Source organism: Idiotropiscis lumnitzeri, chromosome 12 (assembly GCF_059441095.1).
Source record: "Idiotropiscis lumnitzeri isolate Australia: NSW breed Sydney's pygmy pipehorse chromosome 12, RoL_Ilum_1.0, whole genome shotgun sequence".
NCBI classification, from domain to species: domain Eukaryota; kingdom Metazoa; phylum Chordata; class Actinopteri; order Syngnathiformes; family Syngnathidae; genus Idiotropiscis; species Idiotropiscis lumnitzeri.
In genome coordinates, this window is record NC_142402.1 from 5917983 (window position 1) to 6062161 (window position 144179).

Below are 144179 nucleotides of genomic sequence, written 5' to 3' on the forward strand. Positions count from 1 at the left end.
TCAAGATAGTTCAGGTCACTTGTTCTTGAGCAAGTGGTCATGATCACTGCCCCAACTGGGTTAAATGCAAAGGTCACGTCACGTTTGAGTGTTTACAGGGTTTCATTCATAATGCTCAAAATGCTTTTCCAAGGAAACCTAAACGTTGGCTATCACTGACCCAATGTAATGCAGGTGCAGGTTTTGCATAAAAAAACGTCCCATTGGTTGAAAAGAATCGTATACATACAAATATAAAATAAAGTTAAAAAAAACAATATTGTATTCATGGAACTCAATTCAATACATATAAACTTGGCAATGGTTAATCAATAATCATAATGAAATTTGATCTGTCAGATTAAGACTTGTCAAAGACGTTTTGAGTCTCTTAATTTTTTTCATGGGATATACAACAAAATGACTTTGTCGTTAGAGTAACTTGTTTTGTATCGGACAGCTCCCCTTTGTTAGATTCGAGAATTATTTTGCACTTTGATGCTCATATTGTACACACAGCTGTCAAATAGCTTGTTTTCCAAAACGAGTAGTAAACAGGACAGTCAACCCAGGGAAGAGTGGTGCAAAGAGAAAGAAGAAAGAGCAGATAGAATTTTATTGACAGCCAAGACAGGGAGGATAGTGATCCTGGTCGGAAAACACATACGACAATCCAACTCCAATTGTTGTTTTTGGGGAAAAAAAGTTTAATTTGTGCTAATCTGAGCTCTTTTCACAAATTCTGCTTATATATAAAATGGTACAATTCCCCTAAAATGAAACCAGTATCCACAAATCAGAATTAGATGAGCGACAATAAAACTAACAAAGGAGACGACCTCAACTGAAGCAATACAAATATTTGATTAAAAAAAAAAAGGGGGAAAAAACGTGTAAAAACTAAGTAATGAATTTCATAAACACAGAATAATCTGTTAGCATGGTCCAGAATCAAGTGTAATATCTAAACAGACTAAAGGCACATGTACTTGGATCGAAGCAGTCTCCTCTAAAACCAGAGACCAAGACCAGCAACACATGTTGGAACCTTGCCCAGAACAGTTTTACAGTTGACTAAGTTCATTTCATAGAATACCTTCAACTCTCGTATACTGTATTCCCATTGAAGTCATCGCATTTGACAGACCGTGGTTGTTTACGAGTTTAACAGAAAGCGCAGCCTGCTTTAGACTTCCAGTAAAAAAAAAAAAAAAAAAAAAGATTCATTCATATTCATTTGCAATGCCGACCTGTCTAAATGTTGAGCACTATCTTTGTCTAAAGAAATAGTCGGCGGTGAGGAGGTTGTTCAAGTTGCATCATGATCAACGTGATCATAATCACGCAGTTACAGATGAGATTCAAAGCCTAGAAAGAGAAAGACAGTCTGCAGGTCTGGCTCAAACTGTTGTAACGTGATGCTGGATCACACCTTAGGAAGGAGCAGGGCACCAGCAAGGTAAGCACCACATCACTAGCATCGACTTTTAATCATATTACACTTCTGGTCTTGTACTGCACAAGAAAATGAAGAAACTTTGAATTTGATGCTCCGGGTGTGGTCTGGACAATAATGTACAATGACAGCGACCTTCTTGTTCAGTACAGCACTTTGAAGTCGCCTGTCAGTTTTAGATGGTGGATTTCGAGAAGGAAACTTTGAGATGGCTATTCCCGCCCATGTCATAATTATGAAAATCCATCAGCGTCTGGATGGCCTCTTCTACTGACGACATCTGGATCAAAGCCATTTTACGGTCCCTGGAGGAGAAGGGCAAAAATGCAGATGTAAACTGTAGTTTTAAGTTGTAGTATCACCAATCAGCACTAGAAAGCAGCCTGCTCCACACCACACTGAAATGGCCTCGCTAGGCCCCAGATGTTCGCAACGAGGTGGTTCTAATGCAATATCGTAAGGAACGCCGACGCACACGCCCATTTCGTGGTTTTAGATGACCTGCTTGACAGCTGGTCATCACCAAAGTCATAAAAATGGAATGTATGTACTGTATACAGTGCAGCATATAATAAATAAAATACATTTGACAACGCTGAACCATGTTCACAATTTCATATGTACAAATGGCAGCATTTTTGCTGATTAATAAAAAGAAAATGCGTGTGCAGGGCGCACGCGCTGCTTGCCTGCCGTGTCTCATTCACTTGAATGATTGGTGTCCAGCAGCAGAGTAGAGGCTCGCCACTCCCCTGGCCCAACCGATCCTAATCCCACTGTGTGTTGTTGTCTAAATATATTAAGATTGTGTATTTCTGCATATTTTACCCATATTTAAAATGCAATCTTTTGTCACACATCTTGTTAGAAACTGCCGGCCCTTTAACACTGATGAAAAATGATGGCCCTCTCCAGCATTTAAGTTACCGAACCTTGCGCTAACAATGAATGGTAGAAACGGGAAGGAAATTTGAGTGATTGGAAATTCAGCTGCTTCTTACTGGAAGAACTTGAAGGCCTTGACCGCCCCCCCGCTATTGGAGAACAAGAGACGCAGGTCGTCCTCGCCGATGCCTTCCCTAGACAAAGAAAGTGTTTTAGACAAGACAACGCTGTCGCACACAAACAGCAACTCAAACAACCCACCACATGCCACAACATTAGGTACACCTGCACTCTATAATGACATTCTTTCCAAAATCTATGAATACATGTTCCTGAATGACCTTAGTGTAGCCCACGGCCTCCTTTAATTGTTAAGAAAAGTTTTTCCCAACTATTAGATGGTGGACAACAATAAAGGTAAGGTGCAGCACAATGCAGGTAACATGGCAAGGGGTAAATATAATCCGAGGTATTTGAAACAAAACATTTCATACATTGAGGATGAAAAGAGAATAAGGTGAGATGCCTTTTTTTTCCCGTTTCACAGCGCTACTAACAAACCTTTAAACTCAACTGCAGCCTTATTTATTCTCTGCAAATTCTGATCCAAGTAGTCCTCAATTGATGAACAATCGCAAAAATGAAAAAAAGAGGGGGGGGCGCCGGTGATAGTCACGGAGGAGAGGGGCGCCTATCAGTGAAGTGATTAGATCAAACCATACCTGTGAACAAACCGCCGTTAAATACATAAAATGGCCACTCAAAAATGATTCTGCGGCCATCGCTTTGGTGTCCCCGCTAGCGTGGCACCCTTATGCGCCGCATACATACTATTTGCACCGATGCATTACGGTACCGTAGTTCCCTTTTCTGCCACAACTGTCACAGATGACCTGGATTACCACCACGACGCATGTGCGTTGCAGACTGGCATAGTGCCAGCAGGAGAAGCGGAAGATGTGATGTTTCCAAGAAAAAAACACTGTGCCAAACAGTTAAATACTGTATATAAATAAACGACGCGTCAACTATTAAAATTAATTGTCGACAATCATCGATGTTGTCATGATTAGTCCATTAATCTTTGCAACCCTAAACTGGGAACTCACATGTCACCATCAACATGAACTATCAATTGTGTGAATATTTTGTACTGCTCTTGTATTGGGTCTCATTCAGTTGTGCAGGTGAACCAAATGTAGGTAAATACAGAAAGAACGCTGGATTTTATGAGCTCTACCGGATGTTGGAGAGATGAAGGGTTGCAGAGGGAGGAAAAATGTTCTGAAAGTTTTTGGATCCTGGTTTCTTGAAGCGATGTAGTGGAGAGGCAGAAAAATCTGTGACAAAAAAGTTTATTTCAATCTATCATCTCAGGTTCTGGGATTAGTGAACATTGTTTGAATTACATTGTCACCCTGTGTGGTCCACAACACTGTGCTCTCACCTTTTGTGAGGAGCTGGTCATCCAACCCTTCCCTGGGCAGAGCCACCGTTTGATGTTTGGACAGTGTCACTCTCATCACTTTACCAAACACCTTCTGACCATTCAGGTGGCTCATGGCTACAAATAAAGCGAGACCAACAAAGACATGTGAGTGAGTGAATATATATATATATATATATATATATATATATATATATATATATATATAGTGAGGCGTATGTGATTACTTCATTTATAAACAAATGGGTGCTGTAAAACCATCTTAAGTTGCAGCTTGAACTTTTGTGGAATTTACGCATTCATGTGTTAGTTGTTTTCTTTTTCATCCCATCACAAAAAGGCAAACGTTACAAACTGTAACGCAAACTAAGCTATTGCTGTTACATTTGGCAATATCCTTGTACCTGAAATGAAACCATTGCTTAAGTTGTGGACTTTGAAAATAAAGAACTACGTTTATTGTTTACCAACTCAAAACAGAGCCCAGGTTTCTTAATATGTCTGAAATGCTTATGTCCAAATATTCCAAGGATAAATAATTGCAGCATACTTTAACCATTTTTTTCCTCTCACTGAAATGAGTTTGGCAGTCATGTCTCATGCAAATGACCCCTGTCCACGCCACTCGTTTATGACGAGCATGGATTTCAATGCTGTGAATAGCTTCCAAATTCCACGTCAAATGGTGCAGCGTTGAACAATCGAGTATGAGCTGGTTAATAGAAGCTAACACTGATAATGCCGTTGCCTGTGCTATACATACACTGCAGCTTTGAATTACCGGTATGGATTGGCTTGGACAAGATAGTGCTTCCGTAAAAGGCGGGTCTTTGTAGGCAAACTAATAACTTGAATTATGGAAATGAATTATTGAACTCTTGGCTGTATGTCAGCCCGGTATAGTATAGTATAGATATAGTATAAAATATTTACAATATCAGTAATAAGATCTGTTGGTTTTCACAATAGACTATTGATTTTGACCTTTGAGGTTTGCACAAATAATGTATTTTTTAATCAATTTAGCTTTGCTTGTAGGCAAGAAAATGTAGTTTACTGCGATAAGGCGGTTTAAATTAAAGGAATAAAAACTGTTGATTATATCAAAACAATTGTTCATTTGTTATGTTTTCACATTTTCATTGTTTAATAAAACCCCTGCTCCAGGTCTCTGGGATTAACCTGCTAAATAATAATAATTCGCAAAACTAGAAAGTGGTTCCTCAAATAAAGTCGTCGTTTGGCAAAAGGGCTTTCCAAAAGAATAGGAAAAAAAAATGGCGCCTTGCCATTTGTTAGTCTTTAAAAAGGCTGACTGAATGGTCACAAGTTTGAAAACACGTGTGATGAAAATCGGACCTGTCGAAGCATTTGCAAAGGAAGGCTCCCATTGTTGTTTTGAACATGGTACCCTATTTGTGGCCACTGATGACCAGGACACCGAGGTTGAGTTTCAATCTTTTCTACGAGTACCATCATTTTTGTCGAGGCCTGTTTCACGAGTTTGCTTTTAAAATGAATTGTATTGAACCATAATTCCAAAGCAATTTCTGATTTCCATTGCATAAATACTCTAACATTTTATTTGTACTTTTTTTTAAGATTTAAGTTTTTTCAGGGAACACTGTGTTTTTCTTTCATTAACAGCTAATGCCTGGAACACAAAAACTCACCCAGCTGAGCCTGGTTTCCATCTGATAACTGGATCAGAGCACTGTCCTTTTTATTGTAGAGTATCTTCACTCGCTGCACGTCGCCATACACGCCTAAACATATGGAGACACAAAGAGAGAGAGAGAGAGAGGTGGACCAAGACAGGGAGAGAGAGATAGTGACAGATAGAGAGAGCACAAGGTGTAGGAGAGCATGAGGACAGAAAAGACAGAGCAGGAGAGAAGGAGCCGACGTAGATAAAAAAAAGAAGTGTGAAGGATGGAAGGAATTCAGTTAGTGCTAGAGAGACAAAGGATCGGAAAGGGCAGACTCTTCCCATTTGACTGCCACTTGAATACAACACTTGTGACAATAGTTTTGGATTAGGACTGTCAACTGTGACTTATTTAGCACATGTGTGTAAAATAACAGAGGCACTTTGAAAATATAATATGATGAATGCTGAAAAAGGAAAATGCCCTTTTAAAAGCACATATGCGCACTGACATAAAGCAGAAAAAGCTGCATCGGAACTTTGCAGGGTGAATGCAGGATGCGCTTGGTTGACAGTCATCAAGATTGTAAGAACATTCAGTTTGGAACAAGATCCAACTGCACACTGTTTGAATGGAGATAGGAAATTGAAAATTGTGAAAGCATTTCTTTCATACAATCAGTTCAAAAGATTTAACAATAAAAGTCTAACTGAACGTTGTGGCCTACGTGATCAATTATTATTTTCTTGTGATGAGAACAAAGACAAAATTCTGATGTGTCAATTCGGCAGAAGAATTTAAGACTGAAGCAACAAGCTTGCTTGCCAAAATGTGAGAAGTATAATATAATATAAATGTTTTCATAATGCCTTTATTAGTCCCACAATGGGGAAATTCGAGATTCGAACCCAGGCCTCCTGGGGAGACTGGGTCCGGAACGCGGCGCCTTAGACCACTCGGCCACCCTGGCAGCCAGTTTTGTAGCTAGGTGCGGAAATAATTTGTACAGTGGACACCTAGATACTCAGGTTTGGCACATGCAGATTCACCAAATAACAGACTTTTGTTTTCAAATATTGTAAAATATCTTTTAAAATTTTGGGGGGGAAGCAGCCAACCCCACTTTTTATTGGAGGTTCATACGAATTTTTTAAAGATTTTTTTCTACAATACATTTTAGTGGGTCGTCAATTATATGCAGGTTTTCACTATTTGCTGGTAGTCCTGGTTCCGATCACTGAGATCACTCTAATTCAGTGTATGTATAATATAGTATTAGTAATTTATTGGACGTAGCACCCGCCACCAACACAAGGGTAGATTTAATTTACTTTCTTCATTTTTCAAGACTATTTTGAGAGTGTTTTAATATAATTTTATTAACCCCCCCTCATTTTATCCTCTCTATTTCTTTCCAAGCAAACAGCAGCACCCGTCATGCTTCCCTTCAGGGATTTCTTAATGTTAAAAAAAAAAAAAATGGAGTTTTTCAAAGTGCCTGCTGATGTGAGGGCTCAGTTGGTTTTCTTGCCTTTGATCGCCTCAGTGTGTCAAGTGGCTTGAAACTGATGGTGTTGTAAATTGCGACTACATTAACAAGATGGATTTGAAATGTAATATTTGGTTGTGTTTGCTTAATAGAACATCTCCACTCTAATCCTCAGCATACAGCAGCACTGTCTCTCGAAATTACACACAATACTTCACTTCTATTCCATCGCTACTGACAGTCAGAGGCTGTTCTGGAAAAAAATGAATGTTGCCTCAAGCATCCGCAGGTCAAGTATGCATACCAAAAAAGTCACCTTGTGACCCCTGGATGACACTGGACAGGTAAGGTTCCGGTGGTACCAGAGGTTTGTTTCCTCTTTTCTTTTTTAGCGCTGCTTCTGTTGGTTAATCGGGATTAACTGAAACAGTTACAGTTCACACTTTTCGTTTTACAGGTAGCTTGTCTATTGGCGCTGTATTTATTTGTTGGAATTAAAATCATAGCGGCGGTGAAGGCTGGATTTGCACTGCAAGTGTAAGTGCCCCAAACCAATTAACGCCAATACGGCTGTTTTTACATTCACAGAACGCATGGAAGAAAAACCTGCATGAGTACAAGCCTGAATTGCGCATAATTAATTTCAGAAACATCAACACCTGACATTGATAGCACAGAATTAGTACATAATGTTACAACAAATGTTATGCATTATCTATGGATTAGTTGGCCCATGTTTATCAAATCCCTCTCATTGATTTAAATGAGTTAAATCTCTACCTTGCTCCACTGACTTCTTTCAGCAATAAGTTAGCTTATTTATTGATCGAGACACCTCTAGAGTAGGCAATATTTAATTTTAGGGGCAGAGATGGAAAAGATGCAGGAAATCAGGTCTCGAAAATCAGAGTTTGGACAAACCATACCAGTAGAGCCACAGCATTATTTTTATCCCCAGGGGATAAAGAGTAAATCAGCTTGTGATTGAAATGCAAAAAAATAATACTTCAGAAAACACTGGCAAATCACTAATATGCGTTTTGCATTAAAAAAAAACTAAAATTAAAATTAAAAAAAAAACTGTGGTTGGCTTGCAAAAAAGAAAAATGCAATTGCATGAATCCGCAGATGCTAAACCGCTGTATGGGTCCACTGTGTAAACACTCTCCTGAGTAGTTATTTGACACCAGGATCTGTGTGCAAAACTGCTCCAGAATAGTTGCTCAACACATTTGTGATTCAGATGTCTTTGTTCTCATTTAGGTTATAGAAAAGGTCAGCAGACCAACTTTAGATTGGCTCTTAATCTTCTAAAGTCAAGTGCGCAGTGAATATTAGGAAAAAAAGGTGTAACACTATTGAAAGATTACGAGAATCACTGAAGAAAAAGTAGAGCAAACTGGATAAACAGAGAGAGATAAACAGACTGAAAAGTAGAGATTTGAACATACCGAAGAGGATAAAGAGACTTTGAGGCGTGACCATCTTTACAGAGAGAGACCGCAGAGTAGAGGACAGGAAGAGGAGGAGCAGAGGAGGAAGAAGAGGAGAGACGAAGGTAGAGATCAGACCACCCGGCATTGGACGAGGGGGGAGATGATGGTTTCCATGATGATGACGGTTGAAGCAAAGATTGTTTGGGGAGAGGTCAACAATGGCACAAGTTGGGTGAGACCAGATAACAAAAAGAAGGGAATAATCAATGAAAAATAAAAATGGGGTTAACATCCAATATTAAAGAAAGCAGGAGGGACAAATAAACATAAAATGTGGTTGAAGGGGAGGAGCAGAGGAAAGAAAGGAGGCAGGGAAAGGAGAAAGGAGAGGAGGACAAAAACCAAAGCAGAGGTCAGTAAACAGCATCAGTGGAACATCAACGGAGTGAATGAGTGCTGGCTTGATTGGCAACAGACACACACAAGCACACAAACAAAATCGCCAGGCACAGCACACATACATACTGTTGAATGAATTACTCAGCGTAGGAAAAGAACATGGAAATGAACAAGAGGAAAAAAATACTGTTCATGAATGAGAGATGGTTGGAATGAAATCAAACCAAAAGGGGGCAGTAATACACAAGTAGAAGTCAGTATGGGGATATTGACTGGCAGGTGACAATCATGACAGGTAAAGATATAATAACACAATTTAGAAAGGACAAGATAGGTACTTTCTGGATTCAAATATAAACGTAAACAAAAAAATAACCGGTAAATACCGAATACTTGCCAAGAAGTTCTTATATTTTTATCAAAACAAGGCTCTGGCTTCCACCTCAGATCTATCTGTGAATGACAGCCTCACTCACAGTCAAATTTTCAACCATCCATGGTCATGGTGTTGGGTTCGGATTTTCCAGTACTACCAATTACAAAGCTATGAACGACTAACACTGTAATTTACAATAAAAGGGAATACATGAGGGAGGCAAATTGTAGAAAAGAAATCAAAAATTCATTATTGGTGACAGACAACAATTAAATGTCTTTTGTGGGACGAGACCGTGAAGAACACCAGTTTGGAATTTCCCCGTCATGTCACTCTCAAGAAGCCGACAACAGAGCTTGATGACAAATAACAATATAGCATATAGCATGTCGGCGCTATCATTTTGCAAAAAAGATTAAAGGGAATGAATAAGATTTGTCATTTAAGGTCGCTATTGCGTTATGAAAGACAAAGTCAACCCCAAAAAATGACTTCCAATAATATGTTCTCAGTGCCTTTCACTAATCGAAACATGGCATTCTGATATTGCGTTTGTGGAATATGAATTAAGCAGTAATATCCAACCATTATAGCCATCTCAGGGGTCAGCCATTTGGGCACTTCTGTCATCTCAAAATGACATCCCTGTTCCGAAGGGCTCAGGAAATGACCAATCACGGCTCCCCTGTTTTTTCATAATCTAAGCCACGATAGTCTTATCTGAGCTCTGAGCAACTGTGATGTCATTTTCAGTCGACAGAAAGTGGCAAAATGGCTGACAACTAAAATATATATATATATAAAAAAAAACAAAAAAACAGGCGGATTTTACTGCTTAACTCATATTCCACAAACACAATATAAATCAGAATGCAGTGTTTGGCTGCATTGAACATATTCTTAAGAATTCTTTGGGGTAGACTTCCCCTTTACTTGTTAATGAAGTTAAATTAACCCATGATCATAGATGCTTATGGGGGTATTCGATAGCAGGAACATAATCCAACTGAAACCGAAATGCAAAAGCATCATATAAACTCAACACTTACAGGTGTTTCAAGGATAGTAAATCCTCTAAAATCAAAGGCCCATGGTTGTATCATTGGTAATTCAAAGTTACACCAGCCACAAATAGGTGTGGAGAAGGAAGTGAAAATAAATAGTACATTCCTATACTGGTTGGCACTCACAAGAGTTTAGAGGTTGACCATATAACTTATTTACCGTTTGTTAAACGGTTCGATCCATTACGTGTGACCGCAATGTGATTCACCTCCCTATTATTGCTTTGGTATTAAACTTTTACATTTTACTGTTAACAGTGGTTATAAATACTTGTTCACTTTTATGACTGCTGTTCACGTTAAATTGTAACAACAATTTTACGATAAGGACCATTGGACTCTGGAGCACATTGCGTTCCACCTTAGAGGTTCCGCTATTCAAGAAACCCGTGCTTCCGTGTGCCAATTTGTCACTTGGCGGCGATGAACACCGCAGTAGCATGAAGACATTGACAAATGGGGAAAGAAATGTGAAATCCACCACTCCACTATTAAAGTGTTGTTGATAAGGAAATGCACAAAGATGGATTGAAATAGTAGAAAGAAATAGACTCGGACAGAAAGAGATCTTTGTAACTGAAATAATGTAAAAAATTTTTAGGGCTCATAGAAAATTGACAGTTAACAGAAAACTAGCCATGCTTGTGTTCAGAAATAGTATGATATTTATGTCTTGTATCTAATGTTAATTTGTGTTAGATTTATATTAAGTTTGAGAAGGCACATTGAAGACATACTTAACCTTGTGCCATACTCACACTAACAAAGATCCAGTCAGTCGTATTAACACGCCAAATGTACCTCTTCATTCAGGTTAGATGCCAACAGAACTCCAGAAACGCCGGACCTTGACAGAGCAACACGTCCTGCAGCAGCTGCCGCAGCTGCAGCAGCACTCAGGGGGCTAATGGCTCCTGTTAGCAAACAGAGAATATAAAGGTCTTCGTGAGCATATCATAAAACACCATGTCACATGCTCAAATAACACTTATTTTAAAGCAAACATTCACCAACAACAATATTACTACTGGACATCTTTTGCATCAGTAAGGAAATAAATAGTGTACAGTTTTACAGGCTCTGATCGAAGAAACATCATAATCATTAAGTATACTTGCAACAAAATTGACAATGGACCTACCTGCACCCTGCGAGAGGGAGAGAGAGGATGAGTAACCTGCCCCACTTGAGTATGTTGCTAGCGCTCCAGATGGGGTACCTCCAAGAAAGCACAGATTGAGAATTGTAACAAAAAGAGTGGTACACTGAGCAATCCCCATTACAGCTTTGTCAAGCAGTATAGTGTAATGCCAAAAAAACACATCAAGGGCCGATGTTCTGCTTAAAAAAATACTCAGTTTTTTTCCGGAGAGAATGTGAATTCCAAAGTGCAGTAGAACTAAGGCTGAACTATTTGGGAAATCAAATTGTATTATACAGGCCAGGGTGTCCGTAAAGTCTGGGTAAATGGTTAAAGAACAACAACAACAACAAAAACAATTACATTATCAATTCTATTGATAAATAATATTTCAACATGAGTTCCATCATCATTCAATCATTCCGATTACACTTTTGAAATTGCATTCTATTACAATGCAATTCAATTTTATTCTAATTTGATTCATTGTTGAGGACTAAAAACAAAAATGTCAAAATCTGCACATTAGGAAATAACAACACAACTCATCTGGGACGCCCCAGCAAGATTTTGGTTGTGATGTCTTACCTAAAATGCAGTGTTGATGCACATGGTGTACGGAGATTTACCTTGCATGTAAATGTAAATGGTGGTGGGGTAAAGCAGATACACAAATGTAATTGTTGCAATTACCCAATAAAGAATGATCCTTGTTTGAATCTCCATCTCCAGTAGGTAGATCTGGTCGAGTGTAATCTCGACTTTTATCGTTGTTGTATTTGACATTCAGATTGACCAGTTTACTGAAATCAATTCTCAAAGTACAGCATGAATTATAGATGTTCTGTCCATCAAGAGACTGTGGAAGGAGGAGAAAAAGAGAGCACATTGTTAATCTTCGCAGACAACCATTATAAACGGATGAAACATATTTGGACTGCCCATTGTGAATGAAGAAATAAAGGACTGAACCCCATTTTCTTTCTATTTTGCTGAAAAGCATTGTGGCATATTTTGCTGTATAATAGACACTTGGTTCACAAACACCCCTGCTCATGAGCTAATTGGTGTATGAACAACATTTTCAGAAAAATACTGCTTTATTTCTTTATGAATACGTCTTTATTTTATTTATTTTTAGGTTCAGTTTCTCAACAGTCACAGTTAACACGCAGAATATTGCTTTCTCTAAAAAAGGTTCTTCTACTGTGCTTAATAGTCGAATGAACTCCATCTTGATAAATCACGTGATGAAAAATGACTGCTGTGATTAATGTTGTGGCGCGGAAGATTGTAATAGAGCACGTCACATGTAAACAGTTGACCAGAGATCTTCAGTTGGAACAACCCAGCTAGTTGTTTCACTTGTATTTACGTATTGTGAAACTTTGTTGTGACAACTTAATTTTGGTTCGTTAGAATTAGGGCCGAATGATTTATCGTATTTCGACTGAAATCGTGACTCCAGACAACGGGATCACGTGATCGGCATAGCTTTGGTTTTCTGCAGCGTTCCTGACTTACCAGGACTTTGTTGTATTGGCCGTCTCACACAACACAGGCTTTATAAAACGCCTTTTTAAACATTAAGTGCTTAGTAGGGTTGGGCAGAAAATTGTTTCCAATATAAGTATTTCATATCAGTCATGTTTGGTAATTTACCTTGTTTGACTTTTTTTAAATAAAAAACTATTATTTTTGTGTACATTGCAATGTCGTGCAATGTGCAAAGTTACTCCTCCAGCAGTGCACGATAAATGCTTATTCACTAACGACACTACCCTAAAGCAGTATCGTTGATAATTACACGAACCATCATTCAATGATCATTCAACATAAGTATAGCCACCAGAAACAACTTTGTGTAGTCTCCATAATGTGGTTGACATTTGAAACTTGTATAACAATGAGAAGAGACAGTGCATCGGGATGTGTATTTTAGGTACAACAATTAATCACTCTACATTCAGAAGCTATGCCCTGTTTTGGCCAAAGGCCAAAGGATTCAAATTTCCATAAAGCAATGCGTGAATGACGGGCAAACTAGATAAATACACACAATTTGCCAATCTGCTGTGCAACTGGTTACAAGTTATATCATATAAAAGACCCACCAGTTTAGCCTGCTGGGCGTTGACAGGATCACTGAACTGCAGAAGTGCTTGAAATTGGTTGTTCCTGGTGAAGGTTATAATCTTCATAACAGTCCCAAATTTACTGAATATCTGAAAAATATTGTTAAAACAACATAAGCAATTTAGTATTTTTTAACAGTGTAGTTAAAATCTACAAACATCAATCAATCAACAAATTGTCACCAAAAGAACAACAATAGAAAGTCTATGGATGAATTGAGATAATAGAACCAAAAGTATCAGGAAAAAGTTTCCATATTTTACCATGAGCAACTTGGGTGGAATTTACATTTTTTTAAAAGAAAAAAAGACACATACAGTGTGTAATATAACTATTACTTCATATGTGTGTGGATAACAATATTGTACAGCAGACTCCTCAAAAACACCCCCCGTCGCATCCTCATAGTTCGCCACCTTCGGATTTGCCTAATCGCTGTTTTTTTTTTTCCCCGCGAAAATTTTGCCACAACATTTGGGAACATTTTTCGGGGAGAAAATGCACACTGAATATTTAGCTGATTTTTTTAAGATTAATTTTGAGTCACATTGTTCCTCCTGCCAAAAAGTAATACCTGTTGCAGAACATCAAGAGTCACGGGATAAAACATGTTGTCTATTATAATACGCAGGACAGGACTGGGAGGTGGAGCAAGGTCCAGAACACCGTGGCCAGATGATGGAGAACTCCCATCTTGAACTGCTGAGACCGCCTGCAGAACTGCTTGAGCTCTCTGGGAGAACATAAGAACCCAACATCAGATTAAGATTGGTTATTTTGAGATGAGGGTTTTTTGTCAGCAATGTGGATACCTGGTTTAGCGCAGAGTCTGTTTTCAGTTCCTTATGATTAGAGTACTGGATAAAGACAGGACTATTTCGGACCTAAAGAAAAGAATGCACAGATTATAAAATGCATTGAGTATTCCTGAAGTAACTGTAAAACATTACATTTAATGCATTTCAGACCTGTGGTGTAACAGCTGAGTAGTAGTTCACCATAGTAATGGCAGCTTCTGTTGTACTGAGCTCCAGAAATGCCTTGGAGGAACAATGTTGTTACAGAATCAGTGAATCACAAATCAATTCATTTCACTTGACAATAACAGTATGAAACCATGTTACAATATATACCTGATTTTTCCCCTTCAGCATCAATATATTGGTCACTTTTCCAAAGGGAAGTCCCAGTGCAATGACTTCTGTCTCTGAGACTTCATTGGGAAGTTTTCTAATGTGAAGAACTCTGGATGGAGGTGACTCATCCAGACGCTGTTTTTTAGTGTCACTGCCGTTTGCTGAACACACAGATAATTATGCAAGCAATTTAACAAAAAGCAGTAAATAAACTTAATTTCAGTTTCAACAAGCCTGCTACAAATTCCAATCAGGACAGCAACAGCAACAGCTCTGATTAAAGTACTAAATGATATAACTGACGCAGGGAGGATGTCAGAGCTAGTCTTATTGTTTCGCAGCGTATTTGATACAATATATCATAACATATTGTTAAACAGGTTGGAAACGGTTGGGATTAAATAGAACAGACCTAACATGGTTCAGTTCCTACTTAGAGGAAATTAGTTACTTTGGAACCATTGGAAGTTTTGACTTATATCAGTCACAACCGTCAGTCCTTAGACCATTTCTGTTGAGCCTGCCTACATATGTATTTGAGTCAAATGCTTCAGAATGTCAATGATGGGTATCAGAGTCATGCAGATGATGCACAGCTATGTCTATCATTGTCCCAAATTGACTGCAGTTTGATCAATGTATTGCGCCACTGTATAGAGCACATTAACAATTGGATGAAGCAAAATTTGACAACAGAGAGGGGTAATGTGTTCTGCAATGAAGAGGATCACTGTTACAAAATACCTGGAGTCGTATATCATTGATTACGGTCCTCTCAATAGTTTAAAATCTTGTTTTCCTGTTTTAGATGTTAAAGAAAAACTTTTATTAATTAAAAATGCTTTTATTCTTTTTTTGTAAATATGTTTAAAAGTTGTCAAAGTACATACTAGTATTTTTTCTAACCTACTTTTATTTGCTCTGCTTTGCAAATGAATGTCAAGTGTTGTGTATGTAAATGCTTGTCAGTGTTGTGTCTGCTTGTGTGAAGCACATACGTTTCGTTTCACACACGTTGATGTACGAAACGTGCTATATAAATAAAACTGCCAGCAGAGTAATACGCCAAATTGTTGAATTTTATTTAAAAACAATCCTGAATAGTTTACTAAACAATATGCTAGCTTTAAATTGAAGAAGAAAATAAAAAGGTTTTCTTACCCGTCATTGCGTTAGGCCTGCTACCGTACATATTGAGCTCATCTGAGCCTCTCTGGTACAGAAAACAACAGAAAATCAAATTAAGCTACCTGCCAGGCTTTCATCAACATAACTGGTGATCAATTTGTATCTGTATAGCAGTAACCAAATCGCTCAGGCACATCATTATTGCTCAGTAGAATTTGTAACAATCAAAAGACTCAGACAGTAAATAAGGATGCTTGCCTTCACACCAACCGCAACATCACTGCAAAAGAAAAGAATGCATTCATAAGGAAAAGACAGGAGACAAATAAATGACTCACAACACATATATGAACATTAAACAACATAATAAATACATATATCTATATAAGTGCATGCGTGTATGGGAATTACAAATCATGTGGACCTGAACGCACTTCGGTTTCTTGACTTCACCTGTCATGTATCACGTTTGATTTTATACGAGTTCATTTATTAATTTCAGGCTAGCGACATGGTTCCATTGGCCATTAATAACAGTGTTGATAGATTGGAAAGATCCGATATCAACTGAGTAAAGCTATTCCATAAAGTTACGCCCTATGTGACACCTAAGTGTGAGCCTGTGACTAACGTGACTACAGGTGAAATGATTTGCGACCTTCTAATAAAACGCAACAAAAGTATTACAGCACTAGAGTTTGGTAAATTATACTTCCCTGTAATATCGCTCTGGAAATCGAAATACAAATACAAGCAATACCTCACGAAACTAGCTCAGTTAATCGTTGGACCTTAGGTTTAGCTAAGTGTCACCAGGTCTAACAGTACAACATCAAGGTTTCCAGCTCAGCTAACAGGAAGCAAATTGTAAATCAAGAAGGTAATACAGCTTCACTTCAGATGTGTCTCATGCATTACTGAAACGCGAGCGTTCCGAGGTATGCGTGTACAATTGAGGACATTTTACCCGTCCATTGCAGCTCTTTGTCTCTTCTGCGTAAACGTACGTCAACGCCCGAACAAGTGGAAGCAAAATGGGCGTCTTCTAATCAACAAGACAGAGAGCTCAGTACCGCCACCTTCTGCTTTGGAGGATGGGACCCATATTTATCATCGGCACGACGCTTCACAAATTTCTATATTTTATTAATTGATCTAAGTTTATGCGTATGAAACCAAACTCGATTGTTTTTTTTATTTGTATGTATAAATCAATATTTGCGCTGTATATCTAACTGTAAGTACCACAAAACTGTAAAAACACAATTATTTCCAACTCTAGGTTTACATATGAAGCTGCGTACAAAGCTGTGATTTGCAACATTTCAACTTTTTAAAAAAATATTTCTTCAATGTAATTTGATACTCTTTATATGGACTACCCTTTGCTGGGACAAAACAGTTAAGATTAAGTTTTTACTGACATTTTGCTCTTTGTGTCTACCGAGGGTGCGTGTGTGCAACTCTGAGACATAAGACACAGGAAGGACATTTGTGGGCATTGCTCAGTCCAACACTGCCAGCAAAACACAAATAGGCTGAATACATTGCCGACTCGGCATCCACTGCAGCCTGATCATCCTGATCATCATCCCCCTCTCACTTCTCAAGATTTCTCATTTTCCCCCAAATAGGCCGGGTGTTTTGAGTTTTTCCTTGTTCTTAGCGGGTTAGCGGTTAAGATCAGGGAATGGCTTTAATATTTGTCAACTGTGGTCATGTGAAGCCCTTTGAGACTTTCTTGTGATTAAGGGCTATAGAAAAAAAAAGACTTTTCACTTGACGTGTTCTTTCGCTCACATGACGTAAGTAAAGTAAAGTGATCTGAGGCAGTGTATCATTAAATTGGCAATGAGATCAGAACATTTACTTCTGTGGGGCTGATTGCATGTTGTTTTTCTCATTAGTTTCGCTGTAGATATTATAGCCTCTCTGTATTCCCTATCGGTTTCAAGAGATTGACAAAATGAATGTCAGTGTGATTAAATGCTTTCAAGAAATTAGCAATTTTAGTCCATCTTTTTCATTTGTTATTGTAGTGTATTTTTATATCCACTATTATGAACATTTTAGTTATTCTCTTTAAATAACTATGAGGGAATTGGAGACAAAAGAAGTGACCAGCTTTTGTATTGAAATTCCAATGTAAACGAGATACTGCCCAGGAGGACAAAAGGCTTGACCAGTATTTAGGTGTGGAGCAATCGAGCAATCAACAAACAAGATGGCGGCGCGCATAGACGCAGCGGCTAACAGCTCTCCCTCCCAGTGCTCCTTATTACTTTTTATTAGTGTTTGCTTGCTCTTATTGGCACCAACTGAGCCACAACATCGATATACCCGCCAGGACATCGTGTTTTACATCTTTTTCTGAGTACAATGACAATAAAAGGGATTTCTAATTAAAAAAAAAAAAAAAAAAAAATTGTAGAAGTCAGGATGGCACCAGAAGGCCACTTCAAAGAGCAACTACGTCTGCTCTCACCGTAGGGCGCTTTGGGGGCAAAATCGAAGACTAGTACAATGAGAATGCATATGCAACAAGGTAAAATTAGATATTCATGTCCTGTGTGGCCATTCCCTATAAGAAGGAAAGGCCGGATAGAGGGGACACCTTTTCCTTTTTCATTTTGGGGAGACTTCTTTGGGCATCAACATGTGACGAGAATAAAATCTCTTTCCAACCAAAATGGCTGTGTCAGAGAAGTTTTTTCCATCACCAATTCTGCCATGCTGGGCGACCTGTCCGGAGGGAAGCTGAGCCAGACCCACGCTTCAACAACAAAATATACTGTTGGAGTTGGGTCACCGTGGAAATGAGAAGTAGTTCGTAAATCAACCTTTAAAAGCCAAACTTACTCCAATGCGTGTTAGTTTTTTTGTGCTCAAGAAGAAAAGGGTCAAATAAAGACTCAACAACTGATTAGAGTTCCGATATTTAGTTTCTTCAATTTCTGGAGTTCAGGAAATAGTACAAAGACAGCTATCTGGACGGCTTTTTCTTAATCTCACGAGAAACTGCACTCGGGCGAGCACAGACGAAAAATGTGCGCCATCTTTCAGCCCAGCTTCAGTTTTTATAGGAGTTTTTTTTATGTCAAGGGTAAAGTAGGTTGAATCGGTCGTCCTCGCTCCCTCCCACGGCACGGGTCCTCGTCCAAGGGAAGGTCTTCCCCGGGTTAGTCATCGTCTGGATAGTTGATGATGGTCGATTCCCGTCTGGTCCCGTAGACTGGCACGCCAAGGCTGGCCTTCTCTGGCGGGCCGTCCCTCCGTCTCTCTCTCCGCTGGCATTCTTCTGTAATCTTGTCGGTGTGCATGTGTGCGTGTGTATGTGCATGTGTAGGTGCAAGTGTATGTATATGTCTGTGTGTGTGTATGCGTATGTGCATGTGCTCCGATCTCCAATTGTTATGTCTTTCGGAATGTGTTTTTCTTTTGATAGCGTCTGTGTGAGTCCTCCAGTGCCCAATTTGGTATTTGCATCTCTACAGCCGATGTGGAGAATGTGCTTCGTCGTATTTGTCCATGAAGTGCTGTGAATGTGAGGGCAGCTCATGGAAATGCTATGTGCACAAATCTATTCTCACTTCTGAGAATTTCAATAAAGTTCACACATTTAAACTAAGTATTATAAATGTAGTATATGAGAATAATATAATAAATCAGTAAACATCAGGCCTACAATCCCAGTCATTCTTGTGACCAGTGCTTCTAGTTTCATTTGATAAATGCTTCTTGTTTCATCAATGTTTAAAATATTCAGTAAATATGAACCTGCTAACTTTAATAATCGACATTCTGTCCCGTATGTGTTTAAAATAATGCCAGTAATCGTAATAGAATCCTTCAATACCACAGTTATTAATGGTTGTGTGGTGGTTCGGGTTTGGGGGGCCTGGCGAGTTATGTGTTTCAGGACTCCGGCGGTTTCCATCAGCCATCCAGGCACGCCTCCGGCTTTCGTAAGCGTCGGCTCCTGCGCACCTGCAGCCCATCAGCGGCAATCACCGCCATCTTAAAACCCAGCGTCGCCAGGAGCCAGACGCCGGATTATCCCGTGACCAACCGTGGTATTTGGCTCACGTCGTCGCTCTCCTCGCTCACGCTCGATTGCTCTGACGCTCGATTGCTCTGACGCTCGATTGCTCTGACGCTCGATTGCTCTGACGCTCGATTGCTCTGACGCTCGATTGCTCTGACGCTCGATTGCTCTGACGCTCGATCGCGCTTAACCCCTGTGTTTCCGTGTTCTCCCTCCAGCCGCCCAGCTCCCGTCCGAGTCCGTGCCTTCGCTCCCCACCGTTGAGCTTCTGATCGCCGCATGCATCCTTGCCGCTCCGATCCTGCCTGCCTGCCGCTTCCCGCTCCCGCCACCACGCCTACGTCTCCCCCGCGACGCCGATCACCTCGCCTGCGCTCCTTCCGCTACAGCGCCGGCTTGCCTCCCGCTCGCCGCTCCCGCTGCTTCGCCGCCTGCCTGCCTTCCGCACCCCGCCCCCGCTGCCTTGCCACCCGCCCGCCGATCCTCGCTCCAGCAGCCGCATCTGACCAACCGCGCCGCTCTCCTTCCAGCTCCCCTTCCCCGGTTCCAGACTTCGCTGCTCCCCCTCTAACCTTACCAATAAAACCTCTTAACCTCTCCCTGGTTGCTCTTGGGTCCTCTATTCCCTCCACACGGTCCTCCGGACCGTCACAGGTTGGCTATCAAAAACCTTGTGTGGCAGCAGAGGTCCATTGATTTGTATTGCGAGCAGTTATCCACTTAACAAATCTTAGAGCGGACTGTGCCGTTTCGCTCCCTGCTTTAAAAATAAAATATCCGCAAAAGAAACAAGACTTTTAATAAATGTACCTCTAATCTGATTTTTTTTTTTTGTGTGACTGCAACATAATAAAGTTAAATTTTTTTTATGTCTATCGGGCGAAATTAAAAAGTAAACTGAAAAAAAAGATACTTGCTAAATAAATATATATATATATATATATATATATATGTGTAAATTAAATAAAAAAAATAAGTACCCTAATCTATTACTATTTGTATTTTGTTCATTCCCACCATTGCATTTGTGCCATGATTTTTGCAATTGCAAATTCTAATTTTGAAACTTGAAACATTGCCCTTTCAATCATAAACCTTAAATTGTCATCAATTCAAGGTTTATCTAATTACTTGGTCACCTACTACTAAATCTCGTGTTGTCCTTGGGTCTCTAATTTAAAGGCGAAACCCCCCCCCAAAAAAATGTATGATCTTGTAATACAATTTATTTAACTGCTGAAAGTGTTTAGTGGAATAACACAGCCAACCATGAGAAATAGATATTTTATTGACCCTGAAGGAAATCCTGCCACCTGCATATTGTGTTTCAAAGAATATAATTATACATTCTCTTTTCCAAATAAAATACCTCAATTTTCTTCCACAGCTTTCCCAGACAGATTGTTAATTTTGAAACTACACTCACTACAAATTGTGCTAATTATACAATCGCTAACTAGGCCCACAATGTACTGATCACAATAGTTAATGCATGCACAATTTTCAAAATATATGTATGATTGTGTTCTTTTAGGTGATATACTTTAATGGGGTGTCTCAAACTATAGGTTAAAAAATCTAAGCTACATTACAGTATGAATATGTAACAATCACATGAGCCCCATAGCAAACAGTTTTAGTTTACAGAGATAGGACAATAAAAGTATATTTCAGGTTGCTACTTGGAATAAAACAAAACCAAGAAAACATCTTAAGAACATGCAACCTGCAAATGACTTGTATAATGTTCATGTCTGATGATCAAAAGGTAACAAAATTGGTTTCATGTTAATCAAATATAAGCATATATTGGTGTCTGACAGATTTCAACCATTTGATCAGGGGCAAACAAAGTAGGTAAAGTTTTGTCTGACTTTTGCTTCAGCAGACGGGACTAATTGGCACACCCCTCTTGGGTTGATACGGTGTTGTCCTGTTAACCATCTTGATGCAGTCTATGATTGGACAGACACTCAAGCATAGAGTGCATCCAGTACAGCTGTCAGTTACAAATGGAAGATGGGTCTCTGGGTCGAACGTTATAGCCTGTAGAGGCAAAAGGCAAAATGTCATTGAGGTACACGCAGCATCTTAAATGAAATTTGTGAAAATACGCATGGTAAAGGGATATTTCTACAGTCTGAATGTAAGCATCAGGAAGCACGAAAAATAAGTTGTTTCTTCAAAATCGGCCAAGCCAACATTGGTGACATCAATCCATTTTCTACTGCCTACTCTGTTGAGGCTCAAAGATGAGCTGGAACCTGTCTTATCTGACAGCCGGGTTACGTCCTGGACTGGTCACCAGTCAATCGCACTTGCGTCCATCCCAGTGGCTGTGAGCAAGTTACCAAACATGGCTTTGACATTTGGGAGGAAGAAAAAAAATCCACATTAACTATGGGGAGAACATACATTGCGCACTGAAGTGTGTGGGCTGAGGTTGAAACCCAAACCCCACTGCGCTGCCCACTTCAGCCACAGGTTCAAGGCACACAGCTACGGTGAGAGTCAGGGGAAAGTAGAAGAATAATCTCAAAATATAAATGTATGTACACCTATGAACAATTATCTTAACCAAAGAGGCATCTTTTGGATCGTGAAAGGACGCAGAAGTAGCTGAAAACAAAAACAAAAAAAAACCCATACAATTTAACTGACTGCTTTCATTGTCTTTGTTGTTAAATTATTTTACTCTTTTTAAAGCGCTTTGTTACAGATGCAACTGTCATGAAATGCGCCATACAAATAGAGTTGCATTGTATTGTACTCAGAGCTGTTTGTAAGAGTTCCTAACCACTCTCCTACTATGGTGCCAATTAAAAAACAGGATCCAGATAAACCAGTATGGCAACGAGGGCTGATATACACCTGACTTTGAATGACACAGCAAGCATCATAGCACAGAACTACCTGATAGCCAGAGTCGTTGCAGGTCATGTAACATTTCCCACAGTTGATACACATCTCCTCATCTATCAGAGCCTGAACCTGATAAGTAGAACAAATGAAATATTATAATTAGACCAACAATTTAAGAGAATAGTTTCATTTTTCCCTAAATGCAGTACCATTACATGTAGCACTCCTGCTTTAGTGAGCGATACATTAATTATTACCTGTTCCATGTTGTTAAGCTCTTGATAGGCTCCGATGTGGCGCAACGCTCTTGCTATCACATCCTGCAAATAAGAGCCAGAAAATAAACATACACACAAACAAAACCTTCCATTGAAGGGGAACGTTCATGAAGCTGTGTATTGCTTCTACCAGAGATGGGCATTCCGTCCCAGAGACGAAACAGTCTGTCTGTTCGCCACTCCAGGACGGATGCCCATTTTATGGACGGAGGCCGAAGGATGAGATTTTTTTATTTTTATTTTAAAGGACGGACCAAGCAAGGGCGAAAGTTTAGTCCGTCCCTTTAATCGTTCCTAACCGGGTTATGTACCCACTGACGCCCATCTCACTGACAGAAACACAACCAGCCTGTCTTGCGTATGTAATCCGCCAACGCGCTGGTCTATTGGAGGGAGAGCCCAGCCCCCAAGATGCTTGAGGCATTTCTATAAATAAACTATTTATCACTGAGGCGCTCATGAGGGCGATTATTTTTCTGAATAACGACAAAAATGTAATGACGGAAGGGTGCCTAGGTCACAGACAAAGGACAGACCAGAAAAATAGGGTAAAGTTCCCATCTCTGGGTTTTACATTTTAATGGAATAAACAAGACCGTATACTGTAAGTATGAGTCCGTGCACTGCACCTTGACAGCTGGAACATCTTTTTTAGGTGCGTTCATGTTGGCGACAGTGGCTTCCATCACATCTGCACCACCAGCTTCCCTGAGCTGTTTCTTATACTGTGCAATGACTTCAGTCCTCTTCTGAAGGTATGGTCCAAAACTCGGGAGACTCTACTCACACACACACACGCGCACACGCACACGTACACGCACACGCACACACGCATTCAAAGCAATGAAAGACCAAATACAACACGACCATTTTTTCATTTCATTCTCTCAGTATCAACATTTTAAGATTTTGAACAGGAATGAGAACTGAATTCACCTTTTTTACATCCAAAGTTTAGGTTCATTGGACAAACGCAGTAATTGATCAAATACTTGTACATTAAACAACTAAACATCCTAATAAACAGCTAATAATGCTCTAATATAATATATTGTTCCTTGGCAGTAACAGTAAATTCGTATTTAGATAAGAATAAATCAGGCACTTCTGCAGTTGTTGGGAAATGCGCTATAAAAATAAAGTTGTATTGTATTTCATATTGTATAAATAGTAGTGTATTAACCATTATGTGTGTACATTTATTTGCACTTGTGGCACACCTTTAATACCATGCATATATGTATTTTGTTTATGTTGTTTATGTTGTTCATATTGCATCAAGTATTATTGTTGTATTGCACTGGAGAGGGGAGCCCTCTAATCTCGTTGCACACTTGAGTACAATGACAATAAAGGGATTTCTATTCTATTCTATTCTATTCTACATAATTTATTTTGGATGCTGTAAAAAAATTACATAGAGCTAAAAAGACTATTTAAAGAGGTTTGTGTGTTTTTTTTTTAGCCAGTTAACACCCATGCTTGGCACTGTACAGTGTTGCATCTTATGCAGTGTTGCATGAGCAGAGGGGTCAAATTGAGAAATTGTCTATGGATCACTATTTAAGTACCATTGCCAGTACCAGATTTATTATATAGTACCTGTCCGACCAAGTCTTCCAATCTCGGAATGGGCTTTCCCTTCTGGTGTCTCTCTGTTGGAGGAGACTGCCCATCCCAGTCCTTCATGTCAAGGCTCTTCAAATAGAGCAAGGTCTTTAAACCTATGCATACACAAAACACTCACGATGAAGGATTCCCAAATCAGTCAATTTATTGACGCAGTACGAATACAGATATATAGCTACATACCCACACAGTAGTCCTCAATCAAAGTGAAGTCTTGGTTCTGAACAGCACTGCACACCTGTGTATAAACTTATTTTGGTCAAACAAACCATATAATTTGGATACTTAATGAATTGAAATGAATATCATGTGCCTAACTGTAAGGTACGGTCGTAAAATGTGACTTATTGTACCCAAATAGGAAATAAAGGCGTAACAATATTGGAATGGTTCTATCCAACCATCCATTATTGGAGCCACTTCTCCTCAAGGGGTCATGGACATGCTGGAGCCTATCCCAGTTGTCTTTGGCCAGAAGGTGGTGTACACCCTGAAGTGGTTGTCAGCCAATCGCAGGGTACACAAAGACGAACAACCACCGCCGATCACAAGCACACAGAGGGACAATTTAGAGTGTTCAATTAACCTACCAAGCATGTTTTAGGAATTTGGTAGGAAACCGGGATACCCGGGGGAAACCCAACTCCAAACTCCATACAGGAAGGACAGAGCCCAGAATCGAACCTTGGAGCTCTGCTCTATGAGGCCAATATGCTAACCAGTCGGCCACTGTGCTGCCCAGAATGGTTATAAGTAATTAAAATTTATGAAAAATTAAACAAATTGGCACAAACATTTTCCCAATGGTATTGTCACCTGTAACACTGAGGCACCAGCATGAAGAAACTGCAAACCGGTTTCCGCTGAGTCAATTCCCCCAGTGGCCAAAACTGGAAAACCAGGAAGTGCCCCGGTGATGGCTGATACAGCTCTGAGAGTAATTGGTCTGATGGCATTACCTGCACAAATGATAATACGAACACACGTGCCAATAATTCAATCATTTCTATATATAGTTATTAAAAAAAAAGGTTTCGCTTTATTATGGCCCAATGATGAATGACATTTTAATTATATAGATCTTGGAAATTTGAGGCTGATCCAGTAAAGAAACTGACTGAATTTGAATTCTAAATTTATTCCTGCTATTCTAACTTTGGCTTGGCTCATGAATTCAACATGGGTTTTTGAAATTGCATTGTTAAAAATATGTCAGGTGCCTTTAAGTGCAAACTAAAACATGTGACACGTTTGTTGGTACGTATACTATTTTGGGTCTTTACCTGACACCCCTCCATATGTGGTGCGTTTTCCAGCTCCAACACCTGGCCAGGGTGAGCCATCTGCCTTCAGGCCCATCATACCTGAAACTGTGTTTGTGGCTGTAACTCCATCAGCTCCACCTGAATCATACATTTGTTGTATATTAGCATTTGATATTGATAGTATTTGAGTTATGGAGCCTAAAATGATGCAGCCATATACAGAACTCAACACAGTCATACAACAAGGATTGGAATTGGAATATGAAAATATTTGTATACCTTCTTGGGCAGCCTTGGCAATATCGACAATGTTGGTGACATTTGGAGTCAATTTGGCAAAGAATGGGATTGAAGAAGCAGCTCGCACCCAGCGACAAATGTTACGCACCAGCACAGGGTCCTAAAATGTAATATACACTGTAAATGAACAACCTTTCCCAAAAAGGACACTTTCCTTACGGTATGTGTGTGTATGTGCATGTGTGTAAGAGATGAGAGAGAGCTAGCAAGTGTACCTGGCCACAGGCCAGCCCCATGCCTCTCTCACCCATCCCATGAGGACAGGACAGGTTTAACTCCAAAGCATCAGCACCTGATTTCTGAGGAGATATAGCCTACATGTCAGTTTTATCATCAAAACAACACATGCGGAACATGTGTATAACACCTGAGTCAGCTTACCACAGCCATCTGAGTGAGTTCTGTCCAGTCTTCCTGGTTGTAACCACACATGATACTGGAGATCACAACCTGATTGACAGACAAACAAAGGATGTTTTCCCTTAATCTATTGCAATAGGAGAGTACAAAGCTCGAAACTGAAATGCAATAAGCAGTATTCAAAACTTGCATTTTTCGGAAAGTCTTTCTTAAGTTCAGCCACTGACTGACACCAGTAGGCTGCTGTCTTTTCACTGATCAGCTCAATGTTGAGGAATGATCCCTGACCTGGTCCAAAGACATGACCAGAGGTCGTACCACGTACAATACGAGGAGAAACATTTGTAACCAGGTCCTGCAGAGACAGAGGAACATAATCATCAACTTACTGCAACAGCTCTCCGCATAATACATTGCACAATTCAGCATTGTGAAGCAAATACGCATTTACCTTATCTAATCCAAATGTCTTGGTCAACGCAAAACCCCATCCTTGTTCGAAAGCTCTTCGGATCATGGCTGCGCTGGTGGTGGGAGGGGCAGAGGCCAAGCCGAATGGGTTTGGAAACTTGATTCCACAAACGTTGACACTGATGTCCACCTGATCAATAGCGCTGTAGAACAGTGGCATCTTTGGAACTGTTTCCACTGTCTGGCCAAAAAGGGACTGTAGAATTAAAACAGATGGGCGCTTAAAAAAGAAAAATAACATTAAAACAAATCTAAAGACAATTATCATGTTAGATCAGCCCATAGCTTTAGACTTTTCCAAAGTAATTCATATGGCACGTAACAGTTTAAATGGCCACAAGTGCAATTCCTGTGAGTTACTGATTATTCAGTGAAAATCTGTTAGGTGATGTATAAATGTAAAAATGTATAAACCTGTATGTATCTATGAACATGCCATGAGGCCTGTTTGCCATCATTCACTGATTCCACTGTGGTGTTTGCCACTCCAGCAATGTCTCCTCCGGCAAACACCCAAGGCTCACTGGTTTGCATGGTTTCTGGGTTAACCTCAGGAGTACCCCAACGGCTCATCTTGACTGGAGACATAGCCTCACTCACTGCACGCAGAATAAAAATGCAACAAATACATAAAGGTCCAATTAAAAAAAAGAATAAAATCTGAATCATGTAGGAACAGTTTAGGGGAGAGGTCCTCAATCCTGTTCCTCGAGAGCCGGTGTCCTGCCTATTTTCCATCTCTCCATGCTGCAACACACCTGATTTGGCACTCAAGGAATGAAGACCCCTGGCTTAGGGGATCATATTGTGAAGGCATTACAGCAAGGATTGGCAAGTGGCCAGTGCATCACACTCAGAGTGGCCCTTGATTAATTTTTGAAGATGAAAATGTTTACAGTAGAGCAGCAGTTTTGAATGGTAATAACAGTGTTCACCACAAGACATGACTTAAGAATGCTTAAGGTGTTTTCGAAGGATTTTAGTACAGATGTCATTTGTACATGCAACTTATTACATAAGTGCCAATGTTGATGTCAATATGTCCTTTTAAGACAGTCTTCTGTATATTGTTTCCTTATACAACAGACATGCACACATTTTGTCCTTATTTCAAATGGCATTCATGCCATACATCTGCTTCGGAAGTGCGTGGGCCTATGTGACCACCCTGTAGCGCTGACAAAAAAAAAATATGGCCCCCTCCATCGTTAAAGTTGCCCATCCCTGCATTAGAGACTGATTACCTGCTGGCTCACTGAGCATGGAACCAAAAGCACTAATGATGTAATCTGCCTTCAATCGCACAAGTTGGTCTTCATCTTCCAACCAATTTCCATCCTCGGCCTGCTCAGTACGACAAAACTGTAATCCAGCGATGCGCCCATTCTTCATGATGACCTCTCGGGGAGAGAGGAATGGGAGGAACTCACACTGCTCTTCCTTAGCCAACTCCATCTGATCAAAAACAGCCATTAATTAATAAATGAATAATTCTCTCTCTCTCACACTCTCTCTCTCTCTGTGCATCCACATCCAATCCCCCATGAACATCCATACCTCCTCAGGGACAGCCCTAATGTTGGTGAATCCCTTCCTGAAGCAGACAAACACTTTTCTGGCTCCACAGCGGAGGGCAGAGGTTGCACAGTCAAAGGCAGTGTCCCCGGCACCCAGGACAATCACCACTCCTCGTAACTCTGGGAGGGAGGAGCGACACTGGCACATCCCTGGAGGGAGAAAGACAGTGTGATGGGATACTAGCGGGCGTAGTGAGTGGGTCGACGTGTGCATACTGCAAAACCTTTCTTGCTTGCTGTGGCCACCATGGGGAGAAAATCTTTGGATGTGAAGAAGCCTTGATCCATGGATAAACCCTGGAAAATTTTTGCTCTGTTGGCCTGAGGGAGACCTAAAATTACACATAAACCCATAAGTATATTTGTTTACTTTACTGGTGATCCAGAGAGCATTAAAAAGTTCCATTGTGTTTCTAAGCCATCTCTCATATTTACTATCTGAAACAATGCATAAGTCAACCGCAAAAAAATCTCTTGACAATATTATTTCACGATGGCCTCACAGTGCAGAGGTCGTGGGATCGATTCTGACTGAGGTTCGATTCGGTTTGTTTCAAGTCAAAGGTCTTGAATATTCCTTGCCTTAAAAAGCCTGACTTAAAGCAACACACCAATTCCACCCTTTGAAAAATACATTAATGTTCAATAGCCTGAAGATCTGGATTTTTTTTTTCCTGGCTTGTTTAAATTGAAAAGGACTCACCAATTCCAATGAAGATTGCCTTGAATCCGTCTTCTTTTAGAGAAGTCAGAGTCATTCCGTTCATACCAAGACCCTTCTCACACACTACCTGGTATGGATGATACAGAAACACCTCTTAGGAAGCAACGTGTAGGAAAGGACTTAGGTTAGTATATAAATGATAATATATATTTTAAAAACCTATTACTTACTGTTTTTCTATTTTGTGTGTTTCTATACAAGAATGATACAAGTCATTAAAAACGACCACAACATCGGGAAGTAACATTGTGTTAAGTGACTTTTTAAAGGGGAAGTCAAGTCCAAAATGTTCTTTGCGCCCACACTAGTCTGAACACCACGTTCAAATTAGCATTGCATTTGTGGGATATGAATTTTGCAGCACAATCCACCTGTTTTTATCCAGGTTGGTGGTCATTTTGCCACTTGCTCTCGACTGAAAATGACATCACAATTCCTAATGCTCGGTTCACACCAAGTCCGTTGTGAGTGTTTCTAGCGGCGCCATTCAATTAACGTCAATGTAGTTTGAATGGGCGGTTGCGTCTGCAGCGGTGCGTCTAATGCGTGTCGAGCGGTGGACCGCTGAGCGAAGCACAAAAAATCTGCCCATTCACCAAGCAGTAAAAAATTGAACTTTTTTCCCACTTTGTCTCGCAGCAGCCAATCAGCTTCGGGACGTACTACCACATAGCGTCCTGTACACTAGACGGGTTTTGTGTAGAAATTTGAGAACTATGAAGGGGAAATAAACGCCGTCTGTGGTCACCTGGAGTGCTACAACACGGAAGTCGGCATTCAGCACCTAGTAAGTGTAATTACTAATTGGATTTACAGCTGTTGAACTGTACCAAGGTAGCAACGGTGTTTTAGTATTAATCAAAGTATTTAGCATATCGCCCGGCCACTTGATTGCCGTGTTCCGCAAAAAGTGAAAGTGCTTGTGCCTGTTCGCTGAGTTTGGTCATGTGACATTCACGAGCTGAGCTTTGAATGACTGTTGTGTCATTTTCAGTTGACAGCAAGTGACAAAATGGCTCCCCCCTGTCTCAGATGGATCGAAACAGGTGGTTTGGGATGCCTAATTTGTTTTCCACCAACGCAATATTTAAATTGTAGACATCTGGGGCTACATAGAACAGGTAGTAAAAAATTGTTTTGACTGGACTTCCCCTTCAATATTCCAGATTAATTTTAAGAAGTCCTGAGTAAGCTGTTTTTGTTGTCTTTTTTTTTTTCTTTTTTCGTATCAGTCAAAAATGTTCACATAACTTTGACTTTAACTTTTACTCATGTTTAAGCCTGGTGGAGGTCTGCACTCTCCAAATAATCTTTACTTGCTATGCTCATGAACACCATAAAGTAAGTTAGCGGAGCTCATACCTTGACTCCCAGGTCCTTCATCAAGTCTATCTCAAACTGGACAACCTCATAAGGAAGACGGAACTGGGGAATTTCTGCTGTGCTGCATGAAAGCACAAAGGTAATGCTTTTCCGTTAGGTTGTTGATAAATTTTCTGTAATCTGATTGAGCGAATACAAAGATAAGGATGTTTTGTTTTTTTTCAAAATGTGTGCTTTGTTTTGGCAAACATGCTTCATTCACACATGTGAAATGATAAAAGCTAGCTTGTAGCTATGAGTATCATATTATGCACGCTGTTTCAACAAATACTCAGAGAGCAAGACATATGACAAACTGTGTTGTTCAATAGCAGTACTATGCAACTTTATACAAGAGATAATAAATATTTGATGAATGATGATACCTTAGCCCTCCGGTGTATTTCTGTTTCTCAAATATGGTAATGTTGTCATATCCGAGGCGGCCAAGAAAAGAGGCACAGCTAATAGAAGCCGGGCCACACCCAATTAGAGCAATGGGCACATGGTAAGACTGCGGCATCTCATCAGGTGGTGGTAGCTCAGGATTTCGGATCTGAGGGATGCCCATCTTGCTAAACACCTGTGGAGATACACATACATCGCATTTCAAGTTTTCTCACTAGGTTGGTGGATTGCCTCAAAAACACCATTGAAATTCTCAATGCACAATGGCAAACAAAGAACAATTGTGGTTGATATTTTGAGTCACGGGAGTTTAGTTTAAACAAATTAGTGAAGACTAAACTACCACACTAAGGGAGTCTGAGGCTTTAAAAAGACAACTTTGTGTGTAAAATGTGGATATCTCTATGGGCATTTAAGGCTGTTTTTAAGACTCCTCTTGGCCACTTTGAGTACTGGTACCTGGTTTTGCCTTTTGGGCTCACAAATGTACAAGCTGTTTTTCAGGCTCTCATAAATGATGTCGTACAGGATATGTGCAACCAGTTTGTTTGTTTATCTTGATATCATCCTCTTTATCTAGCTACCTGTCATCAAGTTACCGCCCACAAACCAACGGCCAGACGGAGCGGGATAATCAAGACCCAGAGGCCGTTCTTCATTGAGTCCTCTCGAAACACAGTTTTTCTTGTCCACACACCTTCCCTGGATCAAATATGCCCAAAAACTTCCCGGTTTGCTCAGCCACTGGTATGTCTCCATTCATGGTGTCAATACATTTCCCAGCTCAGAAGATGGACATTGCAGTATCTTCTATGTAGAGCAGGTGTGGGCAAACTGCGGCCCGGGGGCCACATGCGGCCCGTGAAACGTTTGAATCCGGCCTGCCGAATTTGAAAAAAAATTAAATGAATAAACCTTGTTAATGTTTTATTTTCTAAATATTGTGTATAAAAGACATCTATCTTGTTCTAATGCTTTTGTGCACTTTCAATTCAAATTAAATGTATTTTTTTTCTCCATCCACTCCATCCATCTGCTCCTGGTCCGGCCCCTCTATCAAATTTTAGAACCCATTGTGGCCCACCAATCAAAAAGTTTGCCCACCCCTGGTGTAGAGGCATCCCCGTCAAGCCGCAGAGTCTGGTGTGAAACCTGCGCAGTGGCTCAGTATTGAAGGTTGGTAGACCGTCACCGCACACCAGCCCCGGACTACCAGCCTGGCCAGGTGGTTTGGTTTCCCCTGTGACCTCCCTCTCCAGGTGTAATCCATAAAACTTCCACCAGGATACATTGGCCTTTATGTCATTTAACGCATCATTAACCCCAGTGTGGTTAAACTCAAGCTTCCTCTCTCCATAACTTTCCATTCGGCTTTCTATGTGTCACTTCTCAAGACAGTTTCCTGCCTTTTGGTTTTCTGGTATTTATTTATTATTATTACTGCCTGCCTTTTGGGGTCCACACTTAACAAATATTGCAATATTCAATACCCATATAGAGCAGCCCTTACAGTATGTATATGGCCCTCAGTGTTGATCATGCAATGGTAAAATCCAGTGTCACAGAGCAATTGAATTATACTTTTAATATTGTTGCAAAGACATGAAACTGCATTGCTCACTTGTGTTGCTAAATCAGGCAGCAAAATATTTGTGTCAAATGTTATGGCCTTCCATTGCAGCGTGTATGTGTGTATTTTTCATTTCTTTCTTTCTTTTCTTTTTTTTTTTTTGTTTATTGTACCTCGGTAGCAAACTGCTGCAACCCTCCGATGTTAATTGGACCTTCCTCTGAGGCATACAGGTTGCAGCCCCCAACACACAGCTCTGATGTGGGACAGACCATGCCACAGGTCAGACCAAGAGGGTTGTCAGACAGGATGGCCCGCGCTGCTCCATAGTAGTTCTGACAAGTAGGAAGACATACAGTAAATACGCACATTAAAAAACTTCACAATTATCTGACTCTTGTGTACAGTGGTGGGGACTTTTTAAGTTTGTCCACTGACAATAACACATAAAGGTTCTAAGTTCACTTGTGTTGGATCAAAGAAAGTATAGTATTTGGTCCCAAACAAAGCCATTGGCCCTGATCTGTCCTGAGACAAAGCAAATAGTCCTCATTTCAGCTGGTTATGTACAGAAATATGACATAAAAAAATGTTTTGAACGTAGAATTTTCTACAAAATCCGCAGGAGATCAAATAATTATTACCCCCAATGTATTTCAGTTGGCATTAACGGTGTGAGTGGATTCTGACTGAACTCTAGTCATCCCCAGCGTCAGTCTAACACAAGGTGCAATCTAAATTTGCGCAGATTGAAGCCAGACCAGGTTTTGGTAGGTTGACAGATGCACATAGCTTGTACAATTAAAAACAGATGAGTTGCGCCATTGTGGGAATGAACGCAGCCCATTTGATTCACCACAAATCAAAGTGGCTCCTCTCATTCCCTTTAAAATTGTTGCGTGAGCGGTGCACAGTCTTTGACATGGCAGAAGGAGAAACTTATGAGACCAAGTGTGTCTAAGGTACGGCAAGCAGACCTCTAGGGACAGTAAAGTTGGCCATGGAGATCACACACCTGTGAAGAGTGCAATCGGAGACCGCATTCCAACTCTATCATTCATGTTGTTGTGTCATCCCCACAGCTGTTTCACTGACCAGGTGTGTGATTTTTATAAATATAACAAAGATAAACAATATCTAAAAATATAAAAAATAATGTGTTCAATAAATAGAGTTGTACAGAGATTTCTATAGGGTTTGATCCCCACTGTTGCATTTCGGAATGAAATTTGATGACATCCACCAGACGTGTGTGCCTGCGCCCCACTCAAATTCACCAAAATGATGTAAGACAATATGTGGCAATAATTAGACTCAGAATGCAGCAGGTGTAAATTTTGGACTACTTTCAGCAAACAAAGGATGTCAAATTACCCAAAGAGGCAAAACGAGACTTGCAATGGTACAAAAATCAAGAGACTGCAGAGTGTTTGCAGTACCTTATTAGAGATGCTTGTAATAAATGACTTGATGTCCAAGTTAGTGGGACAACTCTTCTGACAGGGAGCATCCGCACATTTGAGACACCTAAATCACACAATTGACACAGTTCATCTGGCCTATTGAAGTGCTGAGTTAGTCAAAGCTTTTTGGAGATCACATGGAGGGAAACATATCCTGTACTGTTACAAGTCACATTCATTATTGTCATTTATAACACATGGTCGATGACAGGACTCATTTTATTCTCACCTAAGAGCTTCTCGAAGAGCTCCACGCTCACTCAGGGTTGTGTGTTTTATATCATCAAAGTTGTTCTCTAACTTCACGCAGGACTGGGGGAAAAAGATCAAATTACTCAAGAGAAATTAAAGTCACCACATAAAAGCCATTTTGAGTGGTGATGTATCAGATTAATTGGTGAAACGACATTACATAAAGTCAAGCAGAGAAAGACATACATCACACCCTCTGTCAGGATTACGCTTCCAGTGTTTCTTTTCTTTCTTCTTGTTTGCCGTGGACATGATCTGAGCGTGAGTCTTGACCCTTGGATTCAGAGCCAAGATGCTCTAAAAAGCACATGTCAGTCAGTCAAAAGGAAACAATCATTCACCTCAGCTCATAGAGAAAGTCTGTTAATCAGACATGTTTATTTTGCTGGTCACCGACATTTACACTCAGATACTACAACATCTCCCACAGCATCTACAAAGTATCTGGTGTCGTTCAAAATGTAACATTTTAGTTCTGCATTGTATATTTTTACCAATGTACCTGTTATCTCTATTTATGGCAAAACACTGACATTATGGAACATTCTGAGAAGTTTGTTTGTTTGACTAGTTGGGGTCAAGTAGATAAGATATTGAAGAGCTCTCAGGTCATTGTACTGAGGTTTTGTGCCCGGGTGAGGGTATAGGGTGGAAAAAAGTCAGGAATTCTATACCGCAATAACATCTGCTAGGAAAACTAACTTTCTTACATGGTAAAAAAAGGTGTATAGAGTAGAAGAAAAAAATAATTTACAATCACATTAGCTCAATCATTCAATTTTAAATTGTTTATACTATGTATTTGAAAAAATGGTGAGTCAAGGCTTTCTGTACAAGGTCATAAGACAAATAGCTAAGGATTTTATTTTTTGGTTTTGGGGTGACCTGCAGCCCTGTTACCCACTCGAATAGATTTACTAATCCGCTGAGCAGCAGGTGAATCCCATCTCCCCAATCAGTAAAAAAACAAGAACAACTTGTTCACAAATTAGACCTTGACACGAAGCAGAAAGTGGAGGAAAACATTTTTGTCCCTGAAATTGTTTTTATTCTCCACAGTGATATGACAAAAAATGTTGATACTATTTTAGCTGTAAATCTTTTTGTCTTTATATCTAGAAAAGTTCAGTAGCAGTAGTGGTTGTTGCTTTTTCAACACTTTTTCAACAACTACACTTCTAATGCTGTATATCCTCATCACACCTTCTTTTTTTGCATGTGAAAAGTTAGTTTTAGTATATGCTGCGTCCACTAAAAAATGACCAGCGGGCCACACATGGCCCACAGGCCATAGTTTGGACACTCCGTCCTGAAGTTATGGAGTGAAAAGAGACTTTGAATTACTTCTTTTTAAACAACTGAGCATATATCGGAATGGAGAAAATATTTTAAGTTAATGTTTTATCGTGCGTTCTGTAAAGTGCTGTGTTACTACAGTCTGCTGCAGCTGATGTGAAAACTATAAAACTATATAAATAAAGCTGAGTTGAGTACTTAGTCAATTTTCTTTTTTAGGGTGTATTTCTGTTATTTTAATAAATAATTGAGAAATCATACAATGTTTTTGAATAATTGCTGAGTATGTACGTGGACATATCTGCATAATGAAATAGAAAGTGGCAGCAATTTGAGGAAATAGTTTACAGTAAATGACACTGAAAGGGTCAGATGAGGTAGCTTCGCACATCTTGGATTCTTCAACAACTGCTTTCATAATACTGCTGTAGCCAGTCATGCGACTTGACATATTTGCCAAGTTTTTTCAGTTCACAATCATAGAAGACACTGTTTGTCTTAAAATACACATTTCTTTTCCACTTTAAGCTTTTCACAACATTGCTACACACATTTTTGGTGAATATAGAAAAGTAAAACTGGTTCCACCTCAGTAGATTGGGGGTAGTTACTTTTCCATAAAACATTTTACGCATATGCATGTAGTTTGGAAATGGTCACGCAACTTGTGAGATTGAGAACAATAATTTTACACGTTACAGACTGAGCACAATGCTGCATTCTTCTTTAAGACAGACATATTTTGCTTAATTCCTGTCCCTAGTTGTGTTGTCGATTGTACAAGGCTGCGGATGCTTAATTTATTAGTCACGTCATAACAGACAGAAAAAGTTACCTCAATATCTGGAAGATCTTTACTTAGCATGACGGCTCCTTTCTCGTAGTCAGCAGCACCAAAGATTTCTCAAGATTCTGCAAAGTGGAGCGCTCCCTTAACTTTATCAGCGTCCTGTTACGCAATAGTCATCAGATGCCCTTTCTCCACGAAATTTGGCGATTTGGATTACCGTATAGAATTTATTGGACCCTTCAGAGCTCAAAGTTTAGCACCGCTGTGAAATGACCAGATTCAAATGTGCACTGCACCAAGGCTCAGGGTTGATTAAACAATAACCGCAACCGACTGTCTGTTCCAAACTCCACCTCCACTGAGATCTTTATCTTTTTATATTTTACCATTGTTTTTGGCTCACTCTCAAATATTAAAATAACCATTTGAACCAGAAGCAACATCTAGTTTATATATACTGTACAGTAATACGCAATAACGTATTAGGATTAAACTCTCAAATACATTTGGAAAACGTGTTAAAGTCTGTCGGGACATAGATTACATTTTTGGTGATGATTCCTTAAGGAATGTTTGGAGCAAACACACCACTTATCCACAATAAGAACACCATCACGGTCAGGCTTTGGGGGATGTTTTTCATCAACTGGAACTGGGGGAACTGGCGAATAAAGATGAAGGACAAGTTTGAAATAGCAGTCTTTGTAAGCACAAAAACTAAAAGCTTCCACTAAAAAAAGGAAAGGAAAAGCCTTCTAGAATATCTGAAATGTACTTGCGGTTTTCAGAGGCACTTTAATGGTGGAAAGTGTGTGTTGACTCCCACTTAATCATATAAACATTAAAGTGATAAATTCTGAACAGCCACATAAGATGGAGTGCACAGTACACTTGTGCTACCACCTTATTTAATTGTTTTAACTTCTGTTACCAAAAAGCTTATTGATCGCACTAATGGTGGACAAAAGTTTTTACATTTTTAATTTCACCAGGGAGGCGTCCAGGAGGCATCCTAATCAGATGCCCAAGCCACCACTTGCCATCTTCTATAATATGCTGTGTTGCGGACCTTGTATCGTGGTGAAGAATGAGCTGAGCCAAAAGGCGAAGCTTGCGATTTACCAGTCGATTTACATTCCTACCCTCACCTATGGTCACGAGCTGTGGGTCGTGACCGAAAGAACAAGATCTCGGATACAAGCGGCCGAAATTAGTTTAACACGATAATCACCACTCGAAAGAATGCATGAATTTTTCGGTGTGCTGAAATTATGAGCACCACTCACTGTCACATTAACTGTTCAGAGCTGTGACTTAAATGTTTATCAGAGCAAATTTCCATTATTACTCCACTTTTCAGAAAATGAGAACATGAGGGCACAACTCATGCCTTTCGGACATACCACACTACTTGTTCTCTCTCACCTTGAACGTCCACCGACAAGCTAATACGAAAACACACAAAAGATGACCTCGCCCACTCCTTCAGCATCTTCGAGCGTGGAGAGTCCGGAGTATGACCATGGTCTGTAACTCCTGGGTTCGATGTAACTAAATCTTAAAATCACATATAAGCCTGTGGACTGCTTTCTAATTATACATTTCCGTGCTATACAACTCACTTGGAAACTTGGAACATCATTGTGAAAATTAAGTACTACAATGTAACTTTACAAAGTTATGATAACAATCCAATAAGGTGTGAACAATGGGTAGTCAGCAATCTAAATTAGGCAAAAAGGGATTTGATGTTAAAATACTTTATTTTGGTCTGTATTGTGTCAAACGTCATTAAGGTAGAGCATTGAAGCAGCAGTGGCGAGTAGTGCGACAACAGTGGCCATGGCAACACCTAAGAGCACAAAAGAGCAGAATCAGAATAGTGCATTCGTTAACTGAAGTAACATCATCGTGATGTACACAACAGGTGGCAGTATAAAGCAGAATATGTTGATAGCGGATATTTTGGATTTTTTTTTTATTTCAAAAGCGCAGCTGATAGTCGGTTAATAATGCAAGAAAATGTTGCTATGTTTCACCTATGTAGTTTTTTCTCTTGGGTTCTTGAACTTCAACCATTTCTTCAGTGAAATCTGGAAACATGCAATCTTTTAATCACCCTCAATGTAATTATGATGTAACTGATTTTCAAGGCAAGTGCAATGTTGCTTTCAAAAACACACATTTACAAAATACAATTCAACCGCAAAAATTGAATGTTCCAATTTGTTTTCCCAGACAACTAAACAAAAATCACAGAAAAAACAAGCCGCTACGCAGATTTACACTGCACCTCCCGCCAGTGGCCACGAAAATAGAGCCTCAAGACTTACCCAATTATCTAATATAATAGCAATATGGCACATAGAATTGTTCCTCACCTTCTGGTTCTCCACTTTCTATGATTTCAGCAGGAATTTCTTGCTTGGCATCCAAGTTTTGATTAGCTGTATCGATGTCCAACATTTCTTTCAACCTCTCAATGACCTCAGATGGGTCCTCATCACTGAACTGGTAGTCACACACACATGGAGTCCCACTCACATTTGCAGGACAAAAGACACGATGAGGGAGGCAGAATTGCTCTGAAAGACATGACGAATGATCATTCATTTTAGTACATGAAGGCCTTGAGAATTTTACTGTGCAAAAACAAGCTTCCACAGTATAAGAAGGACAGCCATTACATTTCAGATTCACGTCGGTAACGAAAGGTCAATGAATTAAGGGGGAACTTCAAAAGGTCATTTACTAAAGCGTAGCAGTTTTATATTGTTATTTATGTATACATTCGAACATGTCCCTGAAACAACACAGAGGTTGACAGTACTAATCCTGCTGAGTCATAGGAAAGATATTTACAAAATGTTCAATAAAAAAGAATGTATAGATAACACGTAATCAACAACTTACCAAATACCAATGTCAGCTCAATAGCACAATAGATGACGTTATACATCAGCTTGCAACCATTTTGAATTGATGTCCTTTCAATCCCAAAAGCTCACTGAGCTAAATATCCAAACCTTATGAGAGTACACTACATAACTTCAGTTTTTATTAATTTAGGAATAGCCTAATGACAACGACACATTGGAATGTACGGTGACGCTGACCCTACCAAAGGGAGGTCAAAGTCAATGAAGTGGCTAACTTTAGTGCATTGCTATAATATTAAACCATTGTGTCCTATTAATTGATGAATTCTGCTCTTAGGGATTAGATGTGTTTTCTTCGTTGGATGACACATTACAAATTTATATACTGCTACAACATCAATATATGAACTTACCGGTATAATAGAGAGCCCGACATAAATTTATGACAAGAAATATTCAAAAAGCAATTTAAATGCAAGATGGAGGCACAATTTTTCATCTGTGCTACTGACTTGTTTTGTTCAAAATTAATCAAGGGGTCACTCACAGTGTAGTCGTGGGCCGCTGTGTTGCCCCCCCATGTTCTAATAATATATTGTAGCAAATGGCAACCCAGAGAAAACGGGAAAACAAAATTATGAGAACGTTCATGTTGAATTGAGTTTTTATACTGCGTTGCGAGTGTCGGTCAGACTTGTCAGAGAAAAAAGGTGTGAAGTTTGAAAATAGTCGTGATTTGGACAAATTCTAAGAAAAATGTGTTAGAGAGCAGCAGGCTCTTCTCTCTAACCAGTGTCTTATATTCATCAGTTAATACAGCAGAGCCCGCGGGCAGCAAGTATATCCCACAAGGACCCCAAAGGTAGCCCACAGGTCTTTTCTAAAAGCTCACCGGTAAGATGTGCGTAATTTATTTTGTGTTGCTATTCTAAAAAATAAAGAAAAAAGAATGGTGCCACTTACCAGTGAAATAAATCTAACGTTTTTAGTTGCCATTCTTTTTTTTTTTTTTTTAAATCGCACTTGCATTGATATAAATTTGGTCATGAGAGTTAAAAAAAAAAGCACAGTTCAAAGGTTAGCATGACTAGACCGAATGTTTTGTAGGAGAAAGCTAGCCCAAAATAATTTTGCGCAAATCTGTTATTTCAAAAGTGTGTACCAAGACACGGTAACCATTTCTATAAATAAGCACCCAGGAAGTACCACTTTTCAAAAAGGTTGGTGACCCCTGCTGTATAGACAATGTCCCAACAAAACAGTTAATTGATGATTGACCAAAGTAAATCATACAAGAGGTGCGGAGAAGTACCTGTCTCTTTCTTGTCTCTGCTGACTCCCTTGCTCTCATTTTCTGTAGCCAGAAGCTCATCAAGCAGCATCTGGACTCTCGTGACCATCGTAGAGACCACATCTTTCTTCAGCATCTACATTGAATATTTCATGACAAAATGAAGACAATTGGCTGTTGAAAAAAAATATGGGGTGTGTTTAAAAACTACCTTCTCAGCCATCTTGGCCTTTGGTTTGTTGTTGTGAACGTAAGCTCGGCTATGGATGGCTCCGCTGACAGACAAGCCGCCTTCACACAGCTGGACCACATCTCTTAAACTGTCTTGTTGTTCCTGCCATGTATAAAGATAATGCCTTGACATCTACCGAACTGCGTAGGAGCATTTTGCACTGCATATTGTATGTTCATTAATACAAAGTAGGGGACAATGTAACTTTTACTTGATGTCATAATTGCATAATTTTGCAAAGGTTAGCAGTGTGTTTATATCTTACCGGAATGACTAGCAGCTGAGCAGTGAGCACCTGTCTCACATTCCTCTTCTGCAAAATGTGTATCAAACACAAGAATTTAGAATGCAGGGTTTAATAACAGGTCCATCTTTGTACAGTACGTGTGTACTGTATGTGTGTGTACTGGTGTAGTGGGACATGGAGTTAAATTACTGTTATTGAAAGTCAAACACTTCGGGCCATATTTTGGTACACTTGCGCCTGTGACCTTGGAAAAAAAAATCGACCCTACCGTGTTTGGGGCCGGATTGCGCCTCTCTGGATGTTCCGACATACGGAGTTGCCTTGCCCCCGACTCATATGACAATTTGGTAACAGATATTAGTCTGCGCTTTGCATAAAAACTGGTGCATTGTCATTTTTGGCCTCAGGGAAATTGGTCTAGTTTTCCGTGTTTGCGAATTTGGCAGATGTGATTCACCTCACTGGGTATTCCTGCCTCATTGACCAGCGCATCTGAAAAATTGGTGACAAAAAGTAGATTAAATTTGAGACTGGCTAAAAGGAGGTGTATTTTGCAGCGCAGGTGGTCTAATGCAATTTTGGTGCATTTGATCCAGGCCAAACACCTCATTACGCCCAATTCTTCCTGCACAAAGTCTAACAAAATTCCCCCCATGCAGACAGCTAGACTGCGCTACGCGCTAAACTTGCCCTCGGCACGAAAATAGGGCCCTTTCAGTCAATGTGTATATAACCTGTCCTGCTGTGAGTTCTGCATCATCAGGCAGCTGTATGCCATCAATTAAACAGACTGCATTCTCAATTTGGTGCGTCCACACTTTCAGTCCCTCCTGAAACATAGGAAGTACTTAGAATAAATCCATGCACATTCTTGAAGCTTGATTTAGTGTCTGTACACATACCTTAAGACACTTATCCATGCTCTTTGAACAGGCTCTGTTGTCCGGTAGTGGGAAAAGTAAGTCCACATTCACGCAACAACTCATCGTGGACCAGGAGGAACATACTCCTGACTGGTACTTCCAATCAGCAGGTTTGGCCAAACTCTGGAAGAGGTTCATAAAAATCCTTGAGTGCCACAGAAAGATATTCTGCTTTTAAAGACACATTTTGATGAAAGTAAATACTGACTTGGCAAAAGTATATACACCAGAGGTGAGCATCGAGTCAGTAACGGCGGAAGGTTAGTCCGTCACTGTTGGATGACTGATTTTCTGACGAATGACGACTGACGACAAACTTTTCGAAAAAAATGACGTACAAAGCACTGACATAGGTTGATTTTTGTCCATCAGTGTAATTGTCACTAACCTGGCCAAGGTCAGACGGACCTTCACTCCATTAATGATGAACGCCTATTTCACTTACGACTGACGTAATGTGTTTGTTCGAGGGCCTAAAAACAAGCAACAGCGGGCTTTCTTGAGTAGACTGCATTGACTAAATGTCGAAGCTGGTTTCAGCAAAGAGATGATAGGGCATTTAGACAACAACTAATTAATGATCTTGGAGATCAGAAAGTAGCTTTGAATATTAGAGATATTTTACAGAGAACTTCTGTAGTTTCATATTCCCAATTTTATGTTTGGAAAGAGTCAGGTTAAATAAAAAGTTCTGTGTTATGCTGGCAACACACTCTATTTCGGAAAGTGGCCTTAATGCTCCAAAAGTTGTTTGCGAACCACCAAAACACAGAAGAAGAACGAGGAAAAGAAAAAGTATTGATTTATTGTCATGGCGACTTAATTTCCACAAGATGAATTTTAATCCACCAGAATTGTACCTTTTGGCAACAATGCGACATGGGATTCTGGTTAAGGTAAGCAAAACTTTAAAGTGCAACTTTTTGGCGCTTTAGGAGTTAAATAGTAGCAGGCAGCCACCAACATGCTCCTGCTGTACTAAACAGTTCAATGGATTAAGTGTGTGAAAATAAGTGTGGAAGACGTGACATGTATTTGAGTGTATGTGTGTAAAGTTCTTTGGGTAGCCACCGTGTGATGTACAGTAGATACACTGTCATATAGTGCGCTCCATTTACTATTTGAATCAAATTTGATTTTTCATCAGTTTGACTCTACTTTTTTTTCCCTAAGAGATTGACAATTGACGGACTGGCGGACCAGCGAATATTACTGACGAAAGCATGGTCAAAATAACATGATGGACTGAGAGACTGACAATTACAGTTTTGTTTGGCTTGAAATATTGACGGACTGACAATAATGGATGGGTACCAAGGCGGCAGACGTATGACTAACGACCGATATACACACAAAAGTATATGGCCAGGACTATAGCAGTGGTTCTCAATTATTTCCTGTCACACCCCCCCCTACCAAGAAGAAAACAATTCGCGCCCCCCCACCACCAATTTTCTTTTTTTACATTTCGTACTAATGTACATGTTCTTTGTATATTAATGTTAGATTGTCAATAAAATCTCCCTTAACAAAGCCAAATTGATAAAAAAAATATCATTTTGAGAACGACTATTGTGAGGATATCGAAACTCAGTACTGTTGTACAAATATTGATGAGATGATAAATATTTACTATACATTTTTGTATTGTTTTTTTAACATTATAAACATGAACAAACCAAACAGTTATTAATACATACATAATGTAGAAAAGACAAAAAGAGCCAGGGGGATTTTAAACAAAAATCAATATAAATAACATAAAGCAACACTTTTAATGTTTACTATAAGTATTTTTTTTATGTTTACAATACGTTTGACGTCGAACTTCTTCGTTGTGATGACGTCATCCATTTCCGTGTTCCAGCTTGAGAACGTCTGCTAAATTGCTAACGTAGCCGTCGTCTTATTTTGTTTAAATACGTAATTGTTGCAATACAACATTTCTGTTCATAGCTGCTGGCTCTCCGCCCAAACGCGGTTCGAGTCAGACTTCTGTTAAAAGTTGAGCATACATCGAAGCATTTCATTTTAGCGATTAGCGCGCTTAGCGCCGCCTTGCTCGCCTCCTCGTTTAGAACGCTACTTGTTTACGAAGTCGTTTATTTGCCATCACATAGCTTGTTGCATCTGCTGTGCGCAGACATATATAGTTCAAATAAAGTCCGTTCTGCTACGGCCCAAGATAGCTTGGCGCGATGCATTTAAATAGCGGCGAAAGAAATCACTTCCGGGTCAATGAGCGACGGGGCGACGCTTTTTTTTTAATCAGTACTGCGTGCCAGGGCGACACTTTTTTAAACCAGTACTGCGTGAACTAGGGGCACAAACAGCGTTGACGAGCTCAAACTCGCGTTGCCTGAGATCGCCTTTTTTGGTCCCAAAACTATGTAAAAAAACATGTTCCCCAGGGTCCCCACGCGCCCCCCTCAGCATCGCACCACGCCCCACTATTTGAGAATCACTGCACTATAGTTACCCTATTTTTCCAACCATAAGGGGCACTATAAAGTCCCAAATCATCCTCAAAACAGACATGGAGCCCTGTACAGCAACACACCTTGTGTACAGTCTGAGACCCATAGATCTGAGCACATGTTAGGATTATTTCAGTGTGAATATTAGCACCCCCTACTGGTTTAAATCTGACATTGCAGAGTGCAGACTGACAACTAAATTCTGTGAATACCTCATTTGGTGATGGTTTCACACAATCAGAACAGACCAGTATGTACGTGCAGGAGAAAGCTGGACAAAAGGGCAACTGTCCACGATGCCGTAGTTTGTCTTATCATTCATGTTATTAGAAGCAAGAAACCTCACAGGTTTAGACAACAGACTGAAAAAAAAAACCCAAAGCACACATCTCTTTAACCAGCCCTCTGATTGGCTGAGGATGATAGGATCCCAGAATGCCTCAGTACTCTTTTCATGTTATTTTTATTTCTTTTTGGGATATGAATGGCATGAGAGATGCGTTTTGAGTTAAAGTTTTTGAGTTTTGAGTATTTCTTTGTTTCATTGTTTGCTTGTATGCTGTTCAGTGTTAATTTTGGTTTTGATTTAAAACCGTGACTCTAAGGAGTGTGGTGACTAGTGAGATCCCTCACCTGACATAAGTTACATTGACAAGAGAGCTCTTACAAAGTCAATAGTACTACCATTGACAAAAATACCTCTCTTCGAAAGTCTGCTAGCGTGTCCCGGCTACGCTGGCCATGCATAGTGTGTGTGTTGAATACAGAAATAACACCCGCAACTGACGCTGCACCCTTTAATATGGTCACTGGCTACTCTGAATGAAAGGTACAAACATACAATGGCAAAATCTCTGTAGCCACGAGAACAACGATCCAAGACTCTCAGAAATTCAGTGATTGCTACGACTGCTAAAACATAAGTTTAGTTGTCAAATTGATTTATACTAATCTAGCGTCGTATTTATTGCCTTTGTATTTAATTACACTGTCACAGGAAATAATAATGGACTTGGTTAGTAGTCTACAACTTTTTTGTACATCTTTATATAAAAGGATATCATACATTAGGCCTCGTATAACGACGAGTCCGCGAGACGGCACGCTTACTGAAGAAAGAGAAATGGAAGGCAATGCTTAGATGTTAATTCTTTCTCACTGCTGTACCGCCAAAAAGTACGGGCTTCATAATAGCTGCAATGGGAAGCTGTGACTGAGAACTCACCTTGGGATCTTTGATATCAAATGTTCTGCAGCTAATTCTGATATGATGGATTAAAGATAAAACAACAAGAAGATGAAATTCAGTCATTCAGCATAATCCAGTGAGACAGCAGTGCCAAAGGATACTTTCTGGATTTGGGGCTGATGTGCAGTGTGACGCAGTCTGTAACTTCATCATCATTCACTTTCCATAGACTTTCAGAGGCTATCAAATGATGCACTGCAAACACAAGCTTCACACAAACACTTAAATTAGGATTGGAATAAACATTTGAATGAAAAATAAAACAAGACTATACACTTTCTACTGTAGTGACTGAGCAATTACACGCACACACACACGCACACACACACAAAAAAATGCTTCCTGGTGTAACATGCGCATCCCCAAGCATTGCACCAAAGGGGTGCCCGACCCCCTATTTCAGAAGGACTAAGTGTATACATATATCATAGTGTATATCTAAGTGTATACAGGAACCTTACCTGACGAAGTGAGGCTAGAGTTTCCTTTGCATCCGCATCAGTGATGACAAACACTCCTAACACAGACAAACCCCCAGGCAACATTCTGGAAACCTGTACAATACACCAATACAGAATATACACTGATGAAAACATGGTGCCTACACGTGTGACCCAGTTACTTCACATGGACATTTCACATATTGTACAATTCATTTTAGTTGCACATGCTGGCTAAATAAAAACCTAAACGGGTCAAGACCACCTGAGTATGGTTATCCCTCCTCATATATAGTTCCTACCTGTCGAGCATGCTCACTGATCCATTCCTTGTCCAGGGACTTCCCTGCACCAACAAGGGGGTCATCTCTTGAGGGTGTTCGACATGCCATGACTACAAAATCCCTCTGAAGTGAGTTCTGAAATATGTAGTAGGACAGTCTTAATTAAAAAAAAAATAACTGTGTTAAAGCAATATAGACAGGTGGGTGCCAAAAATAATAGAATATGGAGGATAAGTTCATAGTTTCAAATGTTTGTTTCAAAAAGTAAATCTTGTGTATTACTTCATCACAAACCAAGTGAAATATGTCAAGCCTTTATTTGTTTCAATTTTGTTGATTATAGCAGAAAGACAGAGAAACAAAAAAAATCGTGTTTCCCCAAATTTGAATATTTTATGTGATCAACAAAAAGGGATTTTAAACATAGAAATGTTGGCTTTCTGAAAAGTGTAATAAAGAAATATGGCCACAGTACTTTTTTGGGACTCCTCTTGCATTAATTATAGCATCAAGACGACGTGACATTGAGGTGATCAGGCTTTGGCACAGTACAAGATGCTTTGATACTGGCCTTGTTCCTTCTGGCCTTGGTCATTTCAGTAAGCTCTCCCAAACGGCATCAGGGTATTTAAACCTGACACCTTCACATACTTTCTGTTCCCTCATCTTCTTCTTGAAAATGGCTCATACATTTTCAATGGGGTCCAAGTCAGATGAGTTTACTGGCCAAAATATTCAACCAGATATTATGAGTTTGGCTTTTGTGGAGGAGCCAAATTATAATGGAAAATAAAATGATTGTCTCCCAAATGTTTGTCAGCAGCGGGAAGCAAGAAATGCTCTAAAATTTGATGGGAAACAGCTGCATCGACGGTGGACTTGATAAAAGACAATTTACCCGCACCAGCAAACGATATGCCTCCCCAAACCATTACTGACTGAGGAAAATTCACACTGGACTTCAAGCAGCTTGACATTTGTGCTTCTCAGGTTTTCATCCAGATTCTGGATCTTGATTTCTAAATGAAATGCAAAATTTACTTTCATCTGAAAAGAGGACTTGGGACCACTGGGGAACAGAGTAGTATTTTTCTCCTTGATTGGACACTCTAAATTGCCCCTAGGTATGAGTGTGAGCATGGATGGCTGCGCAAGTGTGGCTATGTGTGCCCTGCGATTGACTGGCAACCAGTTCAGGGTACACCCCGCCTACTGCCCGAAGATAGCAGGCATAGACTCCAGCACACCTCCGCAACCCTTGTGAGGAGAAGCGGTACAGATAATGGATGGATGGATTGTTTTTTTCTTTCTGTCATAACAATCAAAATGTAAACAAGAAAAGGCTTGAAATATTTCAGTTTGTGTAAGGTGAACTAATATAATATAAAGGTTTCACGTTTTGAAATAAATTAATAAATGAAATTGTGTTTCCCTTAATATTATTATTATTTTTTCACTCACTGATACATTCACACATAATCTTGGTGATCTTTTTCCATAAAAATCCGGGAATAGCCAGCATACAATTTTATACACTGTAAAAAGCTTATTTGTTTCAACGATACTTGTTTTTCTTCTCAACTGCAAACTCGACATTTATTATCTCTAACTACAATGAAGTAGATGTCAGCATTTTGCTCAAGAGTTTAATGCAAGGTGTGTTGAATATTAACAGCTGGCCAAGCTCTCAAAGCAAGTGCAACAGATGTTAACTTACCTGCCCAATGACCAGGCCAGTGACATTATCCGATTGTTGTACACATAGTTTGGACAGGTACACTTCTACAGTATCGTCTACTATGTATCCACGACCCATCTTGCCTGCAAAATCACACATAGCGCTTTTAAATTTCATTGTAATTGTCAGGCTGCAGTAAGAATGGAATGGGAGACGTGGCATACTAGAACATGAACTCCAAAACATTCGGCACTTTGAACATAACAATGAGTCGAGTCACAATACACATTAAAATAGCTTTATGGTACTATACACGTAAATTAGCAAGCAAACAAGAATAAAGTCATTTTAGCTAACGATTCATGTCACCTGACCTTAGCAGTAAACGCACTGACGTACAGACTGGAAAATGACTTAACAATGAAGATTGTGGAAGATACCTGGAAAAAAAACGCTCACAAAAATATCGATCCAAATGCTTGGATTTGACTTGTTTTGAGAGTTTAAAGTGGATCATCAAAAGAACGAAAAACTGTATTTACCACAATGCTTTGCGCTTGCGACTTCCGTCGCATACATATGTCGTTTGAATTACTTTCGCTTACTTGACAGGAATATTTCAACTCCGTTTCAGACTTCAAAACAAAAGAATACAAAACGAGTAAAATAATCCATTGTTAGCTTCAGGTTGCCACAGTTAGGTAAAGATTCGAGCACATTTTATTTTTACATTATAAACTGTAAAAATATGCAGACAAAACAACAGAGTAATTAACATTCGATTCTTAGAGGGTATATTTAGATTTATTTTGAAGTGCAAAGTTGACCTGATCATGTTGCATCTGAGTCGCATCTTTCCTTCGCCGAAAGGCTTGTCTGTGCTTTTCAAAAGTCGCTACAGCATGTTATTTATATCTTCAAGGCAAGTTTGAAACGTTTATAAACGTCTTGCAGGACAGTCGGAGATGGCGGCCGTCCTACTGCAGGCTCTGGAGCGAGCGGAGTTGAACAAACTCCCTAAAGGTGTCCAAAACAAGCTAGAGAAGTTTGTAACGGAGCTGCAGAATGCTAACGAGGCGCTCAGGACGCAGCAGGAGAGATTCAAGGCTGACAGCGGTACGTAAATACATTTCGTTGAAATTGTTTCTTTAAGTTTGTAAAGTATCGTGGGAAGGCGTAGTGTAGGCACTAAATTGAGTATTGTACATCAGTCCTTGTTTTCAATTTGAAAATAGAATTTCACACGCACATGCTGCCATCACTAGCTAACGATAGCGGCATTGCTAACTTTTGCGAATGATAATAATCTATTTTAAGTGTGTATATGACGACATATAGTATAATAATATGCTTATTAATTAGTTGTAAAAGTCCCCGTTAAAAGATGTATTACGTACTAACTTTAGTTCTGCTTTTATGTGAACGAATTAATTAGGATTTGTGCCACTGCAATTTTCGACTTTGTGTTCAACTTGTGGTTTCTTGCTCAATGTGTTCTCCCCTACAGAACAACAGTACTTTGACATTGATAAGAAACTTGGGGAGAGCCAAGAACAGATCTTGTCTGCCACAAGAGACCTGCAGGCACTCAAGGAGGAAAATAAAAAATTAAGTAAGTTTTCGCTCATGCACTTAGATGTACTTGGATTTTGTTTTAGTTTCAATTGACCAGCCATAGCTGCATCTATAATATATCTTTTGTGAGCCTTACCACAACAAGATTCTATAAATGCTAACTTTTACATTATGTTGTTCATAGGATGTTGTCCCCCTTTTTTTTTTATACAGACGAAGAGCTTAGTGCTCTTAAGGGAATTGATGGAGATACTCCTGAGGAGAAAACGCAGCAGCAGGTTTGTGCCACTAATATTTAAAGTTGTATTAAATATGTGGACCTATGACAAAATCTCATTTGTCTGTTTGTATTCAAATGCAGCAGTCCAAATCAAAGTATGAGATTGAGGCCGAAAAAAGGGAACTGGCACGGCTGCTGGAGAAGAGAACGCAAGAGGTGGAGAACCTGACTGGTATGATTGCTAATGAGCACAAACATGGGTCCGTTGCAAAGGATCATTGCTGTACATATGCAGAATTTGATTATTGATACATAGTTTTCAGTTTATTGCTTTTGTGAATTTTAGAAGATGTAAAGCGCCTGAATGAGAAGCTGATGGAGACCAACAAAGTCAAGTTGGAGTTGCAGTTAAAACTGGATGAGATCCAGTCCTCTGAGGCCTCTGTGCAGGTATACAATGAAATAATCACAAGTCAGAGTGGAAGACAGTGTAGAACTGTTCCAAAATACTGATCTGACCGTTATCACTTGAGGTGTCAACAAAAGCACTTGAATGTGAGTGAAAATATGAAAACTAGAAATAAGACAAAGTGATTGACCATGATCACAAATTCGGGTGGCACGGTGGGTAACAATTTGTGATGGCAATAAATGCCCCAAACAGAGTCAGGAAGACGAAACGAGTAAAGTCAACCGTTAAGTCGAGACACGCTGCCAGGAACAACTACAAAATTAAAGTGTACTAAAGCATTAATGTCCATACATTATTTGGAAAGATAAGGTTTATTTTGATGCTATTACCGCGTTGGTGGCGTTACTATCACGTATCACATGAACAATTGTTGCTGTGGTTAGCTTGACTTCCTCCTGACAGTGCTCATGTAATTAAGCAGGCATTTTTTTTATCCAAGGGACTGTAATTACTCGAGGACCATTTTCAGTTCTACTTACATGTAGATGTGCTACGATTGATCAATTAATTGATTATTAAATTAATTGATTTTTTTTGATAATCCATTAATAGTTTCAGCTGAGCTTCCCAACATGAAATGTTCTCAGATTTTTATGCTCATTCATGAAGGCAGACGTTTTTTTTTTTGGGGTGGGGGGGGGGGGGGGGGGTTATTTCAACATGAGACATCTACTTTCACTTTGGAAAACAATGATCCACATTTGGCCAATTTTCTGACATGCTTTGTATCAAACTAGGAATTGAATCATAATTTATGTTTGTGCATTTTCTGCACTGTCAATTTGAAATAGTGTTTTTTTTAAATAGTGATAGAAATGTAACCTGTTTAAAAAAAAATATGATTCCTTGGTTAATCGACAAAACTATTACTAGATGTCATTAGTTGCAGCCCTACTTGCATATAATTTCAAGAAAATAATTTATTTAATCCCAATTGTTGACCTGAATCTGTAAAAAGTTAGTCTCATTTCATGTCAGACAGTGAGGTGAAAGAAAGATATGCAGCTTTTTATATAGTGTATATTAGGGCTGGGCGATTAACCGAAAATTTACCGTTACCGAAATTTATTAGAATGACCGACAACATTTTGCCCTTGTCGGTAAATTCGGTGTCTAAAAAAAAAATGAAAAAGGAAAGTCTTTTCTGTCTGCGGCAATGTTCATGCCTCTTTAAGTCTGCTCCAGCGCATGTAGTCACGTGACTCAGGCGCTGTAGAAGAATGTAAACACAAGACGAGTTCGTAGCTGGCGATTCAAATTCAGAAGCGGCTGACACGGCTAAAGACGAAGTAACGTTAGTTGAAATTGGTCTTGTCGCGCTTGTCCCAAAAAGAAATTCGACATCTGTCGTTTGGAAATGTTTTGGGTTCCATAAAGACGATGTTTGCGCAAAAGAACATGAACTACAAAGTGCGTCGTAAGCACCTGAAACAGCGCGTCCAACCTTTTCTTTTTCACCACCCACAACACAACCATGCTGTTGACTTGGAGCTTGTGCTAAAAGTTCAAAGTGAGAAGCAAGGTTGGACAAGTGACAACAGCCCACTAACGGAGGCGAAACCATACGAGAGAACGTCTCAGTGGTGGACGGGATAGCCTAGCACATAGCTAAAGATAGAGCTCCTGAAGTTACAGTGGAGCGCACAGGATTTAAACGCCTCAGGAACGTAGCCGACAAGAGGTACGAAAATATTTGCCGCAAACAGCACTTCCCGATATGGACAACATCGGGACGGGAGCGGAGACATGTCGAGCATTTTGCATCCACATCCGACTTGTGGTCGAGTCGCAACATGCATCCCTGTTTGAGCCTGAAATGTGCAGTACATAGACGACAAGTGGCGACTGCGCACCGGAGTACTCGAGACGGCACATTTTACTGATGAAGCACACGCGTTTGTTTGGCACTGGCATTCCATTGATTTTTTTTTTTTCATTTTATTTAGCATTTTGTTTACAGGCGACTAGTGCCTTTGCACATGGCATTATTTATATTGTTTACAAGATACCTTTACACAAATCTAAGCATTTGCAAATGGCATTACACCATCTCGGCACAATCTATTTGCAGGAAAAGATTTTGTGAGAGGTACCCTTTTTTTCCTGTTCTTTGTGACATTGTTCAAGTCATGCAAAGCAAGCTATTTTGAATGTTTATTCAAATGATTTTTGTACTTCTATTTTTCATTGAAAGTAATGTGTACCAGTTGGTCAATAAAAAAAAGCAGTTAATATGCATTTTCTGCATTTATTTTCATTTTGGTCCTCAGGGGGAATTTATCGTGCATTTATCGTTATCGAGGTAAAATTGCCCAATTTATCGCGATATTGATTTTAGGTCATATCGCCCAGCCCTAGTGTATATACACTTTTAATTATAACTAATATTGGAAATGCATTCCTTTTTATTCTTCTGATGTCCCAGCTAATAGCCTAAAATATGTCCCTGTTGTGCATGTGCATGTAGCATCGGGAGAAGCGCATGGAGCAGGAAAAGGAGCTGCTGGATAAGAAAATGGAGTGGTTATCTGCAGAACTGAAGACCAAAACTGAAGAATTGCTGAGCAGTAACAGAGAAACAGGCAAAGAGATTCTGGAGCTTCAGGGTAGTCTGAAAACCAAGACTGAGCAGGTAACACACAAAAAATGTGGGTAAATGCGGAAACTGAGCCTACTGTGTAAAAGGGGGGAGACGCTGTGGGGTTGGGGGGGTGTTACGTCATTGCCATTTCCAATAAAACGTCTTGCATGCATCCTCTCACGAGTACAACACTGTAATATTATTTACAATATTCACAATAATTTATTAGCGTTCCTGATGTAGTCTTCATGCTAGGGTTGTCCCGATGCGATTTACATGATTGGAAGTCGGGACAGATCAAAAGATTTTCAGCTGATCGGTATTGGCTGAAAAAGATCAGATTTAAAAGATTTGAAATCAAGAATAACATACTTTAGATCTTTACGTGATTTGAACCACTGCTGATTCACATTCATATGCAAAGGTAACTTGAAACATTGATTCAAAAAAAAAAAAAAGATAATTGAGACAGTTTGGATGCCTTCCTCTTCTTCTTAATTGTTCCAAAATACACAAAACATCTTTTATTGCACTACTTTTCAACAAATTTATGTTTAAAAAAACCCAGTGTGTAATTAAGCTTTAAAATAAATTCTCATTTTAGAATACATGATAAGTGATAAAAAAGAAAAATGGATTCAAGAATTTAAACCTAACCCAATAAATATGCTATTATTTTGTTTAACGTTACTTGTCCCGAATTCGAAACAAGTCAAGACAACGAAAGTTGATCCCTTTTGACACACTTGCTCCGCACCGCGTTGCTCGTCATTTCCAATTTTCACTGTACTTTCTTTTTGACATGACTCACTCTCATCCATCCACCGAGCTGCAGGTGCTCTTCTCTCTTAAGGCAGCTTAATATAGTAGCTTTAACCATAACCTGGCTCCTTCGTAATTGGCTGACTACCGTTTGAAAAAGTGCCTAATTAAATGTGCAGCCGAGCCTGCATTTTAAATATAAATGTTGCCGTTTATCAGGGACAGTTAATCGTGGCAGGCAAAATTGCGATCATGATTAAAATAAAGTTAATTGTGCAATCACGCTATCACTATCATGTATAAAAGTAATCATTTAAATAGACAATTTATATTTTGACTGATTCATTTAGAGCAGACAATTTTGTTTTAGGTAAATTTTTTACCTGACATGTTTCGGCGAGTCTTTCGCCTTCTTCAGAGTGTCACATGATGGTGATAGACCACAACTATTTGGCTTTGGGTGAATGTTTCCGTCATAAATAATCTAAGTTCCGTCAGTCTTTTTTCTTATACCTTCTTCTCTAAATTTACACACGTAAGGACGCACACGCATGGATGCACACATACACACACGCTTTTTTCAATTTTATTCTATTATTACTGTACTAAAAACAAGTGCTATGTTAGCTGTTGGTGAGTTGTGATGACTCAGAGAGCTGGTAATTATTTCAGGAAACTTTGGAAATGTGTGCCCTTGAATTTGTAATGGATGCCTTGGTGTCTCACATGAGCTTCCTTTTGTGATTATACAATAAACACGGGGAAGTATCACTGGTCTGTGAGGAGGACTCAATGCCTAACGTAAACTTGTTAAGGCTACTTCCTCTGACAGTTTCTCCAGCTGTGGACTTTCCTTTCCGTTCCGCTGTATTAGCAGACAATTTATCAGACAAAGTTAAATGAGTAACACTAGCACCACTGCGTATATACATGGTACAGTGTCTGTACTATTGAGGGTGTATTTCTTTTTTGTTCATCAGGTGACCAGACTGGAAAGTCAACTTAGTTCTCTGAAGCAGTCCAATGAAAACCAGCAGAAACGAGCTGAAGACCTCAACAACAAACTGAAACAGGTTGGTAAACAAATCAATACGTCAGCTTTGTCCTTGAACTCTTCATGTAAAGTATAGTTGGTTCTATTTGTATGAAAGGACTATTGAAAAAGCAATGACTCTTTACTGTTGTTATCTCGACCTTCGAGTTGGGTTTTACAGTTGCCTCAGTGGGAATGGATTTTCATACTCATAGAGTCTCACAATTTAATTTTATATACGGTATACAATATTCCCATTGTTACATCCTGAGTCTAAAATGGAATACATTATTTTTTTTCTCAAAACTTTACATGCTGCAGCCCATAATGACATTATTAAATATTTTTTTATTACTTTTTTTCACCATTTTTGTTCGAGGGCTAATAAAGACGAATAGTCATTAAAAACAGAGAAAATAAATCACCTTGTGCAAGTGTTCATAGTGTTTCCCATGAAGCTCAAAATTAAATTCAGGTGTGTCCTATTTCCAATGTTCTTCATCCTTTAAATGTTTCAACATCTTAATTGCAGTTTATCTCTGTTAAATTGATTTGATTGGATATGATTTGGATGCAATACAATAGACAGACATCCCTTTGACCCTTGTGTTCAAAAACTGAGCTCACAAGTTACATGATGTAGGTATGTCACAAAGAAAAATCTAAAAACATATATATCAAAATAGAACCTATGATTGAATAGAGCTTTGTAACACAAATGAAATCCGCCCTGGCTTGTTACTTTTATTTTTGCACACAGGTCATTTTACCACGTAAGTCTCAACGCAATTTGTATAAATAAGGTTCCACATTGTAATGAATAAACATGATGAATAATGAACATGTCATTCGATAAAACATGAATATTTCTAGTCAGCTGATCCCTGAAAGTCGTGGAAGAGCCTCATTTAAATTAGTTTAATTAAATTGATCAACTAAAGTCGTGGAAAAGCCTCATTTAAATTAATTTAATTAAATTGATCGACTAAATTGCTCATTATTTTACATTGTAAATTACAATGTACATTTAATAAGATTTAAAAAATAATATTGCTGTCCGCCATGTCAATTGAGCAGGTCACTAGACAACCATCACGTGCGTCAATTTTGAACTAGACTGCACAAGCATATACACAACAGATACGTCCCATCTAGAACGAAAATCCTGAAAGAATGAAGTTATGTTTCCAGCCAATAGAATTAAATGAGTCTTTAGAGTGAGATTCCTCTTGGGATGTGAAAGTTGCACCGCTGAATGGTCTTTTGATGGCTCAAAATACACACTGGAGAACAAGTGGACCAGGATGTGCAACAGAAATGGTGACCATTTGGCCGCATGGACAATGCTGGAATTAATACGATATGTCCTCCTACCTTTCAACGAACAGAGTCATTTTCAATGTGGTTGAGCATTCACACGAACTTCCTGAGAATTCCTTCGATCACTGCGGTCAGCATCAGACATGCACACGACGGCCAAAGCAGCATCACACCTGTCCAAAACCTGCGATTGTAACACACATTATATATATATATATATACAATAAGTATATAAAAAAAGACCATAACATTTAATAGAGATTTACAATGAGCTCTAATTTGTAAGAACTGTTTTATATTATTTTTTTATTATTTATTTTGTATTAGTATTTTATGGCACTTTCCTGTAGTGAATTGGCCCAAATTGACTTCTACCGAAGTCAATATGAGTATATAGAAAACTTGTAATTATCATAATTGTTATAAAATTTCGATTTCAATATTTGCTATCTTATAAAATTAACTCTATGATTAAGAGGAAAATTACATGACTGATGCTTTTCATCACAATAGGAGTATAAAAGTTGTTCAAATGGCAAACTAAATGTTAAATAATGTTATTACTACTTACAGTAACTGTTGAAATGCTTGATTAGTAAGATAAACCTTAGCAATGATTTTAAGGAAAATTTATACTTTTCTAAAATTCATACTTTTTAAATATACTCTTTTGTGGTAAATATTAATAGACTAACTTAACCTGTCATGCATTGTTGAATTCATGTGAAAGAAATGACATGTGACCATCGACACTTCATATGTGTGTCGTAATACTATGCTTCAAATGTCTCTGCAGTTATTTCGTTGATGGTCCTTCCCTCGATATTACAGCTGTTACTATAATACTGAGATACAGTGATATTTTTGTTTACAATTATCACACTGTCATAATGTAATAACGGCCCATGCCTAGCCGTAACATAACAAAACTGTAGAAAAAGAAGCACTTTCCCAAATGCACGGTGTATGGTACATATTCGAATGGCTGTCGACCCATTTTTCTTGCTCTCTGTTTAACTTGCCAGGCTAAGGATGAACTGAGTACCATGGAGGAGAAATACCGGAATGAGCTCAATGCGCATGTCAAGTTGTCTTCTCTCTACAAGGTGAGGCATTGTAGACTCAACAAATATGCAGAGGTGGACACTTTACCCTATTTTGCTCATCCACCGTCCTCTTGAACCAGGGTCACACTGTAGTGATGGCTGTATTTGTTGCACTTCCTCCCTTTGATCAAATTAAATGCAACGTAAGATGGTTATTTTGGCTCTCAATTGCTTCTTCACACAGCCGCGTATATGGCTTCTGTGTTTTTTCCCCCGCTCTCTCATTCCCTCACTCACCCTCTCTCTCTCTCTCGCTTGCTTGCTTCGCTCTGAGTTGAACCCAGTTAAAGGGCCAGTGCGCACAATAGCATTACAAGATTTCATGCTGCTCCAAAAGCAAATATTTGAATTCTGTACACAAAGTACTTGACACGGTTGGGGACTATTACATGGACGAAAACAAAACAAAAAAAAAACAACAAAAAAAAAAGCTTCTCGTCCTTCATCCCCAAATGTCCTGGTCGGACGGTCCGTTCCATTCTTGGGTCCATATGTCCATCTCTGCAAATATGTACTATTTGCTCATCCATCCATTTTCTTTGCACTCGTTTCATGGGTGAACTGGAGCCTATCGCATCTGCTTTAGAGTTGAGAAGCGGTGTACGCACTGGATTGCGTGCTAGTCAATCGTAGGGCACATGCCACATATGTATACACAAACACCTGTTTACAGCCATACCCTTGGCAAATTTAGACAAGTCGCTCAAGTTCAAGTCGCCAATGAACCTAACTTGAATGGTTTTGGAATGTGGGGGGAAGCCAAAGTTTAAAAAAAAAAAAAATATATATATATATATATATATATATCTATCAGGCTAGCACAAGGTGAGCATGCAAACTAAATCTTCTTGGGGGCATTAGAATGTGCAAACCACTACTCGTTCTAACCACCAGCACTGTTTCTGCCCTTTAATAGAAAGGAAAGTAAAATAGTAATAAAAGATAACAAGACATGCCTTTTTATAGAAGAATAAGACATCCATCTGGTTGTTTCATTTTTTGCAAGGGTGGAAAGTGAGCATCCACATCCAAGCACAATAACTTTTTTTGTTATTCAGTATCTGATATCAGTTGTTTTTTGTTGTTTTGTTGTTGTTTATGAAGTACAGGCATGTTTTGGGTTACATGCCTCTGGTGCAGTATTATGACAGTACTGTTGATGTTAAAGCAGATTTGCAAAAATTTGGTCAGTGCTATATTAAGATATAAATTACTATAAGCAACTGTTTTACTCTCCTATCTTGATTATGGTTTCGCGCAAGTAAAAATGAGCAAGAAGATGCACAATAAGAAACGTGTAATCTGCACTTTTTCAAAATGAAATATCTAATATGATTAATTTAACAAATTACCAACTCTTGGATTTAATAATTCCCTACCGCAATAATGTTGCTACCTTCATGTATTAAATATTTTTTACATCCTATTTTGCAGGGTGTAGCAGCAGACATGGAAACTAAGAATCAAGAATTGAGCAGAGCAATAGAAGAACTCAGCAAATTGATTAAAAACACCGCAGAAGGTTTGAGATCATTTGATACTTTTTTCTCAATTATTTTTTTACAATTCAGAATCCCCGTTTCTTAATGGGTTGCAATGATTTTTCTGGTCATTTATCAAATTGACCACTGTCTTCTACATACAAAGTGCGCGACAAAAGTTAGGAATGGTGTCACAAAGGTTATGTTTTAGATGCAAACTACAACTTGTCCCTTTCAATGTAAAAAAGGAGAAAAATCACATTAAATTAGGTCAGTAAGTTGGGAAGTCTTTCCATCAGTGGCAATTTTCTTGACCAGGAACTTTACAATTCTAAGGCCATTGTGAGCAAGTGGGTTGTCATGGTTAAATAGCCACAGGTTGTTCTGCCACAACTCTCGCTTCCCCTCCTGCTCTGAACAAGGCAAAAACCACAAGATTTCTTTCCAGCCATGATGGTTGATCCTCTGCTCCTCACCGAAAAGGAAAACATGTATTTTGTGTTTGAATTATAAATTTGTGGCACTAGTCCTGGAACTCATCTCGAAATACAGTGTGCTGAATGTTTTGTATTTTTAATTCTGAAATTAAACTTTGATGTGTACATAAAGGTATTTAATGAAACTTAGCTTGAACATATGGAAACTTATTCCCTCTACAATCCTCTCTGTTATTGTGTACTGGTAGCTAACAAAATGCTGGAAAAGAAGGTGTCGGAGGCAGATGAGGAGAAGACCCATTTAGAGGCGGAGCTTCAAGAGAAGATCAAGAAAATGGAGAAAGAGTTTGAAAATTCGATGATGAAAGCCTCTGGAAAATATTGTTGTAAGAAAGAAGCCCGTTTTCGTGTTGTTGTGGAAAGTGTCTCATGTTTTTTCTAATTTGGCTGTATTGTCAGGTTAAAAATAAAACTATGATTGAATATGAACAGTGATACGTACAATTATAGTAACACGATAATTAATATGAATTGCTGATATTTGTTTAGTTGCACATTATTGCAGAATTACTAAGTCATTAAGGGTTGTAATTGTGGGAGAATATAGTTGAAGTATACATATGAATAAGTTATTTATCCTGAGCCAAAGCAAATTTTAGGAATTGATTGGCAAAATTGTAATATGAGCTGCCATTCCATGAATACCTCCAGTCAATGTAGTCTTGACTCTTCTAAAATTTGCTGAATGTTTTGCTTCAGGTGCGCCCTCACTGACTGAGGAGCAGCTGGAGTCCATGTGTCCGTCTGCAGCCGCCATTGCTGCCATTGTTAAGCCTGGAATGAAGTTCTTTGACGTAAGTTGATCAACAAACCTGTGTTTAACCAGCTTTCGGGTTTTCCACATAATATTGTATATTCGCTATCTACTGTTACATAAATTGTCTTATGTTTTCTAGGAAGTTATCGGCAAAAATGAGAAAGCAATTATCGTGATTGTCGTAAAATCAGTCAAATTTGTAGCCAACATTATCTTTTGAATGCCACTTTCAACGATACACACTCCAGTGTGCATGAGCGGGGTTGGGCGTCAGGGGAGATAACTCGAGTAAACTATGAAAAATCGATTCTAAAAAGATTTGTTTGAGACATTCCTAAATTCTATGACTTTGACTGATTCCCCACCTGTCTTTTGTCTGTGTGCTGTCAGCTCTACAATGCATATTCTGAGTGTCAGACCGAGCTGCAACTGGAGAAACAGGAGACCAGAAGGGTGAGCAAAGTGTTGGATGAAGTCATCCAGGAGGTGGAATCCAAAGCACCTGTCCTTAAACGTCAGAGGGAGGAGTATGAGACCATGCAGAGTTCAATGGCCTCCCTGTGGAATAAACTGGAACTGGCTCGAAGGGTCTGAGACACATTCAATTCATCCATCAATTCAATTACTATAACCCATCTGCAAATTTCCTTAAATACAACTTGTCATTATTTAGGAGATTTACAGTTTACAGAAAGAGAAGGACGAGGCCAAGCAACAATGTGACAATTTGGAGAAAGACAAGCTGAGGACAGAAAGACTGCTGGATGATACATCTGCCCAGGTACTTTTCATATTGCCATGCTCGATACACACAATTGTTTTTAAAGCATCATTATAATAAGCAACATAAAGAAAGTAATTTGTCTTGTAACACTTTCTTTTCTCATTTACTATTTGATTTGATACAATAATTTCCTCAACAATGTATTACTTGTCATTCATTCCAGGTGTGTGCACTGCTAGTTGAACTTGAAGAAGCCCGAGGTAATCAAGTGACCACAGATGATGGCAGTTCCGCGAATATTTCTGGCCAGTTCATCAGGCCGCATCAGATTTCCTTCCGCAGTGTAGAGGAGCTCCAGTCGCAAAACAGAAGCCTGCTGGAACGGCTGAGGAAGCTTGAGGAAGAGAACACAAGGGAGCAAGCCCATATAACATCAGCACGGTAGTATTACTAGTCATTTTTGTTTTTTGTTTTTTTACTTTTAATGATGCAGTGCTTGAAATGCCAAAACTCATAGTTAATGGTATGTAAACACTCCAACCTCCACTAGACTGAGATATGCAATTTTATATATTCTGATTTCTAATTTGAGAATTACATCTAAAATTTTAAAAATTATAAGTACTATGTCTCAAAAATAAGAGCCTCTAGTAGGAATGATGTCAGCATTCCATTCCATTCTTTGCTATTGCACATCTACAAACAGTTATAGCCAATGTTCCCTCTTATTTTCCATGCGTCTGAGCATTGAAACAAACTCATCCATCATCCATCCATCTCATCCATCGGACCACAGTGCACAAGATCGACATGCACATGGTGGCCAAACCAGTACCACACCTGTTATATGTTGTAGATGTTACACAAACAGTCAAACGGTCTACATATGAAAATAGAAACTGAATTCAGATTTGTGATGAATTCAGCCCTACTTGAAAAAAAATAACCATTTTAAGCATAATTTATTAAGTCTGAATAGAATCTGTTTCAATATTGTCCTACGTTATCCACTCATAAATAACTAAAATCATGCCATCTAATAAAACACAACACAAGTCACCCGATCTCTGAAATGTGTGAAACAGCCTCATTTAAGGGGAAACAGCCTTATTTAAGGGGCTTGTAAACTACGCCCATATTTGGACTTCCTGAATAAAGCTGTTGGTGTGTCGTCTGCAGTCAGTAGTGAGTGAGAGTCTATATGTGTGCTTCAAACTATAGCAGAGCAACTCAGTGTGCGCCCTCAGTCGTGCTGCTGAAATTGGAAGGTAAGTGGGAATAGTGTGTTGTCCTGCGTGTAGATTTACCTGCGGTGCAAATGAAGGAATGCGTGTAGAAATGCAATGTGTGTGCGTGGTGCGCGCTAGCGTTGCCATGTACGCTGAGAGGGTGAGAGCAGTGCGCTATGGCTTTAGAGATTTAAGTTATTCTGTTCACGTAATAATTGTAATATTATTCTGAAAGTTTTTCAAAATCATTTCAATCCGAGCTTTCTTCATTTAGTTGTTTTGATCTGTTTTAGTTTCTGTTTTTTGGGTTTGAATAGAAACAAAAATAAATTATGTCATCATTCTACATATGACTCACGCACCACATTTATGCATGGTATTGTTTTTAAATGACCTACAGATAACGAGCAACCTGCCTTTAATAGATGCTACTAAATTAAATAGTTGCCTATCTGTCTCCTCGCAGTGTGTCCGAGTTGGAAGCCGTTGTGGATAAGCTTCAGAAGGAGGTAGAGCAACTGAGAGAGCAGAGGAACCAACAGAAGCAACTTGCTGACTCCAATGCTAGACAGAGAGACATGTACAAAGCTCTCCTAACACAGAGCACCGGCGGCTTTAACCTGCCCTCTCAAGGTGACGTCTAGAAACCCATGTTAGACCTCTTAATCATTTCAATAATTTGCTACTTATCTTATATCATATACAGTATGGTAAGAGAATACAGCTTCTCAGGTGTTTCACAAAAAAAAAAAAAAACATTATAGGCCATAACTTTCATTGTGAAGATTTGATAATAACATGACGGAGGTACAGTTGAACTTATGAGACCAACACTCACATCATAATTGTTGATTATTAACAGCTGGGCACAGAAAAACAAATGAGAGAATTAATAGTTGGGAAGAAAAAAAATACAAATGTTTATTTGACGTATCTCCCTCTGTCCAGATTTTTCCCACCCTGCACCTACTCGGCCATCTGCCCCAGTAACTCGTTCATCACCTCATAGAGCTGCTGCTGCTGCTGCTGCTGAGTCTGCACAGACCGCACAGGCTAAAGCTGCATTAAAGCAGGTAAAACAAACATTCCTCTGAAATGCTCTGATAAGTGGTATTAAAATGAAGCGCCTGTTTAACTCAATGTGGGTCACTTCTCCTCCAGCTAAATGACGCCTTCACCTTATATAAGAAAGAGAAGGCAGAGAACGACAGAATGTTGAATGACTCTCATGACAGACTGGAGCGGCAGCTAACAGAGGTTCGCTCCAGTAATGCCAAATTGACTTCTCAATTGGAGTTCAGCAACAAGAGGTGTGAGCAAAATTACAGTCATGATAAATATACTTTATCAGCCATGTTGGAATTTTTTCCAATTTTTTTGTAATGTCTTCATTAATTGTTTTTTGTGCTGCATCTCTTTTTATGGTAGATATGAAATGCTCCAAGAGACTGTCACAGCATTTCGTAGAGAGACCTCAGCTCTCCAGGACAGGAACCAAAAAATGTCCGCGACAGTCCAACGACATGAGCACATAATCCACACTATGAGTCAGGACTTGCGCCAAGCTAATGAAAAACTGGCACTTGAGGAGGTGCGGAATAGTATGCTGAACCTAACATTCTTATAGACCTTAAATACAACAAACCAAATACTGTGACAATAATTGATAGAAAACCTTTGAATTTGTTTTCTTCCCCAGAGGGTCATACTACAGCCTTTGTGTTTTAGTTCATTTTTCTTTTACTGAACAATTTACCGACAATTTTCTGAGATGTATTCCGCGCTGAGTGGGGTGTGCCTATCATGTACCCATTTTAGTCTTTGTCAACACCACTGCCATAGCACATCGAAGTGTATTTCTGTCTTTAGGTGCGTGTTGAGAACTTAACGAAAGAGAGAAACATGTTAAAACAAGCTGAGAGTCGACTCAATCGAGAGAAGGAGGCCATGCTGGCGGAGCAACGTAACCAAAACCTACTACTCACCAACCTCAAGACCATACAGGTAGTAGCTCTCTGTTCTCATGACGTCATGTTTTCTTTTTTTTCCCAAAAAGTGCTTATGGGCTACATTGGCTTGCAGAGTGAAGCTTGAGTTTTGCACCTCACAGTCAACCTTTCTGTTAGCCAATTAGTAGCAGATTATGGCAAAATCATGTAGGCGAGACACGGGGACTACAGTTATTCTTCTTCAAGTAGAAGACAAGCCAAAATAGTTCTTTGCAGTAATATGTTCTTGTTGTTGCTCACCTTTTCACTGAGTTTTGTCGTATGATGTTCATAAAGTGAGCCTGTGGCCCCCTGGATGTCAATTTCAGTGTTTCAGAGGACAATGGGGCAGTGCTGCACAATACAATACTAAGCAGAATATTGTGGTTAGACCAGTGGCAAAAAAATGTTTCAAGGCGTCTTCATAACGCTCTTGTATGATTTAAACTAATCCCGCCGTTTCATCACAATTGCGGCAAAAATTAGAACAGCTTTCTCACAGAAACAATTTAAAAAAGATCCAGCTCAAAGAATATTTTCTTAGTTATTTGAAGTTCATATTTGATTGGCTCAAAAACCCAACTATTTGTAAATGAAGAAAAAGTTAATTTTCACTTTTGACAGTTTTTTCCTCTTAATTTTGTAGCTAACTATGGAACATACAGACACAGACATTCGTCAACGGCTGAACAGTAAGATTGAGAATCTGGAAACAGAACTGGCCTCAATGAAGACTCGGCTGGAGCAGGAAGTAGCCCAGAGACATGCCCTTGGACGCAATATGGATGTACATAACCTTATATGTATTTTCATATTCAAGTTGAACAAAGCCTGTGGACGCTAATCATTTAATCTATATTCCCTGTTTACATTTAGGCTCAGTTGGTGGAAGCTAAGAAACAACTTCAGACACATCACACCCTCCAGCAAAAGACGAGAGAGTTGTTGAAGAACTCTGAACAGCAGGTGGCTGCGCTGAAAGCTCAGTTGTCTTCCATCTCATCTGAGGGTAGTAGCACCCCAGTAACCAGAGCAGCAACTCTTAGAACACCTGTCAGAGGTAACAATTTCTTGTGAGTGAAATAATGCTGTGCTGCGGTCTTTTTTTGAACAATTTTCCGCTGTGTATTTTCAGTGCGCTCTCCGGTTCAAACCGCTCAGCAGGCTGGCCTGCCTGAGCTGGCAGAGGTCAAAAGTAATCTCAATGCCGCAGAGGAACAGAACACCAAACTAGCAGAGCAGCTGAAAAATGCAAATGCCACTGTTGAGCAGTACAGGGCTGTGGTACTGACTTTGGAAGACAGTCTGAAGAATGAGAAAGAGGTAATATTCTTTTTACAAGCACGCTCGCAAACATGTGCATTCACCCTTTTCTTGATGTCCTCTCAGCAACGCTCTCCTCTTGAGATGAGAGTCAAGGAGTCAGAAGATATCCAGAAGCAGCTGGAAAATAGAATATTAGAGGTGGAAAAAAAGAACCAACAAGCGCAAGAGGAGAGGAGAAAGGCTTTGGACGTACTTGAGAAACAAGTAGGTCTTGTCACACACTTCGGTAAATTTGTGGCAAAGCCACACTCGCATTCAATCATTGTTTGAGCCCTCAGCAATTATTTTAAGTTGACCTGCACAGGTCAGTTTTTCCGCACCCTTCTCCAACTCAACCAGCCGATTCAAAACCATGTCTGCAGTGCAAGTCACATATGAGCCATTAATACGACAAGGATCGGACTCACATCATATCTGATTTATTGAGCCGGTTGTCAATGACGACGTGTCCGCTAATTGTTGCCTTCACGCTCATGCACACTCCTCACTGCCTGGTTCTCCACTAATTATGCTCACCTGGATGTACACATGAAGCTTTCTGGAATTTAGTTACAAATAATAACCTTTTCAACTGGCTGAACCTTCAGCAAACCACAACTGTTACTGCAACACTGTCCGTTACATTTTTGTTGATTATTCTTAAATGTTATTGTTCAGACTGCTACTAAATTGTCTAATTTTGCCCCTAAAATTTGAGACAGTGCAGGTTAAATTTTCATCCTGGGCATGAATAGGGATTAACCCAGACATGGGCCGACTACAGCCCGGTTTGCTTTTTAATCCGGCCCGCTGAATTTGTCCAACCAAAGAAAAGAAATCTAAATTAATGTCATTCATTCATTTCATATTGTCCATGCATTGCCCGTGTTTCCTCTATAGATGGCGCACTGGCAGACAGATACTTTTGGGAGGGAGTGCAGTTTCTGGCCAGACACACCCAGATTAGTGCCCACTTTCTCGCCAATAAACCTAGTTTGCCAGAGGACATGAATCCTTGGCAGGTTGCCCGTCAGTTGCAGAGCACACATAGACAAGTCGCAGACCACTTACTGGTATATATAGATATCTCGTTTATTCTCACATATAAACTGCCTATGAGTGGGAACTGAACCAACGCTGCCTGCTCCTTAGTCAGGCAATTGAATTTAATATACCTGCAAAGTCTTCTATTGATATCCACAACATGCGCAGTTTAAAATTTGCTGATAATAACTGCCGGTTTGAATGTTCTTTTCTTTTCATTCTTTTGTATTTCATCTGCACAACTTAAACTTACAATCTGTACTATAAAATGTGAATTGACAACATTGTAGTTTCTTCTAGTGCTTATCAGTAATATGGTAAAAAGGGCGGTAATTGTGAATATTTCATTTACAAGTCCACGCTCACCTAAACTTTCCAGAAAATTAAAAACGGCCTTAAATAAGGTAATAAATTGCTTTCCCCTGTGTGGTAACCCGACTCAACTTTACACATTAGTTACTTAACATTGGTTGCATTGGTCTTTTACCTATAGATAAATGAATATACCAATCAAGAAATGTAGTCTAAATCATTCTCCCGTTTTGTCTTTTCCAGGTGAGTGACCTACAACGCAGTCTAAAGGCCAGCCAAGCAGAGCAGCAGGAGGCACTGGAGAGAGCTGCTAAAGCTGTCACTCTGGAGCAGAAGGCCATACAGGAGAGCCTACTGCAGGTCATTAGTAAACGCAAATATGCACACTGCTGGTACGACACATGCACTCATGCATTTCTCATTGTGCTTGGGAGCACTTGACAACGTGGAAGAACTCCACGTCACTGCTACCTTCAATTTGGCCCCAGTGGTAATCGCAACAAAACCTAATACAGTAAAACAGATTAAGGGGAAGTGTGTCCTTGCAGCATCAACTTTTACGGATACCTCATTGTATTAGCCAATTTTGATTTATAATCCTCTGTATTGCCCTGTAACACAAAATGCTATGAAAGAACAGTGTTTTCTGTGGATTTGTTTTATAGACATTTAAGTGTAACTCAATACAACTACTTGCCCATTTTTTTTACTCGACCAAGTAGCCTTGTTAGTTGTGTATATCTGTCTTTGTGATGGTTTTACTCATAGATTTTTGGGTGTTTCCATAGACAAAGCAAGCTGGTGAGGCTCAAGCTAAATATGAGCGAGAGCTGATGCTTCATGCTGCAGATGTGGAAGTCCTTAAGGAGTTAAAGAAAACCTTGCAACAAGAGGCAGCACGGAAGGGAGAGGTGGAGGAACAACTGAACAAGTCCAACTCACTCTTACAGGAAAAAAATACAGGCTGGACAATTTTGGAGAAGCAGCTTAAGGTTGGAGGAATGACTTGGCAACTTTTACACAGAAACTACCACTAAATGTCTTTTATTAAAATGTTGAAAACTAGTTGTCACTCATTGGTATTTACTTTGACTCCATCAGGATGAATTGGCTAGTCAGAGTCATCGCTGCGAAGAGCTGGGAAAACAAAACACTCTCCTGCACCAACAAATGGATGAAATGGCTGCAAGGAGTCGTCAACAGCAACCAGAGCAGCAGCTTGACTTATCATTTAATGAGGAAGGGAAGACGCTTGAGCAGATACAAGACATACTCAGGTATAGTAGTGTAACTTACACATCAAAAGGTGGATGCGGAAGAGGGGTTCGTAGTTACTTGTTCCTATTAGTGAGTCAGATGTTTAATGTTGCTTAGTAGCAACCAATGGAATTTGAAAATTTTATGCATGCCATAGGTTTGTGCGGAAAGAGAAGGAGATTGCTGACGCTCGTGGGGAGGCCTTTGAAGGAGAAGCTCTCCGCTACAAACAGCAAATGGCACACCAAAACCGGGAACTGAAGGAGCTTCTGGAAACTCTGAATGCTGAGAGGGAGAAGCTGCAGGTAGGAAATGAAGGAATGGATTGAACCACAACATCTAATTTATGATCTAAGCAGCCAATTACTTTTAAAATTTCCAAAATATTGTCTGTGAGGAAGAGGGGGCTATGAATAGTCACAAACAGAGATTTTTGGCATTCTCTCAGGCCACCACAAAGACCCTGGCTCATAAAGAAGCGCAACTGAAGAACATGGGCAATATCAGCACTCTCCAAGAGACCAACAAGATGCTGAAAATGGAGCGAGAGAAATTGGAGCAGGAGCTACAGCAAGCACAAGCAAAAGTCAGATTATTCCCTGGTTACTATATCGATCTATCTTATCTATCCTATTTATCTCAAAATGTATTTGATCAACTTTATTTAACAATTATTTATCAAGGTAAGTCAATTTGCAGTGCCGACCTTTACCCAACAACATTGCTAATTACCAAAATCACATTTAAAATTTTGACATTCTAAACAAGTTTTTTTTAGCATTAATGGTTTATATTCAGCTGCATTCTGACGACTCCTTTTCCTTCTTCTGTCCATCAGGTGAAGAAGCTGGAATACAACATAAGCCCCCTACATGAGTCATTGTCTCATCTTTCTGACAGAAATGGCTCCCTGCAGGCTGATAAAAAGTTGTTAGAGGAAGACATTAAACATTTGAAAGCCAAAATACAGGTAGGTTTGTAGTACATCTTGTACATGGCTTTGGGTGTTACAGTTATTGACACCCTTTACCCTGTAGCGTAAATCTGTGTCCTGGATCATTAATAATGATCATCTGTCAATGTGCGCACACAAATGGATTTACTTGGTGCAAAATCCGGACCTGTTAAATTGAGCAAAAGCTGATACAGCCAAAGAAAAGCCATCCCTTTTCTGTCGTCTGAATAGTAACTGGGGGATGTGCAGACTGACTTTACATAAAAGATAATTTAATCATTCTTTCTATCACTTTATGTTGCTACTGTCGATAGGTTGTGTAATTTAATGAATAACAATTTTCTAACAGGTGAAATTGGATAATATTTTCATAGAACCACTGATAATCTTTCACTGCCCACTCTTGTGCCACCACACAATTTGAATAACTGAAACAACCTCTGTTCCTCATGTCGTTCCACAGAATAATGTGCTCTAAATCAAAATTTTCTATCCTTCCATCTCCACAGCAACTTGTTAGCCAGCAGAAAGATGGTGATGTTGAGGAAAAGCAGAAACTCACTGCCGAGCGAGAAGCTCAGCAGAGGCGTATCTCCCAGCTTGTTGAAGAGACAGCCAAGCTGAAGACTGAGCTAGCCAGGTAAAAACAAACATAAAAATGTTAAAATCCACAATCCATTATTGTATAATACAATGAACATTTACTGTATGCCACTAAAATTACATGAACCAAAAGAACTTCCATTCTTTGTGCTGCGGAGCTTATTTTCTTAAAAAAACAAGTAACTACACAAATGTTTTTTGTTTTACAAAATGTAATATGTTACAGCATGGTTTCAATATAATGCAAAATAGATTGGCATTATCAACTTAAGGTTCCTATCTGTGTAAAATAATTTGACTATGTTTAGAATTTTATTTATGGCGTACATTCTGAGATTATTTATTTATTGGACCAAATATCAGCTCTAGTAATTATTGACGCAAATATTAATCAAAGGCAAAGGTCATGATCGACCACCACAAAGTCAACATATTAAACTACTCACCACACAATATAGTTACTCATGACAAGTTAAGATGAACAGTTATGTTCGCAAATTTCTCATTTTCATTTAAAAAATTGGAAAGCAATAATAAATTAATGAATCACTGAATTAAAAAAAAGTCACTTAAATTTATAAGTAACATTTTATTTGCCAATGTTTCGTCGTGATGAGCGAGCCGTGCTTGTCGGGTTGCTGAGCGTTCTCCGTTCACAATTTCGGAACACAGCTTTTTCCTATCCGTTTATCTGGCTCGACTCTGAGTGACTGAACGGTGCATCTGAATAACGTTATGTGTTTCCGGATGCTGGGATGATGCGCAGCCAATCAGCTCACGGTGTAAGTCCTCTTGTCCTCTCATTGGTCAATAACACGGCCAGGAACCAATCACGTGCCTTGTATGATTGCCCGTGGGTATGTACAAAGCCACCGAGGCAATTAATCTCTTTGAAGCAACGCGTCTTTCCTCAAGTTGTCTGTTGTCTTTTTCGATGAGAAATAGTTTAGGAAAATCCGCAAAACACTGAGCCGCGAAAACTGAAGTACAAAGATGCGAGGGATTAGTGTATTTTGCATTTTGGAAGTTACTTGCCCAACGCTGTAAATTACATCATATCATTGCAGATCCAGCACCAGCACTAACTCGGCGCAGTCTCAACTGAAAAGCCTTAGAGAGTCTGTGACCCGCCTAACAGCAGAGAGAGACACGCTGAAGAAAGAACTAGGAACAAAAAACAATGACATTCTTGAGAAAAATAAGACCATCACACAGGTGAAAAAGATAGGACGCCGCTACAAGACACAGTATGAGGAGCTAAAAGTCCAGCATGATAAGGTGGGTCCGCACTTTGTAGCTTTGGTTATCATGTAGGTAAACGGCTATGCTCAGACCTTCTACATTTTCCAGCTGATGGCGGAAACTTCAGCTAAAACACAAGGTGAAACAAGTCAAGTGGAGCAGCAGGAGCTCACGAAAAGTCAAGAGGAGATCAACAAGGTCAAAGAGGAGCTGACCACTTTGAAAGAGGCGATGCAGCAAGTGAGCAGCATTATTAACCCCTGCAAACATACAACACCATGCAGCCACAATGAAAGACGATATGACTAGTTTTAAGGAATAAAAGTACACGTAGGATTGTATGATTTCCTTGGTAATAAACACACTGATCCCTTTTCCAAGTGCAACGCTTTGAATTGGGCTCTCATAAGTTCCACTATTTGAGTGAAGCGATCAGGCAGCTCTGCCTCCTTATTGGACCAGAGTTGCATGGCTGTCGTATAAATGCATTTAAGTGCTGTGTCATCATTTTTTCTCTCGCTGTGGAATGTATCCCAGCTATTTGCTGAAAAAACTCACATATTCACAGTTTTTGCGCTCTTGTTGTAATAACTAAGATCCCACAAGGGACCCCAGAAACGTGCATTGTACGTTGCCCGGGAGATAAATTGAGCCTGGGTACTTATGTACAAGTGTACTTGTGATGCCATTTTTCTTTTTTTTTTCCAAAATCAGAACATCTGTAAGCCATTTATTTTTCATGTTAATGACGTGAAACGTGTATGAAATGATGTTAACCTGTTTGGTAATCACAGTTTGTGGTATATTAATGGTTTTAATCATTGATACAGACAATTCTGAAATTTTTTTTAGGGGGGCCTCTTATACTTTTCCCTCCTTTCTATTCTCGACTAGGCTTCGTTCATATTCCCTGAAAATAGTGTGGAATTTCAACAGAGTACATAAAGTAGATGTTACACCTGATCTTTTAATATACTGATGAATTTGGATTATGGGGGGTATCTGTAAAATTGGTTTGCTTTCTCCAGGCCAAAAACTCTGAGCAGGAGCTTCAGAATGCCCAAAAGGAAAACCAGCAGACCAAGGAAAAGTTGCAAGAGATCCAAAATCAATTGACACTGAACCAAAATCAGCTAACACAGGTATTGTAGCCACAAGCCTATCCTTGGTTTGAACAGGAGGTGCAATACATGTCCTTCATTTTTGACACATTTCAGGCTTTAAACATAAAGATATAAAAGAATGAAGTTCTTGGTAAAAAATCAATGCCAAGTGGGACACAATTCTAAAGTGGAACGAAATTCATACTCTTTTTTTATTTAAAAAAAATACAAACTGAAAAGTGGGGTGTGGAAATTTAGTGTTTTTTAGAATTTTGTACACCTGGAGATTTTTTTCTTGAAAAACTGCTCCATCTTAGGTCGATTTGATGGAGAACATTTGTGAACAGCAGTTTTACGATCTTTCTACATATTCACAAATGTATTCAAATGTATTTATGACTGTCTTTGAGAAATCGCTTACTTCTTACAACTCTTCCATAAATGCCAGATTTGTGCAACATGTGACTAATAGTTGTCTTCTGGACAGATTACCACCTTAGCTGTGAATTAGTTTTATGAGCCACTATCAAAGTGGGCAAGATTCGAATCAGTCCAAAAACCAACAATATATACCTTTTCGTCTGTGACATTAGAGAAGTAGCATTAATAAACCATTTCCATTTTTATTTTGGTTTCTGTAGGTTCAAGCCCAGTTGTCTCAAACTCAGACACAGTTGCAGCAGAGTCAAAAAGAGCTTCAACAAGCAAAGTCCCACACACAGCAGGTAAGCAGCGCGCCCCTACAACACCAGCTGTCTTACTTCCTCAAAAATCATACAGTTTTTGGAGTGTTGAACAATAGCCGAGTTTGCATGGAGACCTTTGTTGTCATTCCGATTTAAATCATTCAGATGAAGATCTCAGGTCAACTGTTTAAGTGGGACGTGATCTATTCTGATCTGCCGTTTGCATGCGCCATTACATAAATCGGAGCAACTGTTTTACAGCCATGTGACATGCAGATTGGTGTAAATATCAAGTGATCTGTCAAGATGGAGTTATCCGTCTATTTAGCACAGTAGTTGTTTTTTCCCACAATTTAATTAAGGTATCAGCGTGATTAAAAACAAGTTATAAGCTCTGCTAGAATGCTGCCATCTTAAAATATGTAATTGAGAACGTCACTTCCTGGCTATTTTGATTGATTGTTTATATGACGTTTTATTCGGATTGGCAAAAGAATATACCACCACTGTGAATATGAATCAAATTCCATTCAGACACAACCTTTTTATTCAGATTGAGGTGTTTATATGGAGCGGTTTCATTTTGTTTGCTCATTTGTTTTCCTTATAATCGTAATACAAGGCGTCCTGAAAGTTTCCCGATATAAATCCACAATAATCACCTTGGTCTGTTTAAATTATAGATACAGAACCAACTGAAATCATCTCAGTGTCAGGCTCAGGCCCGTCAAAACCAGATTCAACTAATGCAGAAGGAGCTCCAGCAGGCTAAAGATTCTCTACAGCAAAACCTTGCCAATCAGAAAAAACTCCAGGAATCCCACCAACAGGAGATTAACAATCTTAAAACCTCTTTGAGTCAAGCAGAGAGTCAGGTGAGTTAATGGGTGCTCCTGGATTTTTTTTGTCCACTAACAAGGTGATTCCCAAGCACCGGCCCACCATTTGGTATCGGGCTGTACTGTTACAAAATATTCAGGGGAAAAAAAACAAGCATAGTTTTCTATGTGCTCGCTTCTTCCTAGGTGTCCCAGTTCCAAGGCCAAGTGGACACAATGCATAAGGTAAGGAATACCACTGGGCTGCAAATGGCTGCACAGATAAAAGACTAAAAAACTTGCAGTACTTCCGGTTTAGTTATTATCTGAAGTCAAAAAACATTTTATTTTGAGAAATACCCCACCCCCACCCTGTGAAAGTTACACTCTTGCATGAACCGGTCCACAACAATGACATTATAATGTGCAAAAAATGTAGACTTTACATTTATAAAATAATTTTGTTTGTCAGATGATGTCTGCTCAAGAAGCGGAAAATAAGCGCCTTCAAGAACAGCTACAGGAAGTAAACCAAGCCAATGAAGCTCTGATAGCGGCACAGACGAACCAGAACCCGTCTATCCAGGCCAGCGATAATAATACTGCAATTGATGTAAATCAGCCTTTACAAGAGGAACTTGCAAAACTCAGACAAGAGGTACAAAGATGTCAACTGAATCACGACTAGGCAAATGTCATGAAATGATTGAGACCAATGATAACTAAACTAAACTAAATGAACATATCCATTTCAATACAGAGTATTTAAAATAATTGTAATGCTTTCTTTCAGTTGTCTGAGAGCAAGAACAAGGAGGAGCAGCTCAGAAAGCAGATGGCTGACAAAGAGGAGAAGACTAAGAAGGCCTTTGTCGGAGCTAAAACTAAAATCAACCAGCTGAATAGTAGGTTCCATGTGTAATTGTACACTGAAACATAATCTACTAAATTATAATATACACATTTTTACTGATGGTGCTCTTTATTTAGATGCAAAAGAGAATCTGAGCAAGCAGGTGGAAGACCTCAAGCAGAGTAAGGAGGAACTCGAGGTAAGGATGAATGCCTTGAAGTCGCAATATGAAGGAAGACTTCTTTGGCTTGACCGGGAATTGAGGGAGACTCAAACTCACTCTGAGCCCAGAGAGGAATCCCAGGACCACAGTGGGTCCAAGGTTAGTGTGACAGCCAATCCAAAATCCAAAATGAAAGTATCACATACATGGGTGTTTAAATTATTAATATTTAACTTCATCAGCTCTTGAGTTATCATTCAAAGTGGTTTCTGTACTTAGGTGGGTGATCAGAACAGATCTGTGGAACAAAGACAGATCTCTTTGAAGAGTCCATCCCAGGACAGGAGCAGGTCGGTGACTCCCAAATTCATTCCACAGTAGCAGCTAGTGTTTTGTTTCAGCTCCATGAATATTAGCCCACAGGGTCAAACAAAATTATAGATCGTCAACCTCCAATTTGTTCGTACAGTGTTTCTAAGCGTATTAATACAAATAATGTAAATTTAATGTCGTTGTTTCTGGACTGAAAACTGTTATATGAAAACGGAAAAAAATGTTTTAATGGCCATGCAGGCATAAGAATCAGGCGACCATTCTAATGTTAATGTCTTAAATCATAAACACTTTTATGATATGTACGTAATAAAAGTTGTCATGCATGTCTGGCCCTCAAGTGTGAAGTTTAACCTCTGCAAAACGTAAAATCAATAAGCTCATTTGAATAAAAGAGGACGATATTTTGATTGTCGGCTATTTCTTTTTTGGTTAATATTTGCACACAATTCTATTGTCTTGACTTCACATTCCTGCAGCATTATAATATTCACTATGCAGTTAACTCCTGGCTCATGGTCACATCGTTTTCATTATTTATCGTGTGCATTATTTTGAGTGAATGGTGGGGCAAATTCTGCATTTATTTTTCATTTTCATGTAATATTTGATCATAAAAAATGACAAAGTAAACAAAAATGCCTTCTAATACCTTTGAATATCATTCAACATTCATCCAACAGTTCAAGCCTGTCTGAACCGCCAACTGCCAATATCCGCCCCACTCCAAGTACTCCATCTCCGAGCAACAAACCTACACCTTCACCTGGCAGCAAGTCAACGCCCCGTGCCAGTATCAAACCTATGGTTACCCCAGCAGCTGTTGCTATGCCAACACCCACTGCCACTGTTATGCCAACCACACAGACTGAGAGCCAAGAGGGTAAGAAAAAATACTGCAAGTAGTAGACATTTGGACCTGCAACCTGCAACTGTTGTAATAATTTCAGTACTACACTAAAGTGCAAGTATAACTGAAGAGTGGTCAGGCCTCAAGTATTGTCATTGGTTCTGTTTGTAGTGTTGGTGACTACAGGAGCCACTGCCCACACTGTCATCTCCAGCCTTAACACTCCTGCATCCATAACGCAGCCAACCAGCACACAGGCCACGGCATTTGTCCAGCCCACTCAGCAGCAGGCCACATCTCAGGATGTAGGCAGCAGTGTCGATACAGAACGACCATCTACATCATCCGCTGTCATTGGAATATGTAAGCAGCAGCGCGGTACCTTTAAGCATTACCTTCTCCTCAAAACAGCATGCAAAGTGTCACGCCGTTCACCATCTTATAAAAGCACCAGCAGTTGTGTAAAATTTCCCTGATGGTTTGAAATGATATTCTTGCTTGACTTCAGCGAGTTCAAAGCGAAGTAGAGAGGATAATCTCGAGGAAGAGGAGATCAGACCAGAGAGCTCTCATGCTCCTTCAACCGCCAAAAAGTTCAGACTGAGGCAAACTATTGCCCTGCAGGTAAATGCAAAACCCCTAATTGCCTTGAAATCACTTTCATTAGTTTCTTTGGCATAATTCTTTTGTCCAAATGTGCTACAAAGTCATGGCCCAAAGTTTTGTCGTCGTCTGAGATTTTGTCTTCCACAAGCATTTATAGTTCAGATTTCATTTAGGTGATTTGAATTGTTCACAGAATGTTATTATGAGCCGAGCCAAAATTTTAACATCATCAATGCTGTATTGTTTTTCATTAGATAAATCAAACGGGTCAAGAATCGTTAAAAATGCTGAAGCAGCACTGTTAAAAAAAATGAAACCAAAGGTTTTGGCCATAGCTTTAGGCTGACTGAAACACTCTTCTTGTTTTTGTTTGTTTGTTGTTTTATATTTTATTTATTATTTTATTATTTATATTTGCACTGTAGAGGGGAGCTCTAATGACAATAAAGAACATTCTCATTCTGATTTTGAAAATAACATCGCAGTTGCACCAATCACAGCTCACCTGATTTCTAAGTTTGGTCATGTGACGTTTGCAAGCTGAGCCGTGATTGGGTGTTACCTGAGTTCTGAGCAACTGCGATGTCATTTTCAGTCAACAGCATGTGACAAAAAGGCCACCCCTGAGAAGCAGTTGATCAAAACGGGGTTTTTTGCTGCCTAATTCATATTCCAAAAACGCAATATTCATCAGAATGCTGTTTACTTTCACGTGGGCGCATAAAAGATATAGTATAAGATTGTTTTCTTGACTTATCAATGAGAAGGAACTAAAAATGAGTCGATATAGTATAAGATTGTTTTCTTGACTTCTCCTTAAAGAGAAGGAACTAAAAATGAGTCGAACCGTGACTGATGCGGATATTTATTTTTGGGGGGGCAATGCATCAATTAACTTCATTCATTGTAATTAAAATTGTTACAGATGGAAGGTGATGAGGAGATAGAAGATCTGAGGGATGAAGGTGAAAGACAAGATTCCCCTGACAATAGTCAGGTCAGTTTTCAGTGTTTTTCAATAAAGAATTCTCTTCAAGCTGCGAACAATTACAGAGTTCCTGAATGTTTAAACTTCAACTATGAAGTGACACGTTTCTAATTGTTGTTAGTACCTTTTTTTTCCTGCTGACTCTATCACACCACTTTACTATCGCAGTGCAAAATTCCTGCCAGCGCCAAACCTATGAATGTACTCAAATGGTAGTGAATGCTAGTGAATGATGAAAATTGCTTTTCTGTTTGATTTGGCGGTATCACAATGTTCGCAATACACTATCTTGGTATTTGTTATATAGGAGCTTCCAGAAGATTTTCCTGTTATCCCTGAAGACGACGACATCGAGGACGAAGGCATGTCCCAGTCGGTCCCTTCAGATCGGACGTCCCCCCAGGAGTCAGGTCTGACTCGAGAAGTTATTGTTATCGACACAGACAGCGAAAGTCGTGAGAGCAGAGGAGAGAAACCCGAGACCACAGGTGAAGATGAGGAGGAGGAGGAGGAGGAGGAAGAGGAAGAGGAGGAGGATGAAGACGAAGATGAAGACGAGGAGGAGGAGGTACACCCCCTTTTTCTTATTGTCATACCTTGATCAGATGGGCTCGCTGTTCTGAAAGCACTACTTTACTTTTAGTATAAGGTGGAGGTGGCAGAGGAGGAGGATGATGATTATGAGGAGGAGGAGGGTGATGATGCAAGTAACCTTGCGATGAAGGCAGGAGAGGAGAGCAATGAGGAAGATGGGGAGGCTGAAGAAGAAGGTCAGCAACCGTCAGTTCCCACCGGTGCTGAGGCAAATGATTCTCAGTGTCCACCTGAGCCGTCCCACAGCAGTGAGCAACATCAAAAATGTTTCTCTTTTTTGTTATTTAGTCCTTGCTTTTGTATTTTCTTATGAGTCTATCTCCTCCAGGTGAAGCCAGCAGCAACACCGAGTCAGAAGCCCAAAGAGAAGCCGTCCACATACCACCAACTTCCTTCCCATCCACACCCTCGCCTTCCACTTCTTCACTTACTCTCCGCCTACCCCAACCCCGACGGCCCCCGCACTCCCTCCCACCACGACTGTACATCCAGCCCCCAGCTTCAGAGCTAGGACCGCCCCACACACAGGTAAACACATACCTTACCTATGTAAAATAACATGCCCTTCATATATTTCATTGTTCATAATACATTTCTTCTAAGTGCATGTAGAAAAGATCCCGCCTTTTACAACAAGGGGTTTGAACAATCAAAATAATAATTCCATACTGTGATTTACCCCCATAAGTGCAAAATATACAAAAGTGGAGATACGCATCTATTCACAAACTACAGACCAATGTCACTGGTCCTACATTTCTCAAAAAATCTACAAAAAACTTATTTACACAGACTCTGCAACATCATAGAAGCATAATATTTTAAGCGACAACTGATATGGTTTCAGGGAAAAATTATCCACCTCAAGGGCAGCAATGGACCTTGTGGAAGAAATTGCCTTCCGTGTTGATAAAAATGAATTTACTGTTGGGATAGACATACAAAGGCTTTTGAAACCATAGAACATAATATATTAATGGGAAAATTAGAAAGATATGGTGTAAGAGATACGGCATGGAGATGGATAAAAAGTTACTTCGATAGAAATTAGCATGTGCATTAAACAATGTCAAATCCAACCAGTTGAAGATAAATCAAGGGGTACCCCGAGGGCGTGTGCCGGGTCCCATATAGTTCATAATATATCTCAATGATAGCTTCTGTTTCTCTAAGGTACTTAAAAAGGCATTGTACTTTTTCCTACTCCTTTCGGACAAGTAAACTGAGTTGATTAATGACATCCACCAATGATTTTTTTTCGTTTTTCTTCCAATTTTTGTTTTTCATCGATATGTTCAGGCAATTCAATCAATTTGCTCTGGTGCATAAACCAAGTGTTGACACAGTGACGCTCATTGCTTAATTACCAATTGTGACAGCTGTGCTTTTTACTTATCACAATTCCTCATGGGGCTGAAATAATTATTAATTACAATAATAACAACTGGTGTATTTGTGTCACTTGCCCAATTAATATTAAAGCTGATATTGAAATTTATTGCATTGTTTCCCATCATTTAGTGTTTAGTGCAAACATTGTGAAAATTTCATTTTGCATGCTTGGTTACTTTGAGAAAGCTGTCTTCTAACGGAGGAGTAAAAATGAAATGTGACTGTTGTGTGCAGTGGTCAGAAAATTCTAGGTATGGAAAATAAAATGATGTGGACGGCCTGCAAATTGTACCTGCAGTTTATTCTATTTTTTTTCCTAGAAAAACACTATCAATGCAAAGTCCTAGATGACCGTTTCTTCTAATAAATGGTGATGTATATTTTGTGTGTTATCCAGAGACAGTCCTCTCAACTACGACGACCGTCCGTTGGTCGAGGACCACAGTTGACACCAGGGATAGGCAGTATGGTAAGGTGTTTTCTTTGTTGCTGTACTGTTTGTTAGAAACCTTTTGCTAGTGATATCTGTATTGTCCGCCATGTCCTGGCGCTTCGTAACATTAGCTAAACTTGCAATAAAGGTTATATGGGATTTTAACAAATACCTCCATTGCATGCTTGGGTCAAACGCATACATCCAACAGTGGACCACCACCATTATTTTATTTTTTATATTTTTATTTATTTATTTTTTTATTTTTGTCAGAGTGAAGAGTGGTAACACCAAAGTGAAAAACAGCTGATTGCTGTTACTCTGATTGAATAAAACAGTGTACATGTTATGTTTTGCACGATGATCAAATGGGTACTAAAGTAGCACCCAAAGTACAAATTACTCAATTTTGGATATCGATGACAGCACAAGCTTAGTGGAATCATGTCGCTGTGCCTTCTTGGCTGCTCTTTTACAAGCGGAGCAGAACATAACCAAGAGTTTTTTTAGAGATCTTGCAAAACAGGACATAAATTCACACACTCTAAAATAGTAATCGGTTACAGGATGTCGTACAGTTCTGCTTCAACGTGTGTTTTTGTATTTCAGCAACATTTCTTTGATGATGATGACAGGATGGTTCCAAGTACTCCTACTCTGGTTGTCCCCCACCGTACTGATGGCTTTGCTGAAGCAATACAGTAAGGAGAACAATGCAATATGTCTCTAATTTTCGCTGGAATAAGCATCACAATGTTTCAGCACCGCTTTCCCCCAAAATTCATCGCCCATGTGTGTCTGTCACCTCAGTTCTCCTCAGGTTGCAGGTCTTTCCACCAGGTTTAGATTTGGACCTCCTGAAGATCTGCTCCCTCAGGCTTCAGCGTCTCACTCTGACCTGGGACAGCTAGCCTCTCAAGGAGGTACGACACAACAAATCATATTGCAGAAAATTTAACTGCAGTCAGCTTGTTTGGTCTCGTTTGAAAACGATACTCCGTTGTGGAAAGTACACTTGCTTTGAAGCATGGAGAATCTGAGCAAGTAGCCTGGTTTAAGTAATTAATAAAATGTAACAGTCCCAAACATTACGATTTCTCGCTAGTCTTGTTCCTAATCAGGTCCAGAGGCTCGACTGCGGATTACGTAGCTATCTTAGCTGCATTGTCCCGCTTTTGTTTACATGGCCTCGGCCGCTTAAAAAATGTACCAGACCCTGCAGAAATCCATGGAGATCCCGCCGGTCATCTCCTTTGGGATGTTGAAAGTGCTCGTCAACTCAATTTGTACTCTAATTCACTGTCGATTAAGTCCACACGATTTTAATATCCATTCGCAATGGTGTAAATACAGTTAAAAGGGAAAAGGCACGGCCGTTCGTCCTCACGCTCCTTAATTCGACCCCTCAGGCAGTCAGCCACCTGAAGCCTCTGGCCCCGAGGCGGGCCCGCGACCGTTGTGGGGGTGCGCTACGGATCTCATTCAAGTGAATGACAGCAGTACGCACGTGCATGAATTGAATTTTTTTTTTTACTGTAACTTTACCGCCGACATCTTCCCTAGCTCCTTTCCACGAGTGGTTATTTTGGCACGCGAGCTCTTGACGCCAGGAGCAGACACTCCAATGGACTGCTCGTCTGCAAGTGCTAATATTGTAAAATCCGTTACTGTTTTTTGGGCTGATATAAGAACCCGATCAGATACAAATATTGGATCGGGGCACCCTAATAGGATAATTGAACTTCATGTTGCGTTCATTAGCACTGTTTCCCTCATTAGTAGTCAGTACATTATTGCAACAACTGGAGCAAGCTGACAAACTTGTCAACTGATTTGGAACAGAGAAACAAACTGTTGGTGTGAAAACACACTAACCTGCTATTGTGTGATTAGGTCTGGGCATGTATGAGTCCCCACTGTTCCTGGCTGCCCATGATGAGGATGGTGGAGGAAGAAGTGTTCCCACAACACCTTTGCAGGTGGCTGCACCAGGTGAGTGACACGTTCGTACACTTGCACACATTTATGAATCCGTAGCAAAGAATCTCTTGACATTGTATCTTCATTTTGTACACTAGTGACAGTCTTCACGGAGTCTCTACCCTCAGACAGTGGGGACAACATGGCGTCCCAGTCTGTTCCCATGGTAACTGCCTCTACTGGGATATCCACTGCAGGTGATGATGTGGATGAGGTGTTCATGGAACAAGAAGAAGGGTGAGCTACTTTTCCAAAATTTCTGTGTTGATGACCCCCCCCCCTCCCCTCTTTCACTCCCCCCACGTGAGTGTGCTTCACATCCAGTTTTTTTAATGTTCTTGTCTCTTTTAGTCCACCAGCTGAGGTTTCTTTGGACAGCCATACTGACATGGAGACGACAGGACAGCAGAGTGAAGATGCATCACTTCCATCCACCAGTCAAGACCCTGATTCCTCTACAATTTTCAACACATTGTCCAGTAAGATGAATTGATTCAAGATGGAAATGTTCTAGTGAATACTTTCTTCTAAAATTGGTCATAAGATAGCAGGAAGTGTGCAATTTGGTAACAGTGAAGCGCTTGAGGGAGGACTGGCTGACTCCAAAGTAAAAGTGCATTACAGTAATCTAGTTTAGATGTAACAAAGACATAGATAACTGTTTCTACGTGCTGCTGGGAAAGAAAGGCCTTCACATTAGCCAGCTGCTTAAGATGAAAGAAGCTGGATCGAACAACAGCACTGATTTGCCGATCTAATTTAAAATCGCTGTCCAATTTAAAACCCAAATTCGAGACTGTTAGATAAGATGCCGGGGGGCCAAGGTCAACGGCGTTGAAAGTAGAAGGGCCACTGAGACTGAACTCCATTATTTCGGTCTTCATCCAGATTTTGATTTCCTCTAGACAGGACATACGTGGCCTCAAGGAGAAACTGTCATTTTTGCTCCGCGGGACATAGATCTGACTTTCATCTGCATAGCAATGGAAGGAAATTACATGTTTTTGTAGGATGGAACCTAGTGGCAGCCAGTACAACGAAAACAGCAAGGGCCCCAAAATGAACCTTGTGGAACACCATACGATAAAGGGGCAGAGCGGGACTCAGAGCAACCTAGGCGAACACAAAAGGTCTTGCCAGCCAAATAGGATCCAAACCACTCTAGAGTGCTACCACTAATGCCCACCTGATGAATGTAAATGAGCCGGAAGGATACTGCGGCCCACCGTGTCAAATGCTAGTTAGAGCTAAACAAGAGGATTTTGATTTAATGACAAGAACTCTTATTGCAATGACCATTTTATTTTAGTTTAACCAGTTAATCGACAGTTTTTTCGGATTTAAGAGTGGGCAGCCTCGGCAAAAGAGGAAACAGGTGGATAAATGGGTGTGGCTCAGGGTAGAACGCCCACTATGGAGCTAATAAGCAAACAGTTTTCAACCTGTTCAGTTCATCCATCTCAAGACTATTTTCCATGCGTTTTTTTTTTTGTTGCTGTTATTAGTATATTTGCTGAAGCCCAGTTATTTCGTTGTACCATCAAGAGGCAAAATAAATTGCTGATACTTTGCTTACCTTTTACATCCCATTCCTCATTTTTTTTCTGTTAAACAAGCATTGATCAAAAGCTAAACTAGCACTACCTCTTTGAAGCATAAATCGAAGGATTGCCATTAAAGCTCACCTGTTCGACCATCTTCTTTACAGACACCAGTAGCGTCACGCAGAGGCGCGTGGTGACCAGTCAGTCAGTGATGAGCACACCACTCAGCAGAGGAACCAGAGGCAGGGTCGAAGGACGCATGTTAATCAGCCGCAGAGGTAAGAAAATGAAGTTTTTTGCACTTTGCAACAGTTTAGATGGAATGATTTAGCTATTTGAACATTTTAGACCTGCACTCAACAAAGAACTTTAGAACTTTATATTGCTTCAATCCTGTAAAACCTTTTCCCCCCTTTCGTATTAGGGACAATTGGTCGATCAAGAGGAGGATTGGGAAGAGGGAGCTCCATCTAAATATCTGTTCACCTTTGCACATACCATGGAATCAAAAAACAAATCCATAATGTTGATCAATCTATTCCTGAGTTTGATAAACTTGATTCATGAAAACGTTAGATCATATTTGAGTTTTGTTATTGTACAGTCAGCGGCCATGTGATGTAGGCATAATTTTGTGTGTGTGCGTGTGCACATTCAATTGCTTTTTCAGTCATTGAGGTTGTCATTTTTATTAGTGTTATTTTTTCAATAATACCATGTTCTTACAATAAAGTTAATAAGAAGCACTGTTGTTGAACTGAGTAATCTTTGGTTTTGAAGGTACTCATGAGAATTATTTGAAGAAAACCTAGTTTTGTAAGTTATTCTTTGCAGTGCCAACTCCACTTCTACCGAACGTTAAATGAGTTTGCGAAATGCTGACGGTAAACGACATCGGCGGAGTGGCTGAACAATTCAAAGAAGCTAAGGATGGCCCAAGATGATGAGCTAGCACCAGGAAGTAGGGCTGGGCGATAAACCGAAAATTTACCGTTACCGAAATTTATTACTATGACCGAAATCATTTTGTCCATGTCGGTAAATTCTGTGTTTAAAAAAAAAAAGAAACGCCTTTTCTGTTTGCGGCAATGTTCATGCCCCTTTAAGACCGCTACAGCGCCTCTAGTCACGTGACTCCACCCGCCTGATCGAGAAAGAAAACAGACGTTGCTGTCGTAGCTGGCGATTGAAATCCAGAAGCTTTTTCACCACCCACAACACAACCATGCTGTGCTGAAAGTTCAAAGTGAGAAGCAAGGTTCGACAAGTGACAACAGCCCATTAACGGAGGCGACACCAAACGAGAGAACATCTCAGAGGTGGACGCGATAGCCTAGCACATGGCTAAAGATAAAGCTCCTCTAGTTCCAGTGGCGCGCACAGGATTTAAACGCTTCATGAAAGCCGTACTCCACAACATGGACTACATCGGGCCGGGATCTTATACATGTCAAGCATTTTGCATCCACATCCGACTTGTGGTCGGGTCGCAACATGGATCCCTGATTGAGCCTGACTGTGCATTACATAGACGACAAGTGGCGACTGCGCACCAGAGTACTCGAGACGCCACATTTTCCCCGATGATGCACACTTGTTTATTTGGCTTGCATTGACATTATCTTTCATTTTATTTAGCATTTTTTTGTTTGGCATTATTTACATCATGACAGCATCTTGGTGCAATCTATTTGCAGAAAAAGATTTTGCTAGAGGTACCCTTTTTCTTTGTGACATTGTTCAAGTCATGCAAAGCAAGCTATTTGGAATGTTTATACAAATGATTTTTGTACTTTTATTTTTCATTGAAAGTAATGTGTACCAGTTGGTCAATAAAAAAAAACAGTCAATATGCATTTCCTGCATTTTTGATTTTAGTCCACGGGGGGGAATTTATCGTGCATGTATCGTTATCGAGGTAAAATTGCTCAATTTCTCGCGATATGGATTTGAGGTCATATCGCCCAGCCCTACCAGGAAGTCACCAAAGACCTCGATGTTGAAGAAAAACACTGCGGGAATTTACTATATATTAAGTTAATATTCATTGATCGGGAAGAAAAATGCAATGCGATGGGATTTTTTTTTTTGTCACAGCAAAGAACACATTGTGGAAGGATCCTTCATGCTTGTGTCAATCACCCCATTAAGAATTTATAAGAACAGAACTGATGTGATTGAGCTGAGAAATCCCTGTTTACGTTCATTTAAAAATAACATCCACCAAATAAATGTATCATTTCTGTAAAAAGAACAAATTGCAAAGTCATTTTGACAACAGCCAACATGGTGCTGAAGTTTTTCATTCAGTGAAATTATTTGCATACTGAATTTGTCGCTGACGAGTTTTTTTTAAATCACCGATTAACCAAAGCTAAACCACGAGGCCATCGCAGTGTTGAGGATGGCTTGACTAAAGACATATAGAAAGGATATTTTTACTTCGTCTTGTCTCCGTCCACGGTCGTCATGGTAACGGAAGCTTTTCTCTGGGTCCCGTTGTCACGGCTCATCACTCGCGGCCATATTAAAGACACCTGGGAAATATTTTAAATTGTGAAAAATTACTTCCCTTCTTGATTATTTTTCCTTCGAGTTCCAGCCCGCAATGCGAGCCATAACTCTTAGGGGCGAAAAAAAGACGGTCACATACAATTATGATTGGTAGGCATGGGTACCTTTGTAGACGGAACCCTTTTAGCGCACATGTTTTACTCGGATCTTTTTAAGGGATACCCATCACATCAACGCCTGTAAGCCCCCCGCCCCACCCTCCTTCCCATCTTAGTCGTGTTTGATTTGCCTTACTGCGATAATATATTGGTCACTAAAATAAGCGGCACTTTATTACCTACTGCGTGCGTACCGTCATGCATTAGCTTACAAGGTGTGTTAAGTTAGTTGTTTATTTTCTTTAATTTTCCCAAAATGCGTGAGCCAGGTTGCTACTCACAAAATGTTGAGGATATTGTCGTTATTGTAATTTCACGTTCAACCTAAAATACAATAGCAGTGAACTTAATTTGACATTCTCTAAACTTTTGAATGCACATGTCCTAATATTCAACGTTACAGTTCGGTGTGCAAAGAACAGCAGAAGTCACAACAGGGTTTGAGCCATGAGTTGACCAATACATTTCCTGGTACAATTCGAGGCTTTTGGAGCAGGTTGTTTTCAGAGGAAAGCTGACCATTGAGTTTAAGATTGTCACGTGGTGTCATCATCGGCAGGGTACAACAGAGAGTCTGGACGAGAGACAGAAAGCGTCAGAAGAGGACATCCTTGAAAATACTGATGATCATCATTGACCACCTGTTGTGAAGTTTGGCATTCATCTCCTGGTTACACAACTGCAAATTGTGCATTAGGTAGTGAAACATCTAACATTTTGACATTTAGAAGTTTGGGGAAGGTCAAATTAGGTTCATCATTGATTTACAGGATGATTTATGTCTCTCTAGCCCTTTGTTAGTAATGCTCTTGGTGGATCCTGGTGTGTTCATTGGAACGGCAGCTGACCTTAATGACAGTCGAGGGTTGGCAGAAGCCTCCATCACTCACATCGTGTCTGTGGACTCTGTGGACCCGGGGCCTCTACTACCTGTGGACTCCAGCTATTGCAAGAAATGGATTAACATCCTGGATGACGTGACGTCAGACCTCTTGAGCCACATGGACGATTGCTGCCGGTTCATTCAGGGGGCTGTGGATGCAGGCGGGGCGGCGCTTGTCCACTGGTGAGGGAGGAAGTTATTAATATTATCAATTCCACTCCTATTGTGGTCCACGCTCAATAATGCCAAGGTTACATGTTTATACTGAATGTTGACATGATGAATTCCATGTATGGCTGGGAGATAGATCACAACAGCAACACCAGCGGCAAATAAGTGAGACATATAAGTGTTTGTGCTTCAGTCAGGCTGGGCGTAGTCGCAGTGCCACCATTGTGACTGCTTACCTCATGAAGAGACACAAGATGGGCTTTGCTGAGGCTTATCAAAGACTAAAGAGTGTCAAGCAGGATGTACAGTAAGTGTCCCATCACTCCTTGATGCCAAGTCTGTGCAGTGTTGAGTCCTTTCTCCTCATCACTGTTAAGTGGCAAGATATGTGATCGTGAGGTGGTTGTGCATTTCAGGGTTAACCGTGGTTTTGAGGAGCAGCTGTGTCTTTATGAGGCCTTGCAGTGTGAAGTGGACACCAGCAATCCACTGTACAAACAATACAGATTGACAAAGATTACTGAGAAATATCCTGGTAAACACACACATAAGCACTTTTAGAATGATTACATTTATTCTTTTTTTAATTGCCCTCATCTTTTTAATTCCTACTATTCTTTGCGTGTGAAAGCAGAGTTGCAGCAGGTTCCCAGGGAAGTGTTTGCAGCTGACCCCGCTCAGTCCAACTCATCTGAAGCCTCATATCGTTGCAGGAAGTGCCGGTAAATTTGACTGCCTTTGTGTTTAATCCTTTGTCTCCTTCTCATAGTCTGGATTTAGATGTATGGTTCAAGTGACACAAGATTTGTTTTTGTTGCTGTGGCCCAATTCACGCTAATGGAAACGGCAAGGAATTGTGTATATATTCAGATTGGAATGAGGCCTCTTCCAAATATGGTACTTATTGGGAATCTGCCAATGTGAGTGCTCCTTCATGCGCAGATTAGATACACACCGTCCATGTGAGATTTGTGTCATCAAAAATAACCTAATTGGTGACGGGTAGTGTACAAACGCGTGGCTGCCCAAACAACACAAACAGACGTGTTTTTCAAAATGCTATAAATCTGAAATACAGCGAATGGAAAAACAATGAAATATTAAACATCTCGTTGTTTTGCCTATTAGATACACAAAATGATTGCAGATCGGAGCTAGCGAAGATATGCAGCGGTCACCCTTATTTACATTAGTCGGGGAAGAGTTACCTCACGCCAGCTAAATGTTAGCTAATGTTACTATTTGTATTATATGAAATTGAAAGTAATCGGATACACATCCAGTCAGAATTGCATTTCAGGTACAGTGAAATGCAGTTTAAAAAAATTAAATGAAATTAATTTAATGATTGATTGATTAATTAAATCCAACAATGGAGTCTTTCCAAATGCTGCTCATCACATTGTGACCTTGGTTTCCTTCTCCTTGTTAAACAACAGCAAACAATAGAGATGTATTCTTCATTGCATACTGACCACTTAAGAAGCTCCACTTGTTTTTCTCCTTCGCAGAAGAACTCTGTTCCGCAGCTCCAGTATTCTCAGTCACCCAGTGGGAGAAGGAGCGTCAGCATTCAGCCATAAAAAGTCCTCTAACCTGACTGGTAAGAAGATACGCTCACTGCAAGCTTATCAAAGTTTGGGAATTTTCATTGTAGTTTGTTTTTTACTTCATTTTGACTTTTGTTTCATAAATGCAGTTAATTTTAATTAGTTTTTTTTAGCAGGTTTGCTATTATTTTTATTTTTATTATTTTACTGCTTCGTTTTATTTATTATTTTATTAGTTTTAGGCATGAGATCTAATTGTTTTGTTATATTTGTCGAGTACTAGATTTCGTCCTTATGTGCAGGTGTACTGCAGTACCAAAATAAACAAACGTTGGGCCCTTTCTATCGCACACCACAAACCCATTAATGTTTCCAAGTGACTGTTTAAACAAGCTCTTGGATAATTGATCTGAATTGTCAGTGACGATCACAACATTTAAGTGTGCCGTTCCTTTAACTTTTACTACGTAACATGTATTAACCATGGCTATTCTAGTTCACGGAAACTAACAAAATAACTCAAACTAAAATTGAAAATTCATTTTTGTTGATTCAAATGAAAATGTTTTTTAAAAAAACCCAACTGACGCTATATCTTAGTTTTTCCTTTGATTTAACCTTTGTCAATTACCATACATGAACTTTTTTTTATCTTGCACTTGACAAATAAACTTAAACCATTGCTAAAATATTATTAAAAACTACACTCATCATAATCACTTAAAAAATGAAAAATGAATTAATCATTTTGAAAGAAAAAAAATAATATGAATCATTTTTGAAAACATAAAAACTAATAAAAAGTATCAAACTCTAAAAAAGTAAAACTAACTCAACTTGAACAATTTGAAAAACACAAGTCAAAACGAAATATCCTATAATGAAACCTATTATAACCCTGATATCAACGTGAATGCAGAGCCACGAGTAGAAATTGTCTATCTTCTTTATATAGAAGGCGTCCAGTGTACATCCTATTTTATTGAACCAGTGCAGTGGATGGAACAAGCTTTACTTGGTGTGATGGATGGACAGGTAGAGTATAACCTTTGTCAACTGTATGTGTCACTTTTAAGAATGACTTTTGGCCACCAAAACTAATTTTCTCCTGTCCGCGTTCATTTGCAGCTGCTGTGTCCCAAATGCAGATCCAAGCTGGGCTCGTTCAGCTGGTGTGGAGATCAGTGTTCTTGCGGCCGCTGGATTACGCCTTCCTTTCAGCTGCACCGAAATCGAGTGGACGAGATCCGGCTCATTAATTTACACAGATGATTTTTGACACTCCTCGCAGTTGGGAAAAAAATCACTCATAATATAATCCGGACATCACTTTTAATAAATAAAAAGATAGAAACAGTCATCATGAATACAGTATTTTTATTTGTCTATCTTTCTATCAGCTCTATCATGAGTATCTTCTCTATATCACCGGTATAGGAGCTTTATTCACTTCTTCAAAATAAAATGTTATTCACTATTACACAAAATGCGCAAATATTTTTCAGAGTCAAACCGTAAACTAAGCAACCTTAACTGAAACATAAGTGCAGTAAATATATCTGGTCATGGAAATTTTGTACTGATGTGTTTGATTTTTGTAAGATTCGTATTAATTGCATAGTTAGTATTGTGGAAAAGGCCATCCCAGCTGACAAGGGCAGGAGGCAGGGTACACCTTGCACTGGTTGCCACTGAGTGGGCCGCAGGAGCACTAACCGCCTTTGAAATATGCTTGGACCCCCGTGTGCCAGGTCCGATAATTGACTTTTTGGGGTATTTTTCACATTTTTTTTTTCCCAGGAATTTTTTTCCACATTCCCCGGACGTAACCTATAATAAATGTTTATCAGCATTTACTGAAGAATTTTGGGGGTTTATTAAAAAAAAATAATAATAATTTTTGCAAATCCACTGAGATATCCTTAAACTCGTCTACTAAACTCCCCTGTTGTTAAATATAACAACTTCATGTTGTCATATGCGCTGAACTTTAAGGTGTTATGTTCTTTGGAAAATGTTGATTCTGCATCTTTCATTCAACCAGCGGTTATCCTCTGTCAGCCAATCTGTCTTTAAATTCACCAAATAGTCCTGTTTTAAGACTTCAATGTATTTATAATACTGCAAAAAATACAATGACCATTTATTTAAAGTATTTATTATAGTGTAGTAATTTCTTACACAATACAGAATACACAAAGTGTAGGTATACGGACATATTTGAAGCTTTTCATACATTGCCGTGCCATGACGATATTAATACTCATAATAATAACCGCCACCACAACCAATAATTGTGATAAGGAGAAAGAAGAAAAACGTGTACAAGACCCAGATTAGATTTTTTTGTAAATTCTCTTTCTAAAGGAAAATCTCAAAGATTCCTCCCTTCTCCAGAAAGCACATAGCATCCTTTTAGCAAGATCTTGCAGGTTGAGCATGAGTGTAACCGCTACGTCCCAAACCTCCTGTTTTCCTGCAGGGCCTGTGTGACCTTTGCACGTGTTCTGCTTGCTTCCAGGGGCTCCAGTGGTCCGGCTTGGAGAAGGAACCATCTTGAGATGAAGGTGATGAGTGGGATTTGATGCCCAGGTCTATGTAGGACAGGATGGGACGAGCATGAGCGTAAGGAGAATAAAGCCTGGAACAAAGACAGAAACACAAAATTGTAATTTGCACTTGAAGCCGTCTGAGTGTGACGTCAATCTATAACTTCTTTTTTTAATTGTTTATTTCACCTTCCCCTCCTCTTTTCAATGCAGCTGTTCCACTCCCACTGTTGATTGTTTGACAGGTCGGAGGCGGAGGAGCACAGCGGAGGCATGGCGTACCCCAGGGCGGTTGGCGCAATAGACCCAATCGGTCTGACAGGTGTATTCTGAGGTGAGTGATGGTGGGTGGCAAGGAGAGGTGGACAAGTTGGAGGAGGTGAGGAGGAGGAGGAGCTGTGGGAACAAAAATAGAATAGAAGTTACATACATTTAAGTTGATGACTTATTGTGTTTTTTATTTTCCTGTGTTACTGCAGTTTTGTGGAGGGATTTTTTTCTTGTGTTTTTAGTATCTGCTTCTGTTTTGGGATACTTGGGGGTAAAAAAACTAGTGTTCAGATTTTTTTTGTAGTCTATGACAGTTGAGTCAATGTCAATCCATGACGTCTTTTTTTTTCAGTGTCAGTAAAAGAAAAAAACAAATCAATGCGAGCCTTTGAAATGAATCACAATCAGATTCTTTCATTTTCACGGTTCAGTCAAGAGTTGTTTAAACTTAAATGGAGATACCTGTAATTTTTGTGGCATGGCTTGCTGGGAGTAGCGACAGGCGTTCTAGAAGCTGGAGCAGAGAATGGCTGGGAGGGTGTTGGTGTGACCTCAGCCTGTAGGGGAGAATAAAGAAGCAAACTGAATAAGAATATGATCAGTTTGGCAGAATATGATGCAATTAAAATAATCACACCAGTAAAATCACTTATGGAGCCCTTTGGTTCAAATGTTGAAGCGGTAAACTGTAAATCAGCACATAACAGATTGTTCACAAAAATGCCTTTTTGTTTTGGCTTTTGTTTTTATGTGATATAATGTGGCAATATTTAGTGATGAATAAAAAAATCACTCATATTGTACACCGAACAGTCCATTCACAATATAGTTTTCATGATCATATTATTTATGTTTGCCCAATATGCAGACGAGAGCTTTCATCCTTCACCTGCTGGTTGCGAGTTGTCTGGTGTAGCTTTTTGCTTTGGTTCTGCATGCTGAAAGTGGTCGACCTTGGTCTATGAGTGGACTTCAAGACCCCAGACTTCCTTTTTGGAACATGTTTGAATGTTCCCTTCTCCACATGCTTTGCTCCAGCAGATAAATAAATAAAACAAAAACAGAACTTGAGTGAAATATATGTAAATGCACAATTCCCATTTTCTCATCCTGTTGTGCTAATTACCTCTCTGAGGACTTTGTTGGGTACCAGTGCATCGGGTGAGACGTCTGATTGGCCACAAGCGGGACAGATGCGTTCCTCCAGCAAGACATTGCGAATACCTCATTATTATAAGGAGAAGACAAGTTACGTGAACAAAAGTCTGACTGCAGAACAACCACAAAAGTCATCATGTGTGTATGTGTGCGTGTGTGTGGGTGTGTGTCAAACAGACACTCACAATCATCACAAGAGCTGTTTCCACAACACGGTATGATGGATGCATCCCGAAGTAGTTCGTGACAAATAAGACAGAGGAGATGTTCAGGCACAGGATCAATCAGAGCTTTGAGCTGTTCTTCTGGAGCGAACGGAGGCTTCTCCTTCTTGCCAACGGCATACGCCTCACTATGGGCACATGATTGATGACACTGATTGATGTATCCTCAATAATTCCATTCGACAGAATGTATCTTCTCAGGATTAAAAAGAAAAATTAAAACAATATACTTACGCATCCACAGCAGAAACCACAAAGTGTCCAGAAGTGGTCAGCATGGCACCTTTTACAGACGGATCCTGCACCTCAACCAAGAAGGATTGTGGGATACCTGTTGGCTTCCTGAACGTCTTAATGAAGACCAAGACAAATGTAATTTAATGTTGTACATTGAATATTATCACTCGACATCTTACAACCAACAATATATGTATGGGTTAGGGTTATAATATAAAATAATTTACTCTGGAAAAAAGTCATGGATATAATATGCAGTAATTGCAATTTTCATTGTCACTGCACAGTTCAAAATTAAATCAGGATATTTTAAACAAACAGCAGAGTTTGCAATAATAGTATGATTAATATATGCATAATATAAAGCGAAACAAAATGTATGTTATTGTAAATATGGCTTCAAAGCAATTAAGACAAACAATACAATAGTTTAGTGTAATCATGCAGGCGTGCCATTCAGAAAAGATAAAATGATGCCAAAACAATGTCAACGGGATGACACAACTCTTTTTTTTCTTTTAACAAAAATGTAAATGATATTGAATTTGCACAGTTAAACAACAAAACACGTATCCAGATGTTAAACATTCGTCAATAAGTGTTCAGGTAGTTCTGTTCTGTTCGACGGCGACGTAACTCGAACAGTAAAGTCAAGTTTGTAAAGTCGTAATTACAGTAAGTGCGTTTATGAAAAACACTTGTAGGTCGTGAATGCATAACAATCGGGCTAAAAACAGTAGACCCAAATCCGGTAGTTTGGCGGGATCTGCTGTTGCCTCATTGTGCTGTACGAACTAATTCGTTGCGCGCCGTTCTTACAGTGAGAATCCCCAGTAATTTGTTTCTGTTTAAGACTTTAATAAGAATAAATAATAAATAGATAACGTCTGAGATTTGACAGACTACCGGTTTGATTGTGTCACAGTGCCCGCTGATGGATTGTTTGCTACGAAAAAAGAAAAGAAAAACATGTTAGCACAGTGATGAAATGTTTTTCTAAATAATTACACAAGTGTAACAAAATAAATGATTCCAGGTGAGTTGAAAATTGTTTTCATCCTTGTTCTCGCGTCACGTTCAGAGTTCAATCTTGGTACTTATGGAAAAGAAATACTCGCTTGTGATTGGCTAATGACGTACGCGCACTTCGGCTCACACTAACTTGAATATCGGTTCCGATAACGCGTAAAGGCTCCAACTGATCCGTTTCAACGACACCCAGTATCAAATGTCATGCAGAATAAAAGCATAATTTTAACCTGAATGAATGTTTCTGTAATGTGATATAACCAAGCTTCAAAAGCACTTACATGTGGTTCTCTTTGCCTCTGGACTTGACTCCAGGGATCCATCTCACAATGACGGAGGAGCCGTCGAGGATAGCTTCTCCATCATCAGTATACTCTGCGAAACGTAGTGTGATTACTGATTCACAAATAGGGTAGACAAAAGCATACTTTACTCTTGTTAGATGCAACTTTGTAATACTGACACATCAAAAGTTTGAATTATGCAACGAAAAACTTCACGAATGCATAGAGGTGATGGTTGCATTCTTTTTAAAAAAGGACAGCGTGACTCAAAAGTAAACACATCCGTTGGCATCAGTGTAGAGAATGCTCGTTGTGTTACCTCGTTTGTTTAGCGCGTTCGAGACGATCAGCTGGCACAAATGGAGTTTCTCCTGTTCCATGATTTGCTGCTTTAACGCCCCCAAAGTGATGGCGCTCACCCGGTCAGAAAATAATGTTGTATTATAGACACGTTGAGAGAAAAACTTGTAGTAGACGCGACGCATGGTGACAAGCTGTAATCTGTTCCAAGTTCTTTTGTCAACTGAAAGTTAATTTACTAGCGAATTAAAGATTCTGGTTTCGAGACCGCTTATTGGACGACGTCCATTGGTCACCTGTTTACACGTACCACGTGGTATGACTGCAAATTCTCATGGCAACCTACCCAAATGCTTCTTTAATCAAACCAATAAAATAAATGAAGTTCTCCTCAATATTCAAATTTGTTGAGATTCACATGAATATGCTTATTTGTTACCCAATTCCGTTTCCGCTCTTTCTCATAAACAGGTTTATTAATACATGTAATGAAAATACCTGGCAACATGTAACTTGGCTGCAATACTATAAAACCAAAGGAGACACCACTTTTAAAAACAATAATTAGATATTTATTCAGTGACAATCATTCAGTCAGTACAAATGATCTCGTGGTCTCAAAAGCTCAATTTTTGTTTGAACAGCAAAATCAGACATACAGAATATACAATTTTCAAATAGAAAACTTTCTTTGTCTGTTAATGTGACACAACACTAAAAGAGGTACATCACTATCAATAATTGCTGAGAGAAAACAACCCATCATTTCGTGCCCAAACAAAACTGACTAACACTACTGAGTAAAAAATACAATTCATACATGAACAAACACACCCCCACACACGCACCCACACGCAAACACACATATATACAATTTATTTTCATTAAAATGTAAGAGTGAACTTGCTAGAATTCCAAAGTATATATTGCTATAGTATAAATGAAAAGAAATCCCAAATGAATTGTAACTTCAATGCTCATACAAACGTAGACATGTTGAGGTTCAACTGTTGAGATCACTGAATATCCTGAAATAAAAATGGATTCACTTTGTGATGAATGAAAAGGTTATAAGCAGGGTGAACTTTGCGTACATTTTTACTGTTTAATAGGTTTTTCCTTAATGCTTATAACTTCGGCATGTCTTCTGTTACACAGCATGGCTGGTCGTTAATATTCTGCAATTGATTTTAATGTAGTGATATTCACTAACCGAACATGTTGTTCTTTATATTGTATGAATTTATTCTTTAATCACAATTAATCCTTCATGTCCATGCGCGGGCATTTTATAGTAAAGTTAAGTTTAAACCTAGTTTTTTTTAATAGTCAAATTGTCATACACACTACTCACATGCAATAACAACAATGAAAAGGAACATAAAAACATATTTTTCCAGGGTGAAGACGGTAACACATAAAAAATTAAAAAAGACTCTTCCTTTTCTGTGAAATGTATATAGATGGGCTAAGAATAAATAACTTGATTCATCATTAATTTTATGTTGCTGTATCAAAGTTTGTTTTGGAAGCCAATGAAAAATGTAAAATAGTGAATGCAAATGCATTTGTAATAATTCAGCTTCTGCACATTAACCTGACCCTACTCATAAAGTGTAAGAGCATTGCCCTGATGTTCCTGTTCAAACGGACTATTTCAAATGTTCTACTCAGCACATTTTCAGCAATGCTGCTTGTGTCCTGTCTTCAAGTCTTGCGTTGATGTATGTTCCCCACGTACGTGTTCTCTATACACAGTACGATGTAGTGGTTGGCGCACGAGCGGGTGTGTTGACCTAACAGACGTCCGGTCTGAAGCAGTGCGGCCTGACCTGTAACCGCCATATCGGCAGTCCTCCACGCTTCGCAGTAGTTTATGGTTGCGCGAATTCCTACAGCGCTGGAACCGTGCCAGATCAGCTTTTCAGGCCTGATAAAGAGTGAGAGACATACGTGGAGTAAACTAATGCAACAGGGATGGCGCTTCACAACAGCTAGAAGAGGCTAGATCTGTGTAGCCCCAGTGAATTTTATTTGATATTTTAAAATATATTTATCAATTATTTTCTAGCCTCTCCATGTATCGGTCTTGCCAGCCTGGAGAGAAAAATTAAATTAAACCAAGTAGTACACATTTGTCATGAAGGACTCAACCCCCCCTTTTGCGGGGGCTACATTCCAAAACCTGCTACAAAAATTGGATAAACCTCTGAAAAATTTGTGTCCACAATTTAAGCACAAAATAACCCGCCCACATTTTTTAAACACATTCTTTGACAAACACATGAGATGGGAAGTGCACGCTTTTGCGACACTTACCATCCTGAGTCCGTCAGCACATTGCGTCCATCGAAGGAGTAAATGGGGATGGAAGGGTCAAATGTGCCACTATTCCCAGAGAAGATGGACATCCAGCTTTTGAACAGCATCTCACCCTGATAGACAAGGATAGTAATGAAAAAAAAAAACATCAGTCAGTCATCCCAGGTTATTCTACGAACCGCCATATTTTGTGACCTCATCATATCGAACATGCATAGTCCTCCTCACCCTGAGGTTAACCACAGGCATGTTGCCGCGGTCTGCCTTCCTCACGATGGTGGCCAGGTCTTGTAGGTGTGAGGACAGGAAGGCCCTGTATGTGCTCGTCAGCCCCATGGCCCGTGCCTGCTGGTAGCACTGGAAGTCGGCCCCACGGATCCCTCGCATATCCCCTTTCAATGGCGTGTTTAGAGCCACGAGATGGAGCTACATACAGTAAGAGAGAAGACACAAGAATCCATGTTCACGAGATCCGATATAGAAGCAAAAATTCTCCTTTTTTTTATCATGACAAAGACAACGCCCCTGCTCAGTGTTGACTGACCACAGGTCAGTGACCGTTTTGAAATTGAAAGCTACTTCTTGGGTAACAGTTTGATACACACTTTAGAAGTTACATTTTTATGTTATTAGTAATTAATAATATTCATTGATGTGAAAACACTGATCATGTTGTTGACTTTTGAGCAAATTTAGGAAACAGATAAAATCTCATTATTTCCCTCAATTTCTGTCAGAGTTTACATTTTTAAATGATCATTTCTCCAACATTCTGAGAAAATAAAGTCCCATCAGTGGTGAGCTATTTTTGAGCACAGGCTGGAGGGCTACTTATTTATACCTGCAACTCCTGGTTTTAAACAAACAAGGTAAACTAAAATAAATCAAAAATAATTTAAAGGTAGCCATTTTGTAAGGCCTTTGAATCCCTCATTGTGATTCAACCCAAATTAATGACATATACCCCCCGCCCCTCCAAATTGAATCCAAAGAAAGAAAACAAACTGCTCAATGTCATCTGGGTATGTAAAAGATTAACACTCACTCCAGCTACAGCATTGAAGGTCTGTGGCAGTGTGTTAAAACTGGGCTGATATCCTCTACTGCCCTCCTGCAGCTCCTGTACAACAAGCAACCAATAAGGTAATTATATTTTATACATATATTTATTATATTTGTGTAATTATATGTGTGTACTTGGCTATGGCTCCTGTGTGGTCGGCTCCATTCGCCAGGTTTGTTGTGGGCTTGAGATGCTGATGAGGATGACGGTTCAGATTGGATCAACTCTCCAAGCTGATAGGAGAATACGCACACACTTACTGGAGTAACATTTTACACACTGGAGCAGCAACCAGGCAGAGAGTAGAATTTGTTAGGTGCTTGGGGCATTACGTTCACACACAGCTGATATACACACCTGAACTTTACGCCATCCATTCTGTGATCTGATGTAAAGCTCTCCACCGCTCTCAAACACGTACGCCAAAGTTCCCTCTGGAGAGTGGTGGGTCGCTCTGGTCAGAGCATAAATCGTCTCGTAGGTGGTTACCTGAGCACACACATGAGTGTGACAGGAGTTGTACACATTTATTTGAAATCATTCTGACCATGTTTCTTACCAGGTTCGAAATTCCTGGGGGGCCAGGAGGACCTGGAGGGCCTGGGACACTGACACCTGTTGACAATATATACACTCATAAAAGACAATAAAAACCTAAAAATCCTCGTAAAGAGGCTAAAGTTGTTTAATTAGATTTTTTTTCATCCTCTACACACCTGCTCCAAAAGCAAGTCGTGGTCCTGGCGGTCCAGCAGGGCCAGGTGGCCCTCTGGGACCTGGGCGTCCAAACCCAGGGGCTCCGCGTTGACCTGGAGAACCAGGAGACCCTGGACGGCCAATGACTGACTCGCCTTTAGGACCCTGAACAAACATAGACATGTACATTCTTTTTCAAGTATGAGTTCAAAGGGATGCGACAGGAAATTGATGCATCACTCAAGAAGCCCACAAAGCCACAAAAAAGTAATTTTTCGGTAGTAGTGTGGTTTGTCATCAGAACTCACCACAAGTCCTGAGCGGCCTGGTAGTCCTGGAGGACCAGGAGGACCTGAGCCACCCTTTTCTCCCTTCTGACCTCTGGATCCCTGGTCACCTTTAGCACCCTGAGCAACCCCAAAAAATAAAAAAGGGAAGCAAAGTAAAAAACATTCTTCACAATAATATGTTTTATGTTGCCCCACTAATCTAAAGACGGTATTCTAATTAATCCTGAATTTTTGGAGTATGAATCAAGTAGCAAAATCCCCATTTTCCTCCAGCTCAGGCGGTGGCCATGGTGCAACTTGCTGCCGATTGAAAATGACATCACAGTTGCTCAGGGCTCAGGTAACGAAAAATCACAGTTCAGCTTGCGAATGTCACATGATTAAACACAGAAAACAGGTGAGCCGTAATTGGTCGTTACAGAGCTGTAATGTCATTTGCAGTCGACAGCGAAAAGCAAAACGGCCACTGATTGAAATGGATAAAAAAAAGGTGAAATTTGGTGCTAAATGCATATGCCTCACATGCAATATTTTTCAGAATGCCATGTGTAGACTAATGTGGTGGAAGAACATTTTCGACTTCCCCTTTAAACAAAAACAGACATCAGGCAGGAAAAAAAGCTCAGCGTGCCAAGCTCTTTCGTACGTTGCCCATAATAAATCACACGTAGCGCTATACTCACCGCAATTCCATCGGGAAAGTCAGGGGCTGACAAACAACAACACAACATTTATGAAAAATATTTTCACGTTTACTCAGATTAAAGAAAATACAATTCAACACAACTAAAAATGGCTTACTAAGGGAAATATTAAAGGCCTTACCAGGTGTCCCTGGCTCTCCAGGTATTCCGACCTCTCCTTTTTCTCCTTTAGCTTTAATAATATTTACCCCATTATTTGAATCCTACACACATAAATAAACACACTTGTTAGCATCAGAATATGTAATTGTGGCCGCATTTACACACTTGCACATGGACACAAGCGAAAGACCCCGAACTGTTAAATACTGACCATGATGAACATGTTTATTAATAACACTTACATATTTGACAGATCATAAGCATACAAAAGGTTAGGGCGTTCATAACAGCTTTGTTACCAGTAGGTTGTATAAAGTTTTTTTCAGTTATAGAGATTTAGGTGTAAATGTTGGATTATTTTTTTTGTTTGTTTGGAAGTTATGTACTGTATACAGTCATAGCTGAAGGCCAAAGGACAGGAGATGGCAAAACAAGTTAACGTGCAGTAGGTCTATAAAGTACGTTTTTAAAACCATATCTGTAATATCGGTGCCTCTACAATCAATTAAAGTTTCACATAATGGCTGGACACAAGGACAATTTTGCTCTGTTTTGTAATAATTGTATGAGTAAGATTCTTCAATATACCTGACCCAGCGGAATTGACTTATTATTCACTTGAATGACTATTTGGATTATCTTATCTGGCCAGTCCTTAAAATGTGTCTGTGAGCGAGCTGTTAATGGTTTCTTCGCCCATGATTGGGGATCTACAATAGGCCTCAATGCTTCTTAGTGAAGTTGTCAAGTAAGGCCAGTCTATCATGGTAAAGACAAAAGAGTAATGCTGTTAGCAAAGATTAGCTTGAGCTAACAGTATCACCAGCATTAGCGTCTAAGAACTAGCACATATACCATAATTAATTATATGGTTCAATTGACTAGTACTGGCTTCTTGCCAGTGCCATTCATTTGCAGTCTGGACAAGAAGCAGTGAACACATCCTTGGAGGGAGTCTCAGAGCTAGATCTGTTGCTCAACACTTTATTTCAAAACATAGCTACTGTCGAAAGGGGTTCAAAGAGTCTCTAAATATTCCAACAAAGTCCCTCAGTTGGCCACAATGAGCTGTCTTGGTCACATAGCCTGCATCGGTCCTTGTGGTAATGAAAGCTGTTTTAAATTGTGAAAAAAATGCACAACCTTTAAATTAAATAAATTAGATGAAATACCTTCCACCACACCCAAGAAAGTTGATTAAATCGTATTGGTTAAATAATATAGTTGAATTCCAACCACAAAATGTTCCACATTGTTTAAAACACTTGTTAATAATCCAATTTAGTGATTAGAATTCAGCAAAGCATTTTTTTTTCTTGTACAAAGAGCATGAAGAATAGTTAGGAGAATTTTTCCCACGCACCAACACCGTCAAATCTTAGTCTCATAAATGCAATCAGGAAGATGAGGTCAGGAGTAGAAGGTGTGTGTTTGTGTGGGCGGGGAGGGGTGTACAACAAAGGGTGGCCAGAGAGCTGCCATGCTGCTCTATCAACTCCCCCAACAGAACCATCAGATAGGAACCCATTTCAAAATGAAACGGACCAATCAGATGGTCTGACTCAGACTTACTGGTCCCTTTTTGCAATGCGGTCTGGGGCGCACTGGGAACACTGTCTTTAAAAGAAGAGCATGTTATCAGCTTTGAGTAATGGATTTATCACTTGGCATGGCTCCACAAATAAAACAAAAAATTAAAGCATAGAGGATCAATTGTTGTTGCAAAATGGGGGAGGATCAGTAAGAGTTGACAAATGAAATGTTGGCGGAAAAATGTCCTTATTTATTTAATTATAAAATGTAAAAAGGTAAACTTGTAATTTGTTTAAAGGTGTACAGTTAATGGATATGCAATGGCAAGCTTGTAACACTGGAAGTAACTATTTCTAGTTTGTTGTTGGATTTGGCATAAAATTGGTTCTGAATTATAAACAAATCATTGGTTGACCAGCATCGCAGATTGCGTTCAAGCTCCACTACATCTTTTATAAGGAGAGGGTCTGCCCTGTTCAGAAAATAAGTAAAAAATCCATCCATCCATTAATTATCTGATCCGCTTCTCCTCACTAGGGTTGCGGGGGGTGCTGGAGCCTATCCCAGCTGTCTTCGGGCAGTAGGCGGGGGACACCCTGAACTGGTTGCCAGTCAATCGCAGGGCACACAGAGACGAACAACCATCTGCGCTCACACTCATACCTAGGGGCAATTTAGAGTGTCCAATCAACCTGCCACGCATGGGTTTTTTTTTGGAATGTGGGAGGAAACCGGAGTACCCAGAGCAAACCCACGCAGGCACGGGGAGAACATGCAAACTCCACACAGGAAGGCCGGTGCCGGAATCGAACCCACGAGCTCTGCACTGTGAGGCTATCGTGCCAACCAGTTGGCCAGTAAAAAAAGTTAAAAAACATAGGTAATATGAATAATAAAAACAACTTTCAACCTTCCAAGAGACGCAAGAAAACTTAACTCCTGGTTGGCAGTAACAATTAGTGAAGAAACAACAACTCCTTAGCTATCATTAAGTGCGAAATGACAAAAATATTATCTGGTTTGATTCTGTCTTATGACCAGTTCATGATGCCTCTCACACCGTTTATAAAATACCTGAGGATGATCAGTTCAACAAAAAAGTGTTGGCATTTTTATATTATCAGTCAACTCAAAGCTTGACACTTACTCCATTCAATCCAATAATTCTTCCTGGACGTCCAGGCGCACCAGGTGGACCAGGGGGTCCCTGAGAATATGAGATTGACATAACGTGATTGGTACAATCCAACGGATAATCTCTTTTCAGTTTTGCAAAAGCAATTGGAAATCAAAAACTCAAAGGTTGATTTGAATCGACAGGTTGGAATTGAGATTTCTCAATAGTGTACTGTATGTAAAAACAGGCTGTTGTCTCTTACTGGCAGGCCATCAGAATCTCCTTTTTCCCCTTTCCTACCAGGCATACCAGGTCGTCCCTGTCAAAAGAGAACACAAAACATTTTTTTGCACATATGCAAAGCTGTTTTAAAATCCAACATATATTAGGTAAAAAATACTTACAGAGCGACCAGGGAACCCATATTCTCCCTTTTGTCCAGGAGATCCATGTGGGCCCTAAAAATATATAAAAGCAACACACAGCATGCAACGGACGTCTTCAGTTCTTTGTCATGACAAATCGAAGAACTTTAAAGAACTTCTCTCAAAATAAATAACCAATATAAATACATACAATATGTGTCGAGCTTTGCCTGACAAAAAAACATTTCCTTTAATATTCGCAGTGTCAATTTGGATGAACTTACAATGGGTCCTGCAGGTCCAGGCAAGCCACGGGCACCCTGTCAAAAGAAAAAAAATGATTGATTTGGCTCTACTATTCCACTATTGAATCGGGACATGGATCATTTTACTGATTTGGACCTTTTCAACCCCAAAATTATAATAAATTCCATAGAGTGTCAGTAAGTCAGGTCATGCTGATCGGCATAAGTTGAATCGAGGCAACTGAACTGAACTGAAGTAATTTCTTGATTCAACAGTAGTGTTGGTTGGGTGTTGCTTGTGAAATTGAACAGCTTTCCCAAAACTGTGGTGAGTCACAGTTGCTTGGTGAGTTAACAAAGGGGGGCTTTAGACACAGCATTTTATATTTTCTTCAGGTTGTCTCAGTGTGATATTAAAATTGGTTTGATGAAATGAAACCTTTGTGCATGATAAATACGCAAAAAAAAACCCACAGAAATTAGGAAGGGGGCAAGTACTTTTTCACAGCACCGTACAGTAAATACTATGACTCTACAACTAAGAATTTGGATTAGAAGCAAAAAAAAACCCCAAACATCCAAGAAGAGTCCAGCAGCCTCACATTTTGCCGTTTAAAGTACTGTGTGAGGTGGTGTACTGCCTCATTTTGGATTTTAATTGTCCAACTGCATTTTGTCACATTAGCATCACTTTCACTACGCAGACATTTGGGCAGCAAGCTCTTCACCATGAAAATGTACTTTAGTTGAGCCTGTTGAGGGTTGCAGGAAACAGGACCCAAACCCAGCTGACTATAAGTGAAAGGCAGATTAAACTTTTCACACCCCTAGTTAAGAATCTGTGCATGAGATAGTTATAGTGGTAAAGGACAACCTTGATGCCTTTGGGCCCATGGGGGCCTCTTTGTGCAGATAAAAGCGATCCATCTGCAGCGATGGTCACACCTGGTTCGCCCTTTGCACCCTGTTAACACGGGAAAATAGATGCCATGTTTGTCAAATTTGTCAATTCCTGTGGTCGAGTCAATTGAAATGATGTGAATTATCATTATTATTATTATTATTTTTTTGTATTTACCAGTAAGTTTTTGATTTTGAAATGGGCATTAAAACACTCTCACCTTGAGCCCTGCTGGCCCCTGGATACCGGGAGGGCCTATGTTTCCCTTTGGTCCTCTGGGGCCCTAAGAGGGAAACAAAAAAAATGGCATAAGGTGAGTTAGAAGTGAAGTGCTAGTAAGAAGATGACACTTCTATTATTATACATCATTAAGAATATGTTTGATGTATAGGAAGCAAAATCACAGGTAACATTTACGGCTATTGCTCAATTTTACCTGTGCTGGAAGTCTAATGATATTAAATACAATTGCAATAAAAAAAAATGAATATCGCTATGTGCCAATGCGCAGTACTTATTTCTTTTGAGAATTAAGTGGACATGTCTGTGAAAATGTTCTTACAGGGAATCCAGCTTTGCCAGGCAAACCCTCAGGCCCCTGCAACATGCAATACAATATAACTTTATTATACCAATACACACAAAAGTAAATGAAAATGGTATAAATTATTCAATACACATTCAGGCTCATACATACAGTAGCTGTCACAATTAGCCATAAGCCAAAGCATTTGAAACACACAGGCTTCAACCACACAGACTTCAACATTGAGCAAAATATACATGAATATTCCCAGCCCTGTTTGGAGAAGTGCGCATTAAACCCAATTGACATATTCACGTTATACAGTTGACCATGTGTTTTGCTACTAACCTTTGGCCCTGGTGGTCCTCTGATCTCAGTGAAGTTGAAGATACTCTCTGTGACATTGAGGAGTATCTGCAGATTAAATATACACACAGGAATTTATTTATTTTTTTTTTATGTGTAGCCTATTTAATTTAGATTACCTGTGACTTGCCGTTACAAAATTAATTCAACTTACAGGTATGTTTGTTTTTTAGGAGAAAACTCCATATTTACAGTCGATGGTCATTATACTATCCCATACAGTATTTTAATTGAGCAATGAATTATATTGGCGCAAGGATGGCACAGCTGTCTTAGTAATAATTCATCTCCCTCCACAGTCCAAAATCGTGTACGACTGGTTAATGGAATACAATCCAAAATTCTAATTTGCCTGAGCAGGTTCTCTGTCTTTACGTGTTCTCACTGTGACTGGTGATTAGTCTCTATGATGTATAGTATCTTTCTCTAATGTCCCTATGATTAAAAAAAAAAAAATCACAAAATAAATAAAGAAAAGGTGTGGCTAAATGTGTGCATACATCTGTCAAATTAATGACAGGTCCGGGAGGTCCAGGAGGCCCAGGTGGTCCTGTGATGTCCAGCCCATCCGCACCGCGCTCACCCTTGCAGGATGCAAGGATTTTTGTTTATTCATGTGCACAAACGTGTTAAGACAATATTGTAGTTGCAAAATAAAGCACAGACGTGACTGAACCTACCTTTTGCCCTGGCCTACCCTTTTCGCCTTTAAGCCCCTATGGATAAAGAAGACAAAGTTAGCGAGTCTAATGTGTATGGCAGAGCACAGAATGAAGTTATAAAAAAGCCTGACTTTAGATGAAAATTGTTTAAATAATAGGTAAGTGGGTTTGATAACATGAATCTAAGCTGTAAAATAGTTTGTGATAATTGAGTCATGCAAAGCAGTGCTGAGGCCAACTGAACTCTGTTAATAGTAACTACAATATTATCAGCTTTGACACACCCATTTGGATCTGGTCAAAAGCATGAATGAAGTAAAACTACTGCTAAAATACACGTATTCACAATACAATCACAATACAGCAGAACCTCTCAAGTAAAAGATTCCCAAAATATAAATGCCCCTCAAGACACACAAAGCTTTAGGGGTTGAACTGTCATGACATTAGAGAGAGATGTTATTCTTCTAGGCTTCATTTCAAGAAATAAGGATTAAGAATATTTTTGTGGTGCCACTACAAAAGTGTAGACCAGTGATGGTAAAGAGTATAAGTGTGAGAAAGACCAAGGAAGCAGAAATTCAGCGTATTGCCACAAAGCAAAGTGGGACATGTCTCTGTCTTGGCAGCTCAGTACAATGCAGCATTGCCACCATATCCCTTGTGCATAATTAACAGTAAGGCTGAGTAAGCGATTTATTTTATTTTGATTTAATGTACAATTTGATGTATGTGTACTCTTCAAAATAAGTGTGATGTTAAAAACTAGTCAGCTCAATTCTGGACACAATTCCTTCCTCTCCCTCCAGTAGTTATAAAGTCTACCAAACCGCTGTTGAAATGCCACATTTTAAAATAGATAGTATATTAAGATGAGACCATGCTAAATAATTTATAAACTCTTTAAATGTGACTTACAGCCCGTATAATAAACTTAAAAATAAAAAGATACAACTGTGGTCAGAATTCAAACGCATGTTAAATTGGACTCTGCACACACCTGGGACTGTTTAAAGTGCTTCAATAAAGCTGTCGGAACCGCTCGAGGATAATCAGCAGAAAGATGATGCCTGACTGATTTTGAGCTTTGTGGTGAACACTGCGAATACTTCTGAACATGTAATTTCTTATTAATTAATTAATTAATTTTTTAAATAAAATTGAGGGGGAAAAAAATCATCCAAACACCTTTTTTACATTGTCATCATGGAGTGTTATGTGTAGAAATTTGAGGGGAAAATTGAATATTTTCTGGTTCGGCATGATGCTGTAACATGAAAATGTGGAAAACTGTACGCTAAAGACTGCTCTATACATACCCTTGGTCCTGGTAATCCGGCAGGACCCTGCAAACCCACTGTTCCAGGGTCTCCTCTTTCACCCTTCAATAAACCAATGGAAGAAACTGAATTAATAACGGCAAACTTGTAAACGATTCTATTTAATATATCAATGTGGATGTCTGATAATCATATAGCCTATCTAATAAATGCTTCTCAAAATTAACATGAATGGTTGTACCTTGATGGAGGACCCTGGTGGACCTGGAGATCCATCCTCACCCTTTAAAATACATTACAGACAACAGAGATTTTATGGCGCAATACTAGCCAACGTCTGCTTGAGATCTGCAGTACCGCAAATATAAAGTACAACCTTAGGACCTTGTGAACCAGGAAGACCAGGTGCACCCTAAAACAAGGAATGAACATACTGTATATAATAAAACAGGACAAACTTTAATTGGTCCACTAAATCACACTGACCTGTGGGCCTGGGACTCTGGCACCAAGCACCATGTCGCTCTTTCCAGAACCCTCCATATCCTAAAAACAAGGTCAGATGTTATGCACTGCACATTAATTGAAGTGACATGGCGTGGGTGCATCCAACTGAAAAGAAATGAGGTCAGTACCTCAACAAAGAATTTGGTTCCTACAGGACTGGGGGGACCAGGAGGCCCTGGTGGACCCGGTGGGCCTCTTTTCCCCGGTGGACCGCTGGGCCCTTGAGGTCCCACCAACCCTGCATCACCTGCAGATCCACATTCACCCTGAGGACATGCAGAGAAATGCATGTCCATTACTTGGCAACTTAGCGATTATTCTTCACTCTTTTAACTGTATAAGCATAATTACCTTTGGTCCAGGTAAGCCGGCTAAACCTCTGTCACCCTAACGATTTAATAGAAAGGACAAAAAGCGAGATTGTTTAAAAAGCGAATATATCTCAAAGTATCCAAAATATGTCAGAGGAAAGAGTGTTGGGATTATATTAGGGAATGTAAAGTTGTGATTCACATGCCTTCTGTCCCACAGCTCCCGGCAGGCCTGGAGCTCCATCTTTTCCTGCTCGACCCTAATCAAACAAACAGTCAGTCACGGACGACATTGTGATTTAAAAAATGAAAATAAAAAAAGTAAAATGAAGAAATATTGTGTTATGATGTTAAGCAGTTTGTTGACCCCTCAGCCATTTCCATTCAGGGCCAAATCCAAATGTAAGCTTGTTTATAGGAATACTCAACTTCCCGGTGATGAGATGATGCTTGCCAAAATTGCTTACTAGAAATGTGATGTTTTGATGAAACACTTGAGCATTGGCAGTATTGTGTCACAGACAAATTTAGTTACTCCAATAAACACAACATTTATTGTATTTTTTTGCTCCCGTTTTTCGCTGTGTTCGTGGTCACTTCACTTTTGCTGAGATAATCCATCCACATTACATCATATATCATAGCATATTTTAAAATGAGCATCCATTTAGGTGGCCCGGACCGAAAACCGGTCAATATCAAGACAACCTCAACAGTCCAGTTGCTATTAATTGAAAGCTTTGAGAATACAATGATTGCGGATTTTCCTCGGCCGTCACTATGTGACCACAATTTGCCTCATGCAGAGCAAGCGATCTTGGCTGTTGATTGTGGCCTCTGTATTGTTGATCCACTCCCCTCCAATGGTTGGGACTGGAAGACGATGCCGAATCCAAAGCATCCCAAATATGCTCAGTGGGTGTCATATATCCGGTGAGTAGGCTGGCCATGCAAGTACTGGGATATTTTCAGCTTCAAGGAATTGTGTCCAGATCCTTACAATGCTGACCGTGCTTTTATACGAGGGGATGGCTGTAGATGAATCGCATAACAATGGGCCTTAGGATCTCGTCAAGGTATCTCTGTGTATGCAAAATACCACGCATAAAATGCACCTTTTTGCTGTCCATAAATTACACCTCAACACTGGTGGACATGAGCCTGCCAATTGCAGCCAGCATCTTTGAAGTGCCACACCTGTGAGGCGGATGGATTTCCTCAGTAGAGGGGAAGTGCTCACTAAGACAAATTTAGACAGAATAGTGAGCAATATTTGTGAGAACTCGGCCTTTTGTGGACGTAGCAACAGTCCTACATCTTCAAATTCAGTTCATGAAAAATGGGAACAAATCAAGTGTTGCATTTATATTTTTGCTCAATATAGATTTTATGCCCAGCTTAATCGCTGCATCAAAGCATCTGCAAAGCAAAATCCAAAAAATCTTTATCGCTTACTGTAGAGTCAGTTGAAATGTAGCGTAAAGCAGAGCATCATTCGTGGAACGCTGTTAAAGATTCTTTGTATTCCTCTAATGTTTTAGAAACACTTAATTGCAAGGCATACTTAAATATTAAATCAATTATATAATATTGTTTTCTTTTCAGTAGGCCTTAGAACAATGTGTGCTCTGAGAACATAAATCCAAAACAATTTGTGCAAACGTTGAATAATAGAAGCAAAACTGTGATGGCATGCATGTTTGTGTTAGGCTCCATTCAAGTGACGTCATTTAGCAGATAATGTCAAACCAGTCGCATCATCACAGGGGAGAGTTGTGATGTTGGTTTACACACATCTGCACGGATGCAGAGCAATTGACCCAACTGACAGTCGCAAGTTAATATACCATCATAAGACAGTGTACAGTTATTAGCCAGAGTACTGAGGCAGGGGCCTCTTTATTCTTCCTGCCATTATTAATGCACAAACAAAATGGTCACTTTTGTTGTCTCAAACGAGCATAGAAAAAATAAATCATGCTGACTCAGTGCACTGGCTTTTGACTGAAACACTGCATTATGGTTTGCAATTTTACCATGCAAACCAAGCAATGTATACCTCGCCCGATACCCAAGCAGAGTCGAAGTCAAGCCCAGACCCCGATGCAAAACTGGACCCAGAATCAGAACTGATACCAGAGCCAAGGTCAGAGTACAACTCTGTGCTCAAACCTGAACCACCAGACCCAGAACCACTAAACCAATCCTGTAACATCTGCAACAGAGCGGAGAAGCAGGAGCAAATGTTCCATGTGGAAAGTGGACATCGAGATTGAGGAGGAGGCAGGAGATGAAGAAAGAACAACAAATTTAAACAGTGAAAAAGTATACATTTAACAGCCCAACAATTTCCCCGGTTTGTTCATGTTTTACACATAATACAAATATTATTAATTAAAGTTGCCCTTAGTTGCGAGCCACATGTTCTGCAACAATGTGCCTGATTACACGCTACTGTAGACCTTTACATACATTCATATCTATTGAAAGGAATGAGATTAGCATTTTAAAATGAAATAATTATTAAATGACATTAGAGGGGAGCCATGCTTACTAAAATCATCATTAGCTGTAGAGTCGTAGTCATGTTGAAGCTCCAGTAGAGAGTTACCTGCCACTACGAAACTCTCTCTGCTGACAGACTGCAGCGAACGATGAATTTTGCAGGTGCGATGCTATTGGTCTGTTCCCACAATGTCTGCCATTTCTATGCATTATTAGCCATTTGAAGTGTTTAATCTAATTTGAGAACAAATCTGGTCAAACACTTGAATGTGCCACAGTCTGAGAAGTTTTGTAAAATCCCACCTCTTTCCTCACTATTCAAATCCATGAGAATGGATGGACATTTTCTATTGCTAAAACTGTTTCAGCGACAAAGACGAGCATGTGCAGACCCATTGCCTTCTATGTAATTGTTTAATCAGCTCATCGTTTTATTTATTGCATCACTCATGGCGCTAAGACTTTCGAAAAAGACTTTGAGAAGATGACAGAACCACACACATTTGCTTATGGGAAGTATTAAAGGCTTTATGTTGGCATTGCAAATGCAGAAATTATCGTTTTTTTTTGTGTACTTAATTTAAGATTCAACATGATTATTTATTTCATTAAAAGTAGTGATTTTGCAGACTTGATGAGTCTGCTGGACAGTGACAATGTGTAGCTTGCTGTTGACTAAAGCTATATGGAAAATAAAGCTGTATAATAAGCTGGAACTGGCAATACACATAACATTCTCCCAAATTTGCACTCTCGCAAGAGTGAAAAGAGCGAAAAATGGCAGCACCCAACAAGTGAACATACCATGGCAGATGTTGTACTTCATGAATTTAAATAAACAGCAGCTACAAAATAATATAATACTGAATTCCATTCCCCTTTAAACATAAATACATAAAAAAAGGCAATTAAAGAAATACATTGTTGAAGGTGTATATGAGTAGCTCCTAATCTTCCCTCTTAGACAAAATATTGTTAGTTTAAAAAAAACAAAACTTGTTGCATATTTTTTTTTAAAAGACTTACTGGTATTCCTGGCTGGCCTTGAAGTCCATTTTTACCCGGGGCACCATTTGGCCCAACAGACCTGTGAGATGAGCCCTCAGCAATGTCAGTTGATGAAGGGTTGGTCCCAGGAGGACCGGGTGGTCCTGGAGGCCCAGGTGGTCCAGGAGGACCCTGGGGAACATATTGACATTTACTCAATTGTGTTGGTGATCAACTGTATTTCACAGATCTGCTTTTACCCTAATGAGCTCAGTATCACTGTCCAGGTCTTCAAACCCAGAACCCAGTGCATCGTCTCCATACTACAGAACAACATAGAACACACATGCACACACACACACACCCAAACACGCTCACAGTTAACAGATGTTAATTGATTCATCATACTCCAAGTTTATCAAGCATCATACCGCCTTGCCATAACTCATCAAAAAATAGGATTTCAATACATAAATGCAACGTTAACAATACTTACAGATACACTACGTGATCGAGGGGGTCCAGGAGGTCCGGGTCGGCCCGGTGGGCCTGGTGAACCAAGTCCAGGCTCTCCCTGGAGGAAGGGATGTCATGAATAAAATAAAAATATGAGCAATATTTTGTAAAAGTGGCTTTCATTTTGTGACTGTGAGTCTTCCCTCAGTGTACACAGAGAACACCACGACTGAGTCAGCTTGACAAAGACTCGGGACCTTTGACATGCGCTTCTGACAATTTATCGGAAAACATGAATTTAAAATACACGGCTGCAGGAACTACATCTAGGCTTTGGTGCAATTTTGGTGATTTTTTTCAGGGCACAGGCAGATAGATTCTGAGCTCTGAGGACATGTGTGGTGGATGTCAGTGCGTGACACAGGGCAGTCTACAATTACCCACACGGCAGACTCCATCATCCGAACGGGGCGATAATGTGATTTACGTGCTAATGTCATGCACAAACTCCAGCGAGTTTAATTTCTGTTTCCGCATGTCAAGCATGGCATACTCAGGCGCACGCTCCCTAACAACCTGGAACCTAATTTGAATGCAAATCAGGGATGGCATGAGGATTGACTGGGAAAACTCTACATTCCATCCCACAATGGCACACAAAGGCCCAAATTCCCTGTTACACCAATTTCTACCGGCGGAGAGTTTATCAAAATACCAAAAGAAAGAAAAACTAGACTGCACTTTGCCCTAGACTTGCGCCTGGAACAAAAAGAGGACCCTTTGTCTCCTCACACTTGGATTGTGGCAATTTTTTTCACCTCCTCCCTCAGCAAAACCGTATTACCTGCAAGTTATCTAGAGCGCACCTGCACAGCTATTCTCTAAGTACAAGAAACACATCACATCTTTTCTTAAATTTCTTTGCTGGTTACTCGCATATGATCCAATTTAAAACACTTAAAAATAACTAACCTCATGGCCGACGAGTGTCGCTACTGTCATGGCCAAGCTGCTCCTCATATCCATGAACTAAACTGTTTCTACTTCTGTGACCATTGCTTAAAGTCTAACAAGCTCAATATATTAAGTGTCTTGCACACCCACCGAAGAAAAATGTGGTAATTGAGCTCTTGAATTATTCACTCCCGAACTGTGGAAGGCTTTGCCATCTTTCAAAGTTTGGTTTAAAAATCATTTGAAGTTTTTTAACCAAGCCCTTTAACCTTTTTGTTACTTTTTGCACCTTATAAGTTTGACATTTCTTGTAACGCACTTTTTGCGGCCTTGTTCGCAAAAGGTGCGATAGAAGTACAAATTGATTGCTTGATCTGACACCTTTAGGGGAGATGCCTCACAACTTGAAAAAAAAAAGTTGTTTAGAACAGTAGATTAGTAGTAGTTGTTGCAGTAAACAAAGTAGATAAAATAAGGAACAATTGATTTTTATTATGAATTTAATGAGCTATGTTTACCTTATCTCCTTTGACTCCGGCATCCCCATCCAAACCTGGAAATCCTTGAGGTCCTCTCTGACCCTAGAAGAACAACCAATGTTTCATTATTAATTATAACATAAAGCTTATTAATGATAAAATAAAGAGAATATAAATCTTACAGCATCTCCATTGTCCCCCTTCGTTCCCTGTAAAATATTTGGTAGGGGTAAATTAAATATGCATAAACACATCGGTGGAGGAATTACAGTATGTGGTAGATCTGCAAATCTTGTTTGAGAAGCACAAACCCGCTGTCCATCTCTCCCTGGCTTTCCAGGGATTCCCGGTGGTCCTTGTGGACCTCTTGACCCAGGCTCAATTTTCCCTGGAAGAAGAGTGGTCCCAGGGGCGCCTGGTGGTCCAGGCTCACCAGGCTCTCCTTTTAAAGTGTGCTTGATGAGAACCTAGGTGTTAAATGTTCGCTGATTTGAATTGCCGATAAAGACACAGTCATGCGTAGATCAAAACAATATTCATGAATCTGAACTGACATCTTCAGATGCTTCTCCTGGCTCATCTGTCTGCTGAGGACCTGAAAATGACATGTTACATAATTAGGATTACAATAATGATACAATTACTACAGGTAATTAAAGGAAACATTTGTGATAATTATGAAACACTGAAATAAAAACAGTTACAACAAAAACAAAATCCACCAAGATGTAACATCCATTCATTTAACCTCTTAGCAAGACTTCTTCATTGGCCTCCACTGAATATTTGCCGCTCTCCGATGTTGGAGCCTTTGTGGGTGGTGCTCGAATTGGAACAGTGTTTTCCTACAAGAAAGTGTCAGTGAGCAAACTCCAACATTTACAGTTTGTTATTTTATAAATGTGCATAAGGCTAAAGGTCTTTGTTGAATTTACTTCATTTCACTTCCTCAAGTGTATATATATTTTTTTTAAATAGACTTAGCATTAACTGTAATTTTTAAGTAGACTATACATCTACGTACTTAAAATGTATCTGGATCCAGATGATTTTATTTTGTGCATCCAATTGAAATAAAATTGAGTATCTTCAAATTTTTTTCAGTGCCGTTTGATCAGTATTGGCATTTAGTAAAAGAGTGAATCAATTTAAGCAAACAAAATGTATGTGTGCATCATTCAGGGTAAATCCGAACAATTTCCATTCCATTCCACCCATTCTTACACATGAAGAATTAATTACAAATTCTAGGTATTTTGAGATTGCAAAATTAAAAAAAAAAACAAAAAACAAAACAAAAACAAAACAAAAAAATCCTCACAGAGAACCAAACTTACAAAATATAATGTAATGCAATAAAAACAACATAAAACTTAACAAAGAACCCAAATTACATTTATTTATTAGAATAAACATGATTTTTTTTAACTTACAGAACGGCTATTAAAAAAATCTTAATTTAGGTTAAGGGTTAGGGTTAGTGATAGTGGTCGCTAAATCTTTTGTAATTCACCTTGAATTTCTAAGGGAACAACAAGTTATTATAATAATTGTGTAATTATTATGCGATGTGATGTGAAGCAGGTCTTTATTCTTACAGTGTTGAAGCTTGTGCTGTAATTTCTGAGTGAACATTATCTTGGTGGTTGGTTGCTACGGTAACATTGTTTGTCAGTAAAGTATCTAGAATGACCCAACTTCAGCTCTTGAAGGCTTCTGAATTTCCTTTGAGGCTTCAAGGCCAGGGTGTTTCATGGGATGTTTAGGGTTAGCCTGACTTCCCAGATGTGGGAGGATGAAAGATGACAAACAGGAACATATTGACTTGTATTTTGGGAGCTCTTGATGAAACCGGTGCAAAGTGAAAAATAAGTTTTATTCAATGGCATTTATATCCAGGTTTCAACACTCAAGCTTGTGTAAACAAGATGAATTTCACAAAATTGCCATCAAACTTCAGCAACAATGAAATAAGTAGTGCTATAGCAATAAAGAATAAGTATGTTCAGCATGGTAGCTAATTTACCTATTAATTTATAAGGTCTTCTTTATTTTTTTTTACACATTGAAATAAACTCAAGGCTGACAGACCGAATAACGGAATGGACGACCTTCTTGCAAATTGACCTGACACACCTCCTGAAACATAGACAGTGACAATAAAAATCTTTCAATTACCTGTGCTTCTCCATGTTTCCTTCCCTCTGTTATCTTCATCATTTCTTCTTCTGTCTCTCTGTCATCCAGACCATCATCGCCACTAGCATACCCAGAAGCCTTTAACCATAGCATCATGTAAAAGGAAAACAAACTATTCAAGCAAACAATAATTACAAAACAAAACACATTTAGGACTTGATGAATTGAATTATTCACAAACATCGCCGTGATCTCTCTAAATCTCTCAAAAGCATTAGTTGTACTTTGTGTATTGCTCACATCGGGATCGTCATCCTCACACTGTTCTTCGGCTGCTCTGGGATCATCTTTGATAATCAGTTGCTGAATGGATCCCTGGGGAAAAATCAAGGCAAAGTTATATGATGAAAAATGACCTACTCATACTTACAATGCAACGATAGAAGTTATAAAACAATGTTAAATGCGAAATATTAAAAAAAAAAAAAAAAACTATGAACTAAACAAAGGCGCTTAGGAGGCATGGGCTATTTCTTTTCTCAGCCCAATAACTTTTGTTTTTTAATTCAGTAATAGAATTTTCGGGTATGTCATTGCTGTGGAACTGTTCGGCTAAATTTCAGTCGAGTCAGTTTTTGGTGGGGTCTGTGGCAGAAGTCCATCACCGGTAGCTGGAACAGAGGCTTAGAGTGCAAGCTGGGTTGGGTGGTAGAGCTGGACCTGGATGATCACTTGTTCCTCAAAAAGGGCTGGATTGTATGGCCATTTTTTTTAAATTAAATAAAAAAATAAAAATCTGATTTGTTCTCAAGTTAAATTTAGCTTGTGTTGAATTTTCTAATTTCCTAAACATTACAAATAACCCCAGGCAATATTGCAACAACTGTCCCTGAGTGCATTGCAATGAGTTATCTTGGCTTAGAGCTAATAGGTAAAATATTATCACGAACAATCTCACTGAAAAAAAATACAGTAGTTAGTAGTTTGTTAATTACATGAGTAATTTGTGGAAAAAAAACCTTTTTCCTCAGGTTTCACCTTACAATTTTATTCTATGTCTCCTCTATCACACTACCTTTTCACATGTGGACTAATGTCTAAACTAAACATGTTCAAGGTGAATCAGATGATTCCTAGCTTGTTACTGATTGGACCAATTACAAGTGTAACGACTGTCTCCGGTCTCTCCTGCTTTTTTATACTGTATATACGGGTTCCGAATGGTCATGGCACAAATCACGAGCCATCCCTTTGAGTTGACTTGAACTAAGACTTAATGACATGGCTGACTTCCTCATCCGATATAATTTTCTTACTCCCTTATTCGCTCCCCCTTCACACATGAGAACCCACTCCAGTCCCTACTTACTTCCTGTCTATGTTTGAACATCAAAAATGTCAACAAATCTACGCACTTGAATTTTTAAGGATCTTTGGTTGTCATGACATATTTCATGACATGTGCTACAATTGGTAGCATACCCTCAAGATCATTTCATTCATATCTTGAACATCTGAGCTTTCATTACCGTCTTGTTGAAGTACTTAAAATAAATTACATCGTTAAGGCGTTTTTTTTTTTATGTCCAGCTGTGTCTGTGTAGCTTGTGTCGATAATGGTATCTTTGTTTGTAATATTTCCTGAGGCTGCCCTGCTCCTTCGCGCCTTGTGTTCCGCTCACTTGCCCGAGTTTCTGCTTTATTCAGTCGGTGGTTCTTTATTGTGTACATTGTTACATTACTATTACAAACATAATTGATTACATTTTGTTTCCTGCCCATGTCTTTGCCTGTTTTAAATATTTGCATCTTCTAACCTGCATCATGCCTCGACAGCAACATAACCTAATACATGCAAAATATTTCATACATATACACGCATACAATACCAATAGTATTTACAGTACATAAAACATGTCTATTTTACACTTACCACAAAGTTCTCAAGCCCGGTGCTCCCTGCATTTGCAACAAAAATGCCAGAGTTGTGTGAGAAAGTGAGTCTTTCTGGGCTTCGATGGAAGGTTGTCCTCTCGGCCTCACCACAGTCCATGTAGAGACGCACCTCATTGCGCTCCACTACAACCTATCATGGGAAGAAGACAGTCTTCCATTACGAGAAAATAAAAATAAATATAGAACTAAAAATAAATATATAGCTAATGTGTATATATATATATATATATATATATATATATATATATATATACACAATTAGTTTAGGTACATTACAGATTAGATGTACTTCATTATGATTTCTGAAATAATATCTTAGTGTACAACTTACAGTAAAGCGTGTCCACTGATCTGTCATGTCTGGGACACTGAAGGCAGCAGCTTTCTGGCTATGGGATGGCTGCTTACTCTCAGTGTAGTATAATAAGATACTCTGCAGACCTGCGTGAACTGGAGTGAGGGCTAAACCCAACTCCACCACCTTTTGACGGGCATCTGTGATGGCGAAGATCATGCCTCCTCTCAGGCTGGTTGGACGGATCTAAGGTAAATGAAAAATAAAATGGAACTGCAGTTGATTACCATTTTACCAAATTTGCATTACAATTAATTGTACAAAGCACCTACACAAATACAAAGGGTATAGGACCATATTGCACGTCACCAGTATGAACAAGGGTGATTAATAATTTCTGTGTGCAGTCGTTTTCAAGTCAATTAAATATTTGAACAAAATAAAGTAGAGCTCAACAGAGAATACAAACTAATTCAAATTAATGTAACAAAACTAAAATGACGCAAAGTAACAAGAAATCTACAAAATTAAAGTGGGAGACTATATTTATTAAAAATACAATACCACAAGGCGGCGCAATTTTCAGGCCTCTTAACCATTATTTGTCGAGAATTCAAACAATATGGCATTCTGTTTTGTTAGGTTATGTTTCGTATCCAAAAGTTTCTGTTCAAACTCTTCAGTGTTACCGTGACTATGATGGCAAAGTCGATGTAGAATGAGCCTGGCACAAATGTCTTGGTGAGTCTGCCAATGTTAGCATCGGGCCCAAAGTTGTATGCTGGAAAGCCCTCAAAGCCAGGAGTGAAAGAGACTGAAGGCGGAAGGGGCACGCCAATTAACTCTGTCAAGTCCAGATGACTTCCAGAGCTTCGTTCTGAAAAGACAGACAATGCAAACTTGAGGAACAACAAAATTAATTAAATAAAGTGTCAGAGAGATTTTTATAGACCCATGCAAAAGGTAGAATATGCGTCCAAATATACAATAGCCGACACTTCTACTAAGTGGCAGTTTGTCAATGGAGGGTGCAAGGGCACTTCTGTCCCGCCCAGCTGAGTCAACTTGAAAGGCATAAAAAATATTTAATGTAGTGTAAATATATATATATATATATATATATATATATATATATATATATATATATATATATACATACATATATATATATTAGGGCTGCCAAAATTAAAGTATTAACTCAGATGATTAATCCAAAACCTTTTAACTCAGTTAAATATTTAAACTCAATTAACTCCGTTTAATTTATTTAAAAAATAATTAGCATACTTTGCAAATATTGCGCCATATTAGCTGCACATCTTTAGCACGCCTCAGAACAAAACATTGTGTTCAAGTTACCACTGGGCCTTGCAAACCAACACTGTGGCGCTCGTGGGCGGTTGTGAGAAATGTTTAGAAGAAAAATGTCTGTAAAGATGTCTCCATTTGATCGTATTCAAGAATCAAAGAAAGCTATTAGAACAGTCTTTGAATTAAATATACTTCATATTGGGTGATTTTGCATCAATTCCAAGATATTATTCAAGTAAATATCTGTTACAAGCTAATCATGGAATTTTTTGTGATTAATTAGTTAAAAAAAAATAATCACTTGACAGCACTAATATATATATACTTTGGTTCTCAAAGAAGGACCAGAGGTTGTTGCTTGATGCTCATTTTTTTTCCAGAGGGGTTTCCAGATGCTGTGAATTATCAATACTTTACTTCCTTGTCTATGTAAACTTGTTCTAGCAGATATCTGAACTAACCATCAAATCTTTTGGTCTGCTATTGGTGTCCATGCAGGCTCATTGACCAGATTAGTGAAATGAATAAAAGTAGTTGTGAATCTTCCTGACTTTTATTCGACTTGATTTTATCCGGACACTGTTAACGCGTCACTGCACTGCCTCGCAATGACATAATCCTCCAAAACAGTATTTCACAATGTGTGGCAATTATATTATTATGTGCATATGGGTCTGAATTCATGGCGCCATATTCCCTTTATTTTCAATCATTGAGCCTGTCATAAGGCCCAGTACCCACTGGGCCAGAATACAAACTCCAGCCCGCCCATTATATCCGCTCCGTGGATCTGTTTTGATATCAGTAAATATAGAGCACCGTATTCCAGCTAGCTTGCTGTTGTACAGGGCGCGGCTTTGTGGCTACTATAACTGTTTGGAATCATATTTGTTCAAATAAAAAAAAACTATTGTGATCTTGTAAGCACATTCATGTGTAAATGTGATTTTTGATCAAATACAATATGAATATCATTGGAGGAAACAGTAATCTATTTTATATTGATACAATAATAGGGTGAAATTAAGTGGGACGGTCTGCGTCGTGAAAATAAGTCCCAATCCGACTCTGCCTGTCTCCTATAGCGACCAACTCTCACCTCAGCATTCTAGTCAACATCACCCCAGCTACGGTATTTATACCTATAGTTATGCACACACATTCTCGGTTGCTACCCAAGTGAGGACTTATTATGGACATAAAACATCTTCTAATCTTTCCCCCTAACCTTGGGCGTCACAAATGAACAATCGCAATGAGGCCAATGTTAACCCCAAAACTTCTCTTAATCTTTCAGACATTGTGCTCGATGGAGGCCACACACACTTTCTTTCACCCATATGAGCAAAAGCTACAGATTACACCAGACACTCCAAAGATTTGGGGCTCTCTAATTTATCTGCCTGACCAACTGGAAACATACCCGATTAGAGGCTTTAGTGTGAATGAATGTGTGTGGAAGTATGCGCTGGGGGAAGAGCGAATGACAGCTCAAGTGCCTCTATCCAAATTCATGTGATACAATTAGCTTGTACAGTTTATAAACTTTGCATTTGTAGATGTAATGTCGCAAACACAAAAGGGAAAGTGTGCAGTCAATATCATAAAAAAAAAAAGCAAAGTTCAATGTAATCATCTGATGCCGTCATTCATGCTCTGAATTATATCTATCCTGTACTACAAACTAAAATAAGTATATCAAACCTTTATGCATACATGGAGAAAACTGTTGTTTTCCCTCTGTTCTGTTAATGAACGAAGTAAAAAATATAATAATAATAATAATATACAAAATTTGTTTCTACTCTTAGCCCATATCCTAGCCAATGAAAATGAGAACAAAAATGATGGTATCATATCTTAAAGGGATCACCCGGTCGTGATGCTCCATTTTACACCAATAAGTTCAATGTATGCATTTTTGTATTTCTTATTCAGGAAAATGATATTAGCTTCCATTACTATCCAACCATTTCTAAGCCACTTGTCCTCATGAGGGTCGTGGGGTGCTGGAGCCTATCCCAGCTGTCTTCGGGCAGTAGGCGGGGGTGCACCCTGAACTGGTTGCCAGCCAATTGGAGGACACACAGAGACAAACAACCATCATACCAAAAGCAATTTAGCCACGGGGAAAACATGCAAACTCCACACAGGAAGGAGCGACCCAGAATCAATCCCACGACCTCGGCACTGTGAGGCCATCGTGCTAACCGGTCGTCCACTGTGCCGCCCTGCTTCCATTTTAAATTTTACCAATTTGTTTTGGCTTCCTCCATTTCTTGGTGGGAGTCACAATGGGAACCGGAGACTATTTGTACTTAAAATTATGGTAAATACATGTTTGCATGACATATCCTCACTAGCGTCTCTCAAAACCGCCACTTAGTGACCGCACACGGCACCGCAACACGGAAATTTCACCAAGTTGACCTTTGGGGCTTGTCGTGGACCTATTAGCACCACCATCTTTGGCTGGACAGAATTTGCATTAGCCCCACTACGACTGCATGACCGCCGGGGTTCATCCCTGCTTGCGACAAGGACGTCCATGAGCTCTTGTTGTGTGCTCTTGGGCTGGCTTACCGTTGGCGAGCGGCCATAACGTGTGGCTCCATGTCTGGATGTTACGAAGCCAATTTCTTTCAGCTAACCTCGTCTGTTTAGTGGCCGAAAGCTAATAGCTGCCTTGAGAGCAGCAGTGGTGTTACAGTTGCCGTCTGCAGTGTGAACTTCTATGGCTGATGGCTTGTCTGTTTTCTGATTTGTAACAAAACTTTAGCATAGCTAAATGTCCAAAGCATTATTTTGTTTTTGTTTTTTTTTTGCGACTCACAAGTGCCCATTCTTATTTTCAGCTACAACTGTGCTTTCTCATTGCCATCCTGCTAATTTACAAAATCCACCACTATTTATTCTCTGCACATGACTTGGAAGCAACGCTGGTTGAAGATGCGGCAATTTCAACCCACAGATGCGAGAGGTTTCCAGCATATACGTATGCTAATTGTCAAGTGAGAGAAATTAGTGAAAATGCAATCAATCTTCAAATCTTTCACTTTTCTTCGCAACACTATGGGCTAGTCGTCGCCTTGTTGCAACCACCTGAAGAGAAGGGCTGTGCACAGAGTGCTGCATCGCTTGAGTTAGGGGACGGAGACAGTGCCTTGCTTAAGGGCCCGTTAGCAGGAGCCAGCAAGCAGACTGGCATCTAACAAGTTGTTTCCACTGGTCCGCAGACGGACATGTACTGTGGTCTTCTGTGTCCAAAGCCTAATTTGCTGCCCCATAACCTTAACCAAACACGACTACAAAATTCGAAATCCCACCACGAACTTTAACCCCTTATACTTGGAGTCATTATCACACTGATGAAAGTGAATGGACGCAAAACCTGAGCGACACTAAGCTCTCTCCTTCAATAAATGATTCACTTTAACACTCGAAATGCAATCTAAAAGTTAATTAAAAGCCCTAAATCTGACTTTTGAATGTGTGTCAGTAGTCATAAATTGCGTAACAACACCGTCACAAAGACCTTGTATGTCCATTTGCCAATTCAATTCAATTGTGACCAAAGCTAAATATTCAATGTGTCGTTACGTGTAAGATTGCAACACCAACTTGACATCTTGGTCTCTCAAGAGACTAATTAGGGTTCATACTTCATCAACAAATGTCACTTCAATCCGAATTTGTATCTTTTGATAAATCTTTGTGGAACAATTTCTCTTCAAAATCTCTCAAACTCCACATAATCCTCATCATGTTGGCCACATGAATGCTTGATCAGCTTGGCGAGACTTATAAAATCCACCCCCTCCACGTTGCCGCACATAACCTTTTAAACCCACCTTGACCCTGTCATGCCACACAAAAGCTCCCCGCTGTTTGGCCCACTCCCCCGAGATTTCTCAGGCTCCCAAAGATTTAGTGCAACTCAAATCAGGGTACGGCTATGTCACATACCAGCGTGCTACCAGAGCAAAAGCAAGGGCTGCAAGAAAGTGAGAGGTGTGCATGCACAATCTTGACACCACTTGAAACACAAGAATCTCCTTCAACTAATTCCTTTTGTCCAGAAAAGTATCAAATATTCTTTTTATGTCATGACTGTAATGTGACAAACAGGCTTTTACGTGGATTGTTTGTTTTATTTTACGGTCATTTAATTTGCCTGATTTGGGATTCATAAATTTTTTTAATGGCTCATCAATTGTTAGGGCATGATGCTTTGAAGTGTTTTGTTAATAATTAAGCAGACACACAAAAGGCTTTTTCATTCCTATTTGTATTTCATAATCTTGATTGGTCCTGTGCTGTACAATTTAACTATTCAATAAGCATTGATCTCAGTGAGGAACCAAATTTCTGACCTACATCTTAAACTGAAAAATCCAAAGTGATCATTGTCTACTTGCAATATGCAATTGGAAGGACAGCCGATGAGATGTCTGTGAATATTCTTATTCATCCAGATCATTTCCTCCACAGGGCATTGAATCAATTGCAACTGCATAGTTCTGTTTTTTTGGAAAACATTCCGCCTTCCACCCTCACATCCACAAGGCTAGTTAGAAGAGTTCTAGCCAGGGCGCTGCCACTAGGATATGACTACAAACTACTTCCCCGAATGCAACACAGATATAAAAAGCACAGAAAAGCTGTCGAAAACCCACCAGTTTGTACACTCACCACTTTTCCAGCGTTTCAATGGTTTGAAACGGGATCTGGCATAACTGATCATCACAACTGTAGTTGCAGCTGGAGGTGGCGTCCCCCACAAAGACCTTGCAGGGCTAAGAATATTCATCTCAGTCTGGATCACACTACTGAAAGTGGTCACTGTTGTCTTGTCCTCGTGTCCCACCCGCGCTGTTGTCCCTTGCAGAGGACTGGGTGAAGTTATGGATGACGGAGTGGGTGTAGGGCTGCTCTTTGGGCTCGCCCAAAAGAAAGACCACCACTGTGCTCGTACAGGTGCGAACAGGAGTAGGAAAAGAGCAAGTGAGATGCAAAGAGTTCCCATTCTCCTCTTCTAGTGTCATAAACAAAATTTTTGAAAAAAAAAAAGGAGGATCCCGTCAAGTGTAGTAATGATGAACCGCACTGATAAGCCACACGCAGTGTGACTCACATATGTCGAGTCAATACCAAGTTATCCAACAGGAAGAAAAAGTGAACAATTTTGTACCTTCTCGCTGTCCTTGCTCCATCCCCTTTCATGCTCTTTAACCTCGCTCTCTTTTGCCTCTCTTCCCCCGCCTCTTTCTGTAATTAGTGACTCCCCTTCCTCTGGCCCTCCATAACACAGCAGACCTGATTTTCACTCCCTTGTCCCTTCACTCGGGTGGACGGGCAGATTATAGCATGTGCTCATGATGCCTTCCTTCTTTTCCTCTCTCTACAATTTACAACTATTGCATGAATGTCATGTCTTGACACCATTAATTTATATACGAGTGCAGAATTCAGCAAGTTCAAGGTCAAGGTGGTGGGAACCCACTCGTGACCAACTTTGAGTGAGAGATTACACGCTGACTTGATCACAAGTCAAACACAGGGCTGACACATGTTATACATGTTTACATAACAATAACCCATTATCATTCATGTTTTTCAAAGGCTACAACAACAGAGCGAGTGCCCAACCAAGTTGTTTTGGTTGTGATATTCCCACACATGCCTACAGGGGGCGTTCTGGGTTAACAAGCGAGGTCTGTTCCAGTGGTTGAAACATGCCCGAGTCTATCACAAACCTATGCAAAAGGAGTAGTAAAGTCAGGACTGGATCTACAATATATGAAATGTATGATAATAAATACAGTAGAATAAATCAATATGAGACAGTCAAAAGAAAAAAACTGTTTAGTAGGTTGGTAACTGACCTTTCCTTATTGTGCCACATTTCATTCATTCGACACAAAATATCCTAATGGAATTATAATTCAAATTAGGATGGAAAAAAAACCTCTATGCTATAGATATTAACAGTCAAATTAAAATAGTAAATATGACGTTAACAGAATCTGCCGTGGCGTTTGTTACCTCAAAATATTATCGCCGCACAATGAGCAGTAAAGCCAAAGCCGACTGGAAGTCGCGTATTTTGCTAGGTTTGGCAACTGTTTTTCATGACTGGCCGAGGGTTGGAAAATGGTCTTGCTGCCTGTGCGTGTCATGTCACATGATGGAACAGCCAATCAAAATGGGAGCAAACGAGAGAGACAGCGAGAAACAGAGAGCGAGAGAGAGAGTGAGAGATGCAGCATGAATTTATACAGATTTTCTTTCCCTGCTGTGTGTCTTTTCACCACATTTACACATTAGAATGACCCATATTTCATGATTAAAAACACAGAAATTTTGTTTTATCACCTGAACAAAATACTGTACTGTACAATATAAAACTATTAATGAAACATTGGCCAATGAAGGTTTGTCAGCAATGCAAAAGGCCAATTTGACACACTGTATTTTGTGGATTATAAAACGCACATGTATGTAAGCTGCAGCAACTCTTTTCTGGAAAATAAATAAATAAATAAAAAATAAGCCGCAGTTTTCTTTGTTGAAAAAAAAATAGTTGTTTACTGCTTGTACAGAACGATTTTGTACTGTGAATGCAGATAAAGGTACACAAACAGATGCCTTTTAACATGGCAACAACTTTGCGAATTAAAACAGAACAGACCCAAGAGGGGAAAAAAAAAGAGTTTTATTTAGCGTATTTTCTGAACTATAGAGTGCCCCTACCAAAGTTAATTAATTTGTTAATACATTTGTTATTCACTCGGATTGCTTGTTGTATAGGCGCAATGGTCCTTACTTGCCATACTTATTCATGCGCTTTTTTGTAATGAGACACACCTTTTGAGAAAGTATTTAAATATTTTCTCAATTCTCAGAAGTGAGGAAAACAAAGTTGATTCAGTATTCAAATAAAAATAATTAGCGGTGTCTGACATGCTGTTGCTCTGCTCAGATATGTTGTGCTCCAAGTTGTTATTGTAATGTTAGAATTTATGGCGTCCTTCAACTACAGCACTCGCTGTTATGAGCATGTTTTTCTGCCAGCGTTGCATGATTTAATATTAGCTTATTTGAATGCATTACTCGATTCAGAATACAATACGTATGCCTCACGATGCATCAAATCATCAATTATTTCTCCCACCCTCTAAAATGTTATGCTTTGGCAATACTATTCAGTAAACTACATGGTTTGACAGCTTCAAGAATGACAATAAACAATGTTGCACATTTATGACTGATTCTAATAATTTTTCCCATAGACAATTTTTTTGAAGCGTCAAAAGTAAAAAAAACTGTCTGAGTGGCCTTTTATCATCTATTACTTGTTTTTTGGGGGGTTAAAGTTGCCTAACAAAATGTCACAACAGAAGCACCTCAATACAGAGTCAGTAATTAAATGTGAAGAATCACGTTATACCAACTCAATCGGCTGATCATGAATGAGAAAGTTCGGTCTAATTTATGCATGCTTTCAACAGATGTTTACCAACAAGCTGATAAAGACATTTTACTCAAAGTTAGCATTTAGCAGGTTAAATGTTAGTTTCCGGAATGTCAGTCTTGGTAACAAGCGCTGGTTATTGAAGTGACTAATTGTCTGAAAGTTGAAATGTTGTGAGTCTACTTTACTACATGATGGGAAGAATGATTGGACACCCTCTAATGGAGCAGATGAAGGGTTTAGTGAGGCTGAGCAAACTGGCCTTTGGCTTGAATCCTTGTGGATTAGTCAGAGAGGAGGAGTAGAAAGGTCTGGGGTGGTCTGCTGGGCTGGAACATCAGGGATCGATTAGTGCAGATAAGAGTGAGAGGTTTATGGGGATACCTTAACGATACATCTTGAAAATGTGTCCCGAACCATTCTTCCATTTGCAGCGTTATTGTGCTTCAACCTCCCACTAGTCAAAGATGCATTTAACAGATTTTCGCTACAGTATAGCGATGACACTTTATCCTTATCAGTTCATCTCCACAAAGCAGATATTAATATCACATATCTTCAATGCACTGTGTAATTGGATGTTATAAATGTTTACATGTTGCAACACACTCATTGACTATGCATAGTGACCCCATTTAGGGCCTCTGGATTCCAGGAAAAGTAACCCCTTCACTTCCCTCTCACTTTCCGCTCTGGCCAACAATCCTAACAATAACCTCTAATTGGTTTACTGTCACAGCCAATCATAGTAGTTACTAGAAATTTATTATCACCTGTAAACATCCTTGAGTCTCAAGGATGCCTTTAGAGATTGAGAGCACTGCAGACACAAGTAAAAAGTGCAAATTTCATTGTTAGAACTGTAATAGTGTGATGTCTTATTCTATAGAACAGGCTTGGGCAAACTACGGCCCGGGGGCCACATGCGGCCCGTTAAACGTTTTAATCCGGCCCGCCGAACTTAAAAAAAATTAAATGAATAAACCCTGTTAATGTTTTATTTTCTAAATACTGTAGTTTTTCAAAGACATATATAATGTTGTAATGCTTTTGTTCACTTTCATTTGAAATTAAATGTATTTTTTTTTCTCCGATGAGATGAGGTTACCAAAACTGCTCCTGGTCCGGCCCATCTGTCAAATTTTAGAACCCATTGTGGCCCGCCAATCAAAAAGTTTGCCCACCCCGGCTATAGAACCTATAACAGATATAGTACTGTACTACTTCTTTTGTACAGTTAAACGGGGTCACCAACATGGCGCATGCGGGCACCATGTAGCCCCCAAGCACCACATGTGTAGCCCATGCGCCGGCTCAAAAAACAACTGTCCACTGATGGCTGATTTTCTAGGAATGTTGCATAAGTAATCTTTTGACAACAGTGACAAAGCTTTATAGTCATAGTGATGCATATTGATATTTAACTGTTCCAAATTATTGTCAGAAATAATTAACGTAATCAGTGTCGTCACATAAATTAATATCATTAATTATTCATGAAATTTACAATAATATCAATGTTTAAATTGATTTTTTATTTTGGAAGTCAAGCGTGCATCAAAATGGCAGCTCTTCCCAATGGTCAGTAGCCTACCACAGAAGTAGATCTCTCTTTCTAAAAAAAAAAGGAAAAAAAGTGGTGCCCCCTGCTGTATTCGGTTGCACAAGAGAGCATCACCTGAAAGCAATCTTATATTTTATTACCCTCTAGTGTTCTAGTGCAAATCTCAGTGACGAGTATTGATGAAATACAGTCTGAACGTGTATACAGTACTGTATTCCGTTTAGTTTCCTATGGTTGTTTATATTTGTTGTCTTGGTTATGTTGTCATCATTGTTATGGATTTTTGTCGTGTTAATTTTTTTTTATGTGTGCGGTTTGAAGAGGGGGACATATGTCTCCAGTTTTGCTCTGAGGTAAACAGTTTGACATATTTGACTATTTCTGACATTACTGTGAGCTCTATTACTGAAAGACGCCATTTATGGCACAGTGGATCATAAAAAAAACAAACTGCTAAATAATCACATAGCTCAACTAACATCCTGAATACAGTCAGTTGACCATCTATCCTTTTTTTCTACTGCTTGTCCTCAGATACAGAGGTCAAACATAGAGTTGTTCTCGAGTAATGGTATACCTCTCTCTCTCACTCTCTCTCTCTTCTACACTAAACTCACACACCAACCACACGTACGCAGACGTGTGCACACGCGTGCACTCACGCACACACTGTAGCCACTAATCAATGACACCAGTGTTAAAACTTGACTTTTCTCATGCACTTCCCCCAGCTTCCTTTCACTCTTTTACTCCCCCTACGGTGTGTTTTCATTTCATATTTCTAGTCCATGTTCAGTCAGGAAAGGAAGAAAAGCTCTTTTTAGAAAGTCCAGTCCAGACAGTCCAGAGTTCGAAGAAATTATATCATCATGTGGAGAAAGAAGCCAGGGCATGCATTAAATAGAAACAACTCAATCTGGCGAGTGAATCCAAGAGGAAATCAAGTCTATAACCATTTTTGGTTTTGAGGAATGAATGAAACTGTTTCCGGAATGTCCATCAAATGGATAGCTAGAAGGTGAACCGTCATACAACAAAGCAATAAATTTGAGTTTGGTTTCTGGTTACTTGCCGTGCTTTCGTGGAGCTGTGTTTGTCCAATTACTACTCAACGATAGCGTGAATGTAATTCTCAAAGGTTGTCTGTCACGATATGTGTTGAAATTGACTGGCAACCACTCGAGATGGTTGCCGCCCTTTCGCCTGATGTCAGCAAGGACCATGAAGAGGTGGTAGGTTTAGTTTATGATGATACCAATTGTAGAAACAAGACAAGACAAATATCATAGCTGCATATAAATTAATGACATTTTACAAAGGTGTGTTAAACAATGTGTTGAATAAAAAAAAATGCTAATTGCACTAAATCAAAGAATGCAATAAGAATTCTGTACAACTAATTCCCAAAAAAATGACCTGAAAATAACTTGGCTAAAACAGCGGCAGGCCTGATTTGCATTCATTCTCTCTGGGTTTACGCTTCCGATCACATAGTTGAAAGGAATTAAACTCTTTATTGTATTTTTTTTTAATATATAGATACAGTTTAACATTTAGGAAAGTGACAAGACTAACACAAAACAGATTGTCAAAGCAGAGGGCAAGAAAGATGAAATAATAAGAGGAAAGGTGAAAACAGGAGAACAGCGGGAGTCAGGGAGGTTATCACAAGAGGAGCCTGCCCCAAGGGGAGCATTAACCCAAACATTTGACCTTGCATACAATGCCGCTGCCGTGGACTGATCCAGGCCCTTGTCTTCTAATCTTAAAATTGTTTGTACACCAACGTCAGCAGAAATTCGAGTGCAGTTTGTGTTCATCCAGAGCCACTTGAGCCTTGGATAGCTAACAGGATTTAGATAGGCTGGTGTTGAATGATGTTAAATTATTTTCTCATTGTTGGCCACACGATATCAAGGATCTTAAAAAAATAAAAAATCTGTCACACTCAATTGTTAGGAGTTGTTCATAAAACAAGGGGAAAACAATTTCTGATCATATTGCTTCGTCTTAGAATCCATTTTTTGGGAACATGACATGATAAATCCTGGAAAACAGGTTATCTGACTTTCTGTGTGTGCTGCGATAAGGAGCATACGGTTTGTATGGTTCATGTCCTGATGGTTGAATCTCAACTAGCTTTTGTTACAGTGTCATGAAAACCTCTCCATCTAATTCTTTTTTTTTTTTTTTTTTTGCATAGTTTACCAGCTTTAAATGTTTATGATCATAAAAAAAAATAAAAAAAATCTCAGGCAAAGATAAGTATGGTGATTTAAAAATAAATAAATAAATAAAAATACTCAATTCCACCTAGCCCTGTGTGGAAAAAGTAATTACCACTCTTGTTAAACTTGTGAGATAATTTTCACTGACAACCTGTTGAGCTCAACTGCCGTTCAGTCAAGAAATCACTTTAAAAGAATCCGTCAGATGCTATAATGTAGTCGGTGAAAATGTCTCAAAAAGGTGCAACAAAATGCCTTGAGCCAAAGAAACTCAAGAACAGACAAAAAAAAAAAGGTTAACACATTCATCTCAAGTTGTTGAACTCCGCTCGTCTCCAACAATTCCTTCCTTTAAACATACATTATCTTTTTTCACTAGCTTTTAATTAGCTCTGTTGAGTGTAATGTATTGTTATTTTTTTTTTTTTATATGCATTTGAAATGTATAGCAATGTTACTTTTTATCCCGAGGCACACTGAGTTTATGTTTGCCATGAGAAAAAAAAATAACAAAACAAATTGACATTGACATAGCTAAGGGATTACCTTAGCATTGAACTCCATTTTGCCTGAAATGCTTGATAAGACAAGACGTAATTCATAATCGACAGAATTCCAAGCGATCAAATATTTCAATCAATTCATTGACTAATTCATCCCAAGTACGTGCTTTTGGACACATTATAAAGAATTGCTAAACAAAATCTATAGTTAGATGGAAGCAGATGAAAGGCTTAGTTACAGATACATTTCAGGTTTTATAGCTTAGCGACAGTCTGAGTGACAGTTGTCTCGGTTGAGATGAACATCTTTCCAACAAATACTCATTTGCTTTGTCAACGTCACGTTGTAAGTAAGGCATACTGTAGATAAAGGAATTCGTTGTTTGAACTTTGGAGATCAGAGGCGACCATCTGCAGAGGGCTCGTTTCCATGACATCGAGTGTCTCGGACTTTTACTTCCCAAATCCCCTGCCATCCATCCTGTCACCCAGATTTCACTCCGTGAAGAACACAAAGAGGTCATCCAGTGATGTTTTTGCATGGGCTTGTGCCTATAAAGAAAGCCGAGCAATCTGCTTGGTGACGGATATTTACTGTGTGGAATGAAAGACAACTTTCAGGAAAAATGTAACAGGAAAATATTATCTCATATTTGCTGCAGAGTGTCACTGGCAGAGAACCATCGACAGTGTTTCCACTTGACAACACTCACTATTGTTTGGTGATCTAAACAGCTCGTTGAAATGGTCATTTACACTACATGATTAATGTACAATAAGGGCAAGTTTTATATCCTGGCAGGTTGGTTCCAGACACAAGATGGCAGCTGATCTGCTTTGTACATTTCATTTTGTTTGTTTCCCAATCTTGAATTTAAGACCGGAAGCCTGTCAAAGAAATTGCCACGGTTAGGATGTAGAGTTTTCTGATACTGATATTGTTTATTTCAGTGGCGGGCCATGCTTTCCACACATAGGCCTTCAGTGAAGTCCCCTGATAGTAGCATTATTTATGACGCCACGGCTGGAAAAATAATATAGAGATGCACACTTACGCACTACTAGGTGTTGAATGAACTCGGCTCAAGAGAGCAAGCTTCTCACTTACTTTTCCCTGCCCAGTCACAAGTGATTATCGAATAACAGGACACGTTCGCACCTTCAATGTGAGGCCTGCGAGAAGGCTTACTGTAACCAACCCGTGATCTGATTGGCTGTCACAACTGTCTATTAACTGTGAGAGGCTGGTCACTCACACAGCACACACGCTCGCAGAGAAGAATTCGAAGGCTCTGAGGAAAAGAATGAGCGGCTGGTGTCATGAAATCTGGCGTGCAACATTTTGATTAAAATGAAAAATACAACGTAATATGACAGGGATGTGATGCGTTATGATGGAATAAAATTATCTAATATTTATAATTATTATCACAAATATGATCACGACTTCTTGATTATGTTAGGCCAGCAAAGAAGGCCTTAACTGCTCACCACTGGTTGATTGAGTTTTTTCCCTCCTCGTTTGGCTTTTTTTACTAAAAAATGGCATACATTAAGCCAGCAACAGAAAAATAAATATGCACAAACAGACCACATTGATAGAAGTCTTTAGTTGTCTGCCTATTTCTGTAAATTAGTTGAACCAGTGAGACAAGGTGATTATGTAATGAGTTGTATTTCTTTATCGCTTGTTTATTTTGACTTGAGCAATGTCAAACTACTACTGTAGATTATTTGAAACTATGTATATTTGGAAACTATATTTATGTCATTTGGGGGTCAGAGCCTTGATGAAGGCCAGTCCAACAATCCTGCGTCATACATGTTTGGTGGGTATCAAAACGACAGCTATTTGATTAACATAAGTTTCTGTACACTTGCACAGTTTTATATACCATATACACAGATGGTCCTATCGAGTCTGGGTTTCCACACACACACACACACTTCTTTGTGTTCCTTCTGTAGATAAGATCTGCCAGTCAGTAAGCATTGGTCCTTGCCGTCTACTTTGTTATCGACACCCACTTTTCCCTTTCATCTATGAAGTGGAGCTTAAAGTTTATTCTATTAGACTACCTTAAATCACAGAAATCTATATTACTAAAACATTTGCTTCCATCAATCAGTCGTACAATGCTTATGATGGTGAGGTTAATGTAAAAATAATAATCCCTTTATTAGTCCCACAATGGGGAAATTCGAGATTCGAACCCAGGCCTCCTGGGGAGACTGGGTCCTGAACGCGGCGCCTTAGACCACTCGGCCATCCTGGCAGCCACGAGATTCGAACCCAGGCCTCCTGGGGAGACTGGGTCCGGAACGCGGCGCCTTAGACCACTCGGCCATCCTGGCAGCCAGATTCGAACCCAGGCCTCCTGGGGAGACTGGGTCCGGAACGCGGCGCCTTAGACCACTCGGCCATCCTGGCAGGGATGCATAAACAATTACAATTATATAAAGTTACACGATGGAGCCCTTCAATCGGTCGACAGACATGCTTTGTCGCCTTTCTGCCCCAAAGCATGGCTTGTGAGACGCACACAATGATAATGATTCATGGTTAACTTTTGAAAAGTAACCATGGAAATGGAGATACAAACAACAGCGACTGACTTCTGTACAGTAGCTTGAATGAACAACATACAGCAAGCGAACTTTAAAGGAAATGTGATGCAAACCATTTTCCTTTTCTACTACTGTAAATTGGATTTTTTTTTTGGGGGGGGGGGGGCTTCTCTTTAAAACTAACTTCTTCAACACAACGGTGGGAACTGAGGTTCTGCTTTGTCACATCCCATCATGGAAAACACTACTCTGTTTTCAAAGTTCAGTCTTCAGGCATTCAAGTTTCCAGTGAATATTTGTTCCCATTAAACCCCAAATGCTTGACTGTTCCATTATTTTTTTACAGTTGCTCCATTGTGCAAAACCTCGTTCCAATCAAAGTCAATGTTGCTCAATGAACACATTCGACACTCTGCCCTGAGTCGGTCCAATCCTAATGCAGTGTATTGACGCCATTTAGGGGGAGCCCCTCTCATCTGATACGTGAGCATGCAGAGTTCAGACACCGAGTTGGAATAGGAAACAAATAATGTCAAGGGTGGAAACTGGTTGAAAAGCAGACTGTGGGCGCAACTGTGAAAGCGTTAATGATGGAGGACAACAACTACCGGATGTATGGAAAAAGTGATGCAGGTTTCCACAAGCTTAACATGAATTAAAAATGATAACGCAAGTGATGTTCTATGATTAAAATATGAGTTTTATTATGAAATCAATTGCAGAAGTAATAAAAAAAACTAATAAAATCATGAAAATAGAATCCCATTCAGAGCAAGTCAACCAAGTGCTAACTGAAAAAGATATGACCGAGTCGGTGAGTAGAAACCTTCCAACTCATCCATACGTCCTCTGGGCAAATATAGAAAAATAACCACTCACACTTACATTGAAACCTGTAATCAATTTCAAATTAACTTCTTGAAGAAAGGCGAAGTATATGGAGAAAACCAATACAAGCAAACTCCACTCAGAAAGGCCAGATAGTCGAACTCTGAGAAAACATGCAATTCACTCACTTCTCATGTAAAAAGATTGGCGCAACAACTAAGAGAATGAACTCTGGTGGGACAGTAATTTCGAAAGAAAAGGTGTCTCGTAGGTGCATGATAGCATTGATGTCCCCAATATAAATAAATTGCCAGTGAAGCAGCGCAATGCAGGATCAATCTGATACAATGCGCTTTTGGGGGTTTAGCCCACAAACAAAAACATATCAGTTCAATTCAAGCCATTTTCTTGAGCAAGGGGCTGACACAAGATCCGGCACTGCTCACTGTTCCTAACGGATATACAAATGAATTAAAGACAGACAACAAATGTTGCTGTACATTTAACAATTATTTAATTATTAATTATTTTCTTTTTTTTTTTAATTTTTTTTTTAACTGTCAGCATGTGAAGCCCTGTTGAGACTTTTTGTGATTAAGGCCTTTATAAATAGATCCGACTTTGACTTTACAATGAATCTGCCTTTATAAAAATAATAATCCATTGTTTGGATTTCATTTTTTAATTAGTTTATTACTACTTCTAATGGTTTAGAAAGACAATTTGTCATCTTGTTAACTGCTGCTGTTATTATAGGGCAATATTATATTGTCAGAGCAAGTCTGTACCCCCGACTCTCTGCATTTGTGTGCGTGTAAATAGTGTAGACAGTCTAAAATTACGGATACGTGTGTGTTGGATATGTGGGTCTAATGCACCAATTTCTAATAAGATGCTTTATTGCTAATTTATACTTTTAATCTCTTTTCATGACACAAACAAACAAATACAGCAGACAGCCGAATAACAAGAACGGTTCTTTGATATTGTATCATGTCTTTATCATTTATTAATAACATTTTAAACATGCCTTTATATTTATGGTAATTTAGTTTATATTTTTGAACAAGCGGCATTTACAAGGAGAACAATGCTTACATTTATTGTACACAGAGGTAACTAATAACACAAGTTTCCCTCTGGTGTTTTTGAAATTCCGAACATTGGCAGTTACAGGGTGGTTCTTCTGAACTTGGCAGTCCTCGTAATGAGCTGTTTAGTGTGTGGAGAAAAAAATAATCCGAGTATAAAAGCACTAATGCATGAATACGTACCCCAAAAATTCTAAATGGAAAATAATTTACATCATAAATTGCCAAAATACATACACCCACACACTTGAACATGCATAATGTTAAACTGGCGCTATACAAACACCTCCCACTTCAAAAATCGTCTGTGACTTTCTCAAACACACAATAACACACGTAAGGAGGTGCCTCTGCACTAAGACTACTACACACACATACACACACACAGGCTGAGCGTATTTCTCACTGTGGTACAACATTTGGCTTGTCTGCCACCAGCGTGAAGACACACACGAGCGCATGCATGCACACAAAGGGAAAAGTTGCCCTGCTGCCAAACAAGCAATCACTCCCACAGAGTTTTAGAAGAGGCACACAACAGGAGGTAGCGCAACCAAAATCACATCTGAGGTGTAAAAAGATGGAAATGGCAAGGGGACATGACTATGTTATGTGTTTGCTTATGTAGTTTTGGGTGTGTGGGAGAAGATGTGTTGTTGGACATCTTATTCAAGCAGGGGGATCAACTTTGGAGCACATTTCAAAATGGACAAACGGGCATTCATAGATGAGGTGGTCAAAGTGGATAATAAAATAGAAATGTGTTAATGACCAACTGAAAAGGCATTCATACGTTTTCAATCTTAACATCGGAAGCTAATTTAAATATGATCAATTAATGAATTGAAAAGAATCTTAATGATATTTGTGTTTTAGGTTAACTCTTTTGTTAAAATTAAAAAAATAATTAATTTCTTCTTATCATAATGAATTCTTTTGCAGTACTTTAATTATGTAAAATATTCCGATATAAATTTCAGTTTTAGAAAATATTTAAATCATTAATCCCCAATTAAGGAATTAATATTTAATTTCACAATGATTTATTTTCCTTAAAAATATATTCATTCTGAGATAACAATTTGCACTTTTTTTAATATATTTATTTATAGTAAAACAATTAACAGTGTTTGATAAGATCAACAAGTAAAACATGACTCAATACAGTTTTATGGGTGTAAAAAAAAAATAAAAAATCTATGAAAAGAACTCCTGATAATGCAAATAAGTGGGCAAGATTAAGCAACAGAGTATGTGCTCTGTGGCCCCTCGGCCATACTTTGCCCACCACTGGTTCAGAGGCTCAAATGAAAAGAAAAAACCCCCCAAAACATTACAGCTGGAGGTATAGACTGAGTAAATAATTTTAAGTACTTGGATAGTTGTCTATTCAGGAATTTCAGATGAAAGAAAACACATTGGAACTCCTTTTGGTGCTACAAATCTTTCACTCTCCCCAATTTTTTAGAGTGTGCCCAAGGGAATTTTCATGGCTTCATCTAGAAGAACATGTAAAGGGTCACTAAGGTTGGACATGAGAGCTGATCTGATGGCTCACAATCTGTTTGTTGCTGATGCATGCAAGTTGTTCCACTCCAAACTCATCCTACCGCAACACACTCACGCTGGTACAGGTAAGAGTCTGTCTTCGCCTTTTTGGTGTTTGACTTAAAATGAGAACACTTTTTAATGAAAAGAGACTCATGCACTGTGTTAGTGAGCAAACATATTTAAATTTTGTAAAAAAAAACAAAAAACAATTAGAATGATGGTCTATAATATTAATATTCTCAAGAGTGAAATGAATTAACAGCATCGGGAGAAGCGTGAACGTTTACCTTCCAGAACTTGGGAAGGTGCGGTACGACAGCACAGGAGGACAAGATGCAAAACTAGAGGCCACCTGAGGAGACACATTAGCCATTAGCTCGATTTTGTCATGAAGTTGAGAATATTTGTTAGACAAGAAAGCTCCATATAGTGTCAAAGGTGTATGACTGTGGATCATTGAGAAACAATCAGTGATGTAATCAAATGCACCTAATTTGTATCAATCTATGGTAGCAAAATATAAGTGTCTTACCCTTGAAGCATTTTGGAAGGAAAGGATTTAGAAATCCAGGAAACAAATCCAAGTGCATGTGTGCGTTGAAATTCTGGCTAAATTTGTGCTCCCCCTGTCTCACAGCTCCCTCGCTCGCTCAGCAGTACAAAAGCTCTCTCAGTTCTGAGCCCAGTCTTCAGGCCCACAGAGTTGGGAAATGTGATTCCCTCGGTGAGAAACCCCACCCTTAATCCACTCAATTGACCCTCCCGCCCCTCACTAGGTTACTGCTTCACTCAGTTTTTCTTCATTAAATTTACTATGATGCCTTTACAAAACAACTTCTTAACATTACCTTTCATAATTACATTCGTCCTGCTTCTGCTTTAACATAATACAGATTCATGAATTGAATGAGAATATATGAATCAGGGATGGGTACATTTGTGTGGAGAATATGACTTAAATCAGATTCCTGATGACTGCTTGGATCAAACATCTACCTGCAGTTCTTCTGGTTCCCAGGTACTGCAGTGCTAGCCAACACAAAACTCAAAACGTCAAACTCGGGATGCTACTCAAGTTTGCAGTTTGATTTTTCTTGGACTTTTGTTTTTACACAGCACTCTAAATTGTGCTACTAATTTTGACATATGTATGTAAAGTTCATATAGTTGTCATTACACCCAATACAATGTTGATATACTTGTAGAAACAACAACAAGAAAGGTGCATCACATCTTTTTTTTTCGAGTTACATAGCCTCACAAGAAGAATGAGAATAAACCACAATTTTGAGTTTTGCATAGATGGACATTTTCCACATCTTTGGGGCGGATGGCGGAGGACGAGAAGTTTTTTAAAAACGGACGGGCTATTCATTCAATGTGGCTAAATTAAGTACAAATCCGTTTTTGAGGCTGATTTTAGCTATTATGGCTTTAAATCAGATGTTTTGTAGTCCAGAAATTATGGTAAGTGGATGAGAATAGGAAATTAGCCAGCCTTTTGTCATGCGGTCGCTTTTTTAATTTCTTAATTTATTTTTTAGGCGGGGGAATCAGAGTTTTAAATGTAAGGACGGAATAGGGTAATGCGCCCTTCTTTGGAGTTTGGGAGATGAAATGAGCCAATCTGTCAACCTGGCAACTAAATAATGAGCTCATACACCCATACAACAGAATATTGATCACAAATGGCTAGTTTTGTGCAGTAATTACCACAGCGAATGTTGCATTCACGTCGGAGTTTGTTAGGCTTCATTCAATGTTGCAAATGTTCGCCAACAGTTTTAGTGATTTTTCTTCTCGCCAGAAAAGTACAAACGGACATCTGCCGAATGTTTGGCAAACATTTGCGACCTTGAACGAACCTTGACGTGAATATGCATTTTTCTACCTTTGCAAACAGTTGGAAATGTTCGGCCCTCTACAAAGGTCAAACACAATAATTTTTTTTAGATTTTGAAATAATTTCACCCTTCATAGAATAAACAGAAATAATCTGTTTCAAACATAAGGGTCACAAAACCTTTATTGACTGTCCTGGCCATTTTTGTTAATTGTGGAATGTAAGTACTATCGGTAAAAGGTCAAAACAAAACAAAATATTCATGTTTTAGCTTCGATGACGAAGGTCCAATCCCAATACTGCCACAACAATCTACGGTCCTCATTGAAGTGTGTGTATGAGAGTGCAAGTTACTTACAAGTATGTGAAAATTGCAGAATCGGGACAGCGTGCTTTACGTCATCGACTTGTCACTCTGTTGGATCTGCGTCATCAAACATGTTGGCACCAGTTGCTGTTTTGACAATTTTGGTTCTTGAAATGACAGTAAACTGCAGTAAAGTATTAGATAAGTAAAGTGGCTCTGCACGATCTGCGCACATGTGCAGAAGATCGCAAAATACGTCAAAAACACACGACAAAATACTCAGGTGACATGAAAACATTGATTGACGTCACAATTACAACTTTGAAAAATTTGAATGAGTTACATTTTAAAAGATTTTTAGACACAGGCTTAGGAATTCCACTGAATGTCGCCAGTTCCCCACCAGTTAAATTTGCAATGACTTGTGGGTAATATGCTTCAACTGAGGGGTTATGGATGCAGGATCGTACCGGAGTGTAAAACAAGGGCGCAAAAGGGTTGGAGCAACAGAGAATTGGGACACCTTCCACACTTGCACTCTTGGCGGCAATGCGCGACTGAGGAGCGCAAGGGAACAAGTGTGGGTATTGGAATTGCGCCTAACTGAAAGGTGAGCCGCCCAAGGGCCTCACACAAAGTTGTTAACGTTCTTAATTGTGACACAAGTGCAAAAAGAAGCATTGTAAAAACAAAAATTGCCTCGTTATTGATAATTGACAATGTTTGATATCTCACTTCTTTGACACGAGTGTCCCTACTTCACGTGTATTTTACTTCTTCACATCCCTTGCTGAGTTTGTGCCATCTTTTCAAGCGAGTATTGAAAAAAATGAAAATAAAATGAGGTCAAAGTATGGCAATGTCTCGTGTGAAATGCTGAAATCCCACACGACATCATGCATGACGGTACTTTTCAACTTCAAAACAGTTCTTTGCGTCGCGTGCATCAAAAACAAACAACATAGTAAACTGAATTTCCCATCGAAGGATCAGAATGCGTATCACTTTTTTTTGTCTTTCAACGTGCACATTACGTGCAGGTTTAAATTTCTCAAAAATATTGGTTGAATTCCAAATTTTACCCATCAGACACCTTTGATCAACCGGGTAAACCAAATACAGACTAAAGAAAATCAAGGTAACTCAAAAACTTACTCATTGCAATCGAACTCTATGTGAATCAAAATAAGGTGTCTAGTTCTTTGTACCAGAGGAAGCCAAAGGGCTCAACGGTTTCAGAGGGCGTCGCTCTGAGAATGCCCATGCTGTGATGTTAACACCCCATTATTAACAGAAGCAGGAATGATAATGGCCCTGAAGAAAATCAAATGCGCCCTCCACTTCCTCATCCTCTGGCTCTCTTCCTCTTTGTGGAAAACATTCCCTCACCGGGCAGGCCACTTTTGTTTGACCTCTTGAGCTCTTCTCCTAGATGGAGCTGTCAGATAATCAGTCTCCCTCAAGGAAAATGAGAAAATACTGAGCCAAAGCATCACATACTACTGAACAATCAAGACAAAGACGCCAGCTCCAGCTTGGTATGCTGGGGAATATTTCCTTTCCCACAGCATCAACGGCCACTGACGACCAAAGCTACGAGACCATTGTACGTAATTACTTTAAAGAAATATATTCATTCATTCATTAAGCTTAGGTACATATATCAAAGTACAGGTAGTCGTCCTTAGCATTAACGAGTACCCACGAGGTTGCTCCAAGTTTTAAAAAGGTTGGTGAGTACATGTCTACCCCATGTGCAATATTGCATAATTGTTGTTTAGTTGGTTTTGTTAAATCATCAATCAATAAAATCGAATTAATTGGTTAAACAGTTATCGTAAAAAATGTTTTGCAATAAACTTTCATGTACAATGAATTTTTAATCAGATTATTTGCTTAATTAATGGAATCATCACTGAAATAATCGATTCCAAAAGTATTCAATAGTGACAACCGTATCAATATCGTTAGTCATTAGCGTGGCCTTTATTTCACAATGTTACATGTCACCCCCTGGCCCAAAGGGTCAACAGTTTCCTCCTTGTCTCAAAGGGAAAGTCATGAATTTTCTGTTTGCGTTGCACAGGCATTTGCCACGGCTTGACAATTGAAGCTAGTTTGCAAAGTAGTTTGAACACCCTAGGTCAAAAGAGCTCAACGTTTGAGGCACAAATGTCTCCACTACAGTAGAAGACAAAAACGTATAAAATTATTGAATCAGACATACAAGAAACTGAATTTCGATTGGCCGCAACATGCGGTTGCAGATTGACCATTACCTCATTTCAAGTATCATCTCGGCCCCCATCTACTCAGTTCCACTCGACTTGGCTTAGGATGGTCAGGTTTCCACTTCAAAATAGCACCATGGAATCTGGGAAAACCAAGCTAAGCAACCAGAAATGATATGGAGAAGATGGTAACGAGACACATTTGAGACGCTTACCTGTACGCTTCTAAAGTTTAGTCAAAATGTTATGAAAATGTTCCAAAGTGAAACCAGATCTTTGTAAGTTTATTATTTTGATTAAACGGAGACGTTAATTGTTTTACTTTCATGATGGACTGCAGAAGCCAGAGAATAATTGCTCTTGAGAGGCTGAAATAAGAAGATTTGGACAATTTTAATTTTCAACAATGTCTCCAAATGATTACGTCTTTTTCGAGTAGGCGGGGTGAACCCTGAATTGGTTGCCAATCGCAGGGCACGCAAAGACTAACAGACATCTGCGCTCACGCTAATTGTCCTAGGGACAATTTAATGTTCAATCAACCTACCATGTGTGTTTTTGGAATGTGGGAGGAAACCGGAGTACCCGGAGAAAACCTATGCAGGCACGGGGAGGACATGCAAACTCCAGCCAGGAAGGCTAAAGCCAGAATCGAACTCTGCACCTCTAAATTGTGAGGCGGACGTGTTAACGAGTCGTCCAACGTGACGCCCTTTTAATTTCAATAATATGCAAAAAAAAAAAACGATCATAGGTCTAGTAATGCCATGTTTTGCTGCCATCTGTCTGCTTCAGATAACCGAAGGAGACAAACTTAGCGAGCGTAGTTCTTCAACATCATGACTACAGCATGTGTAACAAATGAGAACGAGGTTGGGGGCCGACAATTTTTATGAATAAGGCCGGAGGGTCGAGGCCCGGCACTGTACCGAGCTAACGGTCGTAGGGCGGGGTACTGACTGGCAAACAAGGGCCAAGTGCACAGCACTGGAAATCACAATGTGGTTCTTTTGTTATTTGCATCAAGCCTTTGTTGTTGGGTTAGGATAGTGGCTTTTTTTATACAAGCATTGAAAATGTATTAGGAAAAATTATTTATATTACAAGCACGTATCTTGCATGTATGCACATATTTTATCCATATCTAAAATTGCATTTTTTGTGTGCGGGCCTCAAGTCCCCAATGAGGGAGCAAAAGATCAAATTAACTCCAGAGAGAGAGAGATAACAGTAAAGGTATAGATTGATTCAGATTAATGTATGACATACCACACGCTTACTGTCACACAGGTTTTTGTGTTTTGTGCATGCTGACCCAGCAAACGATGTGTGCTCCAAACAAGAAAGCATTCATCGGCAGCCAACAGTCACTGAACAGACAAGGGAGATTTGGGGAATTAATTGATTTTGGGAAACTGCGTTTGCAATGTGCTGTTAGGTAAGAGATGACAAAGATTATGAGGAACATATCCAAGAATTTTCGAAAGTGAGAACAATCAAGAAGCTCATCACTTATTTTACACAACAACAATGTACATAAAAAAAACAGGAAGGGGAAAACACCGCTAAAATCCAAGCATCTTGTTGTCCTAACAATGTCCAACCATTATTTAGATTCATTTCCTTTGTATATGCTGTACACTTCCTGTTTAGCCATTTCCTGCCTTTTGTCTAAATGTGGTATGTCATGCAGTGGAGGTTCCTACCAGGCACTTGAAGACCCTTTTTGGGATGTTCAACTACAAACTGTGCTGCTGGTGTAGTGGTCTCAGCAAGATTCCCGTGTTCATATGATATAGGTTTTATTTTGGAGTAAAAGTTGAAGGATTGTTGGAGCTACACTTGAGTGATTGACCACAGGTTTTTCCATCACAATATCATCAAAAACACGGAAAAAGCAGTGACATTGTGAAAGATAGATAGGTAGATAGATAAAGCGCAATTTGAGATTTTAGTGAGAAGAAGCAATTCTTAGTTCCGAAAATAACTTCATACCAAAGGTGCGACACTGGCTATGTTTACTTTCTACGACATTAATGTGAGTCCGGTCACATGTTCAATGAATTAACAAATTGTTGATAGACAAATCCAATCACAAGTCCATTTACATATGACTGAATCCATAGCTATCACGTCGCTTATAATCTCAGATATTTAGCTGAAAACACAATTCATCTCATTAGCACTTCAGCATCAACTACGGCTGTGACAAAATACTGCATGAAAAAAATTACCTGAAAAAGCTAAAAGAATGCAACAGCCAAAGTGGCAAAGATGTGTATTGTGGAATAAAACTGTGGACCTCCTGTATACTAAATGTCAATGTAATGTGAAAAATAGGACTGTCCAAATTAAAGCGTTAACTCGAGATTAATTTTTAAAAAATGTTAACGTAATTGAATAATTTGCATACCTTGCAAAGCCAAATTCAAATACAGTACCGTGTTAGCTGTAGCTACTTCTTTAGCACACATCTCAGAACAAAACTGCTCAAGTTACCACTGGGCCTTGCAAACCAAGACTGCTGGAGTGTGGTGCTTGTGGGCAGAACTAAATGTATAAGTTTTGAGACTAGTTTCGAAAAAAAAAAAATACCTGTAAAGATGATTCCGTTTTGATCATAGGTGTCAAACTCCAGTCCTGGAGGGTCGCTTTCCTGCATGCTTTCAATCTCTCGTGGCTGCAACCCATCTGATTCAAACGATCAGCTCACCAGCAAGCTCTGAAGAAACCTGATAAGTATCTTGCCCTCCAGGACCGGAGTTTGACACCGGTAGTTTAGATCGTATTCAAGGATCAAAGAAAGTTATGAGAACAGTCTAGTTGGTGATTTCACATTAATTAATAAGATATTATTCAAGTAAATATCTAACATAAAAGTAGTGCCTGTGCCGCTGGTGTATTGGTATTGTGGCTAGACTCAGTAATGTGAGTTGGGTTTGATTCCTGTGATGTGCAACGTTGGAGATTTGTCTGTCACATCCTCAAAGTTCCGAAACAAGGAAAACATTCATTTGCTGTTAACTGCCACTAATTTCTACCCAGATTGGACTGTTACGTATTCTAAAATAAAATGGAGTTGAGTACATTCAATTTAGTACTATATTCATATGCCACAACATACCAGACAGCACGAAGGTGAACTGAAAGACATGCAATGAAAGAGAACAGGAAGAAGAGGCAGAGAAGGTCCCCAACTAAACTCCAGCAACAGCCATTGTTCCAAAAAGCAAAGAAAAGATTCTATATGTTGTACTGTGTGCTATTTTTTAATGTGTTGAAATTGAAGAGCGTGTGTTCAAGTACCAGTTGAGTGAGTCTTTATAATTGCGGTAATATTGATGGTCAGCTCATAACTGCAGGTAGTGCAGCGTTTCATTGCAGTAGCTACTAAGCGTTGCTATGTCTCCAAGCACAGAGCAGACGAGACACCACAAGTCAAGCCAGTACAAGAGAGTTGTTGGAGGCCATTCGAGGGAAACAACCCAGCAGGAGGACAATTATCTGCCGCTTTGTGAAAGAATAGGAGCACTGCCAAAGCCTTACAAAGTGACCCTCAGCAGTCCATCCATGTATTTCTGCCCAAATTGTAAGAAGAAGACATCGTGAGGATGGCATGAGTGCTTGACTTGAACAAATAGGGCCTGCCACAGCCGGGCACCGTGAACTTCCTTTTGCATTTTCCACGGGATACCAGAATTAGCAGATTTTCC

At 39.4% G+C, this 144179-nt stretch overlaps 6 protein-coding genes and 1 long non-coding RNA gene across 13 annotated transcripts; 2 read left to right on the forward strand and 5 right to left on the reverse strand.

Moving 5' to 3' along the window:
- Window positions 1-1454: 1454 nt before the first annotated feature.
- LOC148325615 (polypyrimidine tract-binding protein 2-like) lies at window positions 1455-16796 on the reverse strand. 2 transcript variants are annotated; one of them, XM_088311168.1, is made up of 18 exons: window positions 16689-16796; window positions 15980-16001; window positions 15755-15806; window positions 14678-14754; window positions 14591-14635; window positions 14426-14497; window positions 14270-14341; window positions 14032-14190; window positions 13436-13546; window positions 12015-12180; window positions 11322-11399; window positions 10982-11094; window positions 8357-8390; window positions 5441-5533; window positions 3768-3884; window positions 3561-3660; window positions 2437-2514; window positions 1455-1740 (listed from the first exon to the last, which is right to left on the reverse strand). In XM_088311168.1, the coding sequence occupies exons 1-18, from the start codon at window positions 16694-16696 to the stop codon at window positions 1611-1613; spliced, it is 1527 nt and encodes a 508-aa protein (XP_088167294.1). In that variant the 5' UTR covers window positions 16697-16796; the 3' UTR covers window positions 1455-1610. The 2 variants fall into 2 exon arrangements, with proteins under 2 accessions (XP_088167294.1, XP_088167292.1); XM_088311166.1 differs by having other exon boundaries at window positions 14591-14754.
- Window positions 16797-21034: 4238 nt separating this feature from the next.
- On the reverse strand, window positions 21035-36685 carry LOC148325616 (dihydropyrimidine dehydrogenase [NADP(+)]-like). The gene is made up of 25 exons (XM_088311444.1): window positions 36419-36685; window positions 34474-34584; window positions 34265-34347; window positions 34012-34099; window positions 32746-32907; window positions 30981-31177; window positions 30595-30676; window positions 29212-29299; window positions 28733-28840; window positions 28489-28658; window positions 28176-28386; window positions 27346-27530; window positions 26912-27127; window positions 26651-26815; window positions 26482-26550; window positions 26316-26399; window positions 26080-26200; window positions 25819-25938; window positions 25352-25494; window positions 24719-24773; window positions 24509-24630; window positions 23536-23685; window positions 22886-22948; window positions 22680-22757; window positions 21035-21812 (listed from the first exon to the last, which is right to left on the reverse strand). Exons 1-25 carry the CDS (start codon window positions 36446-36448, stop codon window positions 21648-21650), a joined length of 3066 nt encoding a protein of 1021 aa, XP_088167570.1. The 5' UTR covers window positions 36449-36685; the 3' UTR covers window positions 21035-21647.
- A 1432-nt stretch (window positions 36686-38117) lies between these two features.
- On the reverse strand, window positions 38118-48665 carry odr4 (odr-4 GPCR localization factor homolog). Of its 2 annotated transcripts, none has more exons than XM_088310594.1 (14): window positions 48514-48665; window positions 48113-48216; window positions 46414-46530; window positions 46133-46225; window positions 45773-45879; window positions 45648-45684; window positions 41925-42068; window positions 41757-41852; window positions 41041-41088; window positions 40755-40877; window positions 40565-40679; window positions 38755-38958; window positions 38413-38466; window positions 38118-38225 (listed from the first exon to the last, which is right to left on the reverse strand). In XM_088310594.1, the coding sequence occupies exons 2-14, from the start codon at window positions 48209-48211 to the stop codon at window positions 38155-38157; spliced, it is 1308 nt and encodes a 435-aa protein (XP_088166720.1). In that variant the 5' UTR covers window positions 48212-48216; window positions 48514-48665; the 3' UTR covers window positions 38118-38154. The 2 variants fall into 2 exon arrangements, with proteins under 2 accessions (XP_088166720.1, XP_088166719.1); XM_088310593.1 differs by having other exon boundaries at window positions 48448-48665.
- A 251-nt stretch (window positions 48666-48916) lies between these two features.
- On the forward strand, window positions 48917-83625 carry LOC148325618 (nucleoprotein TPR-like). Its single transcript, XM_088310592.1, has 55 exons — window positions 48917-49189; window positions 49581-49685; window positions 49862-49926; window positions 50010-50100; window positions 50215-50318; window positions 52808-52972; window positions 54664-54756; window positions 57062-57142; window positions 58577-58664; window positions 59309-59446; window positions 59820-59914; window positions 60268-60465; window positions 60551-60658; window positions 60825-61042; window positions 62297-62463; window positions 62779-62903; window positions 62992-63140; window positions 63259-63421; window positions 63700-63834; window positions 64465-64605; window positions 64695-64878; window positions 64954-65141; window positions 65208-65348; window positions 66723-66839; window positions 67268-67471; window positions 67581-67756; window positions 67894-68041; window positions 68185-68322; window positions 68575-68706; window positions 69201-69331; window positions 70362-70572; window positions 70645-70776; window positions 71565-71678; window positions 72281-72364; window positions 73009-73200; window positions 73351-73389; window positions 73616-73801; window positions 73937-74048; window positions 74134-74318; window positions 74439-74509; window positions 75176-75375; window positions 75514-75705; window positions 75851-75966; window positions 76874-76945; window positions 77244-77504; window positions 77580-77778; window positions 77859-78058; window positions 79320-79391; window positions 79965-80056; window positions 80166-80278; window positions 81249-81347; window positions 81434-81572; window positions 81687-81814; window positions 83044-83157; window positions 83304-83625. Exons 1-55 carry the CDS (start codon window positions 49039-49041, stop codon window positions 83351-83353), a joined length of 7512 nt encoding a protein of 2503 aa, XP_088166718.1. The 5' UTR covers window positions 48917-49038; the 3' UTR covers window positions 83354-83625.
- Window positions 83626-85506: 1881 nt separating this feature from the next.
- Window positions 85507-89515, forward strand: dusp12 (dual specificity phosphatase 12). 4 transcript variants are annotated; one of them, XM_088311306.1, is made up of 9 exons: window positions 85507-85632; window positions 86111-86248; window positions 86342-86617; window positions 86799-86912; window positions 87022-87140; window positions 87237-87327; window positions 88117-88208; window positions 89111-89190; window positions 89284-89515. In XM_088311306.1, the coding sequence occupies exons 3-9, from the start codon at window positions 86355-86357 to the stop codon at window positions 89425-89427; spliced, it is 903 nt and encodes a 300-aa protein (XP_088167432.1). In that variant the 5' UTR covers window positions 85507-85632; window positions 86111-86248; window positions 86342-86354; the 3' UTR covers window positions 89428-89515. The 4 variants fall into 4 exon arrangements, with proteins under 4 accessions (XP_088167432.1, XP_088167431.1, XP_088167434.1 ...); XM_088311305.1 differs by having other exon boundaries at window positions 85618-85766; XM_088311308.1 differs by having other exon boundaries at window positions 85618-85766; window positions 87240-87327.
- A 5246-nt stretch (window positions 89516-94761) lies between these two features.
- col15a1b (collagen, type XV, alpha 1b) lies at window positions 94762-123499 on the reverse strand. 2 transcript variants are annotated; one of them, XM_088311207.1, is made up of 44 exons: window positions 122971-123499; window positions 117657-117844; window positions 117004-117213; window positions 116650-116802; window positions 115017-115091; window positions 114756-114854; window positions 113326-113422; window positions 113132-113172; window positions 112889-113044; window positions 112760-112786; window positions 112617-112679; window positions 111185-111262; window positions 110949-111011; window positions 110728-110880; window positions 109256-109411; window positions 107403-107456; window positions 107237-107272; window positions 107014-107151; window positions 106865-106924; window positions 106755-106790; window positions 106620-106661; window positions 106418-106480; window positions 105117-105152; window positions 104937-105020; window positions 104419-104484; window positions 104107-104142; window positions 103765-103827; window positions 103518-103607; window positions 102683-102718; window positions 102438-102491; window positions 102296-102352; window positions 102064-102123; window positions 100956-101000; window positions 99403-99484; window positions 99261-99286; window positions 98596-98694; window positions 98308-98452; window positions 98151-98206; window positions 97949-98080; window positions 97726-97824; window positions 97574-97648; window positions 96757-96954; window positions 96526-96641; window positions 94762-96136 (listed from the first exon to the last, which is right to left on the reverse strand). In XM_088311207.1, exons 1-44 carry the CDS (start codon window positions 123302-123304, stop codon window positions 95914-95916), a joined length of 4200 nt encoding a protein of 1399 aa, XP_088167333.1. In that variant the 5' UTR covers window positions 123305-123499; the 3' UTR covers window positions 94762-95913. The 2 variants fall into 2 exon arrangements, with proteins under 2 accessions (XP_088167333.1, XP_088167334.1); XM_088311208.1 differs by lacking the exon at window positions 109256-109411.
- Window positions 123500-130434: 6935 nt separating this feature from the next.
- LOC148325621 (uncharacterized) lies at window positions 130435-136770 on the reverse strand. Its single transcript, XR_015846162.1, has 3 exons — window positions 136618-136770; window positions 136373-136437; window positions 130435-130599 (listed from the first exon to the last, which is right to left on the reverse strand). It is a non-coding gene; the product is annotated as an uncharacterized LOC148325621 (long non-coding RNA).
- Window positions 136771-144179: the final 7409 nt, after the last annotated feature.

What these genes read in the sequence shown, in the direction of transcription:
- LOC148325618 (XM_088310592.1), top strand. Translation starts at nt 49,039, where the DNA reads ATGGCGGCCGTCCTACTGCAGGCTCTGGAGCGAGCGGAGTTGAACAAA. An exon ending in TACAGGAGAGCCTACTGCAG is followed by an intron (nt 66,840 to 67,267) that starts GTCATTAGTAAA and finishes GTGTTTCCATAG; the next exon opens with ACAAAGCAAGCTGGTGAGGC. An exon ending in ACAGACTGAGAGCCAAGAGG is followed by an intron (nt 75,376 to 75,513) that starts GTAAGAAAAAAT and finishes TTCTGTTTGTAG; the next exon opens with TGTTGGTGACTACAGGAGCC.
- odr4 (XM_088310594.1), bottom strand. Translation starts at nt 48,211, where the DNA reads ATGGGTCGTGGATACATAGTAGACGATACTGTAGAAGTGTACCTGTCC. An exon ending in CAGAACTCACAGCAGGACAG is followed by an intron (nt 41,089 to 41,756) that starts GTTATATACACA and finishes CACATTTTGCAG; the next exon opens with AAGAGGAATGTGAGACAGGT. An exon ending in CAGAGACAAGAAAGAGACAG is followed by an intron (nt 38,959 to 40,564) that starts GTACTTCTCCGC and finishes CATGTCTTTCAG; the next exon opens with AGCAATTCTGCCTCCCTCAT.
- dusp12 (XM_088311306.1), top strand. Translation starts at nt 86,355, where the DNA reads ATGCTCTTGGTGGATCCTGGTGTGTTCATTGGAACGGCAGCTGACCTT. An exon ending in AGTGTCAAGCAGGATGTACA is followed by an intron (nt 86,913 to 87,021) that starts GTAAGTGTCCCA and finishes TGTGCATTTCAG; the next exon opens with GGTTAACCGTGGTTTTGAGG. An exon ending in TTGGTGTGATGGATGGACAG is followed by an intron (nt 89,191 to 89,283) that starts GTAGAGTATAAC and finishes GTTCATTTGCAG; the next exon opens with CTGCTGTGTCCCAAATGCAG.
- LOC148325616 (XM_088311444.1), bottom strand. Translation starts at nt 36,448, where the DNA reads ATGCTAAGTAAAGATCTTCCAGATATTGAG. An exon ending in TGAAGGACCTGGGAGTCAAG is followed by an intron (nt 29,300 to 30,594) that starts GTATGAGCTCCG and finishes CATCCATACCAG; the next exon opens with GTAGTGTGTGAGAAGGGTCT. An exon ending in AGCTTAACAACATGGAACAG is followed by an intron (nt 22,758 to 22,885) that starts GTAATAATTAAT and finishes TCTACTTATCAG; the next exon opens with GTTCAGGCTCTGATAGATGA.
- col15a1b (XM_088311207.1), bottom strand. Translation starts at nt 123,304, where the DNA reads ATGGGAACTCTTTGCATCTCACTTGCTCTTTTCCTACTCCTGTTCGCA. An exon ending in CTCGATCACGTAGTGTATCT is followed by an intron (nt 111,012 to 111,184) that starts GTAAGTATTGTT and finishes GTTGTTCTGTAG; the next exon opens with TATGGAGACGATGCACTGGG. An exon ending in CACCAGGGTCCTCCATCAAG is followed by an intron (nt 106,481 to 106,619) that starts GTACAACCATTC and finishes GGTTTATTGAAG; the next exon opens with GGTGAAAGAGGAGACCCTGG.
- LOC148325615 (XM_088311166.1), bottom strand. An exon ending in CAGACTCTGCGCTAAACCAG is followed by an intron (nt 14,191 to 14,269) that starts GTATCCACATTG and finishes ATGTTCTCCCAG; the next exon opens with AGAGCTCAAGCAGTTCTGCA. An exon ending in AAGGCCTTCAAGTTCTTCCA is followed by an intron (nt 1,741 to 2,436) that starts GTAAGAAGCAGC and finishes CTTCTCCTCCAG; the next exon opens with GGACCGTAAAATGGCTTTGA.